The sequence below is a fragment of the Anabrus simplex genome, chromosome 4 (assembly GCF_040414725.1).
Source record: "Anabrus simplex isolate iqAnaSimp1 chromosome 4, ASM4041472v1, whole genome shotgun sequence".
Lineage (NCBI taxonomy): Eukaryota > Metazoa > Arthropoda > Insecta > Orthoptera > Tettigoniidae > Anabrus > Anabrus simplex.
In genome coordinates this window covers 201,796,195-201,940,373 of record NC_090268.1, presented here as the reverse complement: position 1 = coordinate 201,940,373, position 144,179 = coordinate 201,796,195, and the positions used below count along the sequence as shown (strand labels likewise).

Here is a 144,179-nt window from a genome sequence, read left to right as displayed (position 1 = left end):
TTCGACTATCGACTTTTCATATCAAGGACTATCTTTTCGAGATAGAAGTGGATGTAAATACTGTAAACTTGTATATAGTGTACAAAAGATAGACTCTTTCTCAAGATTCCTAATTCATTTGCTTCAAGTTAAATTTCATTTTTATTTGTGTAAATAGTGTATTTTGCATTTGAAGCGAATAATAAAGTTGTGTTTTGTAAATCTCAACCTTGGTTACAACAAGGATAATGGGAAAATGGTCACTGTCACAGAGATCATCGTGCGTATTCCACCGAAACAGTGGAACCAACGTTCGGCTGCATAGACTTAGGTCGATGCGAGAATACGTGCCATAACGTACACTAAAGTGAGTTGGTTCCCACTTGGTACACTAGAGCATAAGTAATAATGCTATTTGCTTTACGTCCCACTAACTACATTTACGGTTTTTTGGAGACGCCAAGGTGCCGGAATTTATTCCCGCAGGAGATCTTTTACGTGCCAGTAAATCTGCCGACACGAGGCTGACGTATTTGAGCACCTTCAAACATCACCGGACTGAGCCAGGATCGAACCTGCCACGTTGGGATCAGAAGGCCAGAGCCTCAACCGTCTGAGCCACTCAGCCCAGCAAGAGCATAAGTAACACTACACACATACGGTATGCAATAAATGAATCTTTGAATAATAACTGAGCTTCTGTCGGTCTAGGTCAATTTGATGATGATGATGATGATGATGCTTGTCGTTTTAAGGGGCCTAACATCTAGGTCATCGGCCCCTGATAGTACAAAATGAATAGACTAAACAAAAGTTTTAAGTCATCCACTGACCAAAAGAAAAAAAAGACGACATGAAGAATGAATGGATGGACATGAACCCAAAACAATCAGTGGATCCTACCCAAAAACTACCAGAAAGAAACAGCATTACCGACCAAGGGACCATTCGAAAGTACAATCCTGATGATGATGATGATGTTTTCTAAAGGGGTCCAAAATCCAGGTCAACGGCCCCTCATAATGGTACATGTCGCTAGTAAAGTAGAACCATGGTATTTGTCATGATGGGGTACTAATCAAAAGTAGCGAAGACTCATGGTGTTCCACACATGACGGTACTACTCACAAGTATTGTACGTCGTACAGGTAACGCAGACCTATGGTGTTTCTCACACAATGGCGCCACTCATAGCCAAAGGAAACCGATGACGTTCCTCACCTAGGTGTACTAGTCACGGGTGCCGGTATTCCCGTGGCGTTCCTCACATAGTGGGTACTAATCACAGGCAACGCAAACCCACGGTATCGCTCATATAGTGGTACAACTCACTGGAACGCCCAGACCCGTGGAGTTTCTTACAATGGTACTAATCACGGGTACTGGAAACCCACAGGGGAACCACCCTCTGCTGCTACTAATCGCAAACCTATTGTGTACCAAATATAGTGGTACTACTCGTAAGTATAGGCGACCCACGGTTTTTCCCCGCGTGATGGTACTAATTAATAGTAGTTTCATGGTTCTAATATCAGCATCCCTTGGTCGCCCCTTACGACAGGCAGGGGATACCGCGGGTGTATTCTACATGTGCGTCCCCCACCCGCAAGGGGTAGTGTGTTTGGTTCGCGAGAGGTATTTTATTTCCCTCAAGTCCGCCGGCAAGCCGGTTAGGACCCCCCTATCCGGCACCTGGGACGCGCCACGTGGAGTATCAGCTCTCCCCCTGCTACGCCAGCGTAGTAGGTTCGTCGTCGAATGCTCTAATACCGTCGGGGTCGTTGATGATGATGATGCGTGTTGTTTAAAGGGGCCGAACATCGAGGTCATCGGCCCCTAATCGTACGAAATGAAATAAGAACAAAAAATTCAAAAAGCATCCACTGACCAAAATTAAAAAAAAAATATCATTAAGTATGAATGGATGACATGAACTCAACAAAAAAAAAAAAGTGGACCAGACTCAAGAAAGATTGTAAATAATAGTATTAGTGACCAAGGGACCACCTATCAAGCACAATGATGCTAATGGCACTTATCGGTAGTATAGGAGAACCATGATATTTCTCAAGCTGCGGTACTAATCAAAAGTAGCGTAAAATCCCGGTGTTCCAAACATTAAGGTACTACTCACAAGTACTGTACGTTGCAAAGGTAACGCAGACCTATGGTGTGTCTCACACAATGGTGCCACTCATAGCCAACGCAAACCGATGAGGTTCCTCACCTAGATGCACTAATCACGGGCGCCGGTATTAACGTGGTGCTCCTCACAGAGTGGGTACTAATCACTGGCAACGCAGACCTACGGTGTAGCTCGTTTAGTGGTACAACTCACAGGCTTCGCCCAGACCCGTGGTGTCGCTCACATGGGCACAACTCAAAGGCAACGCCCAGACCCGTGGTGTTGCACACATGGGCACGACTCACGGGTACTGGAAACCCACACTGAACCCCGCTTGAGTGCTACGAATCACAAAACTACTGAGTACCTGACATGGTTCTAATACAATCATCCCTTGGTCGCCATATTTATACGCCTCTCACGACAGGCAGGGGATACCGTGGGTGTATTATTCGTCAGCCTCCCCCACCCACAGGGGGGGTGGTTTGGTCCGCGAGAGGTATTTTATTTCCCTCAAGTCCGCCGGCAAGCCGGTTAGTACCCCCCTATCCGCCACCTGGTACGCGCCACGTGGGAGTATAACTTCTCCCCCTGCTACGCCTGCCCGTGGGGCCTCTACCCCAGGCTGTAGTTCTACGTCGACTGCTGAGCTATAGGGCACAACAGGCAATTATCCAGTCTTGGATGGTCGGAGAGCCCAATCCCGTCCAACGCCTGTGTAATCAGCTACACTTACCAGGTTATCACCGTCTGGTGTCTGATTTAACGCACTCCTTGTTCAGCACTTTGGATAGTACTTACGACATCGCCGCCAAACAGAATGCGGCCGCTGAACCTTTAGATGGCGACACCAACGTTGAGTGCAAGAACTGTTTGATATGATGATGATTGTACCGGGCGGTACACCTCCACGCCGCTAATTTAAAATTTGCGCCAGTTGAAACTCCTCTGCTGGAGGAAGTCTGAACTTTATCGACGGTATTAATTTTCAAGTTTCTCAGAAGATGTCACTACTTGGAAAGTTTGGAGTTTTTGAATTGTGCCACTTTTGATGTATTTTTGTTTTACCGGTAGTAAGAAGTGTGAACTTTCTCTTCTAGAGGACACTACTGAAAAACTGCAATGGTGCACCCTAGTGCGATGTGAAAGAACTGTTTTTTGGAGAAATTTTTATTTCAAAAGTTTGTTTCTTGTTAAATTTCTTTCTGTTATTGTTTAAGTTGGCTGTATACCCCTCTCTTTCCCCTTGTTTGTATTTAGCCAATCCCGAATTTCTTTAATTAATTTCTGACCAATCTGATGTATCTTCCCCCAACTTGAATATGCTGCTTATCCCTAACCAATAAAGTTTTGGTGGGAGGGTGTTCTCATTCCAAAAACGCCTCGAACTTTCCGCGAGAGTATATAAACTGCTGATTTTTGGGTCTCTGCGCCACTTCTGTTCCATCTTTTAGTGTGTAAAGTACATAGCAGGGGGCGGGAAGCGCCTCTTTCCTCGGCAACGGTCAACAACAAGGTAATGGCCGATTAATAACTTCTTTCTTTGCTAGCTCAGCAGTTTAACTCTCGGGGCGGGTCCGACGTTTTTCCATAATGTAACCTTCCTTAAAATGTAAAGACACTTGGTATCTATTCTATCTTTTAAACTGCATATCGGGATAGAGAGTGCTTAACCCTCTCGAGCTCCCACTCATATTATTTTGAGGTGAACTTATTTTTTCTCAACCTATTCTTCTTTAACGTAATGTAAATTGTTCCTTTCTAAAGTCACCTCTTTAGTATGGGATTAGCCCCTGCATTAATGGCCTAGTGCCAAGTAGGTTTTAAACAAATGTATTAGGAGTGCAGGTCGCCTCCTCTCAAGTGGTTATTTTAGAGGTCATGTAATTAACCTTTTTTCTTACTTAATAGACCTCAGTAGGTTGGGTATTTTACCCCCTGTATCTATGTCCTTAGAGGACAACTTGAAGGTGGAGTTTGGTATGGCCTTTAATAGGCTTAATGTTGAGAGCGAGTGGCTCTTTCTTGAAAATTGAGTGTTGTATGCCTCGGGGAGGCTTTTCTGTGTAATTTGGAGCAAGTGCTCCTGAGCATGAATGGGGTTTTCTGCCCCTCTGTTAAAACTTATTTTGGAGTAAGGTTGGGCTGATTGCCCAAGAATTGTGAAGTCGGGGCGCGAAGCCCAAATCCGGTAAATATTGTAACTACATTTTGTTGCCTTGCTACTCTGTACCTGCCATGCTTGTTATTTCTTTATTTTGAAAAGAAAATATAACCTTGTTAATTTTACATGAACTCTAATTTCGTAGCTTGAGACCCGTTCACACCCGCACTTTCTTTCACCTCTAACTACCGCAAAAACACGGTAACAATGATGATGATGTTTTTTGTTTAAAGGGGCCTAATATCGAGGTCATCGGCCCCTAATGGTACGAAATGAAAGAACAAAAGTGTCAAATTCATCCACTGACCAAAAAATAATAATGTCGTCATGAAGAATGAATGGATGGACATGAACCCAAAAAAAAAAAATTACAGTGGATCAGACTCAAAGATCATACATAATTGATTACTGACCAAGGGACCACTCATAAAGCACGATGATGCTTGATGTCGAAAGGGGTGCAAAATCCATGTCTAAGGCCCCACAGAATGGTACATGTCGCGAGTGAAGTAGAACCGATGATGATGATGATGATGCTTGTTGTTTTAAGGGGCCTAACATCGAAGGTCATCGGCCCCTAATGGAACGAAATGAAGGACATGAGATATGAAGTTAAAATTTTAAAAAGTATCCACTGACTAGAGTTAAAAAAGAATGGTAATGAAGAAAAATGAGGGTGAGATTAAAACAGTCAGTGGATCTAATACGCAATGCCTTATGTTCTATTGAAATAAGAGAAAGTACAGCAAATCGAATCAATAAGGCATCGCCCAGTAATACAGATATTAACACATAATGTACGTTACACGTTAAAATAACACATTAAAATGCGCAACACAAACTAAAATGGAGTCAATGAGATAAAAGCGCAACTGACATAAACAACACTAGGACAAAGGACAACATCACACACGATAAAACAGACCGCTATCCCTCATAAAGCGGATGACGAGGTCTGCTGACTGCTCGTCATCGCGCAAGATAAGGGAGATAGTACTCGGAAGGTTAATACTACGGCGCAGATCGACCAGGTCCACGCACTCCGTAAGGATGTGTACCACGGTAAGATGGTCGCCGCAGGTACACACCGGAGGGGGTTCTCCTTTCAGTAGATGGGAGTGCGTCAAGATACCGTGGCCGATCCGAAGGCGACATAATACCACGGCTTCCCTCCGCGAAGCCCGAAGGGAAGTCCTCCATACCTTCGTTGTTCCTTTTATCGCTCGCAGCTTATTGGGAAGTGGGATGGCCTGCCACTCCATCTCCCAATGAGACATAACCAGATGTCTCAGCTGAGAGCGAATATCACTTGCTGGAACCTTGAAAGGCAACGGGGGCAGTGTAACTGCCTCCTTGGCAGCCTGATCCGCTAACTCGTTTCCCTCTATGCCCATGTGGCTGGGGAGCCACACGAACGTAATTCTGGTGCCGGCATCCGAACACCCGGCCAGCAGGTCCTGGATCCGCTGCACCAGAGGGTGCCGAGGGAAACAGGTATCAATAGACTGAAGCGAACTCAAGGAGTCAGTACACACGAGAAAGTGTCGGCGTACATTGTCTAGTGCGTACCGCAGAGCCTCACAGATAGCATAGAGCTCTGCCGTGTACACACTACAGGTGTCCGGGAGAGCAAAAAGAAAGCGATCATTGTCGACAACGAACGCACAGCCCACCTTCGTATCTGTCCTTGAACCATCCGTGTAAACGACGACCGAACCTGGATAGCGGCCAAGAACGGACAGGTAGATCCTCCGATAAATCGAAGGGTCCGTGTCTCCTTTCGGGCCAGTGTGCAAATCCAGGATGATTTCAGGTCGTCGTACAACCCACGGAGGTACCCCACTTGGTTGTCTGACAAGGCAAGGAATCGAAGGTACGCCAAACAATTCATAACTGCTATCCAAGCGTATCCCAACCGGCCGCGTCGCACGAGGATGAGCAACGTACAACAAACGGTTGCCATTGTTGAATACGCAGGGATAGCTCGGATGAAGTGGCATCTGTCGCAAATTTGCAGCATACGTAAGTAGTAGTTGCTGGCGCCTCAGGTGTAAAGGCGGCACACCAGACTCAGCGAGCAGGCTAGCGATGGGGCTAGTACGAAAAGCTCCCGTCGCCAACCTAACCCCGCTGTGGTGGATACTGTTCAGCTTCGCAAGAACGCTTGGCCTTGCGGAGCCATATGCTGCACTGCCGTAGTCTAACCGAGATAAAATGTGTGCCCGATAGAATCGCAGGAGCACCACGCGGTCAGCTCCCCAATTAGTGCTGCTAAGAAACTTCAAGAGGTTAAGCCTCTTGGTGCATTGCACTTTTAGCTCCCGCACGTGTGGCTCCCACGATAATTTACTGTCAAAAAGGAGCCCAAGAAATCGGTAGGTGTCAACAACTGGAAGAACGACATTACCTAGATAAAGCTCAGGATGAGGGTGAAGTGTACGTTGACGACAAAAGTGGACAACGGAGGTCTTTGCGGCAGAAAGCCGAAAGCCATGTTCTAAGGTCCACTTCTCCACCCTCCTAATAGCTTGCTGTAACTGTCGCTCTGCGACTGCCATACTGCACGAGCTATAGTGCAGAGCAAAATCATCCACATATAGGGACGCTATTACGGCTGGACCAGCAGCAGCGACAATACCGTTTATGGCAATCGCGAACAGAGTGACACTAAGAACCGATCCCTGTGGGACTCCATTTTCTTGAACGTGGTATTGCGAATATGTCCTACCTACTCGGACACGGAATAGACGGAGGGACAAAAAATTCGCAATAAATACCGGCAAGTTACCTCGGAATCTCCATTGATGCAGGACTGAAAGGATGCCATATCGCCAGGTGGTGTCGTAGGCCTTCTCCAAGTCAAAGAAGACAGCTACCAAGTGCTGTTTTCGGAGAAACGCATCCTGGATAGAGCTCTCCAGGCGTACCAAGTGGTCTGTGGTGGATCGAGCGGCTCGAAATCCACATTGGTACTCGGACAAGAGTCCTTGTTTCTCCAGACACCACACGAGTCTGCGATTTACCATCCTCTCAAATAGCTTACACAGGCAATTTGTAAGACAAATCGGTCTGTAACTTCCTGCATAATTAGGATCTTTGTCAGGCTTGAGGACAGGGATGACTATGCCCTCTCGCCACTGAGACGGAAAATCACCCTCTGTCCAGATTCGGTTGAACACACGAAGGAGATATAGTAAACTATCATCACTAAGGTGTTTCAACATCTGGTTATGGATGTTGTCCGGTCCAGGAGACGTGTCCTTGCAAAGCGCTAAGGCGCTGCGGAGTTCCCACTCCGTAAAGAGCACGTTGTAGTCCTCTGAAGCTTGGGTGGCAAAACTCAGGTGATGACGTTCTGCCTCCCGCTTCAGAGGGAGGAAATCAGGATGGTAATTCCCGGAGCCAGAGACATCCGCGAAATGACTAGCGAGATGGTTAGCAATCGCGAGGGGATCAGTGGCGACACTGCCTGCAATGGAAATTCCCGGTACAGCAGATGATCCTTGAATACCCGAAATTCGTCGAAGTTTCGTCCACACTTGAGATGATGGAGTATGTGACGTCATGGACGACACATATCTCTCCCATGAAGCCTTCTTACTTTGTCGAATAAGAACTCGCGCCTTAGCGCGGAATTTCTTAAATGTTACCAAGTTGTCTACAGTAGGCTGTCTACGGTAACGCTTATGAGCGCGACGGCGTTCTTTGATGGCTGCTGCTATTTCATCGTTCCACCAAGGAACGAGTTTTCGGCGAGGAGTCCCCGAGAAAAACGGAATGGACTCCTCAGCAGCAGCAAGAATAACTTGGGTGATGTAAGTTATTTCCTCGCCGACGGTCCGCCTGACATCTTCGCTAAAGACAGCTAGTGATGTGTACTTTGGCCAATCAGCATGTTGGAGAATCCATCGAGGGGGAGCCTCGACGGGTTTATGATTCAACAAAGTAAGAACGATGGGAAAATGGTCACTGTCACAGAGATCATCGTGTGCATTCCACCGAAACAGTGGAACCAACGTTCGGCTGCATAGACTAACGTCTATGCGAGAATATGTGCCGTAACGTACACTAAAGTGAGTTGGTTCCCCTGTGTTCAAAACACATAAATCCAGATCTGATAGGAGTGCTTCCAGCTCTCTTCCTCGGGGGCAAGACGTCTCAGAGCCCCATATGGGGTGATGGGCGTTAAAATCGCCCAATAAGAGGAAGGGTGGTGGAAGCTGATCTATAAGATCAGCGACATCAGTGATGTTCAGATGCTGGCCTGGTGGAAGATAAACATTACACACTGTGGCTATGATAGGCAGCGAGACGCGAACAGCTACAGCCTCAAGAGGGGTTCTTAAAGGAACCTCTTCGCTGTAGCTATCAGAACGTATAAAAATGCCAACGCCTCCGGAAGCCCGGTGAGCATAGTATCGTTCTGTCGAGTATAGTTTGAAATTCCTCAAGACCGTGTGATGACCAGGTCGGAAATTGGTCTCCTGAATAGAGACTATACTCGCTGCGTACTCACTAATAAGCTGACGTAACTCAGCAAGATGCCTGTCATAACCGTTACAATTCCACTGTAACAGTGCCATAGTGTGGACTATAAAAGGAGTGTTAGGTTATGAGCAACAAAATGCTCGTTAGCCTAAACACTATCTAGTTCTACATCCGTAGATGTAGAGGACAACGCGACATCCATCCCGTCATCAAAAGATTGCAGGGGTGCCGCCCAGAACTTCGACGCTTTTCGGGCGCGAGGGGGTCCCCTACGAGGAGAGCGCGCAGGTTTGGGAGCAGGAGTGCCTCCCGGCGCAGACTCATATCCCCCAGATGGAGGGCATGACTTCTCCTTCGCAGGGGAAGTCCGAGAGCGCTCAGGACGGGCGCTCTTCTTCCCCTTTTTCTTTTCAAGTTTAGACGGGCTGGGAGATGGTTTCCCAGCCCTGGTCAACGAAGCCGCCTCCGCCGGCTGGGGCACGACTTTCGTCGACCTCCTAGGGGGGGGAGACTTAGTCTTCCCCCCTTGCTGTGCCGGCTGGCAGTTCCCAGCCGGCACAGACTTCTAGTTGGTCGAAGGTGGGGTGGTCCCCCCCTTCGAGCTTTGACTATTTGCGACGTTGCTGGGAGCAGCAACAGTCGCCTTGGGCGCAGCGGTCTGGACAGGTGTCTTGGTCGTAAATGACGAACCTGGAAGACTCTGAGCTATCAAGCTATAGTCGAGTGTACGGGCAGGTGTATTCATAGAATGAAACTTACGGCGCGCTTCCTGGTAGGAAAGACCATCCAGGGTCTTGATCTCCTGGATCTTCTTCTCACTCAGGTATGTCGGACAATTCCGATCCCGAGGAGAATGAAACCCGGAGCAGTTAGTGCACTTGTATGGAGTTGTGCACTCCTCCGCGCCGTGAGCTACTCGTCCACATGTACCACATACAGCCTGATTCGAACAGCGAGATACCATATGTCCGAATCGCTGACATTGATAGCATAGCATAGGAGGCGGGATGTACGGCCTCACATCGCAACGATAAGTTGTTACCTTGACTTTCTCTGGTAACACTGACAACTTGAAAGAGACAATGAAGGCACCAGTGGCAACGTCTTCACCGTTGACCTTGCGCGTAATGCGCCGGACGTGTGTCACGCCACGGTTCTTCATGTCTTCCATCAACTCGTCGTCAGTGTTCAAAATAAGGTCGCGGTGAAAGATGACTCCGCGAACCAGGTTCAAGGACTTATGCTCCTCCACTTTGACGGGGATTTCGCCAAAGTGCTCGCACTTAAGCAACTGATCAGCTTGCAGTGCTGTACGAGTCTTTAGAAGCAAACTACCGTTGCGCATTTTCTTAAGTTCCTCCAGTTCGCCATAGACGCCTTCGATGTGTCTACTAAACAGGATCGACTTCACCAGCTTAAAATCCTGCCCATCGGTTCTGGTAGCGACCAGAAACCTAGGGAAGCTGGATCCCATTCCTTCACGCTGCGCATGTTCCCAGGGAGTTGAACCTCTCAGGGAAGCAAAAGTTAAAGACTTAGGTGGGCGACCACCTTGTGAGAGCCGACTTCGTTTGGAAGCCATGCCCGATAGCATCCTCCCCGAATGCCACCCACTCCGATCAGGGGTCTCTGTAGCCGAACCAAGCAGCCAAGGCAATACCCACCTGGTCGTAGCAGGTATTGCCCGGGGTCCGATGTTGAACGATGCCTAATACGAGATGACTGAGGCAATGAGCACTAGGACTCCCTTCCTCCGGTCACCCGCAATAGCATGTACCCCATAGCGTGTACAGAGCACTAACAATAGAAAAGATAAATAAAAATAATTGATAATAATATGTCCTTCTGGCATTCGGCTGTGCGGGGACCTGCGTTGTCAGGCGGATACCACTGCCCGGGTACATGATACTCCCACCCGCCGCGTCCTGGGTGGTTGCTGGCACGGGCTTTCGAGCGTAGTCGCACACATAGGAGCTCCATCGCCGGGCAGCACGCACATCAAATTTTGAATGGTCTACATCTGACCCTCAGAAAAATAATAAAAAATAAAGAGGGGACCATGGCCACATGACCCTTTAAGTCGCCTTCTACGACAGGCAGGGATTACCTATGGATGTATTCAGCCTCTCCCATCCACAGGAGGTCCATCACATTATACCAACCGCAATCCATGTCCGCGCCAAGGTCGCCCCTTTTTGTCGCCTCTTACGACAGGCAGGGGATACCGCGGGTGTATTCTGCATGTGTGTCCCCCACCCGCAGGGGGTAGTGTGTTTGGTCCGCGAGAGGTATTTTATTTCCCTCAAGTCCGCCGGCAAGCCGGTTAGGACCCCCCTATCCGCCACCTGGGACGCGCCACGTGGGAGTATCACCTCTCCCCCTGCTACGCCATCGTAGTAGGTTCGTGGTGAAGTAGAACCATGGTATTGGCATGTTGGGGTACTAATCAAAAGTAGCGAAACTCACGGTGTTCCACACAAGACGGTACTACTCACAAGTATTGTACTTCGTACAGGTAACGCAGACCTATGGTGTTTCTCACACAATGGCGCCACTCATAGCCAACGCAAACCAATGAGTTTCCTCACCTAGGTGTACTAGGCACGGATGCCGGTCCCACGGGCCCCGTGGTGTTCCTCACAGACTGGATACAAATCAAAGGCAACGCAGACTCACGGTGTCGCTCATATAGTGGTACAACTCACAGGCTACGCCCAGACCCGCGGTGGTGCTTACATGGGTACGACGCACGGGTACTGGAAACCCCCAGGCCACGCTCATGACTACTACTAAACACAAACCCATTTCGTACCGAACATAGTGGTACAACTCGCAAGTACAGGCAACCCATGGTGTTCCCCGCGTGATGGTACGAATCAAAAGCAGTTTCATGGTTCTAATTCAATCATCCCTTGGTCGCCCCTTTTAGTCGCCTCTCACGACAGGCAGGGGATACCGTGGGTGTATTATTCGTCAGCCTCCCCCACCCACAGGGGGTGTGTGTTTGGTCCGCGAGAGGTATTTTATTTCCCTCAAGTCCGCCGGCAAGCCGGTTAGGACCCCCCTTTCCGCCACCTGGGACGCGCCACGTGGGAGTATCACCTCTCCCCCTGCTATGCCTGCGTAGCAGGTTCGTGGAAGTGTTTGATAGAGCATTCCGCGCGTTATGGTCACCTTTGTGAACCTAGATTACAACGCGATATTGAGGTTAAAATCCAGGAATCCCCTCTGGACTGATCTACACTCCTATGAAAAATTCAGTGTAACAGCAGAATGGAGACAGCGATGGGAACAATGCCCACCCACTAACGCCTTTCTGATTAAAGACCCAACGAAGAAAGTGCCAGGTTTCGATCTTCCTCGACATGAGTGGTCAAAACTCAACCGTTTCAGAACAGGCCACGGCAGGTGCCGATATATGATGAAAAAGTGGGGATATTGTGAAAGTGCTGCGTGTGAGTGTGGTGCTGAGAAGCAGACATTGCTTCATGTTGTTGAGAGCTGTCCACTGTCAGCATTTAAGGACGGTTTACGGACTCTGCATGAATTGACACCAAGTGCAGTGGACTGGTTGTCGAAGCTGGACATTCTAGTTTAATTACCTCTATATTTTAATGTGTATGTTAATTGTATATTTTTACAGATTATGCTCGTAAATGCCATACCTTAATAATAATAATAATAATAATAATAATAATAATAACGCGATATGCTGGAACTGCCACGCGTGTGCGACGGAGAGGGGAATCCCATTCGTATACATCCTAGTGACCTAATCTCAAAGTATTGTCTAGCGTGTGCTACGTGTCTAGACGCTGAAGAATTAGAGACAGTCACTGCGCGTTTGCCGGCGTGGAGAAGGATGAACATACCATCGGACTCGCAGGCTATCAGCAGCTTCCTCATCCGTAGCCTGCCAAGATCAACAACTGCCACCGCGGAGGCTAGTTTCCATCTGCGTTTCCTCGTAGATAAATATGCAGCTCTCCTAGCGTACCAGAACGCCGTGAAATGTCACGTGCGCGACCCCGAACAAGAACGCATCTACCGTACTCTCGATGAAGAGCACCCTTTATGGATGCAGCTTCCTGATTATACCGTCGACGATGTCTTAGAGGCCTTAGAAACATATTGGGAACAACGGGTCCTAGACCCAAACTCCTTTCAGAACGTCGTACTTGAGGACGCCAACTCAGCATTGAAAGAAGATGAGCCCAAAGTAACGATAGAGGAATTGCGACAGTATGCAAACACAGATATTGTACGTGACTCTATTCTGATGGAGTCAGAACAGGCTCACCGTCCCCAAGTGATTGGGATAGCCGTAAATAGGCTTTTCTCAGATCAAGAAACTTATGAAGATATGCGTGAGGCTCATGTAGTTAAATGTCATGCCGACTACACTGTAAAGTCACACCATACCCAGCTCGGCCAACCTTGCAGACAGAGACCACCTAACCGTGTCTGTCCTTATACTCATGTCCTTGGACGTGTATCAAAGGCGACCAAACCACGTATCTTTGCCAACATCTACTTCAATGCACGCGCTATAAAGCGTGTAATTGCAGATAGCTACTTAGATGATGATGATGACGCTTGTTGTTTTAAGGGGCCTAACATCGAAGGTCATCGGCCCCTAATGGAACGAAATGAATGACATGAGACATGAAGTTAAAATTTTAAAAAGTATCCACTCACTAGAGTTAAAAAAGAATGGTAATGAAGAAAAATGAGGGTGAGATTAAAACATTCAGTGGATCTAATACGTAATGCCTTATGTTCTATTGAAATAAGAGAAAATACAGGAAATCGAAGGAATAAGGTATTGCCCAGTAATACAGATATTAACACATAATGTACGTTAGACGTCCAAATAACACATTCAAATGCGCAACACAAACTAAAATGAAGTCAATGAGATAAAAGAGCAACTGACATAAACAACACTAGGACAAAGGACATCATCACACACGATAAAACAGACCACTATCCCTCATAAAGCGGATGACGAGGTCTGCTGACTGCTCGTCATCGCGCAAGATAAGGGAGATTGTACTCGGAAGGTTAATACTACGGCGCAGATCGACCAGGTCCACGCACTCCGTAAGGATGTGTACCACGGTAAGATGGTCGCCGCCGGAGGGGGTTCTCCTTTCAGTAGATGGGAGTGCGTCAAGATACCGTGGCCGATCCGAAGGCGACATAATACCACGGCTTCCCTCCGCGAAGCCCGAAGGGAAGTCCTCCATACCTTCGTTGTTCCTTTTATCGCTCTCAGCTTATTGGGAAGTGGGATGGCTTGCCACTCCATCTCCCAATGAGACATAACCAGATGTCTCAGCTGAGAGCGAATATCACTTGCTGGAACCTTGAAAGGCAACGGGGGCAGTGTAACTGCCTCCATGGCAGCTTGATCTGCTAACTCGTTTCCCTCTATGCCCATGTGGCTGGGAAGCCACACAAACGTAATTCTGGTGCCGGCATCCGAACACCCGGCCAGCAGGTCCTGGATCCGCTGCACCAGAGGGTGTCGAGGGAAACAGGTATCAATAGACTGAAGCGAACTCAAGGAGTCAGTACACACGAGAAAGTGTCGGCGCTCATTGTCGAGTGCGTACCGCAGAGCCTCACAGATAGCATAGAGCTCTGCCGTGTACACACTACAGGTGTCCGGGAGAGCAAAAAGAAACCGATCGTTGTCGACAACGAACGCACAGCCCACCTTCGTATCTGTCCTTGAACCATCCGTGTAAACGACGACTGAACCTGGATAGCGGCCAAGAACGGACAGGTAGATCCTCCGATAAATCGAACGGTCCGTGTCCCCTTTCGGGCCAGTGTGCGAATCCAGGATGATTTCAGGTCGTCGTACAACCCACGGAGGTACCCCACTTGGTTGTCTGACAAGGCAAGGAATCGAAGGTACGTCAAACAATTCATAACTGCTATCCAAGCGTATCCCAACCGGCCGCGTCGCACGACGATGAGCAACGTACAACAAACGGTTGCCATTGTTGAACACGCAGGGATAGCTCGGATGAAGTGGCATCTGTCGCAAATTTGCAGCATACGTACGTAGTAGTTGCTGGCGCCTCAGGTGTAAAGGCGGCACACCAGACTCAGCGAGCAGGCTAGCGATGGGGCTAGTACGAAAAGCTCCCGTCGCCAACCTAACCCCGCTGTGGTGGATACTGTTCAGCTTCGCAAGAACGCTTGGTCTTGCGGAGCCATATGCTGCACTGCCGTAGTCTAACCGGGATAAAATGTGTGCCCGATAGAATCGCAGGAGCACCACACGGTCAGCTCCCCAATTAGTGCTGCTAAGAAACTTCAAGAGGTTAAGCCTCTTGGTGCATTGCACTTTTAGCTCCCGCACGTGTGGCTCCCACGATAATTTACTGTCAAAAAGGAGCCCAAGAAATCGGTAGGTGTCAACAACTGGAAGAACGACATTTCCTAGATAAAGCTCAGGATGAGGGTGAAGAGTACGTTGACGACAAAAGTGGACAACGGAGGTCTTTGCGGCAGAAAACCGAAAGCCATGTTCTAAGGTCCACTTCTCCACCCTCCTAATAGCTTGCTGTAACTGTCGCTCTGCGACTGCCATACTGCACGAGCTATAGTGCAGAGCAAAGTCATCAACATATAGGGACGGTATTACGGCTGGACCAGCAGCAGCGACAATACCGTTTATGGCAATCGCGAACAGAGTGACACTAAGAACCGATCCCTGTGGGACTCCATTTTCTTGAACGTGGTATTGCGAATATGTCCTCCCTACTCGGACACGGAATAGACGGAGGGACAAAAAATTCGCAATAAATACCGGCAAGTTACCTCGGAATCTCCATTGATGCAGGACTGAAAGGATGCCATATCGCCAGGTGGTGTCGTAGGGCTTCTCCAAGTCAAAGAAGACAGCTACCAAGTGCTGTTTGCGGAGAAACGCATCCTGGATAGAGCTCTCCAGGCGTACCAAGTGGTCTGTGGTGGATCGAGCGGCTCGAAATCCACATTGGTATTCGGACAAGAGTCCTTGTTTCTCCAGACACCACACGAGTCTGCGATTTACCATCCTCTCAAATAGCTTACACAGGCAATTTGTAAGACAAATCGGTCTGTAACTTCCTGCATACTTAGGATCTTTGTCAGGCTTGAGGACAGGGATGACTATGCCCTCTCGCCACTGAGACGGAAAATCACCCTCTGTCCAGATTCGGTTGAACACACGAAGGAGATATAGTAAACTATCATCACTAAGGTGTTTCAACATCTGGTTATGGATGTTGTCCGGTCCAGGAGACGTGTCCTTGCAAAGCGCTAAGGCGCTGCGGAGTTCCCACTCCGTAAAGGGCACGTTGTAGTCCTCTGAAGCTTGGGTGGCAAAACTAAGGTGATGACGTTCTGCCTCCCGCTTCAGAGGGAGGAAATCAGGATTGTAATTCCCGGAGCCAGAGACATCCGCGAAATGACTAGCGAGAAGATTAGCAATCGCGAGGGGATCAGTGGCGACACTGCCTGCAATGGAAATTCCCGGTACAGCAGATGATCCTTGAATACCCGAAATTCGTCGAAGTTTCGTCCACACTTGAGATGATGGAGTATGTGACGTCATGGACGACACATATCTCTCCCATGAAGCCTTCTTACTTTGTCGAATAAGAACTCGCGCCTTAGCGCGGAGTTTCTTAAATGTTACCAAGTTGGCCACAGTAGGCTGTCGACGGTAACGTTTATGAGCGCGACGGCGTTCTTTGATGGCTGCTGCTATTTCATCGTTCCACCAAGGAACGAGTTTTTCGGCGAGGAGCCCCCGAGAAAAACGAAATGGACTCCTCGGCAGCAGCAAGAATAACTTGGGTGACGTAAGTTATTTCCTCGCCGACGGTCCGCCTGACATCATCGTGAAAGACAGCTAGTGATGTGTACTTTGGCCAATCAGCATGTTTAAGAATCCATCGAGGGGGAGCCTCGACGGGTTTATGTTTCAACAAAGTAAGAATGATGGGAAAATGGTCACTGTCACAGAGATCATCGTGTGCATTCCACCGAAACAGTGGAACCAACGTCCGGCTGCATAGATTTACGTCTATGCGAGAGTATGTGCCGTAACGTACACTAAAGTGAGTTGGTTCCCCTGTGTTCAAAATACATAAATCCAGATCTGTTAGAAGTGTTTCCAGCTCTCTTCTTCGGGGACAAGGCGTCTCAGAGCCCCATATGGGGTGATGGGCGTTAAAATCGCCCAATAAGAGGAAGGGTGGTGGAAGCTGATCTATAAGATCAGCGACATCATTGATGTTCAGATGCTGGCCTGGTGGAAGATGAACATTACACACTGTTGCTATGACAGGCAGCGAGACGCGAACAGCTACAGCCTCAAGAGGGGTTCTTAATGGAACCTCTTCGCTGTAGCTATCAGAACGTACAAAAATGCCAACGCCTCCGGAAGCCCGGTGAGCATAGTATCGTTCTGTCGAGTATAGTTTGAAATGCCTCAAGACCGTATGATGACCAGGTCTGAAATTGGTCTCCTGAATACAGACTATACTCGCTGCATACTCACTAATAAGCTGACGTAACTCAGCAAGATGCCGGTCATAACCGTTACAATTCCACTGTAACAGTGCCATAGTGTGGACTATAAAAGGAGTGTTAGGTTATGAGCGACAAAATGCTCGTAAGCCTAAACACTATCTAGTTCTACATCCGTAGATGTAGAGGACAGCGCGACATCCATCCCGTCATCGAAAGATGGCAGCGGTGCCGCCCAGAACTTCGACGCTTTTCGGGCGCGAGGGGGTCCCCTACGAGGAGAGCGCGCAGGTTTGGGAGCAGGAGTGCCTCCTGGCGCAGACTCATATCCCCCAGATGGGGGGCACGACTTCTTCTTCGCAGGGGAAGTCCGAGAGCGCTCAGGACGGGCGCTCTTCTTCCCCTGTTTCTTTTCTAGTTTAGACGGGCGGGGAGATGTTTTCCCAGCCCTGGTCGACAATGCCGCCTCCGCCGGCTGGGGCGCGACTTTCGTCGACCTCCTAGGGGGGGGAGACTTAGTCTTCCCCCCTTGCTGTGCCGGCTGGGAACTGCCAGCCGGCACAGACTTCTGGTTGGTCGAAGGTGGGGTGGTCCCCCCCATTCGAGCTTTGAATATTCGCGACGTTGCTGGGAGCAGCAACAGTCGCCTTGGGCGCAGCGGTTTGGACAGGAGTCGAGGTTGTAAATGACGAACCTGGAGGACTCTGAGCTATCAACCTATAGTCGAGGGTACGGGCAGGTGTATTCGTAGAATGAAACTTACGGCGCGCTTCCTGGTAGGAAAGACCATCTAGGGTCTTGATCTCCTGGATCTTCTTCTCACTCAGGTATGTCGGACAATTCCGATCCCGAGGAGAATGAAAACCGGAGCAGTTAGTGCACTTGTATGGAGTTGTGCACTCCTCCGCGCCGTGAGCTACTCGTCCACATGTACCACATACAGCCTGATTCGAACAGCGAGATACCATATGTCCGAATCGCTGACATTGATAGCATAGCATAGGAGGCGGGATGTACGGCCTCACATCGCAACGATAAGTTGTTACCTTGACTTTCTCTGGTAACACTGACAACTTGAAAGAGACAATGAAGGCACCAGTGGCAACGTCTTCACCGTTGACCTTGCGCGTAATGCGCCGGACGTGTGTCACGCCACGGTTCTTCATGTCTTCCATCAACTCGTCGTCAGTGTTCAAAATAAGGTCGCGGTGAAAGATGACTCCGCGAACCAGGTTCAAGGACTTATGCTCCTCCACTTTGACGGGGATTTCGCCAAAGTGCTCGCACTTAAGCAACTGATCAGCTTGCAGTGCTGTACGAGTCTTTAGAAGCAAACTACCGTTGCGCATTTTCTTAAGTTCCTCCAGTTCGCCATAGACGCCTTCGGTGTGTCTACTAAACATGATCGACTTCACCAGCTTAAAATCGTGTCCATCGGTTCTGGTAGCGACCAGAAACCTAGGGAAGCTGGATCCCCTTCCTTCACGCTGCGCATGTTCCCAGGGAGTTGAACCTCTCAGGGAAGCAAAAGTTAAAGACTTAGGTGGGCGACCACCTTGAGAGAGCCGACTTCGTTTGGAAGCCATGCCCGATAGCATCCTCACCGAATGCCACCCACTCCGATCAGGGGTCTCTGTAGCCGAACCAAGCAGCCAAGGCAATACCCACCTGGTCATAGCAGGTACTGCCCGGGGTCCGATGTTGGACGATGCCTAATACGGGATGACTGAGGCAATGAGCACTAAGACTCCCTTCCTCCAGTCACCCGCAATAGCATGTACCCCATAGCGTGTACAGAGCACTAACAATAGGAAAAATAAATAAAAATAATTAATAAGAATATGTCCTTCTGGCATTCGGCTGTGCGGGGACCTGCGTTGTCAGGCGGATACCACTGCCCGGGTACATGACACTCCCACCCGCCGCGTCCTGGGTGGTTGCTGGCACGGGCTTTCGAGCGTAGTCGCACACATAGGAGCTCCATCGCCGAGCAGCACGCACATAAAAATTTCGAATGGTCTACATCTGACCCTCGGAAAAATAATAAAAAATAAAGAGGGGACCATGGCCACATGACCCTTTAAGTCGCCTTCTACGACAGGCAGGGATTACCTGTGAATGTACTCGACCCCTCCCATCCACAGGAGGTCCAACACATTATACCAAACCGCAATCCATGTCCGCGCCTAGGTCGCCCCTTTTAGTCGACTCATACGACAGGCAGGGGATACCGCGGGTGTATTCTACATGTGCGTCCCCCACCCGCAGGGGGTAGTGTGTTTGGTCCGCGAGAGGTATTTTATTTCCCTCAAGTCCGCCGGCAAGCCGGTTAGGACCCCCCTATCCGCCACCTGGGACGCGCCACGTGGAAGTATCACCTCTCCCCCTGCTACGCCTTCGTAGCAGGTTCGTGGATAGCTATTTAGTACGTGTGAGACATCTGTTTACACGACGTATTGTGTAACCATTATATGGACTGGGCATGGAGTTCAGCCCACTTTAACGTGAACCCGCTGGCAAGGCGAAACGCGTAGCAGGTTCGTGGCCGTCGGGGTGGGAAAAGAACAAGAGTTGACCAAGGGAGGTCGGACAGGATAGACGAAAGTGAGGAGCCTGGCACAAGTAACTGGAACAAATGCCAAGACTCAGCTAAGGGCCCCGTGGTAGTCTATCCACACTTCCAAGTTGAGAGCCCCTTCGGCCCCTTGTAGTCGCCTCTTACGACAGGCAGGGGATACCGCGTGTGCAATCTACATGTGCGTCCCCCACCCGCAGGGGGTAGTGTGTTTGGTCCGCGAGAGGTATTTTATTTCCCTCAAGTCCGCCGGCAAGCCGGTTAGGACCCCCCTATCCGCCACGTGGGAGTATCACCTCTCCCCCCTGCTTCGCCAGCGTAGTAGGCTCGTAGGAAAGCCAATTTGTCGCGAAGATCGAAATACAAATATAAAAAGGACACTATGAGTGGATGGGAGTAAGAAAAGAAGCGAAGTAAATACAAGGTATACCTGTAGATCAATCGGGAGTCCTATTTCTATCAGACGGAAGAAAACAAGACAAGTATGAAATAAATGCAGGTTTCTACTCTAGTAACAACAATAAGCTCACCTCATCGTTTATAAGGTGTATGTAAGGGTCAAAATCTTGTATTCGTAACTCTGGTCCAATTCTTTGATCTTCTAACATGCCTCTGATTTTCTTCTTTGCTTCTTCCATCATATCTTCGGGGATGGTTGGCTAAAATTAATACATATGCCTGTGTATTATTACTACAAAAGGACAACATGGGAAACAAATCAATCAATTTTTATAAGGGACCAGTTCTTACCCGAAGAAATTTAGCTTCACCCGGCCAATCCATGTAGAGTTTTGTCTCCAGTCTGGGGAACGAAGCTACTGCATTGACCATATTTTCGTAAACCCCAAGTAGAATATGTTCGAAACTAGCGAATGGTGGGTCAAAAACTATTCTCTTTTTTGACTGTGTGATGTTTAGTATAAATCCAGGGTTTGTATACTAAAATAAAAATAAATATATATTAGAATTTAAAGACAATACAGACAGTTACAACAGACTGAATGAAACTAATATTCGTTATAATGGAAAGGTGGTGATGGTAGTGATGATTACTTTTTAAAGGGTCATAATATATAGGTCATCGATCCCTAATGGTAGGAGGGGCAACGAAACATAATGATAATAAAAATTTAAAACTGTATCCACTGACTAAAATTTCAAACTAATTATGATAATGTTTAAAGGCGCCTAACAATAAGTTCATCGGCCCCTAATGGGACGAAATGGGTGACAATTTAACTCACTGCGGACCGTGTACGGCGTAAGACGTTCAAGCCTGCTCCTATGTTGCGGGCTGTGGACGGCGTAAGGCTACGGCCACACGTGCAGTAAATGCTGTTGGAAGTCAGCAGCAAATGCAGGAGAAAAAATGCGCACCTTGTGTTGCGATGTGATGGGCCACACGTGCCAGTAAATGCCGTTCGCCGGATGCAGTTCAAGGTCTTGCTGTTGAAGGGATAGGCCAGAGCCCATTTCTTTCACAGCATAAGCTGTTGGATAGTGGCCACACGAGACGGTATTTACTACACATTACGTATACTAGTACATTTATGAAATATGGAGTATGTGGACAGTGAACGTGTCATTCTGGAAGTGGAGAAGTACCCATGTTTGTACAATACTCGATGTGACACTTTGAAAAATAGGAACATAAAACTAGAAGCGTGGGCAAGTTTAACACGAAGTGTTGCGGGAGACAAATGGGAAGAAATGTCCAGCAAGGAAAGGAATGCATTAGGTAAGTACAAAATAAGTCCCATAATTTTATAATTTTCTTTATTACTTTTTTTTTTTGCTAGTTGTTTAACGTCGCACCGACACAGATAGGTCTTACGGAGACGATGGGACAGGAAAGGGCTAGGAGTGGGAAGGAAGCGGCCGTGGCCTTAATTAAGGTACAGCCCCAGCATTTGCCTGGTGTGAAAATGGGAAACCACGGAAAACCATTTTCAGGGCTGCCGACAGTGGGGTTCGAACCTACTATCTCCCGAATACTGGATACTGGCCGCACTTAAGCGACTGCAGCTATCGAGCTCGGTTTACTTTTTCTTAAAACAGTCATCACATTCCTACAAAATACTAAAAATAGTAATCCGAAGTCCGTCCAACAGAGCCTGGAACTTATAGTAGGCCTACATAGTAATTAGGTTTTGCATAACAATCAAGATCTGTTTCTATATACATTGTTTTGCATGGATTCAGGGTATATGTCGTAATCTCATATTTTGTTGTACTTAATCATTTAATTATAATCACAGAAGGTATTACATATTTACAGCACCCACTGTAGCAATTACTGTAGCCGTCTATCATTACATAGTCACCGCCTTAGCTCGTTCGAATTAATTGTGAAGACAAGAGTCGGAATCAGAATTCATTTGTACTGAGAGCATAGTCTTTTTGCCAGGGGATTGACCCGTAACTACTACAGAAGTAATTAGCAAGATCATTTATGACTTTGATGCCGTTTTGATTCCCTCGTGTTCCGTGAGCAGGAATACTTAAAGTGGGCAGGTTAGTGTGTCTTCAACGCTGTATCCATCACGTTTCCTGACAAAATTGTGCACTATACAACATGTTTTAATTACACAGAATTAACATCAAGCGCACGGTGGAAAATACGTCATTTATTTGCTAAAACACCGTAGGTACATTCAACAAATCTTCTAGCTCTCGTAAGTCTGTTGTTAAAAATTTGCTTCTCATTGGTCGGGTTTTTACTGGAGTATGGTCTCATTACATTTGGGCAAAGAGCAAAAGCTTCATCCGCAACGAATAGGTACGGAATATGATCACTTCCTACTTCATTGGTAAGAGTCTTCGGATCTGGTAGATCTAATGAGTTGGAATAAATCTTCTTTCCAAGCTCTGTCATTTTAAATATATTAGAATCACTTCTTTTCCATAAGACCCAACGTTAATATGGGTAAAACAATAGTCAGCATCTGATGATGACTATGGAAAATTATTTCTTGTAGTTAAAGAAGTCGGTACCACTGTGGCAAGGTTTAATAATTCTGATGTGCTTGCCATCAATTGCTTCTACACAGTGAGGAAAATTAGCCCTACCTTCAAACTTTTCCTTAATTTCTATCCAGTCTTCTTTTTTCTTTTCTTTCTTGTATTCTGGACGTAATCCATTCCATATAGCTTCACAAGTATCTTGAACGATTTCTGCTACCGTTGACCGACCAACAAGAAATTCGAAATGCAGAGCTCGTAATGAGCAACCAGATCCAAGATATCTGAAAACAGGCAAAAGTTGGGCAATCATTATAAGTTGTTACAAAATAATTTTCTTAATAGAAGTAGTTTAGTTAGTACGTAAAAGCTGCCATATTAACACTATATTAATATATTTTGTTTGTACAATATATTCGATGCTTGTAGGTAAAGAGAAGCAACAAAGCTGGAGAACGCTGAGGGATCCCTTTACAAGGTCAATGAGAAATTTGGAAGGACGAAGTGGGAGTGGAGCAACAAAAATGAAACCGTATGTGTACTACAGACAGATGACCTTCCTTCTTCCTACTCTACATTCAAGGCCGTAAGTAACTTGTAATTTTATTTATGATTTTAAAAACCGTTAACTAGTTTGACCGTAAAACACTCTTACTCCTTGATTGTTTACTTTCTAGCACCTCGGGGAATATGGATGGTGAGGCTGGTCCACCTTCAGCGGAATCTGCCGTATTGCTGGAGGAATGTGAGAGTTTGTCTGAGAAGGCAGAAAGGAAAGTGAAAGAGCCGACACAACCAGCGCCAAAACGGAAGAGGTCGGGAGAAACCTTCGAACGTGAACTCTTGAAAGTACTTCATAAAAGCGCCAACGAAGCCCATGTGAATCATCCCAATAAGATGTTTTTACTGCCCCTGCTGCCGAGTTTGAAACAGGTGAAACCCCCTCAAAAATTAGAGGTTCAGATAAAGATTATGGAACCACTTAACAGCTACACCTGTTTTCCCGAATCAAGCCCCCTTGATCAAGCAGTTTCACCAATCTATCACGCAACACCTAGTAGGCCTATGCATACAGTAGTACCCCGCGAATTATAGTCATTTTCCCAATCAGCCATCCACTCTCAGTCACCATCTAACGATTCAGATGACTCTTTTATGTCGATCGTGGATTTATAAAGATTTGAAAAAATTACAATTAAAGGACTAAGAAATATTTGCATGTAATTTCTCCATGTACCGTAGTGCAAATATGCATAATTAATTGTAAACGATAAGAAGCATTTATATACGGATATATTATGTAATACAAATGTAATGTAATTAACTTACCTCAATGTAACCGCGAGTTTTTGTTCCACATCGAGGCACTCGCGCATAACAGTATTTTGCTTTGAGAGTTCGCCACTTATAACTGACAGCAGATCGTGAAAAGAGTTCACAGACATTCGGTAATATTCAAAAAATTCATCAAGGTAAAGCTTCAGGTTCCCATGAACAAGGACAAATTTACCCTTTGCTGACCTTTCACTGACAATAGGATGATGATGATGATTGTTGTTTACAGGGGCCTAACATCGAGGTCATCGGCCCCTAATGGTACGAAATGAAACAACAAAAAGTTCAAAATCATCCACTGCCAAAATAAAAAAAGTCATGAAGAATGAATGGATGGACATGAAACAAAAAAAAACAGGGCATTCAAATCTAAAAGGTCATATATAGTATTATTACTGACCAAGGGACCACTTATAAAGCACAATCTTGAATCGAGTATGCTTGATGTCTAAAGGGGTTCAATTTCAGGTCTAAGGCCACTCAAAATGGTGCTTATCGCTAGTAAAGTAGAACCATGGTATTTGTGTCATGATGGGGTACTAATCAAAAGTAGCGAAGACTCATGGTGTTCCACACAAGACGGTACTACTCACAAGTATTGTACGTCGTACAGGTAACGTACACCTATGGTGTTCTCACACAATGGCCAAACTCATAGCCAACGCAAACCAATGGGGTTCCTCACCGAGGTGTACTAATCACGGGTGCCGGTATTCCCGTGGTGTTCCTCACATAGTGGGTACTAATCACAGGCAACGCAGACCCACGGTGACGCTCACAAAGTGGTACAACTCACAGGCAACGGCCAGACCCGCGGTATTGCTCACATGGGTACGACTCACGGGTACTGGAAACCCACAGTGACCCTCTCACAGCTGCTACTAAGCACAAACCTATTGTGTACCTAACATAGTGATACTACTCGCAAGTAAAGGCGACCCATGGTTTTCCCCGCGTGATGGTACGAAACAAAAGGAGTGTCATGGTTCTCATACAATCATCCCTTGATGATGATGATGATGATGATGATGCTTGTTGTTTTAAGGGGCCTAACATCGAAGGTCACCGGCCCCTAATGGAACGAAATGATGATGATGATGCTTGTTGTTTTAAGGGGCCTAACATCAAAGGTCATCGGCCCCTAATGGTACGAAATGAAAGAACAAAAATTGCAAAGGCATCCACTGACCAAAATAAAAATAAAATATGGCATGAAGAATGAATGGATGGACAGGAACTCTACAAAACACAAAACAAACAAAAAAAAACCAGTGGATCGGACTCAATACAGATCGAAAATAACATTATTACCGACCAAGGAACCACTTATAAAGCACAATGTGGCTTGGTGTCTAAAGGGGGTGCAAAATCCACGTTTAAGGCCCCTCAGAATGGTACACGTCGCGAGTAAAATGATGATGATGCTTGTTGTTTAAAGGGGCCTAACATCGAGGTCATCGGCCCCTAATGGTACGAAATGAAATAACAAAAAGGTCAAATACATCCACTGACCAAAATAAAATAAAAATTGTCATGAACAATGATTTGATGGACATGAACCCAACAAAAACCAACCAACCAACCAACCAACCAACCAACCAAACAAACAAACAAACAAACAAACAAAACAGTGGATCAGACTTTAAAAAAAGATCGAAAATAATAGTATTACTGACCAAGGGACCACTTATAAAGCACAAGGATGCTTGATGTCTAAAGGGGTGCAAAATCCATGTCTAAGGCCCCACAGAATGGTACATGTCGCGAGTAAAGTAGAACCATGGTATTAGTCATGTCGGGGTACTAATCAAAAGCAGCGAAGACTCACGGTGTTCCACACAAGAAGGTACTACTCACAAGGTTTGCTTTCGTACAGGGAACGCAGACCTATGGTGTTTCTCACACAATGGCGCCACTCATAGCCAACGCAGACCGATAAGGTTCCTCACCTAGGTGTACTAACCACACATCCCGTGGTGTTCCTCACAGAGTGGGTACCAATCACAGCCAACGCAGACCCACGGTGTCGCTCATACAGTGGTACAACTCACAGGCAACGCCCAGACCCGCGGTGTTGCTCACATGGGTACGACGCACGGGTACTGGAAACCCACAGGAGAACCCCCTCCAGCTGCTACTAATCACAAACTTATTTCATACCTAATACAGTGGTACTACTCGCAAGTACAGGCAACCCATGGTGTTCCCCGCGTGATGGTACGATTCAAAATTAGTTTCATGGTTCTAATTCAATCAGCCCTTGGTCGCCCCTTTTAGTCGCTTCTTACGACAGGCAGGGGATACCGCGGGTGTATTCTATATGTGCGTCCCCCACCCGCAGGGGGTAGTGTGTTTGGTCCGCGAGAGGTATTTTATTTCCCTCAAGTCCGCCGGCAAGCCGGTTAGGACCCCCCTATCCGCCACCTGGGACGCGCCACGTGGGAGTATCACCTCTCCCCCTGCTACGCCACCGTAGTAGGTTCGTGGGGAACGAAATGAATGACATGAGACATGAAGTTATAATTTTTAAAAAAGTATCCACTGACTAGAGTTAAAAAAGAATGGTGATGAAGAAAAATGAGGGTGAGATTAAAACAGTCAGTGGATCTAATACGCAATGTCTTATGTTCTATTAAAATAAGAGAAAGTACAGGAAATCGAAGGAATAAGGCATTGCCCAGTAATACAGATATTAACACATAATGTACGTTAGACGTTCAAATAACACATTCAAATGCGCAACACAAAACTAAAATGAAGTCAATGAGATAAAAGCGCAACTGACATAAACAACACTAGGACAAAGGACATCATCACACACGATAAAACAGACCGCTATCCCTCATAAAGCGGATGACGAGGTCTGCTGACTGCTCGTCATCACGCAAGATAAGGGAGATAGTACTCGGAAGGTTAATACTACGGCGCAGATCGACCAGGTCCACGCACTCCGTAAGGATGTGTACCACGGTAAGATGGTCGCCGCAGGTACACACCGGAGGGGGTTCTCCTTTCAGTAGATGGGAGTGCGTCAAGATACCGTGGCCGATCCGAAGGCGACATAATACCACAGCTTCCCTCCGCGAAGCCCGAAGGGAAGTCCCCCATACCTTCGTTGTTCCTTTTATCGCTCTCAGCTTATTGGGAAGTGGGATGGCCTGCCACTCCATCTCCCAATGAGACATAACCAGATGTCTCAGCTGAGAGCGAATATCACTTGCTGGAACCTTGAAAGGCAACGGGGGCAGTGTAACTGCCTCCTTGGCAGCCCGATCTGCTTACTCGTTTCCCTCTATGCCCATGTGGCTGGGGAGCCACACAAACGTAATTCTGGTGCCGGCACCGAACACCCGGCCACCAGGTCCTGGATCCGCTGCACCAGAGGGTGTCGAGGGAAACAGGTATCAATAGACTGAAGCGAACTCAAGGAGTCAGTACACACGAGAAAGTGTCGGCGCTCATTGTCCAGTGCGTACCGCAGAGCCTCACAGATAGCATAGATCTCTGCCGTGTACACACTACAGGTGTCCGGGAGAGCAAAAAGAAACCGATCACTGTCGACAACGAACGCACAGCCCACCTTCGTATCTGGCTTGAACCATCCGTGTAAACGACGACTGAACCTGGATAGCGGCCAAGAACGGACAGGTAGATCCTCCGATAAATCGAAGGGTCCGTGTCTCCTTTCGGGCCAGTGTGCAAATCCAGGATGATTTCAGGTCGTCGTACAACCCACGGAGGTACCCCACTTGGTTGTCTGACAAGGCAAGGAATCGAAGGTACGTCAAACAATTCATAAATGCTATCCAAGCGTATCCCAACCGTCCGCGTCGCACGAGGATGAGCAACGTACAACAAACGGTTGCCATTGATGAATACGCAGGGATAGCTCGGATGAAGTGGCATCTGTCGCAAATTTGTAGCATACGTACGTAGTAGTTGCTGGCGCCTCAGGTGTAAAGGCGGCACACCAGACTCAGCGAGCAGGCTAGCGATGGGGCTAGTACGAAAAGCTCCCGTCGCCAACCTAACCCCGCTGTGGTGGATACTGTTCAGCTTCGCAAGAACGCTTGGTGATGATGATGATGCTTGTTGTTTAAAGGGGCCTAACATCGAGGTCATGGGCCCCTAATGGTACGAAATGAAACGACAAAGTAAAAGTTCAAAATTATCCACTGACAAAATAAAAAATGCCATGAAGAATGAATGAATGAATGAATGAATGAATGAATGAATGAATGAATGAAGGAATGAATGAATGAACATGAATTTAAAACAATCAGTGGATCCGACTCAAAAAACTATCATAGTTAATAGTATTACTGACCAAGGGACCACTTCCAAGGCAAATCGAGGATGCTTGGTGACTAAATGGGTCCAAATTACAAGTCAAAGGCCCCTCAGAATGGTACTTATCGCTAGTAATGTAGAACCATGGTATCTTTCCTGTTGCGGTACTAATCAATGGTAGCAGAGACTTGCGGTATTCCACACATTATTGTACTACTCAAAGCTTATGATGATGATGATGATGATGCTTGTTGTTTAAAGGGGCCTAACATCGAGGTCATCGGCCCCTAATGGTACGAAATGAAACGACAAAGTAAAAGTTCAAAATCATCCACTGACCAAAATAAAAAATGTCATGAAGAATGAATGAATGAATTAATGAATGAATGAAAATGAATTTAAAAACAATCAGTGGATCCGGCTCAAAAAACTATCATAGTTAATAGTAGTACAGACCAAGGGACCACATCCAAAGTACAATCCTGAATCGAGAATGCTTGGTGTCTAAATGGGTCCAAAATACAGATCAGAGGCCCCTCAGAATGATACTTATCGCTTGTAATGCAGAACCATGGTATCCGTCCTGTTGCGGTACTAATCAAAAGTAGCAGAGACTTGCGGTATTCCACACATTATTGTACTACTCAGAGGTTATGAAATTCGACGTATAATACAGACCTATGTTTTTCTCACTTTGCGGCGCCATTTACAGGCAACGCAAACCTATGGTGTTCATCACATGAGAGTACTAACCACAGGGACCTCTCCCCATCCCGTGGTGTTCCTCATATAGTGGGTGTTGTAACCAAGGTTGAAGTTTACAGAACACAACTTTTATTGCTTCACTTTATGATATTTACACAAATAACAGAAATTTATTTTGAAGCAAAAAGGAATATTGAATCTTGAGAAAAGTCTGTCTTTATACAATATGTACAGGTTTGCAGTCTTTATATACACTTCTATCTTGAAAAGATAGTCTTTGTGAATTGACACTTTGATAGTCGAGAACTATCTGGCACACTAACATGAATGTCTTTGAGAGTCCTTGTTTGTTGAAGTGCCTGAATTCCTAAAAAGCAAGTTCAATTGATTGAAGAAATTCCACCTAGCGAAACTAAGGGAGCTTGCATAAGTTAGGGAATGAAAATGGCTTGTAAGAGAATTACGGAACATAGGCAGCGGAAACAGGTAAGGGAGCGGTGACCAGAGGTGAAACCTCGTACTGCCAGAAATTCAGTCCACCTGGTCGAAGCACATTTTCAAGAGGAGTAGCCTCCGTGCTCGACGTAGGGTGTATTCTGGAGCTGGACACCGGGGCAAGTGGGCTATTGAGCAGGAAGGGAGCTCCTATTTATACTACACTCGATGGTCAGGCACGCGCACTGAGGGCTGCGCGTCGAAGCTAGCAGAATGATACACAGGCGCGCGTGCAGCTGGCTGGCTGAGCGAGAAGAGAGCGCCGGACATACAACACCCTCCCCTCCTAAATACGCCGGTACGGCGTGAAACGGCGGCGGCGCTGGCGGCGACTGCGATGCTGGGGCGGAGCTGCTGATGTCTCTGTTGTATTGTCCGGAGCTGGAACTGGGCGGAGTGGCGCTGTCTCGTCCTGAAAGGAACCCATTGTTATTAAATGATCTAAAGCTCGTTCAGCAATAGATTTATCTGGTTTAGCAATAGCATCAATAGCTGGACAGGGGCGGTAGCGCAGACGTATCTGATCTTGATGGCGGCAGATACGTTTCTCCGTAGTCTGTATCTCGTAGAGACGATGACCCAAAGATCTGCAGATGACTCCAGGTATCCAGAGTGGGTTGGATTTGAATGTCCTGGTGTAGACCTTGTCGTTGAGGGAGAACTTCGTTGGTGAGGTCTTATGCTGGGCCGGGAGAGGCTGTAACAGAGAAAGTAAAGTTCTGTGAGGTCGTCCATGGAGCTTCTGTGCAGGAGTGATATTATCAGCGCCGGGTAGAGTTCTGTAGTTGTTTAAGAGTTGGAGCAAGGCTTGGTCTTTAGTTAAGCCTGAAGAGACAGCTTTCTTCATACTTCATTTAAATGTTTGTACGAAGCGTTCAGCTTCACCATTAGATTGAGGGTGAAAAGGTGGTGCTAGGATATGACGAATGCCATTATGTGTACAAAAGTTCTGAAAAGCAGTAGCTGTAAATTGAGGTCCGTTGTCCGAAATGAGTACTTGCGGTAAACCTTCTGTAGTAAAGATTTTCTGGGGAGCACGAATGGTAGCTTCGGTTGTAGTAGTCGAATGCATATCCACTACATATGGAAAGTTTGACAGTGAATCGATGACTATTAACCACATGGAATTGAGGAAAGGACCTGCGAAATCGATGTGAACTCGTTCCCATGGAGTAGTAGCAGGAGGCCATGAAGCAAGATCAGAAGACGGAGCGTTCGGATTCGTTTGACATGGCTCACAATGACGTATTAGCTTTTCGATGGCGGCATCAATACCGGGCCAGTAGCAGTGTTGACGGGCGAGTTGCTTTGTTCTGGAGATACCCCAATGGCTTTGGTGTAATAACTCGAGAACTTGTTTCTGTAGGCTAAGTGGGATAACCACTCGGAAGATGGTGCCTGTTTCTAGTAGTACAACTCCGGCACGAGTCGTGAGACGATGCTGCATACGATGATAAGGTGCCAGGTGGGCAGGAAGTGTGCTCTGAAGAGGCCAACCGTTGCGGATGTAAGTACGTACAGTAGCAAGTGTACTGTCCTTATCCGTAGCTTTAGCTATGCAGGTAGCATCAATAGGAAAACTGGATACAGTATCTTCAAGTTCTATGTCCAACTGAAGACATTCAGATTCTTGAGAATCGAAGGCAGTATCAGGACCAACGGGTAAGCGGGAGAGGGCATCAGCATTACAATGCTGGGATGTGGCTCGATATACAATCTGATAGGAATAATCAGAAAGGAACATGGACCATCTTTGAAGCTTTCGGAGGGAATTCTCTGGGATCTTATTACCAGGATGGAATAAGTGTACGAGAGGCTTATGATCGGTAATGATCAGGAAATGGTTGCCATAAAGATATTCATTGAAACGGCGAATACCAAAGATGATGGCTAAAGCTTCTTTCTCTATCTGTGAGTATCGACGTTGATGGTCATTAAGTGTTTTCGAAGCGAAGGCGATGGGGCGTTCTTGTCCATGACGATCCTTCTGGGAGAGAACGGCACCGACACCGTAGTCTGAAGCGTCAGTAGCTAGCGTGATGATCTTTTCGGGCTGAAAATGAGTGAGTTGTATAGCTTGAATTAAGGCGTTGTTGATTGTTTTCCATGCCTGTTGGCATTGCGGAGTCCACTGAAACTTAACACCTTTTTTACGTAGAGCGTTTAATGGAGCTGCCACTGTAGCGAAGCGTGGAATGAACTTATTATAATAGTTCGCTTTTCCGATGAAGGACTGAAGCTGCTTGAGGTTCTGAGGTGCTGGCATGTTTACTATCGCGGAGACATTCTGCATACTAGGACGAATTCCATTCTTATCAAGTATATGTCCGAGGTAGTGAACTTGAGGCTGAAAGAAGGTACATTTAGCGAGATTCGCTCGTAGGCCATTGTCTTTCAATTTCTGTAGAAGAAGGCGGAGATTGGTTAGATGTTCCTGATGATCTTTTCCAGTAACAATAATATCATCCAGGTAGTTAGCACAACCGGGAATGGAGGCGGTGAGTTGAGCCAAATAGCGCTGAAAAATAGCCGCTGAGGATGAAACACCGAATGGGAGACGCTGGAGCTGGAGCAGTCCGAGAGGAGTGTTGAGTGTGAGAAATTTCTTAGATTCTTCGTCTAAAAGTAGCTGGAGATATGCTTCTTTAAGATCAACTCGAGAGAAGAATTGTCCACCAGAGAGACGACGGAATAAGTCTTCTGGACGTGGAATAGGAAAGATATCGGTTTCGAGTTGTGCGTTGACTGTAGATCGAAAATCGCCACAAAGTCGAACATTACCATCAGGTTTCTTGATTACCACGAGTGGAGTAGCCCATTGACTAGAAGTAACTGGTACTACAATTCCAGTTTGTATCCATCTTTCTAATTCTTTCGTGACCTGGTCTTGAAGTGCTAGGGGTACTGGACGTGATTTGAGGAAGCGAGGCTTAGCTCCGGATTTCAGCTGTATGTGAGCTGTATAGTCTTTGGCCGTTCCGAGCTGAGAGTCGAAGACTTCAGGAAACTGCGCTAGGAGAGCGGTAACATCAGAAGTAGGATGCAATGTAGATACGACGTGAATGTTGTCATGTATCTGGAAACCAAATAAGTTAAATAGATCCATGCCCATAATGTTTGATGCAGTGTAGTTGTTAACTACGAGAAGAGGAATGGCCTTCTGAATTCCTTTATAACTAGACTGAAGCTTAATTTGACCTTTGATGTCAATTTTCTTCTTGTTAAATGTCACGAGCTGGATGTCAGCTGGAGAGCATGAAGGTGAACCCAAGTCGTGGTAGGTAGTCAGGTTAATAATAGAGACAGGTGATCCAGTGTCTAATTGAAAATCGACAGATCGATCAGAGAATGAGAGAGGAATGATAATTTTGTGAGAATCCTTTGTGGGAAGAATAAGATTGATCTGAGCAACTTCCATGTCTTGGCGGGGCTGTATATGCTTCCGGCGTGCTGCAGTAGTCTTAGCAGGGCGGAGCGAACTTTGACAGACAGTCTTAATGTGTCCAAGTTTATGACATCGTTCACAAGTAGCTTTGAAAAAACGACAGTCACGACGTTCATGATGCTTGAAACAACCTCGGCAGGAAGGCAGGAGTTTCGAGGTGCTTTTAGAATTGGGCTTCCGTGTAGCATTACGAGAGGGAACCTGGCGAGAATGCTTGGTGGAGAGCGCCTTATCCGTACGGTTCACTGTAGCAGAGGACTTGCGGGCCTGAGGCGATACTTGTGCAACTTCGTGTGGAGAAGCTATGGCTGCGGCAGTCTTGGTAGTAAGCTCATAAACCGTAGCAATACGCTGGACGTCTTCTAAAGAAGGGTTACTCTGCTTGACAGCGTCAAAACGTATTTTGTCTTCAGGAGTATGTAAAATTATCATGTCCCGAATGAGAGAATCAGTGTAGGATGAACCACAACCGTCCTTGGAGCAGATGAACTGGCAGGGTTTAGCTAGACCACGCAATTCAGTTATCCATTCAGTATGTGTCTGATGGGGTTGCTTTCTGCTCTGAAAAAATTTATAGCGAGCAGCCACTATGTGAGGAGCTTTGGCATAGTGTTCCGTGAGACGGGCTAAGAGCTGCGTGAAGGGTACCTCAGATAAGTGTTCTTCTGGACTGAGTTTACGTAGTAATTCACACGTAGCATTGCCAACCGAACTAAGAAATAGTGCGCGGCGGCGTTGATCATCTGTGACAGAATGGCAGATGAAATGCTGTTGCAAGCGGGCTAAATAAACTGACCATTCTTCTTTAGCCGGATCAAAAGCAGAGAACGGAGGAATAGCTGATGGCTGTGTAGAGACAGAAATAGCTTGAATAGCCTGAATTAATGCTGCCTGTTGTTGTTGCATAAACTGTTGTTGTTGCTGTTGTAAGGCTTGGAAGACCGTAGCGAGTTGTTCCGCAGTAGCCATTGCGAGATGCGTGCAAGATAGAGTAAGGTAAGCTGTGTGTCAGAACTGGTTGGAGTGTCGTTGTTGTTGTAGCACGTCGCCGTAGAGTTGACAACTGGGCCTGTCGAATTGTAGTGTCGTGTTTACCTCGTTGCTATAGAGTTGGCGATTGGGGTCGATGACGTGTAGTTTGTTGCTTTTTACCTCGTCGCCATAGAGTTGGCGACTGGGGCCGATGAATTGTAGTGGTGTGCGTTTTTTACCTCGTCGCCATAGAGTTGGGTTGTAACCAAGGTTGAAGTTTACAGAACACAACTTTTATTGCTTCACTTTATGATATTTACACAAATAACAGAAATTTATTTTGAAGCAAAAAGGAATATTGAATCTTGAGAAAAGTCTGTCTTTATACAATATGTACAGGTTTGCAGTCTTTATATACACTTCTATCTTGAAAAGATAGTCTTTGTGAATTGACACTTTGATAGTCGAGAACTATCTGGCACACTAACATGAATGTCTTTGAGAGTCCTTGTTTGTTGAAGTGCCTGAATTCCTAAAAAGCAAGTTCAATTGATTGAAGAAATTCCACCTAGCGAAACTAAGGGAGCTTGCATAAGTTAGGGAATGAAAATGGCTTGTAAGAGAATTACGGAACATAGGCAGCGGAAACAGGTAAGGGAGCGGTGACCAGAGGTGAAACCTCGTACTGCCAGAAATTCAGTCCACCTGGTCGAAGCACATTTTCAAGAGGAGTAGCCTCCGTGCTCGACGTAGGGTGTATTCTGGAGCTGGACACCGGGGCAAGTGGGCTATTGAGCAGGAAGGGAGCTCCTATTTATACTACACTCGATGGTCAGGCACGCGCACTGAGGGCTGCGCGTCGAAGCTAGCAGAATGATACACAGGCGCGCGTGCAGCTGGCTGGCTGAGCGAGAAGAGAGCGCCGGACATACAACAGTGGGTACTAATCATAGGCAAGGCAGAACCATGGTAGCTATCATCCCATGGTTCTGCTCATATAGTGGTACTAATCACAGGTACTGCAAAAGCCGACCGCGCGGTGCTCCTGTGTGCTACTAATCACAAACCTATTTCGTACCTAATATAGTGGTACTACGCACAAGTAAAAGCGACCCTTGGTGTTCTCCGCGTGGTGGTACTAATCACATGTAGTTGCATGGTTCGAATACAACCATCCCTTGGTCGCCCCTTTTAGTCGCCTCTCACGACAGGCAGGGGATACCGTGGGTGTATTATTCGTCTGCCTCCCCCACCCACAGGGGGTGTGTGTTTGGTCCGCGAGAGGTATTTTATTTCCCTCAAGTCCGCCGGCAAGCCGGTTAGGACCCCCCTATCCGCCACCTGGGACGCGCCACGTGGGAGTATCACCTCTCCCCCTGCTACGCCTGCGTAGCAGGTTCGTGGAGAACGCTTGGTCTTGCGGAGCCATATGCTGCACTGCCGTAGTCTAACCGAGATAAAATGTGTGCCCGATAGAATCGCAGGAGCACCACGCGGTCAGCTCCCCAATTAGTGCTGCTAAGAAACTTCAAGAGGATAAGCCTCTTGGTGCATTGCACTTTTAGCTCCCGCACGTGTGGCTCCCACGATAATTTACTGTCAAAAAGGAGCCCAAGAAATCGGTAGGTGTCAACAACTGGAAGAACGACATTACCTAGATAAAGCTCAGGATGAGGGTGAAGTGTACGTTGACGACAAAAGTGGACAACGGAGGTCTTTGCGGCAGAAAGCCGAAAGCCATGTTCTAAGGTCCACTTCTCCACCCTCCTAATAGCTTGCTGTAACTGTCGCTCTGCGACTGCCATACTGCACGAGCTATAGTGCAGAGCAAAATCATCCACATATAGGGACGGTATTACGGCTGGACCAGCAGCAGCGACAATACCGTTTATGGCAATCGCGAACAGAGTGACACTAAGAACCGATCCCTGTGGGACTCCATTTTCTTGAACGTGATATTGCGAATAGGTCCTCCCTACTCGGACACGGAATAGACGGAGGGACAAAAAATTCGCAATAATACCGGCAAGTTACCTCGGAATCTCCATTGATGCAGGACTGAAAGGATGCCATATCGCCAGGTGGTGTCGTAGGCCTTCTCCAAGTCAAAGAAGACAGCTACCAAGTGCTGTTTGCGGAGAAACGCATCCTGGATAGAGCTCTCCAGGCGTACCAAGTGGTCTGTGGTGGATCGAGCGGCTCGAAATCCACATTGGTACTCGGACAAGAGTCCTTGTTTCTCCAGACACCACACGAGTCTGCGATTTACCATCCTCTCAAATAGCTTACACAGGCAGTTCGTAAGACAAATTGGTCTGTAACTTCCTGCATACTTAGGATCCTTGTCAGGCTTGGGGACAGGAATGACTATGCCCTCTCGCCACTAAGACGGAAAATCACCCTCTATCCAGATTCGGTTAAACACACGAAGGAGATATAGTAAACTATCATCACTAAGGTGTTTCAACATCTGGTTATGGATGTTGTCCGGTCCAGGAGACGTGTCCTTGCAAAGCGCTAAGGCGAAAGCGGAGTTCCCACCCCGTAAACGGCACGTTGTAGTCCTCTGAAGCTTGGATGGCAAAACTAAGGTGATGACGTTCTGCCTCCTGCTTCACAGCGAGGAAATCAGGATGGTAATTCCCGGAGCCAGATACATCCGCGAAATGACTAGCTAGATGGTCAGCAATCGCGCGAGGGTCAGTGGCGACACTGCCTGCAATGGAACTTCCCGGTACAGCAGATGATTCCTGGATACTCCAAATCAGTCGAAGGATCGTCCACACTTGGGTGATGGAGTATTGACGTCATACACGACACACATCTCTCCCATGAAGCCTTCTTACTTTGTCGAATAAGAACTCGCGCCTTAGCGCGGGGTTTCTTAAATCTTACCAAGTTGACTACAGCAGGCTGTCTACGGTAACGTTTATGAGCGCAACGACGTTTTTTGTTGGCTGCTGCTATTTCATCGTTCCGCGAAGGAACGAGTTTTCGGCGAGGAGTCCCCGAGAAAAACGGAATGGACTCCTCAGCAGCAGCAAGAATAACTTGGGGGACGTAAGTTATTTTCTCGCCGACGGTCCGCCTGATATCATCGTTAACGACAGCTAGTGATGTGTACTTTGGCCAATCAGCATGTTTAAGAATCCATCGAAGGGGAGCCTCGACGGATTGTTTCAACAAAGTAAGGATGATGGGAAAATGGTCACTGTCATGGAGATATTCGTGTGCATTCCACCGGTGATGATGATGATGTTTGTTGTTTAAAGGGGCCTAATATCGAGGTCATCGGCCCCTAATGGTACGAAATGAAAGAACAAAAATGTCGAATTCATCCACTGAACAAAAAAAATAATGACATGAAGAATACTGGATGGACATGAACCACACAAGAAAAAAATAAGAAACAAACAAACAAACGAAATACAGTGGATCAGACTCAAACAAAGATCATATATAATTGATTACTGACCAAGGGACCACTCATAAAGCACGATGATGCTTCATGTCTAAAGGGGTGTAAAATCCATGTCGAAGGCCCCACAGAATGGTACATGTCGCGAGAAAAGTAGAACTATGGTACTTGTCATGTTGCGGTACTAATCAAAAGTAGCGAAGACAAGACGGTACTACTCACAAGTAATGTACTCCGTACAGGTAACGCAGACCTATGGTGTTTCGCACACAATGGCGCCACTCATAGCCAACGCAAACCAATGGGTTTCCCCACCTAGGTTTACTAGGCACGGATGCCGGTCCCACGGGCTCCGTGGTGTTCCTCACATGGTGGATACTAATCAAAGGCAACGCAGACTTACGGTGTCGCTCATATAGTGGTACAACGCACAGGCTACGGCCAGCCCCGCGGTGTTGCGCACATGGGTACGACGCACGGGTACTGGAAAACCCACAGGGGAACCAACTCTCTGCTGCTAATCACAAACCCATTTCGTACCGAATATAGTGGTACAACTCGCAAGTACAGGCAGCCCATGGTGTTCCCCGCGTGATGGCACTAATCAAAAGCAGTTTCATGGTTCCAATTTAATCACCCCTTGGTCGCCCCTTTTAGTCGCCTCTCACGACAGGCAGGGGATACCGTGGGTGTATTATTCGTCAGCCTCCCCCACCCACAAGGGGTGTGTGTTTGGTCCGCGAGAGGTATTTTATTTCCCTCAAGTCCGCCGGCAAGCCGGTTAGGACCCCGCTATCCGCCACCTGGGACGCGCCACGGTTTTTCATGTCTTCCATCAACTCGTCGTCAGTGTTCAAAATAAGGTCGCGGTGAAAGATGACTCCGCGAACCAGGTTCAAGGACTTATGCTCCTCCACATTGACGGGGATATCGCCAAAGTGCTCGCACTTAAGCAACTGATCAGCTTGCAGTGCTGTACGAGTCTTTAGAAGCAAACTACCGTTGTGCATTTTCTTAAGTTCCTCCAGTTCGCCGTAGACACCTTCGATGTGCCTACTAAAAAGCATCGACTTCGCCAGCTTAAAATCGTGCCCATCGGTTCTGATAGCGACCAGAAACCTAGGGAAGCTGGATCCCATTCCTTCACGCAGCGCATGTTCCCAGGGAGTTGAACCTCTCAGGGAAGCAAAAGTTAAAGACTTAGGTGGGGGACCACCTTGAGAGAGACGACTTCGTTAGGAAGCCATTCCCGAAAGCTTCCTCCCCGAATGCCACCCACTCCGATCAGGGGTCTCTGTAGCCGAACCAAGCAGCCAAGGCAATACCCACCTGGTCATAGCAGGTACTGCCCGGGGTCCGATGTTGGACGATGCCTAATACGGGATGACTGAGGCAATGAGCACTAAGACTCCCTTCCTCCAGTCACCCGCAATAGCATGTACCCCATAGCGTGTACAGAGCACTAAATATAGAGAAATAATAATAATAATAATAATAATAATAATAATATGTCCCTCTGGCATTCGGCTGTGCGGGGACCTACGTTGTCAGGTAGATACTACTGCCAAGGTACATGGCGCTCCCACCCGCAATGGTTTTGGGTGGGCAGTTGCGTGCTTTTGGGCGTAATCGAACACGTAAGAGGCCCATCTCCGGGCAGCACGCACATCAAAATTTGGAATGGTCTACATCTGACCCTCGGAAAAAAAAAAATAAAGGGGGGACCATGGCCACATGACCCTTTAAGTCGCCTTCTACGACAGGCAGGGATTACCTATGGATGTATTCAGCCTCTCCCATCCACAGGAGGTCCAACACATTATACCAAACCGCAATCCATGTCCGCGCCAAGGTCGCCCCTTTTTGTCGCCTCTTACGACAGGCAGGGGATACCGCGAGTGTATTCTACATGTGCGTCCCCCACCCGCAGGGGGTATTGTGTTTGTTCCGCAAGAGGTATTTTATTTCCCTCAAGTCCGCCGGCAAGCCGGTTAGGAACCCCCTATCCGCCACCTGGGACGCGCGGCGTGGGAGTATCACCTCCTGCGTAGCAGGTTCTTGGAGTGCGTTCGTATACCGTCGCCGATCCGAAGACGACGTAATACCACTGCTTCTCTCCGAGAAACACGAAGGGAAGTCTTGCATACCTTCGTAGTTCTTTTGATCGCCCTGTGGTTATTTGATAGGGGAATGGCCTGCCACTCCATCTCCCAATGGGACATCACCAAATGTCTCAGCTGAGAACGAATATCACTGGCTGGAACTTTGTAAGAACAGGGGGCATTGTGACCGCCTCCTTGGCAGCCCTACCACCTATCTCATTTGCCATTACACCAATGTGGCCTTACGAGAAGAGAGAATTTTATATCACTTCCCACACCTCTCAGAAGAGACTATTGTATATCATACTGAACGTTACGACCTATTATTTCAAATTACAGCACGTTCACATTTCAATGTTCAGTATACACCTAATAACGCATAGCATACTTACTCCAACATCATAGACGAAATGTGTGTAATCCTGAATGGAGTCCATTAACATGCACTGAAGCTGGTATGTCATAATTGTAGAAACACAGTTATAAAATCGCATCATCCCCCTTGGCGAATCATATGTAGGAAGAACATTCCTCTTGTGAGCCTGAAAGCAGAGATAATTCACTACATGAGAGCAAGATTAAGATAAGTCCAATGATGATTGTACCGGGAGGTACACCTCAACGCCGGGCATTCAAATAAGCGCCTTAAAGAAGTCCCCTATCGATCATAAAGTGAAACTAATGACAAAAAGGATGGAACTTTAATTAGATGTCACCACTGAAACATTAAGTAATTGCTTTGCTGTGAAGTTTCCTAAACCGACTGGATTTCTCCTTCTTTTGTTTACTATGCATCAAGAAGTTTGGACATTTTTCTACAGATGACACTACTAAAAAATCTGATCATGCACTCTGGTGCAAAGCGAAAGAACTTATAACTTAAAGAAGTTTTGTATTTCCAGGTTTACCATAACTGATCTATGGTCTTTTATTTTTGTGTTGGCAATACTTCCTTTTACTTCCCGCCAGTTTTGAATATGACCAATGAAAAATTTCTGTTATTAATTTTCTACATATCACTAGCTTCTTGTTCGATTTTGAGTTCAACTTTTGAACTTGACCAATAAAATTAAGAGGGTGTATCCTGATTAGTCCTGAATGATCTCGAACCTTCCCTGAGGGTATATAAACTGCGGTTTTTCATGTTTCCTTGTCAATTGATCACCGTCTGCATAGTGTGTATGTTAAGGCAGGAGGCGGGGGCGCCTCTTTCTTCGGTCAGCAGAACATCTATAAGGTCACATAACTTAATTCTTTCTTGCTACCTCCGCAGCTTTATTCGAGGGGAAGGTCCAAATCTTTAATTATGTAATAGTACCTTTCTAAAATCTTTCTTTCGGCTAATGTAAAAGCTTCATAAAATCTTTAACTGTAAATCGGGGATAGAGAGTGAGTTACCCTCTCGAGCTCCCCTTCATTTTGGTTTTAGGTGGCTACGTTTTCGTAACTGTTTTCTTCCTGTAATGTGTTAAAGTAATTTCCACGCGAGCCACCTTCGTAGTTTGGGAATAGCCCCAGTTTCATCGGCCGAGAGCCCTGTAGGTTTTAATTTTTTATCTGGTGTGCAGGGTACGCCTCCATTCAGCTTGTGTGCGGGCCGTTTATTTAACCTGTTCTTTTTTTCACAAAGGCCCTGTAGGTTGGGTACTAGATACCCCTGTGTAAAATTATTTTCTATTTGTAAATTGTGGCTTGAGAGGCCAGAGATTGTAAATTTTGGTGTAATGTTGCCTTGAGTGGGCCGTAAGAAGCTGAGAGCCTGTAAGCTCGTTTTCCAAAATTTTGTAAGGGTAATGAGTGCCTCTGGAAGGCTAAATATTGTATTTTGGAACAAGTGCTCTTGAATTAGGGGATTTCTGTCCTTGAGTAAATGATTCCTTGTTTGAATTGAAGTGCAAACTGGATCCGGTATCTCTGGTATTGTAAAACTACGGGCTTGGAGCTCAAAATCAGTAAAGTTCACTGATCTTGAAATTTTCGTCTTGGTTCAAGATAGCTTTTGTACCTGCTATGTTGTTATGTTCACTAAGTGAAAAAATTTTAAGTTTGAAGTTCGAAAAGAGATATAACCTTCAGTTTACGTTTTAAATTAATTTTGATATTGTAGACAGATCCTTTCACCCCAGTACCTTCTTTAACCTCTTTCTGTTCCACGGGTATCCCCGTAACAATGACGACGATTATGCTTGTTGTGCAAAAGAGCCTAACAGATAGGTCATCGGATCCCATGGTAAGAAGTGCACCCAAATGAAAATTAAAACTTCAAAATGTGTCACTGACTAGAATCTAAAACGAATGATGACGAAAAAATAATAGTGAAAACAAAATCAGTGGATCCAATTCACAACGCCTTAATTACTGGGATGATACTTCTTGACGACGACGATGATGATTGTTGTTTAAAGGGACCTAACAGGTGGTGGTGATTATTGTCTTAAGAAGAAGTACAACTGGGCAGCCATCCTCTATATAACACTAATCAGAGGGAAAATATGGAAGGGGTCCGACACTTCAAAAAATGAAGATACCGGCCACAGGAAGACAAGGGCCACGAAGGGCGTGAAAATGGAAGACTCCCTAGCCCTCGCAAACCTAATAGCGTCGGGGTCGGAGAAGAACAAGAGTTGACGAAGGGAGGTCGGATAGGATAGATGAAAGTGAGGAGAATGACACAAGTAAGTGGAAGCAATGCCAGGACTCAGCTGAGGGCCCTGTGGTCGCCAACCCACGCTCCAAAGTTCAGAGCCCATGGGGGCCCTTTTAGTCGCCTCTTACGACAGGCAGGTGATACCGTGGGTGTTGTTCTACCACCCCCACCCACAGGGGGAAGGGAACTAACAGCTAGGTCATCAGCCCCTAATGGTACGAGGTGCAACGAAATTAAAATTAAAACATCAAAACTGACTAGATGATGATGCTTGTTGTTTAAAGGGGCCTAACATCGAGGTCATCGGCCACGAATGGTACGAAATGAAATAACAACAAGAAGTTCAAAAAACCCACTGACCAAAATAAATAAAACGTCATGAAAAATGAATGGATGGACATGAACCAAAAAACAAGAAACAAACAAAAAACAGTGGATTGGACTCAAAAACGGTCATAAATAATAGAATTACTGACCAAGGGACCACTCATAAAGCACAAGGATGTTTGATGTCTAAAGGGGTGCAAAATCCATGTCTAAGGCCCCACAGAATGGTACATGTCGCGAGTAAAGTAGAACCATGGTATTTGTCACGTTGGGATACTAATGAAAAGTAGCGAAACTCACGGTGTTCCAAACATTAAGGTACTACTCACAAGTATTGTTCCTCGTACAGGTAACGCAGACCTATGGTGTTTCTCACAAAATGGCGCCACTCATAGCCAACGCAACCGACGAGGTCCCTCACCTAGGTGTACTAATCACGGGTGCCGGCATTCCCGTGGTGTTCCTCACATAGTGGGTACTAATCACTGGCAACGCAGACCCACGGGGTCGCTCATATAGTGGTACAACTCACAGGCAACGCCCAGCCCCGTGGTATTGCTCACATGGGTACGACTCACGGGTATTGGAAACCCATACTGAACCCCGCTTGAGTGCTACGAATCACAAAACTATTCAGTACCTAACAGAATGGTACCACTCGCAAGAAAAGGCGACCTATGGTGTTCCCCGCGTGATGGTACGAATCAAAAGTGGTTTCATGGTTCTAATTCAATCATCCCTTGGTCGCCCCTTTTAGTCGCCTCTCATGACAGGCAGGGGATACCGTGGGTGTATTATTCGTCTGCCTTCCCCACCCACACAGGGTGTGTTTGGTCCGTGAGAGGTATTTTATTTCCCACAAGTCCGCCGGCAAGCCGGTTAGGACCCCCCTATCCGCAACCTGGGACGCGCCACGTGGGAGTATCATCTCTCCCACTGCTACGCCTGCGTAGCATGTTCGTGGGAAACTGACTAGAATGTAAAACGAATTATCATGAAATATGATCGTGAAACACAATCAGTGGATTAGTGGATCAAATTAACAATGTCTTAATTACCGGTATGATGCTTATTAAAATTATAAAATCCTTTTAATAACAACCACCTACTCAATACATTATATTACTCATTGAATTATAAAATAATCATGAGGTGTCTTAAATAAAGGAACATGTTTCGTTCGACATAGCGAACATCATCAGCCTTAATTTACAAAGATTAGGTCAGGGCCCTGAACTGAATGATAAAAATTGTTAAAAGAGTGACAAAGCCATAATAAAAAGTAAAATGATAACATTAGACATGAAATTATAACAATATGTACAGATTAACAGCAAGTATGTAGAGGAATACTTTGAACGATGGTAGTCTATAAAGTTAAAACAAACATGAGGTTGTTAAAGTAAAAAGATATAGATATAGTGCATCTTAAAATATATGTCAATGCGTGAAGCGTGGATTAATTATTGACTATGGAGTTCTTAAATTGAGCAAAACAAAAGTTGAAATAGAGTTTATTGAATAGTACGAGTCAAACTGAGTCAGTTAAAAGGCGCATGGCGACGAAACTAAGGTTAAAATGACGTGAACTTCAGTAGTTAGGAATTCTGTAGGAGAGCCAACACAATGCCAGAAGGAAATACCAGTTGAACTAGTCCGTATTTACACGCTAGCAGTAGAATTAATCATATACAACGTAGGACACCAATGTGGACTCGTTAAGTAACTATAACTTGAAAGTAGGGAGAGTTCCAGCAAACCAGAGATGAATGGAGCAGATTATGGCACAATTGGAGTTAGAAATCTGGAAAGAAAGAAAGGGGAGGAAAAATAAAGTTATATTATAATGAGGAAAAAAAATTTAAAAAAATAAAGAGGCTTGCCCTTGGGACTAGTGTGAGGTGTTCGCTAACGTTGGCTGCGCGAATCAAACTGGCGAGTAACCTTATTGCCGCTTCTAGTATTGTATGTATGTATGCGTAGAGGCGGGGAGTGAGTCATGTGAGGAGGAGGGGTGACCGATTCCTTAGGCGGGTCGGGTATTCGTGGAGGGGGTGTCGCATGAGAGGGCAGTAGAGTAGTAGTTGTTGTTGTATTATTAACAGTTGTATAATTAAAGATTCTCGTAAAGTTATTATTACTTATATTGAAAAGAGAGAGTAGTTCTGAAATTTTCTCGATTATTGGACTTTTAATTTCTGAAGTATCATTTAAATTTTGATGCCCGTTAAAATGCTGGTCTAGGAATATGTAAATGTTCTCATACTCTGTCATAAGTGTACTTGTATAGGCGTATTTCAAGATTTGAAGGTCTTTTTCAATTGTAGTAAAACTGTGGCTAGTCTCTTCCATATGGGTGCTCATGGCGGAATACTTTTTATGTTTCGAAGCGTTGTAGTGTTCAAGGTATCTGGTCAAAAAGCTACGTCCAGTCTGTCCGATGTAGGAGAATCCACAATGGGTGCATTTAAGCCTATAGATACCAGAGTTCGAGAATTTATTGTGATTAATGTTAACTATATTTGAATTGAAGAATATATTACGGTTCGTATATCGGGTTCTATAAGCGATATTAATATCGTATTTCTTTAAAGGGTTAGTAACTTGAAATAGGCCTGGATTTGTGTAGGTGAAGGGAGCATATTTCGTTTTTTTAGGCTTGTCCGGAATCAAATTCGTTGCGGTTTTTAATTTTATCTTGTTAATGATTTTATTAATCATTAAGGGGTTATAGCCGTTAATTCTGGCTAAATCCTTAATATAGTTTAGTTCTTTTTTGCGATTTTCAGTTGTCAGCGGGATTTTTAATGCTCTATAGACAAGACTAAAAAATGCAGCCTGTTTATGAGATTGCGGATGTAAGGAATCGTTTCTTATAGTGATGGGGGCACAAGAAGGCTTTCTAAATATTTGAAAAATGAACTTATTATTCTCTCTTGAAACGTTTAAATCCAAAAAGTTTAGAGAACCATTGATCTCGTCTTCCTTAGTGAATTTGACATCATTGTCAAGCTCATTAAGGGATGTTAGCACACTATGACTATCGTTTTTCTGTGTATCTATAATGGCAAAAGTGTCATCAACATACCTTAACCATAATTGAAGACCATTAATATTATTGATTATTTTGTTATTTTCCAAATCATCCATAAAGATATTAGCTAGAATGCCCGAGATCGGGTCACCCATTGCTAGGCCCTTTTGATGATATATTCTATTATTGAAGGTGAAATAGTTGTTATTAAGTACAAATTCTAACAGACTGATGAAATTATCTATTTCGCATTTGCTAAGGTTACTGTGTTTTAAAAGGTTTGATTTAATAATCTTGACAGTTTTGCTTACCGGAATATTGGAATACATATTGGTAATATCATAGGATACTATTATATGATTATGCTCAAGATTGAATTTCGATAATTTTTCACAAAATTCAACGGAATTTCTTATATAGGCTGTATTATTGAATTTAAAGTGTTTACTGAGAAAATTATGCAAAAATTTTGAAACTTTGTAAGAAGGGCTGTTCATGCAGTTGATAATAGGGCGTATAGGTACGTCTTTTTTTATGGATTTTTGGCAAAGCTTTTGCAGTTGGAAGTTTCGGGTTCATTATTATAAGTTTCTGATATTCGTGTTCTTGTAGTAAGAACGGCAGATTCTTCAATAGGTTCTTCAAACTTCGTTGGATTTTGGGGGTGGGATCTTTATTAATAATAGTAAAACTGCTATTAGCGAAGAAATCTTCGGTTTTTTTAATGTAATCATCTTTATGTAGTAATACTATGGTGGGACCTTTATCAGCTTTAGTGACGATGATATTATTATTATTAATTTTATTTCGTACATCATGTATTTGTTTGCTAAGGGTCGGATTCGAGGTAGTTTTCAGTTCTTTCGCCAGAAAAGGAAGCTTTTTCTTTATTTCATATTTAATGTCTTTATGCACTTCTACGGGAGTTTTTGAATGTTAGATTCAATTTCCGCGACTGTAGTAATCAGATCGTCGGTTTTTTTCGGGTTAGGCCAATTAAATTTCAGGCCTTTATCAAGGAGGGATAGTTCGTTATCTGAAAAGTCGGTATTAGATAAGTTCACCGTAGTAGGAAAATGATTTAAGTCGGCGGAAGGGAGGTTAGTTTTACTGTTGACACTACTCTGTTTATTCTTAGTGTTTTGCAATTGTATCAGTTTATTGTCTAATGTTGTTTGTTTCTTCTTCACTATGTCATGTACCTTTTCATTGACAAACATGGAGTATGAACTCCCTTCTAATGGGGACATACTAGAGGATATTTCAAGATGCGTCTTATAAAGCTGTAGGTTTAGGAACGATTTCTTTTTGTAATGCGCCTTGATTTCGTTTTTTAACCAAAATTCATTAACTTTCGTTTGAGTTTTACGTAAATCAGAAGTCGAAAAGTTTTTTCTTTGAAGGTGTTTTAGAAATTTGGGAATTAGTCCATGCTTCATACATTCTTTTAAAAATTGAATATCTCTAGATATTTTGCTGACCTTGACTTTGAGATTAAGATATCTATTCCTTTTTGTAGCCTGGTAGGCAGCTAAGTTACATGTAATTAATCTCATAATAGAACCGTATTGAGGACAATATATTAAAATGACAGAGTATGAGTATGAGTATGAGAACATTTACATATTCCTAGACCAGCATTTTAACGGGCATCAAAATTTAAATGATACTTCAGAAATTAAAAGTCCAATAATCGAGAAAATTCCAGAACTACTCTCTCTTTTCAATATAAGTAATAATAACTTTACGAGAATCTTTAATTATACAACTGTTAATAATACAACAACTACTACTCTACTGCCCTCTCATGCGACACCCCCTCCACGAATACCCGACCCGCCTAAGGAATCGGTCACCCCTCCTCCTCACATGACTCACTCCCCGCCTCTACGTATACATACATACAATACTAGAAGCAGCAATAAGGTTACTCGCCAGTTTGATTCGCGCAGCCAACGTTAGCGAACACCTCACACTAGTCCCAAGGGTAAGCCTCTTTATTTTTTTTAATTTTTTTTTTCCTCATTATAATATAACTTTATTTTTCCTCCCTTTTCTTTCTTTCCAGATTTCTAACTCCAATTGTGCCATAATCTGCTCCATTCATCTCTGGTTTGCTGGAACTCTCCCTACTTTCAAGTTATAGTTACTTAACGAGTCCACATTGGTGTCCTACGTTGCATATGATTAATTCTACTGCTAGCGTGTAAATACGGACTAGTTCAACTGGTATTTCCTTCTGGCATTGTGTTGGCTCTCCTACAGAATTCCTAACTACTGAAGTTCACGTCATTTTAACCTTAGTTTCGTCGCCATGCGCCTTTTAACTGACTCAGTTTGACTCGTACTATTCAATAAACTCTATTTCAACTTTTGTTTTGCTCAATTTAAGAACTCCATAGTCAATAATTAATCCACGCTTCACGCATTGACATATATTTTAAGATGCACTATATCTATATCTTTTTACTTTAACAACCTCATGTTTGTTTTAACTTTATAGACTACCATCGTTCAAAGTATTCCTCTACATACTTGCTGTTAATCTGTACATATTGTTATAATTTCATGTCTAATGTTATCATTTTACTTTTTATTATGGCTTTGTCACTCTTTTAACAATTTTTATCATTCAGTTCAGGGCCCTGACCTAATCTTTGTAAATTAAGGCTGATGATGTTCGCTATGTCGAACGAAACATGTTCCTTTATTTAAGACACCTCATGATTATTTTATAATTCAATGAGTAATATAATGTATTGAGTAGGTGGTTGTTATTAAAAGGATTTTATAATTTTAATATATTGTCTTCAATACGGTTATATTATGAGATTAATTACATGTAACTTAGCTGCCTACCAGGCTACAAAAAGGAATAGATATCTTAATCTCAAAGTCAAGGTCAGCAAAATATCTAGAGATATTCAATTTTTAAAAGAATGTATGAAGCATGGACTAATTCCCAAATTTCTAAAACACCTTCAAAGAAAAAACTTTTCGACTTCTGATTTACGTAAAACTCAAACGAAAGTTAATGAATTTTGGTTAAAAAACGAAATCAAGGCGCATTACAAAAAGAAATCGTTCCTAAACCTACAGCTTTATAAGACGCATCTTGAAATATCCTCTAGTATGTCCCCATTAGAAGGGAGTTCATACTCCATGTTTGTCAATGAAAAGGTACATGACATAGTGAAGAAGAAACAAACAACATTAGACAATAAACTGATACAATTGCAAAACACTAAGAATAAACAGAGTAGTGTCAACAGTAAAACTAACCTCCCTTCCGCCGACTTAAATCATTTTCCTACTACGGTGAACTTATCTAATACCGACTTTTCAGATAACGAACTATCCCTCCTTGATAAAGGCCTGAAATTTAATTGGCCTAACCCGAAAAAAACCGACGATCTGATTACTACAGTCGCGGAAATTGAATCTAACATTCAAAAACTCCCCGTAGAAGTGCATAAAGACATTAAATATGAAATAAAGAAAAAGCTTCCTTTTCTGGCGAAAGAACTGAAAACTACCTCGAATCCGACCCTTAGCAAACAAATACATGATGTACGAAATAAAATTAATAATAATAATATCATCGTCACTAAAGCTGATAAAGGTCCCACCATAGTATTACTACATAAAGATGATTACATTAAAAAAACCGAAGATTTCTTCGCTAATAGCAGTTTTACTATTATTAATAAAGATCCCACCCCCAAAATCCAACGAAGTTTGAAGAACCTATTGAAGAATCTGCCGTTCTTACTACAAGAACACGAATATCAGAAACTTATAATAATGAACCCGAAACTTCCAACTGCAAAAGCTTTGCCAAAAATCCATAAAAAAGACGTACCTATACGCCCTATTATCAACTGCATGAACAGCCCTTCTTACAAAGTTTCAAAATTTTTGCATAATTTTCTCAGTAAACACTTTAAATTCAATAATACAGCCTATATAAGAAATTCCGTTGAATTTTGTGAAAAATTATCGAAATTCAATCTTGAGCATAATCATATAATAGTATCCTATGATATTACCAATATGTATTCCAATATTCCGGTAAGCAAAACTGTCAAGATTATTAAATCAAACCTTTTAAAACACAGTAACCTTAGCAAATGCGAAATAGATAATTTCATCAGTCTGTTAGAATTTGTACTTAATAACAACTATTTCACCTTCAATAATAGAATATATCATCAAAAGGGCCTAGCAATGGGTGACCCGATCTCGGGCATTCTAGCTAATATCTTTATGGATGATTTGGAAAATAACAAAATAATCAATAATATTAATGGTCTTCAATTATGGTTAAGGTATGTTGATGACACTTTTGCCATTATAGATACACAGAAAAACGATAGTCATAGTGTGCTAACATCCCTTAATGAGCTTGACAATGATGTCAAATTCACTAAGGAAGACGAGATCAATGGTTCTCTAAACTTTTTGGATTTAAACGTTTCAAGAGAGAATAATAAGTTCATTTTTCAAATATTTAGAAAGCCTTCTTGTGCCCCCATCACTATAAGAAACGATTCCTTACATCCGCAATCTCATAAACAGGCTGCATTTTTTAGTCTTGTCTATAGAGCATTAAAAATCCCGCTGACAACTGAAAATCGCAAAAAAGAACTAAACTATATTAAGGATTTAGCCAGAATTAACGGCTATAACCCCTTAATGATTAATAAAATCATTAACAAGATAAAATTAAAAACCGCAACGAATTTGATTCCGGACAAGCCTAAAAAAACGAAATATGCTCCCTTCACCTACACAAATCCAGGCCTATTTCAAGTTACTAACCCTTTAAAGAAATACGATATTAATATCGCTTATAGAACCCGATATACGAACCGTAATATATTCTTCAATTCAAATATAGTTAACATTAATCACAATAAATTCTCGAACTCTGGTATCTATAGGCTTAAATGCACCCATTGTGGATTCTCCTACATCGGACAGACTGGACGTAGCTTTTTGACCAGATACCTTGAACACTACAACGCTTCGAAACATAAAAAGTATTCCGCCATGAGCACCCATATGGAAGAGACTAGCCACAGTTTTACTACAATTGAAAAAGACCTTCAAATCTTGAAATACGCCAATACAAGTACACTTATGACAGAGTATGAGAACATTTACATATTCCTAGACCAGCATTTTAACGGGCATCAAAATTTAAATGATACTTCAGAAATTAAAAGTCCAATAATCGAGAAAATTTCAGAACTACTCTCTCTTTTCAATATAAGTAATAATAACTTTACGAGAATCTTTAATTATACAACTGTTAATAATACAACAACAACTACTACTCTACTGCCCTCTCATGCGACACCCCCTCCACGAATACCCGACCCGCCTAAGGAATCGGTCACCCCTCCTCCTCACATGACTCACTCCCCGCCTCTACGTATACATACATACAATACTAGAAGCGGCAATAAGGTTACTCGCCAGTTTGATTCGCGCAGCCAACGTTAGCGAACACCTCACACTAGTCCCAAGGGCAAGCCTCTTTATTTTTTTAAATTTTTTTTCCTCATTATAATATAACTTTATTTTTCCTCCCCTTTCTTTCTTTCCAGATTTCTAACTCCAATTGTGCCATAATCTGCTCCATTCATCTCTGGTTTGCTGGAACTCTCCCTACTTTCAAGTTATAGTTACTTAACGAGTCCACATTGGTGTCCTACGTTGTATATGATTAATTCTACTGCTAGCGTGTAAATACGGACTAGTTCAACTGGTATTTCCTTCTGGCATTGTGTTGGCTCTCCTACAGAATTCCTAACTACTGAAGTTCACGTCATTTTAACCTTAGTTTCGTCGCCATGCGCCTTTTAACTGACTCAGTTTGACTCGTACTATTCAATAAACTCTATTTCAACTTTTGTTTTGCTCAATTTAAGAACTCCATAGTCAATAATTAATCCACGCTTCACGCATTGACATATATTTTAAGATGCACTATATCTATATCTTTTTACTTTAACAACCTCATGTTTGTTTTAACTTTATAGACTACCATCGTTCAAAGTATTCCTCTACATACTTGCTGTTAATCTGTACATATTGTTATAATTTCATGTCTAATGTTATCATTTTACTTTTTATTATGGCTTTGTCACTCCTTTAACAATTTTTATCATTCAGTTCAGGGCCCTGACCTAATCTTTGTAAATTAAGGCTGATGATGTTCGCTATGTCGAACGAAACATGTTCCTTTATTTAAGACACCTCATGATTATTTTATAATTCAATGAGTAATATAATGTATTGAGTAGGTGGTTGTTATTAGAAGGATTTTATAATTTTAATATATTGTCCTCAATACGGTTCTATTATGAGATTAATTACATGTAAATGATGCTTATTGTCTAAAAGGGTTCCAAACCCAGGTCACCGATTCTCTAAGTGGTACTAATGACTAGAAAAAGAGAACCATGGAACTCCTCCTACGGTGATACTACAGGTAACGTAGACTTATAGTGTTTCTCGCATGGGGTACTAATCACAGGTAATGAAGACCCATGGTATGTCACACACAATTGCACCACTCAAAGGTAACACAAATCCATGTTGTTTCGCACATACGGGCACCACTGACCAGCAACGCACCCCATGGAGCTCCACACATACAGGGAATAATCACGGTGTTACGGAGTTACCCGTGGATCAGCAGAGGTGAAAGAAGGTGCCGGGGCGAATGGGTCTAACTACAAAATCAAAGTTAATCTAAAACTGCAACAAAGGTTATTTTTTCTTTAAAAAATACAAGCAACAATGTAACAGGTACAGTAGCAATAAACAAGTTTAGGAAACACAAGATTGGCAGTAAAATCAGGTATTGGGCTTCAAGCCTTCACTTAACAATTCCTGAGCTACACACTTAACTTTACAAAGAACATAACATTACTTAAGGGCAGAAATCCCCTAATACCTGGAGCACTGGCTCCCAACTCACAATATTAAGCCTTCAAAAGGCATTCAGTAATCTTACTATGAAAAAAGAGCTAACAGCCTCTCAGTTTTCAAGCCTATTTCAGGCAACAACCAAGATATCTTACATCTTTTTGGCCTTCCATGGCCCAGCTTACAAAATTGAAACAGGGGTATCTTGTACCCAACCTATAGGGCCTTCGTGTACAAGAAATAACAGTTAAAGAAATGGCCCGAACACAAAATGAAAGGAGTCGAATACTTGCACTCCTAGATGTGAATTTTAAAACCTAAAGGGCACTAGGCCTATGAAACAGGGACTATTCCTAAACCAAGGAGGTGACTCGTATAATAAAGAAATTTAACAAATTACGGAAAGGAAGAAAATCAGTTACAAAACGTAGTCACCTCAAACCAAAATGAAGGGGAGCTCGAGAGTGTGCATCACTCTCTATCCCCGATTTACAATTAAAGATTTTATGAATTTTTTACCTTTGTAGAGAAGTAGGTTACATATTTAAGGTTTCGGACCTTTCCCTCAGGTTAAACTGCGGAGCTAGCAAGAAATAAGATGTTAACTGGCCATTACCTTGCTGAAGACCAGCTGCCTGAAGAAAGAGGCACCTCCCGCCTCCTGCTTAACACATACTAAGTTAGATGTTGATCAAATGGCCAAGAGACGAGAAAATCTGCAGTTTATAAACCCTCGGGGGCTGTATGTGGGCCTATGCCCTTTCTCCATTCACCATCCCTAAATTGTAACTACAATTAGTGGAAAATAAATAATAATAATAATAATAATAATAATAATAATAATAATAATAATAATAATAACCTAAAGATGAATGAACAAAATTTAGTAAGGGAAAAACTTATGAATACAAAATTTCTTCAAAGAAAGTTCTTTCACTTCGCACCAGGGTGCATGATCATAGTTTTTAGCAGTGATATCTATGAGAGAATGTCCAAACTTCTTGATGAACGGAAAACAAAACAAGTCGAAATTCACACAGTACTGGAAACTTCACAATACCAAAATTACGGTAGTGACATCTTCTGAGGAAAAATTTGAGTAGGTCTAGTTCCAAGTTCAGTGTTTCTCCTGTAGAGGAGTTCTATTGGCGCAAGATTTAAATGTGCGGCGTTGAGGTGTACCTCCCGGTACACACGGGCACCGCTATTCCCATAAATAACTCATCATAGGTCACGTATACCCATGCTGTTGCTCACATACTGGTAGAAATGATGATGATGACGCGTGTTGTTTAAAGGGCCTATCATCTAGGTCATTGGCCCCAAATGGTATGAGGTGTACGACATATGATAATTACAATTTTAAAATGTATCCACTGACTAGAATTTAAAACAAATGATGATGAACAATAATTTTGAGTTTAAAAATTAGTGGATTTAATTCGCAATGCCTTATTTTCGTTAAAAATGATTGATAATAGATTATAGTAGTATAAGACATTGTCTAAAATGCAACAATATATTAAGGATACAGGGTAAAATCCAGGTAAATCTTTTTAATCGAAATTTAGTTTGAGGTGCCACTGGATTCCCCATGGGAAGGACTATCTGTTAAACGTATGAAACAGGCAAAGAAACAGGTTGGTCATGGGTTTATGTACCTTCAAAGATTTGGCGTACAGGAAAAGAAGCAGGCAACTCAACTGTTACAGGGAAAAAAACCAGGCAAGTTATCCGCCTCCAAACAGAGAGCAGTGCGATCGCTGAAGTATTCCGCGAGTACCTCATTGTAACTCTTGTGAGTCTTTTGTTTTTTGCCATTCTGCTTATTAGTGCAAGATATTATTCCAATACTTCGTAACATCCTGACGTGCTGTTAAGATGTCAACATTGGCGAACGAAGAAGATTGTATGCCACGATATGAGCCTAAGAAACGGAAGAAAAATGGCCGGATTGCAGATGTCGGTAAGAAATTATGGTTAAGTTCACATGAGATAGGGAATGTTTCCAAATGCTCTCGTTTTAAATGTTTTGAAGGCACCACTGAAGCAGTTAGAGCTAATATACTACGCAATTTCAACAGTCTAGAAACGCACAATGATCAGAACGGATATTCGGGAGGGTTAATAACAGTACTACCAGTAAAGAAAAGGAGACCACGTCAGGCAGAAGAAGTCGCAAAATTACGAGATGGCAAATTTGCACGGTTACGAGTCGGTGACGGATCTGACCATAATCATGATATACCAGTTTGTGCAAAACATTTTGTGCAATACATGGCATTACAAAAAACAAACAGAAAAGCTCGGAAATGACTGGTTGTTCACCGCAAGATAAGAGAGGTAAAACCGAGCTCGATAGCTGCAGTCGCTTAAGAGCGGCCAGTATCCAGTATTCGGGAGATAGTAGGTTCGAACCCCACTGTCGGCAGCCCTGAAAATGGTTTTCCGTGGTTTCCCATTTTCACACCAGGCAAATGCTGGTGCTGTACCTTAATTAAGGCCACGGCCGCTTCTTTCCCACTCCTAGCCCTTTCCTGTCCCATCATCGCCGTAAGACCTATCTGTGTCGGTGCGACGTAAAACAACTAGCAAAAAAAAAAAGAAAAAAAAGAGAGGTAAACATACAGAACTTCACAGGAAGCTTAACAAATCTACAAGATCATTGATATGCAGTCACATAAACAGCTTTAAAGGCCGACAAAGACATTATAGCTTAAAGGATTCAAAAAGAAATATTTGATGATGATCATCATCATGATCATGATGCTTGTTGTTTAGAGGGGCCTAACATCTAGGTCATCGGCCACTATGATACGAAATGAGATGAAATGAGAGTACAATTACAAAGTACAAAATTCATCCACTGACCAGAATTCAAAACATGATGAGGAATGAATTGATGAATATGAATTTAAAAGAATCAGTGGATAAGACGCGCAATCCCTCACATTCCCATAAACAATATTACTCACAAAAGGACTATTTCAAAAGCGCAATCCTGAATCGATGAGGCTTGTCTAAATGGGGCAATATCTATGTCAACGATCCCGCATAGTGGCACTTATCGCTAGTAAAGGAGAACCATGGTATATCTCAAGTTGCGGTACTAATTAAAGGTAGCGTAAACTCACGGTGTTACAAACATTATGGCACTACTCACAAGTATTGTACGTTTCTCACACAATGGCGCCACTCACAGCCAACGCAAACCGATGATGTTCTTCACCTATGTGTACTAATCACGGGCGCCGGTATTCCTGTGGTGTTCCTCACAGAGTGTGTACTAATCACTGGCAACGCAGACCGACAGTGGTGTTGCTCACATGGGCACGACTCACGGGTACTGGAAACCAACAATGAACCCCGCTTGAGTGCTACGAATCACAAAACTATTGAGTACCTAATAGAGAGGTACAACACGCAAGTAAAGGCGACCCATGCTGTTCTCCGCGTGATGGTACTAATCTAAAGTAGTTTCATGGTTCTAAAACAATCATCCCTTGGTCGCCCCTTTTAGTCGCCTCTCACGACAGGCAGGGGATACCGTGGGTGTATTCTTCGTCTGCATGCCCCACCCACAGAGGGTGAGAGAGAGAGAAAAAAAAGAAAGAAGCGATCCGTCACTTCGAAAGATGAAGTAAAGAAAGAAGCGATCCGTCACTTCGAAAGATGAAGTAACAGGCAGGGGATACCGAGGGTGTATTCTTCGTCTGCATGTCCCACCCACAGAGGGTAGAGAGAGAAAAAAAGAAAGAAGCGATCCGTTACTTCGAAAGATGAAGTAACGGACGAAGAACGGCAAGGGCCACGAAGGGCGTGAAAATGAAAGACTCCCTAGGCCTCGAATGCTCTAATACCGTTGGGGTCGGAAAAGAACAAGAGTTGACCAAGGCAGGTCGGACAGGATAGACGAAAGTGAGGAGCCTGGCACAAGTAAGTGGAAGCAATGCCAAGACTCAGCTAAGGGCCCCGTGGTCGCCAATCCACTCTCCCAAGTTGAGAGCCCCTTGGGCCCCTTTTAGTCGGCTCTTACGACAGGCAGGGGCCACACATTATGGTAATACTCACTAGAATAGTACTTCGCACAGGTAACGCAGACCTATGGTGTTTCTTACATAATGGCGCCACCCATAGGCAATGAAAACCAATGGTGTTCCTCACATACGTGTACTTATCACTGGCGCCGGTGTTCCCGTGGTGTTTCTCACATAGTGGGTACTAATCACAGGCAACGCAGACCCAAGGTGTTGCTCATAGAGGGACTCGAATCACAGGCAACGCCCAGACCATTGGCGTTTCTCACATAATGGTACAAATCACAGGCAACGTAAGTCCGTGGTGTTCCGCATATAGTGGTACTAATCACACGTACTCTAAACCCACAGCGAACCCCACTCTGCTGCTACTACAGTAATCACAAATCTATTGTGTACCTAACATAATGGTATTACTCGCAATTAAAGTCGACCCATGGTATTCCTCGCATCATGGTGCCAATCACAAGTAGTCTCATTGTTCTAATGCGATCATCCCTTAGTCGCTACTCTTGGCAGGCAGGGATACCATGGTGTATATCATCTGCTCCCCCACCCACAGGGGTCAGAGAGAGAAAGAAATGAAGTAATGCGACAATTCGACAAATGCTAGTTGCTTTACGTCGCACCGACACAGATAGGTCTTATAGCATTGGAAAAATGAAGCACCGGACAATGGGAAGGTCCATGTTGGGTGTCAAAATGAAATTCTCCCGAGGCATCAAATGCTCTAATACCGTCGGTGTCGGAAAAGAACAAGAGTTGACCACGGGAGGTCGGACAGGATAGATGAAAGTGAGGTGCCTGGCACAAGTGGAAGCAACGCAAGAATCAACTAAGGGCCCCGTGTTCACCAACCCACGCTCCCAAGCTGAGAGCCCTGGGGCCCCTTTTAGCCACCAATTACGACGAGCAGCGGGTACCGAGTGTGCATCCTTCGTCTGCGTCCCCCACCTACAGGGGTACCAAATAATCCTGGCTACGGGCCAAGATTTCTGGGTTGGAGAAATACGAACGTCCAGTTTTCTAGAACAAGACAGTTGCTCACATTTAAATAACAGAACACATCAAGATTAAAATTATGACAGCATTGTACGAAAAAAAAAACCCACTTAACTAACAGACAATTTAAACAGCATTTGTAACATACCTGTAGAAACAGATTGTGAATCTCCGGAACCCATTCTTTTCGCAAGATGTTTCTAGCTTTGTCGATTTGTTTGTTCAACGCAGTTGCAAATTCTGTCAAAGACATGGCTCTTCCTGCACCGGCCAGATCCTTCACGTTGACAAGTCTTAAACTTGAACTGAAATAAAACTATTAATTAATGAGATACTCATATAAGATAATAATTAAACAAACAGTCAAAGATGATTGGTACAGAGAGAAATTTATATTTAGCCTTAAGAGATTAAAGGTAACAGCCCAATGCCGCAGTTCAATTCCTTGACGAGGTGGCGGTGGTGGTGATTGTTGCTTTCATGATAATTGTACCGGGAGGTACACCTCAATTCCGCGCATTCAAACTTAGCGCCTAAATGAACCCCTCTATCGAACTAAAGTGGAAACTAATACAACTGGAATTTAGAATTTTAATCAGAAGTTGTCACCACCGAAATATTATGTAATTTTGTTATTGTGCACTTTCCTAAAGTGAGTGAATTTCTCCTTGTTCTGCTTTGAAATACATCAAGAAGTTTGACTTTTTTCTACAGATGTCAACTAGTAAAATTTATGATCATGCCTTCTGGTGCAAAGTGGAAGAACTTATAATTTAAAGAAGTTTCTAAGTTTTTGTAACTGATTGATGTTCATTTATTTTTGGGTTGGCAATATTTCCTTTTCCTTTCCGCCAGTTTTGAATCTAGCCCATCATTAATTTCTGTAATTAATTATCAACCCATTGCAGGGTTCTTGTTCGATTCTGTGTGTTAGTTTTGAACTCAACCAATAAAATTGAGAGGATGTGGCTGGTTTAGTCTTGAATGATCTCGAATCTTCCCTGAGGGTTTATAAACTGCGGCTTTTCACGTTTCTTGGCCAACTGATCGTCATCCTTCTGAGTGCGTGTGTTAATCAGGAGGCGGGCGGCCTCTTTCGTCGGCAGCTAGAACATCTATAAGGTAATGGCCACATAACTTTATTCTTTCTTGCTACCTCCGCAGTTTAATCCGAGGGAAAGGTCCGAATCTTTAATTATGCAAGGTACTTTTCTAAAATGTAAATCATCTTTCGCCTAATATAAAAAATTCGTAAACCCTTTATTTGTAGATCGGGGTTAGAGAGTGAATTACCCTCTCGAGCTCCCTTTCATCTTGGTTTGAGGTGACTACATTTTGTAACTGGTTGTCAGTCTGTAATGTGGCAAAGTAATTTCTATACGAGTCCCCTCAGTAGGTTAGGAATAGCCCATGTTTAATCGGCCTAGAGCACGGTAGGTTCCAAAGTTTTCATTATCTTGGAGCACAGTGTACGCATCCATTCCTTTTGTGTTTCGGCCAGTTATTTAACCTGTTCTTTTCCATGAATGCCCTGTAGGTTGGGTATTAAATACCCCTGTATAAAATCATTTTTCAAATTGTAAGTTGTGCCTTGAGAGGCCAGTGATTGTAAGTTGATGTTGCCTTGAATAGGCTTGCAAAACTGAAAGCCTGTTAGCTCTTTTTCAAAGTTTTTGTAAGATTAACCCTCTCGTTCTGAAATTAATTGATATTTGAATTGTCATGCTAAGTCTCCTTGACAACAGAAGTTTTCTGTCACGTTTCCATTGCCACACATAGACCTCAAGTAAGGTCACTTTATAGTTTCATGAGCGTGGGATGGATTGCAACACTGTAAGGACCCAGACCTTTCATCTCTGCTGTGATATTCTTTGAAGTTGTGTTGTTATTGCATCTGTGAATGTCCAGTGACGTGTGTTGCTCGGCAGATATCAACTAGGAGGTAAATAAAATTATTTTTAGGTTTGTAAAGCATGTGATATCATTAATACATAACATTATATTATTACAACTATCTTTATTGTGGATCATGTTATTTGTGTTTGAATGTGAGACCTCACATGAGGCCTATCTGTGTTGAAGGGTGCAGGATGGATTCTAACCTTACATTTTACTCCTGTCATACAGTTCAGTTTATCGCTCCTTTGAGGAGCATATCTTGCTAATATTGACTTGTTAACCTGAAATTCTCTTGATCGCATGATAATTGCATCCTGTAACACTTGTTATTTTATTTATATATACTGTACGTAAACATGGATGGAGATTCCGGTCAGTCACGTTCTTCCAGTTCAGTAAACCCTGGTAATGATTCGTGGTGGTGATGGTGGTGATTATTGTTTTAAGAGGAAGTACAACTAGGCAACCATCCTCTATATAACACTAATCAGAGAGAAAAAAATGGAAGGAACCGACACTTCGAAAAATGAAGATATCGGCCAAAGTAAGACAAGGGCCACGAAGGGCGTGAAAATGAAAAGACTCCCTAGCCCTCGCAAACCTAATAGCGTCGGGGTCGGAAAAGAACAAGAGTTGACCAAGGGAGGTCGGATAGGATAGATGAAAGTGAGGAGCCTGGCACAAGTAAGTGGAAGCAATGCCAGGACTCAGCTGAAGGCCCCGTGGTCGCCAACCCACGCTCCAAAGTTCAGAGCCCCTGGGGCCCCTTTTAGTCGCCTCTTACGACAGGCAGGGAATACCGTGGGTGTTATTCTACCGCCCCCACCCAAAGGGGGTGGTAATGATTCACAGGAGGAACAACGTAAGAAACAAAGGTAGTAACGCCCTTATTGGTACCAAATATATATATATATATATATATATATATATATATATATATATAATGTGTTTAGGATTAAAAAGTAGCCCACTTTTGTGATATCTATAATAGCATAAACTAAAATTGGCCCAGATGTGTATAAGTTATAATATTGATTTACTGGTGTGGCTGATAGTTATATTTTATACTATTTTTTAGAATGTAGACTTGAGGGATGTGGTATCAACAGTGAGATCCATAACATGCTGTACACGTAAAGCTCAGAAAATGATTTTTCTGGATCAGAGGATGAACTCTGGGTCCCATCTGAGAATGTGGAGCCACAGCCATCAGACAGTGAAGATGATTCAGCCAATAGTGTAAATGATTCTCAGGAGCTATCACCACAACCACCATCACTTGCGACCGATAAAATTAATGGTCTTCAGATAAATCCACGGCCGCTTCTGTGGTTTGATGAGAAAGGAAATGGTCTTGTGAGCAACATTCCCCAATTTCAGGGCACACATACATCAAATATTGAAGGCAGGATGCCTATAGATTATTTTTTATCCATGTTCCCTGAAGAGTTCATGCAGGAAAGAGTTGATGCTAGTAATCTGTATGCCACCCAGAAGGGTAGAGACAATTTTAGACTTACAGTCCCAGAGTTGAAAGTGTATTTCGGTATCAACTATATGATTACCTATTAAAATATGCAAGACTAAGACAGTACTGGAGTCCGACACATGGTACAAGACCTTCCTCTATTGCTGACAACATGCTGGACTAAGCAACAAGAAGACTGTGTTTCATCATTCAGGGAGAAGAATCAAGGAAGATATGACTCCCCGATACATACACTACGTACATCCCTTAGATATAAAGATTCATCTGTGCAGTACAAATTGATTTGGAATGACTATTTGTCTGTGCTAATTATGTATTATTATTATTATTATTATTATTATTATTATTATTATTATTATTATTATTATTGTACCGGGCGGTACACCTCCACACCGCTTATTTAAAAGTTGCGCCATTTAAAACTCCTCTTCTGGAGGAAGTCTGAACTTTATCTACGGTCTTAATTTCCAAATTTCTCAGAAGATGTCACTACCTGGAAATTTTTGAGTTTGTGAACTGTGTCATTTTCGACGTACTTTTGGTTTGCTTGTATTAAGAAGTGTGAACTTTCTCTTCTAGAGGACACTACTGAAGATCTACAATAGTGCAACCTAGTGCGGAGTCAAAGAACTATTTTGTTGGAGAAAATTTAATTGCAAAAGTTTGTTCTTTGTTAAATTTCTTTCTGTCATTGTTTAAGTTGGCAATATTTACCCCTTTTTTTCCCCTTGTTATGAATGTATCCAATCCCGAAATTCTTCTATTAATTTCTGGCCAATCAGGGGTATCTTCCCCCAACTTGTATCTGTTGCGGGGTCCTACCCAATAAAATCTTTGTGGGAGGGTGTTTTCTTTCCCCTAACGCCTAGAATCTTCCACGAGAGGATATAAACTGCTGATTTTTGGGTCTCCGGGCCACTTCTGTTCCATCTTTCAGTGTGTAAAGTTCATAGCAGGAGGCGGGAAGCGCCTCTTTCCTCGGCAGCGGTCAACAATAAGGTAATGGCCGATTAATAACTTCTTTCTTTGCTAGCTCAGCAGTTTAACTTTCGGGGCGGGTTCTAAGCGTTCAACCATGTAACCTTTTCCTAAAAATGTAAAAACAACTGGTATCTATTCTATTTTCAAACGACATATTGGGATAGAGAGTGCTTAACCCTCTCGAGCTCCCACTCACATTGTCTTGAGGTGAACTTATTTTTCTCAACCAATTCTTCCGTAATGTAATGTAAATTGCTATTAAGTCACCTCTGTAGTATGGGATTAGCCCTTGTATCAACGGCCTAGTGCCAAGTAGGTCTTAATCTAGTGTATTAGGAGTGAAAGTTCGCCTCCTCTCAAATTGTTTTAGAGGTCATTTAATTAACCTGCTTTTCGTTTAATAGACCTCAGTAGATTGGGTATTTTACCCCTGTGTTTATGTCCGTTGAGGACAGCTTGAAGGTGAAGGTTGGTGTGGCCTGTGATTGGCTTACACTTTGAGAGCAGATTGCTCTTTTGAATTCGATATTGTATGCCTCGAGGAGGCTTTACTGTGTAATTTGGAGCAAGTGCTCCAGGGTTTGATTGGGGTCTTCTGCCCCTTTGTTAAAATTTGTATATCGGAAAGTTGGGCTAAGTGCTCAAGAAGTGTGAACTCAGGGCTAGAAGCCCAAATTCTGTAATCCCTGTACTTGTACATTTCAAATTGTGTTTTCGGCTACTAAGTACCTGTTCTTTGTTATTACTTAATTTTGAAAAGAAAATATAACCTTGTTAAATTTTACAGTAACTTTGTTTCCGTAGTTTGAGACTCATTCACGCCCGCACCTTCTTTCTCCTCTACCTACCACCAAAAAACGGTAACAAGTGGTAGCAGAGCGTGGTTGAATGGGTCTCAATTTTGCCCCTCTTGACGGTTAAACATTGCTTTAATTCAAACTCTAACCATTTTCTCAGTTGCTGGCATTTGTGAGTTTTTCAAAATCGTTCTGTCATCATGCCCGGCCCTCGCGATGTTCTCCTCCTTAACTATTTGCGCAAAGAGGAGTTGATATACGAGTTACCTATCAGAAACGTTCAATCTGGAGGCACGGTTGCAATAGACACTAACAAGCTTAGAGAGTCCCTTGATTTGCCCATTTCCATCCCCAATTTGGGAGAGAAAGAAATTGATGACTCTCTTTCCACGATCGTCGAGAATATTACTGGGCTAGCATCTGTAGTTAGTTTTTTTGATGAAAATGATCCGTCTCCTAATCAAATTAAGCGTGTGCAAGGCAGACTATATCACTTTTCAAATAGAGTTAATGATCTGTTGTCTCTAAAGGTGAATGACGTTCAGAGGAAGGAAGCTAATACGCTCCTTGAAACTATTTCTGAATTGTCTAGTAAAGTCACTCTATTGTTAACCGGGGAAATTCCTCCCAAATCTGATCTACCCACCATAGTGAATGTAGGTAGCGAGGAAGAGTCTCCTAAGGGAGAAGTAAATAGGAAAACCCCCACTGCTCAAACTATCTCTGCCCCATTGGACACCGAGTCTGAACGCCGTGCATCGTTGGGTAACATCCGTTCTGAATTAACTTCCTTGCCATTGAAACCTTTACCTACTATGTCACCCGGGTTTAGTAGCTTGCCTCATCCATTGGCAATGTTGCTAAGAGGTATCTCTAAGTTTTCTGTCAACACCACCAGTGAAGTTATTTCATTTTTAAGATTTTTAGTTGAATTTCAGGATCACGCCCTTGTGTTTTCTCTTTCCCCTTGTCAGATTTTGCAAATTATCTATCCGTATGCTATTGGTGTTCTCTCAGATAAAATAGTTAGAGCCATTGCTGAACAGTCATCTATTGAAGATTTTCACGCACACTTGCTTGCAAATTTCATTCCTGCCCGCGCGAGGTCATCTCTGATTCAGAAATACTATTATCGAGTACAGAGGTTGGATGAAAACTTGGCTGATTTCATACAGGACATTAAGTTTTATACTAGGGTGTTTGCCCTTCATTTTCCTGAAGATCAGATTGTACAGGCTATTGTAGAGGGAATTTCACCTCCCTATAGGTCATATTTGTGTTTCGCGGCGTGCCCGCAAACTTTCTCTGAACTTGAAGCATTGGCCGTTTCAGCGGAAGGAGTTAGATATGCCGATTCTTTGCGTGTCGCGAAAGAACCCCCGCCTTCCTTTAGTAACACTCGGCCTCCACCTCGCCGACCAGTCAATCCCCGTAAATGTTATGCTTGTGGGTCGCCTGACCATCTGCGCGACAAGTGTCCACTGATCAAGTCAAGTGGGACAAGGAATGGAGCCGGGTCATCACAAGGCTGTTTTAAGTGCGGGGCCTTCTCACATATCGCCAAGAATTGCCCAAACTCAAATAGCACCCCCTCCTGCTCAACTTCTGGTGCAAATTCCAGCTATGCTAATAATAAAAAGTGACTAGTGGCTTCGGCTGAGTCGACTAATCCATCTTCCCGAGACTCAGCCCCTAGTAATCAGGTTGTAAATGCAGAGAAAGATCTGCCTTCAAATTCATCTTTTGAATGCCCTAAAGAATGTCTTAGGATTGCGGCGGATACCCCCGCACCTGTTCCTTTTCTTAAGATTGAGTTAAATAACGAGCCTATAACTGCTCTATTAGATTCAGGCAGTGTTTGTTCCATTATTTCGGCTGAATGGTACTCGAAATTGAAATCTGTTTGTAAACTTCCTGTCTGTGACTCTTCCCCTATTCAATATGTTTCGGCTAATTCATCTCCATTAGAAATTCTAGGTTCCGTACTGGTCAAAATTCGTATTTTTAAATTTACATGGAAAATTAAACTGTTTGTGGCTAAGCACTTGTCTTGCCCCATCATACTGGGAGCGGACTTTATTTCTCACACTGGTCTTGTGCTCGATCTCCAGTCTAGGTCGTGCACATTCAAATTTGCGTCCAATTGCAATATTCCCTTGTTAAAGTGTAATTCTGTATCATGTTCATCTATTTCGCCTACCCAGGATGAGATGTTGTTAGACCTTAGACATCTACCTGAGGAGCAGGCTGATAGTATTCGTAAATTGTGTCAGTCGTTTCCTGAGGTGTTCTCTGATACTCTTGGTGTTACTGACCTTATTGAATACAAAATTGAGGTCACGGATTCGATTCCTGTCCGTTTTCCACCATATAGGCTATCTCCACCTAAAATGAAGGCTCTAAAAGAAATTATCGACCAGATGTTGAAGGATGGTATTATTAGGCCCTCTAAATCGGCGTATTCATCGCCTATTTTTCTAGTCCCGAAACCCCAAGGAGGCTTCAGGCCTGTCATTGATTACAGGGCTCTCAATCGGAAGGTGGTGTTGCAATCTGTGCCCCTTCCCGACCTTCATTCTTGCTTTTCATGGTTTCGTAAGGCCAAGTTCTTCACTATCTTGGACTTGAATCAGGCCTATAATCAAATTCCCCTTGCCGAAGAGTCTAAACACCTTACAGCGTTTGCCACGGACTGGAATTTATACGAATACAACCGCGTGCCTTTCGGGCTCCCCACGGGGGCAGCTGTGCTCACTAGGCTACTAGATACGGTCTTCTCCGACATCAAATTTGAGTACTTATATCACTACTTGGATGATGTCGTCGTATTTTCAGAGACTTTTGAAGAACATCTAGATCATCTGCGAGAAGTTCTCGATCGCCTTCGTAAGGCTGGGTTAACTGTTAAGTTGTCCAAGGTTGCCTTCGCTAAGCCCTCTATGTCTTTCCTTGGGCATATTGTGTCACCTGATGGTGTAGCTGTCGATCATTCTAGAACACAGGCCATCCGTGATTTTAAACCTCCCAAGGACATTAAAGGTATCGCCAGATTCATTGGTATGGTGAATTTCTTCAGAAAGTTCATTCCTAACTTTGCTAATAGAGCGGCGCCCTTAAACCTTCTTCGTAGGAAAGGCATCAAATTCGAGTGGGGACCTTCTCAACAAGCCGCTTTTGAAGACCTTAAATTAGCACTTTGTAATGCCCCTGTTCTTGCTATGCCTGATTTCTCGAAGAAATTCATCGTCCAAACCGACGCGTCGTCGTCAGCGGTAGCTGCAGTCCTTCTTCAAGAGACTGAACTAGGGAGGCGCCCCATCGCCTATGCATCTAGGACTTTGTCGGCTCAAGAAGCCAAGTATTCCATCTATGAGCTCGAAGGTTTGGCAGTTTTATTTGCCTTAGAAAAGTTCCGTCTCTATCTGGAACATGTCAAATTCGACCTGGAGACAGATAACCAAGCCTTAAGCTGGGTCTTAGGTAGGCCGCGTCGTACTGGTCGTATAGCCCGTTGGGCCATCCGTATTTCTGCCTTCCAATTCGATGTCAGGCATATCAGAGGTACCGAAAATGTTATTGCTGATGGACTCAGCCGTATGTTTTCTAACGACGTCGAGACCCATGAACAGGTCGACAGTTCATCACCCCCCGAGTCCATGCTATCTGGTGTTAATGCCATCTTAACAGATGCTCCCATGCTTTTTAGGGACATTGAGAAATACCAACGTGAAGATTCGACGCTGGCTCCGATAATGGAAACCCTTTCTTCTGGGGAACATGTTGTCCCTTATGTTCTGAGGAATGGTGTTTTATGTTGCCCTTCGAGGCATGATAAGATGATGAAAGTTGTCGTTCCAGCTGTTCTTGTGCCTATGATCTTCAAGTATTATCATGAAACCCCATTAGGAGGGCATCTGGGTATCTTTAAAACTCGTGAAAAGATTCGTGAAAGGTTCATCTGGAAGGGTATGGACGGTGAAATTCGTGAACTTGTAAAAGCCTGTAAATCTTGTTTGCTTAGTAAACCAACCATGTCCACTAAGGTAGGCCTTTTGTCTTCTCATCAAGCATCGCGCCCCATGGAACGCCTGTATATTGATTATGTAGGACCCTTCCCCCAGTCGAAGGGAAATGCCAACAAATTTATCTTTGTATGTGTAGATGGTTTTTCTAGATTTTCCTGGTTATTTCCGACTAAGCTGGCTACCGCTCAGTCCACCATTACCTGCTTAAATTCTATTTTTGCTTCTTTTGGTCCGTGTCAATATATTGTATCTGATAATGCTAAGGCTTTTACATCTAATTTATTTCGTAAATTCTGTTTTGACTTATCAATATCTCATGTAACTACTTCTGCTTATTACCCGCAACCATCTCTGGCTGAACGGGTTAACCGTAATCTCAGGTCCGCTCTCATTGCTTATCATCATGAAGATCCTTCCAGGTGGGACACGTCCCTGCATTGGTTAGCTTTTGCTTTGAATTCGGCGGTTCATGAATCTCACAAGTTTACTCCAGCTTCTTTGATGTTCAAGTTTGTTCCCAACTCGCCGCTCTCTAACCTCTGGTCTCTGAGTGACATTCTGCCCGAGACAATAGATCCGGACAACATTAAAGATCTTTGGAAGAAGGCTAAAGCCAATCTTAAAGTGTCTCATGAAAAGGTTAGGGAAAGGTATGATCGTGGACGGAGACCCTACCCTTTGAAGGTAGGTGACCAGGTTATGGTCAAAAATTTTGTTCCCGCGGGCAAGCTTGCCCCCAGATTTCATGGGCCTTGTATCATTCTCGATTTTCTAACGCCGGTTACCTTATTGTTAAGTAATCCAGCCACCGAGAGGATATTTAGAGTTCACCTGTCCCAGGTGAAACCGGTGTAATTTCTGTGTTAACTTGCTTCATATTATTTTGAAAGGATATGAAGGTTATATTTTTTTTTTGAGTTTCACTTTTAAGGCATTCTGCACTACCTATAATATTTTGTTTCTGATGTAAGCATTTTTGTAAAACCTGTCCCGACCCGTTAAACTGCCATTCTGTCCTTGCCACGGCCATTACCACGCTCCCGTCTCCTGCTCCACCTTACACTGTGGCTTCATAATATTTAATGCCATGGATATCTACACGCCGCCGGCCCCTCAACCTCTCCATAATGCCTGTACCCTCAATGAAGACGATGGTCCTACACAATTCTGCCGCCTAGCTTTAATGTTTCAGTGCCCCCGCAGCCGCGCAGCGCCGTGCAGCAACTGGGGAGGGGGATGGGCCCCCTCCTCTCCAGCGAGGCCGACATGTGCACGGCGAGCCGGAGCTCTCCTCCCGGCCAAGGCGGATGTGCGGCGCACGACCTGCTACTGGCCCGCAGCCTGTATATGTTCACCGCGGGCGCGGCGTGTTTCAACACCTCTGCTCCCCTCATAGTGCGGGCGAGCGGTATCTCAGGGTACTTAAGGGGTCCGAGCGGCCTCCCTTTGGACGCAAGCTGCAACGGCCGGTCTGGCCATCCAACTTCATCAACATCAACTACATGGGCAGTTACTATAAGAGATAACTACACTTGGGAATTCAACAGCAATATTTGGTGGACATGGCAAAATTTTCCTTCACTTTTAAGTATTAAAAGCTTATCTTCAGAAATTCAACTTCTATAAACATAAAGACTTTACTTCACCTGCAACAACAAAATGTTGGAACCGAATTAAGAAATTTCTCAAATACTTCTGCAAGTTATCTGAATATCAACATCAAAACTTGGAACTTATTCTCAAACAAAAGTTTATGTTCTTCTGTGTTACCCCTTGGAGGAACTTTTGGGGGGGGAGGTCTGTACCGGGCGGTACACCTCCACACCGCTTATTTAAAAGTTGCGCCATTTAAAACTCCTCTTCTGGAGGAAGTCTGAACTTTATCTACGGTCTTAATTTCCAAATTTCTCAGAAGATGTCACTACCTGGAAATTTTTGAGTTTGTGAACTGTGTCATTTTCGACGTACTTTTGGTTTGCTTGTATTAAGAAGTGTGAACTTTCTCTTCTAGAGGACACTACTGAAGATCTACAATAGTGCAACCTAGTGCGGAGTCAAAGAACTATTTTGTTGGAGAAAATTTAATTGCAAAAGTTTGTTCTTTGTTAAATTTCTTTCTGTCATTGTTTAAGTTGGCAATATTTACCCCTTTTTTTCCCCTTGTTATGAATGTATCCAATCCCGAAATTCTTCTATTAATTTCTGGCCAATCAGGGGTATCTTCCCCCAACTTGTATCTGTTGCGGGGTCCTACCCAATAAAATCTTTGTGGGAGGGTGTTTTCTTTCCCCTAACGCCTAGAATCTTCCACGAGAGGATATAAACTGCTGATTTTTGGGTCTCCGGGCCACTTCTGTTCCATCTTTCAGTGTGTAAAGTTCATAGCAGGAGGCGGGAAGCGCCTCTTTCCTCGGCAGCGGTCAACAATAAGGTAATGGCCGATTAATAACTTCTTTCTTTGCTAGCTCAGCAGTTTAACTTTCGGGGCGGGTTCTAAGCGTTCAACCATGTAACCTTTTCCTAAAAATGTAAAAACAACTGGTATCTATTCTATTTTCAAACGACATATTGGGATAGAGAGTGCTTAACCCTCTCGAGCTCCCACTCACATTGTCTTGAGGTGAACTTATTTTTCTCAACCAATTCTTCCGTAATGTAATGTAAATTGCTATTAAGTCACCTCTGTAGTATGGGATTAGCCCTTGTATCAACGGCCTAGTGCCAAGTAGGTCTTAATCTAGTGTATTAGGAGTGCAAGTTCGCCTCCTCTCAAATTGTTTTAGAGGTCATTTAATTAACCTGCTTTTCGTTTAATAGACCTCAGTAGATTGGGTATTTTACCCCTGTGTTTATGTCCGTTGAGGACAGCTTGAAGGTGAAGGTTGGTGTGGCCTGTGATTGGCTTACACTTTGAGAGCAGATTGCTCTTTTGAATTCGATATTGTATGCCTCGAGGAGGCTTTACTGTGTAATTTGGAGCAAGTGCTCCAGGGTTTGATTGGGGTCTTCTGCCCCTTTGTTAAAATTTGTATATCGGAAAGTTGGGCTAAGTGCTCAAGAAGTGTGAACTCAGGGCTAGAAGCCCAAATTCTGTAATCCCTGTACTTGTACATTTCAAATTGTGTTTTCGGCTACTAAGTACCTGTTCTTTGTTATTACTTAATTTTGAAAAGAAAATATAACCTTGTTAAATTTTACAGTAACTTTGTTTCCGTAGTTTGAGACTCATTCACGCCCGCACCTTCTTTCTCCTCTACCTACCACCAAAAAACGGTAACAAGTGGTAGCAGAGCGTGGTTGAATGGGTCTCAATTTTGCCCCTCTTGACGGTTAAACATTGCTTTAATTCAAACTCTAACCATTTTCTCAGTTGCTGGCATTTGTGAGTTTTTCAAAATCGTTCTGTCATCATGCCCGGCCCTCGCGATGTTCTCCTCCTTAACTACTTGCGCAAAGAGGAGTTGATATACGAGTTAACTATCAGAAACGTTCAATCTGGAGGCACGGTTGCAATAGACACTAACAAGCTTAGAGAGTCCCTTGATTTGCCCATTTCCATCCCCAATTTGGGAGAGAAAGAAATTGATGACTCTCTTTCCACGATCGTCGAGAATATTACTGGGCTAGCATCTGTAGTTAGTTTTTTTGATGAAAATGATCCGTCTCCTAATCAAATTAAGCGTGTGCAAGGCAGACTATATCACTTTTCAAATAGAGTTAATGATCTGTTGTCTCTAAAGGTGAATGACGTTCAGAGGAAGGAAGCTAATACGCTCCTTGAAACTATTTCTGAATTGTCTAGTAAAGTCACTCTATTGTTAACCGGGGAAATTCCTCCCAAATCTGATCTACCCACCATAGTGAATGTAGGTAGCGAGGAAGAGTCTCCTAAGGGAGAAGTAAATAGGAAAACCCCCACTGCTCAAACTATCTCTGCCCCATTGGACACCGAGTCTGAACGCCGTGCATCGTTGGGTAACATCCGTTCTGAATTAACTTCCTTGCCATTGAAACCTTTACCTACTATGTCACCCGGGTTTAGTAGCTTGCCTCATCCATTGGCAATGTTGCTAAGAGGTATCTCTAAGTTTTCTGTCAACACCACCAGTGAAGTTATTTCATTTTTAAGATTTTTAGTTGAATTTCAGGATCACGCCCTTGTGTTTTCTCTTTCCCCTTGTCAGATTTTGCAAATTATCTATCCGTATGCTATTGGTGTTCTCTCAGATAAAATAGTTAGAGCCATTGCTGAACAGTCATCTATTGAAGATTTTCACGCACACTTGCTTGCAAATTTCATTCCTGCCCGCGCGAGGTCATCTCTGATTCAGAAATACTATTATCGAGTACAGAGGTTGGATGAAAACTTGGCTGATTTCATACAGGACATTAAGTTTTATACTAGGGTGTTTGCCCTTCATTTTCCTGAAGATCAGATTGTACAGGCTATTGTAGAGGGAATTTCACCTCCCTATAGGTCATATTTGTGTTTCGCGGCGTGCCCGCAAACTTTCTCTGAACTTGAAGCATTGGCCGTTTCAGCGGAAGGAGTTAGATATGCCGATTCTTTGCGTGTCGCGAAAGAACCCCCGCCTTCCTTTAGTAACACTCGGCCTCCACCTCGCCGACCAGTCAATCCCCGTAAATGTTATGCTTGTGGGTCGCCTGACCATCTGCGCGACAAGTGTCCACTGATCAAGTCAAGTGGGACAAGGAATGGAGCCGGGTCATCACAAGGCTGTTTTAAGTGCGGGGCCTTCTCACATATCGCCAAGAATTGCCCAAACTCAAATAGCACCCCCTCCTGCTCAACTTCTGGTGCAAATTCCAGCTATGCTAATAATAAAAAGTGACTAGTGGCTTCGGCTGAGTCGACTAATCCATCTTCCCGAGACTCAGCCCCTAGTAATCAGGTTGTAAATGCAGAGAAAGATCTGCCTTCAAATTCATCTTTTGAATGCCCTAAAGAATGTCTTAGGATTGCGGCGGATACCCCCGCACCTGTTCCTTTTCTTAAGATTGAGTTAAATAACGAGCCTATAACTGCTCTATTAGATTCAGGCAGTGTTTGTTCCATTATTTCGGCTGAATGGTACTCGAAATTGAAATCTGTTTGTAAACTTCCTGTCTGTGACTCTTCCCCTATTCAATATGTTTCGGCTAATTCATCTCCATTAGAAATTCTAGGTTCCGTACTGGTCAAAATTCGTATTTTTAAATTTACATGGAAAATTAAACTGTTTGTGGCTAAGCACTTGTCTTGCCCCATCATACTGGGAGCGGACTTTATTTCTCACACTGGTCTTGTGCTCGATCTCCAGTCTAGGTCGTGCACATTCAAATTTGCGTCCAATTGCAATATTCCCTTGTTAAAGTGTAATTCTGTATCATGTTCATCTATTTCGCCTACCCAGGATGAGATGTTGTTAGACCTTAGACATCTACCTGAGGAGCAGGCTGATAGTATTCGTAAATTGTGTCAGTCGTTTCCTGAGGTGTTCTCTGATACTCTTGGTGTTACTGACCTTATTGAATACAAAATTGAGGTCACGGATTCGATTCCTGTCCGTTTTCCACCATATAGGCTATCTCCACCTAAAATGAAGGCTCTAAAAGAAATTATCGACCAGATGTTGAAGGATGGTATTATTAGGCCCTCTAAATCGGCGTATTCATCGCCTATTTTTCTAGTCCCGAAACCCCAAGGAGGCTTCAGGCCTGTCATTGATTACAGGGCTCTCAATCGGAAGGTGGTGTTGCAATCTGTGCCCCTTCCCGACCTTCATTCTTGCTTTTCATGGTTTCGTAAGGCCAAGTTCTTCACTATCTTGGACTTGAATCAGGCCTATAATCAAATTCCCCTTGCCGAAGAGTCTAAACACCTTACAGCGTTTGCCACGGACTGGAATTTATACGAATACAACCGCGTGCCTTTCGGGCTCCCCACGGGGGCAGCTGTGCTCACTAGGCTACTAGATACGGTCTTCTCCGACATCAAATTTGAGTACTTATATCACTACTTGGATGATGTCGTCGTATTTTCAGAGACTTTTGAAGAACATCTAGATCATCTGCGAGAAGTTCTCGATCGCCTTCGTAAGGCTGGGTTAACTGTTAAGTTGTCCAAGGTTGCCTTCGCTAAGCCCTCTATGTCTTTCCTTGGGCATATTGTGTCACCTGATGGTGTAGCTGTCGATCATTCTAGAACACAGGCCATCCGTGATTTTAAACCTCCCAAGGACATTAAAGGTATCGCCAGATTCATTGGTATGGTGAATTTCTTCAGAAAGTTCATTCCTAACTTTGCTAATAGAGCGGCGCCCTTAAACCTTCTTCGTAGGAAAGGCATCAAATTCGAGTGGGGACCTTCTCAACAAGCCGCTTTTGAAGACCTTAAATTAGCACTTTGTAATGCCCCTGTTCTTGCTATGCCTGATTTCTCGAAGAAATTCATCGTCCAAACCGACGCGTCGTCGTCAGCGGTAGCTGCAGTCCTTCTTCAAGAGACTGAACTAGGGAGGCGCCCCATCGCCTATGCATCTAGGACTTTGTCGGCTCAAGAAGCCAAGTATTCCATCTATGAGCTCGAAGGTTTGGCAGTTTTATTTGCCTTAGAAAAGTTCCGTCTCTATCTGGAACATGTCAAATTCGACCTGGAGACAGATAACCAAGCCTTAAGCTGGGTCTTAGGTAGGCCGCGTCGTACTGGTCGTATAGCCCGTTGGGCCATCCGTATTTCTGCCTTCCAATTCGATGTCAGGCATATCAGAGGTACCGAAAATGTTATTGCTGATGGACTCAGCCGTATGTTTTCTAACGACGTCGAGACCCATGAACAGGTCGACAGTTCATCACCCCCCGAGTCCATGCTATCTGGTGTTAATGCCATCTTAACAGATGCTCCCATGCTTTTTAGGGACATTGAGAAATACCAACGTGAAGATTCGACGCTGGCTCCGATAATGGAAACCCTTTCTTCTGGGGAACATGTTGTCCCTTATGTTCTGAGGAATGGTGTTTTATGTTGCCCTTCGAGGCATGATAAGATGATGAAAGTTGTCGTTCCAGCTGTTCTTGTGCCTATGATCTTCAAGTATTATCATGAAACCCCATTAGGAGGGCATCTGGGTATCTTTAAAACTCGTGAAAAGATTCGTGAAAGGTTCATCTGGAAGGGTATGGACGGTGAAATTCGTGAACTTGTAAAAGCCTGTAAATCTTGTTTGCTTAGTAAACCAACCATGTCCACTAAGGTAGGCCTTTTGTCTTCTCATCAAGCATCGCGCCCCATGGAACGCCTGTATATTGATTATGTAGGACCCTTCCCCCAGTCGAAGGGAAATGCCAACAAATTTATCTTTGTATGTGTAGATGGTTTTTCTAGATTTTCCTGGTTATTTCCGACTAAGCTGGCTACCGCTCAGTCCACCATTACCTGCTTAAATTCTATTTTTGCTTCTTTTGGTCCGTGTCAATATATTGTATCTGATAATGCTAAGGCTTTTACATCTAATTTATTTCGTAAATTCTGTTTTGACTTATCAATATCTCATGTAACTACTTCTGCTTATTACCCGCAACCATCTCTGGCTGAACGGGTTAACCGTAATCTCAGGTCCGCTCTCATTGCTTATCATCATGAAGATCCTTCCAGGTGGGACACGTCCCTGCATTGGTTAGCTTTTGCTTTGAATTCGGCGGTTCATGAATCTCACAAGTTTACTCCAGCTTCTTTGATGTTCAAGTTTGTTCCCAACTCGCCGCTCTCTAACCTCTGGTCTCTGAGTGACATTCTGCCCGAGACAATAGATCCGGACAACATTAAAGATCTTTGGAAGAAGGCTAAAGCCAATCTTAAAGTGTCTCATGAAAAGGTTAGGGAAAGGTATGATCGTGGACGGAGACCCTACCCTTTGAAGGTAGGTGACCAGGTTATGGTCAAAAATTTTGTTCCCGCGGGCAAGCTTGCCCCCAGATTTCATGGGCCTTGTATCATTCTCGATTTTCTAACGCCGGTTACCTTATTGTTAAGTAATCCAGCCACCGAGAGGATATTTAGAGTTCACCTGTCCCAGGTGAAACCGGTGTAATTTCTGTGTTAACTTGCTTCATATTATTTTGAAAGGATATGAAGGTTATATTTTTTTTTGAGTTTCACTTTTAAGGCATTCTGCACTACCTATAATATTTTGTTTCTGATGTAAGCATTTTTGTAAAACCTGTCCCGACCCGTTAAACTGCCATTCTGTCCTTGCCACGGCCATTACCACGCTCCCGTCTCCTGCTCCACCTTACACTGTGGCTTCATAATATTTAATGCCATGGATATCTACACGCCGCCGGCCCCTCAACCTCTCCATAATGCCTGTACCCTCAATGAAGACGATGGTCCTACACAATTCTGCCGCCTAGCTTTAATGTTTCAGTGCCCCCGCAGCCGCGCAGCGCCGTGCAGCAACTGGGGAGGGGGATGGGCCCCCTCCTCTCCAGCGAGGCCGACATGTGCACGGCGAGCCGGAGCTCTCCTCCCGGCCAAGGCGGATGTGCGGCGCACGACCTGCTACTGGCCCGCAGCCTGTATATGTTCACCGCGGGCGCGGCGTGTTTCAACACCTCTGCTCCCCTCATAGTGCGGGCGAGCGGTATCTCAGGGTACTTAAGGGGTCCGAGCGGCCTCCCTTTGGACGCAAGCTGCAACGGCCGGTCTGGCCATCCAACTTCATCAACATCAACTACATGGGCAGTTACTATAAGAGATAACTACACTTGGGAATTCAACAGCAATATTTGGTGGACATGGCAAAATTTTCCTTCACTTTTAAGTATTAAAAGCTTATCTTCAGAAATTCAACTTCTATAAACATAAAGACTTTACTTCACCTGCAACAACAAAATGTTGGAACCGAATTAAGAAATTTCTCAAATACTTCTGCAAGTTATCTGAATATCAACATCAAAACTTGGAACTTATTCTCAAACAAAAGTTTATGTTCTTCTGTGTTACCCCTTGGAGGAACTTTGGGGGGGGGAGGTCTGTACCGGGCGGTACACCTCCACACCGCTTATTTAAAAGTTGCGCCATTTAAAACTCCTCTTCTGGAGGAAGTCTGAACTTTATCTACGGTCTTAATTTCCAAATTTCTCAGAAGATGTCACTACCTGGAAATTTTTGAGTTTGTGAACTGTGTCATTTTCGACGTACTTTTGGTTTGCTTGTATTAAGAAGTGTGAACTTTCTCTTCTAGAGGACACTACTGAAGATCTACAATAGTGCAACCTAGTGCGGAGTCAAAGAACTATTTTGTTGGAGAAAATTTAATTGCAAAAGTTTGTTCTTTGTTAAATTTCTTTCTGTCATTGTTTAAGTTGGCAATATTTACCCCTTTTTTTCCCCTTGTTATGAATGTATCCAATCCCGAAATTCTTCTATTAATTTCTGGCCAATCAGGGGTATCTTCCCCCAACTTGTATCTGTTGCGGGGTCCTACCCAATAAAATCTTTGTGGGAGGGTGTTTTCTTTCCCCTAACGCCTAGAATCTTCCACGAGAGGATATAAACTGCTGATTTTTGGGTCTCCGGGCCACTTCTGTTCCATCTTTCAGTGTGTAAAGTTCATAGCAGGAGGCGGGAAGCGCCTCTTTCCTCGGCAGCGGTCAACAATAAGGTAATGGCCGATTAATAACTTCTTTCTTTGCTAGCTCAGCAGTTTAACTTTCGGGGCGGGTTCTAAGCGTTCAACCATGTAACCTTTTCCTAAAAATGTAAAAACAACTGGTATCTATTCTATTTTCAAACGACATATTGGGATAGAGAGTGCTTAACCCTCTCGAGCTCCCACTCACATTGTCTTGAGGTGAACTTATTTTTCTCAACCAATTCTTCCGTAATGTAATGTAAATTGCTATTAAGTCACCTCTGTAGTATGGGATTAGCCCTTGTATCAACGGCCTAGTGCCAAGTAGGTCTTAATCTAGTGTATTAGGAGTGCAAGTTCGCCTCCTCTCAAATTGTTTTAGAGGTCATTTAATTAACCTGCTTTTCGTTTAATAGACCTCAGTAGATTGGGTATTTTACCCCTGTGTTTATGTCCGTTGAGGACAGCTTGAAGGTGAAGGTTGGTGTGGCCTGTGATTGGCTTACACTTTGAGAGCAGATTGCTCTTTTGAATTCGATATTGTATGCCTCGAGGAGGCTTTACTGTGTAATTTGGAGCAAGTGCTCCAGGGTTTGATTGGGGTCTTCTGCCCCTTTGTTAAAATTTGTATATCGGAAAGTTGGGCTAAGTGCTCAAGAAGTGTGAACTCAGGGCTAGAAGCCCAAATTCTGTAATCCCTGTACTTGTACATTTCAAATTGTGTTTTCGGCTACTAAGTACCTGTTCTTTGTTATTACTTAATTTTGAAAAGAAAATATAACCTTGTTAAATTTTACAGTAACTTTGTTTCCGTAGTTTGAGACTCATTCACGCCCGCACCTTCTTTCTCCTCTACCTACCACCAAAAAACGGTAACAATTATTATTATTATTTACTAGTATATGGATGTATTATACATTATATTTGAGTAAACATTACTATAAGATGGCTAAACCATGTTTTCTAGATACCTGTTGCAATGCATCTATCTATACTGCTAGTAATCAAAAAGATGTCATTCGTACACTTAAGCCTCACATGAGGCCTCTCATTTTTTGGACAGTTGTAACAGTCAATTTGTTGAAATTTGTGTTAGATGGTATTATTTATTGTATTTCCTGACCAGAAACATGAGAATTATTTCTTTTTAAATCCTTTCCAAAATTTGTGCATGAGAGGGTTAACGATTGCCTCTAGAAGGCTAGAAATTATATATTTGGAGCAAGTGCACCATGAATTAGGGGATTTCTGCCCTTGAGTAAATTTGTGCTCTTTCGTAAATTTGAGCTGGGAGCTCAGAAACAGTAATGCGAGGGACTTGAAGACCAGGTTCTGTTGAAGTTCACGAATCTTGTATTTTGCTAGACTTGTTTCAAGATTGTCATTGTACCTGTTGTTTCATTGTCATGTAAAATTGTCAAGTTTTAAGAGAAATATAACCTTTGTTAAAGTTTTAAATCAATCCTTGATAACGTAGTTAGTCCCATTCAAGCCCGCACCTTCTTTAACCTGTTTCTGCTCCACGGGTATCCCCGTAACAATAATTATGATGTTTGTTGTTTAAAGGGGTCTAAAGGTGAGGTCATCGGACCCTAATGGCACGAGGAGAAACGAAATGACCCGACAATTAAAACTTAAAAATGTATCCACTGACTAGAACCTAAAACGAATTATGATGAAAAAAGACCATGAATCCAAAAGAGTAAGGGGATCCAATTCAGAACTCCTTATTTTAAGAGATGATTCTGCTTGTCCAAACGGTTCCAAAATCCAGGTATCCGGCCCCTCATAACAGTAATCACTGGTAAAGCAGAAGCATGCTGTTCCTCCTATTGTGGGTATAATGATGATGATGATGCTTGTTGTTTTAAGGGGCCTAACACCGAAGGCCATCGGCCCCTAATGGAACGAGATGAACGACACGAGATATGAAGTTAACATTTTAAAAAGTATCCACTGACTAGGGTTAAAAAAATGGTGATGAAGAAAAATGAGGGTGAGATTAAGACAATCAGTGTATCTAATAAGCAATGCCTTATTTTCTAATAAAATAAGACAAAATACAGCAAAACAAAGGAATAAGACATTGCCTGGTAGTACAGATATATACACATAATTTACGTTAGACGTTAAAATACATTAAATACGCAAAACAAACTTAAATGAAGTCAACGGGATAAAAGCGCAATTGACATAAAAAAACACTGGGACAAAGGCGATAAAACAGACCACTAACCCTCATAAAGCAGATGACGAGGTGTGATGACGGCTCGTCACCTCGCAGGATGAGGGAGATGGTACGCGGGAGTTTTAGACTACGGCGCAGATCGACCGGGTCCACGCAATCCGTAAGGATGTGTCCCGCGGTAAGATGATCGCCGCAAGTACACACCGGAGGGGGTTCTCCTTTCAGTAGATGGGAGTGCGTCAAGATACCGTGACCGATCCGAAGGCGACATAATACCACTGCTTCCCTCCGGGAAGCCTGAAGGGAAGTCCTCCATACCTTCGTTGTTCCTCTTATCCCTCTCAGTTTATTGGGAATTGGAATGGCCTGCCACTCCCTCTCCCAACGGGGACACAACTAGATGTCTCAGCTGAGTGTGAATATCACTTGCTGGAACCTTGAAAGGCAACGGGGGCAGTGTAAATGCCTTCTTGGCAGCCTGATCTGCTATTTCATTTCCCTCTACACCCATGTGGCTTGGGACCCACATAAACGTGATTCTGCTGCCGGAATCCGAACACCCGACCAGCAGGTCCTGGATCCGCTGCACCAGAGGGTGCCGAGGGAAATAAGTATCAATAGACTGTAGAGAGCTCAAGGAGTCAGTACACAGAAGAAAGTGTCGGCGTCCATTGGACTGTGCGTACCGCAGAGCTTCACAGATAGCAATCTGTTCTGTGTACACAATAAAAGTTTCCGGCAGAGCAAAAAGAAACCTCTCATTGTCGACAAATAACACACAGCCCACATTAGTACCTGTCCTTGAACCATCCGTGTAGACGACGACTGAACCTGGATAGCGGCCAACAACGAACCGGAGGAGCATCTAATAAATCGAAGAGTCAGTGTTTCCTTTTGGGCCATTGTGCTAATCCAGGATTATTTCAGGTCGTCGTACTACCCACGGAAGTACCCCACTAGGTTGCCTGACAAAGCACGGAAACGAAGATGCGTCAAATAATTCGTAACTGCTATCCAAGCGTATCCCAACCGGCCGCGTCGCACTAGGACAAGCAGCGTACTGCAAACGGTCGCCATTGTTGAACAAGCAAGGATAGCTTGGATGAAGTGGCATCTGTCGCAAATTTGCAGCATATGTAAGTAAAAGTACCGGGCGCCTCAGGTGTAAATACGGTGATGATGATGATGCTTGTTGTTTAAAGGGGCCTAACATCAAGGTCATCAGCCCCTAATGGTACGAAATGAAATAACCAAACATTCAAATTCATCCACTACCAAAATAAAATAAAAAATGTCATGAAGAAGGAATGGATGAACATGAACCCTACAAAAAAACAAAAACAAACAAACAAAAACAGTGGATCAGACTCAAAAAGAAGGTAGTTAATTAGAGTATTACTGACCAAGGGACCATTTATAAAGCACAATGATGCTTGATGTCGGAAGGGGTGCTAAATTCACGTCTAAGGCCCCACAGAATGGTACATGTCGCGAGTAAAGTAGAACCATGGTATTTGTCATTTTGGAGTACTGATCAAAAGTAGCGAAGACTCACGGTGGTCCACACAAATTGGTACACAGGGAACGCAGACCTATGGTGCTTCTCACACAATGACGCCACCCTTAGCCAACGCAAACCGGTAAGGTTCCTCACCTAGGTGTACTAGTCACAGGCGCCGGTATTCCCGTGGTGTTCCTCACATAGTGGGTACTAATCACAGGCAACGCTGACCCACGGTGCCGCTCATATAGCGGTACAACTCACAGGCGAAACCCAGACCCGCGGTGTTGCCCACATGGGTACAACGCATGGGTACTGGAATCCACCAGGCCAGGCTTTTTACTGCAACTTATCACAAAACTATTTCGTACCAACTTAGTGATACTACTCGCAAGTACATGCAACCCATGGTGTTCCCCGCATGATGGTACGAATCAAGAGTAGTTTCATGGTTCTAATTCAATCATCCCTTGGTCGCCCCTTGTAGTCGCCTCTTACGACAGGCAGGGGATACCGCGGGTGTATTCTACATGTGCGTCCCCCACCCGCAGGGGGTAGTGTGTTTGGTCCGAGAGAGGTACTTTATTTCCCTGAAGTCCGCCGGCAAGCCGGTTCGGACCCTCCTATCCGGCACCTGGGACGCGCCACGTGGGAGTATCACCTCTCCCCCTGCGACGCCTTCGTAGCAGGTTCGTGGCTCTATATTCTACCACTGCTGCCTGATCATCCTTACCATTAGAAAATGACATACTGAACATTAACAGTGAGACAACAACGTCTCAACACACTCTTAACTAACATTATTATGTACTTACCTAAACGAAGTGTACCAGAGGTCGAGTAATTTCGGTAAACATGGATTCACTATTTGCAGAATTTTTTCAATTTTTTTCCGAGTGCTGATGAATGATTCCTTTGTGGACTTAGTAACTTCTTTCATTTCTCTCCTATCCTTTGAATCAGGCTCAATTATTCCATGCGAAACGCAGCTGGGATCTTGTAAAACAAAGTCAATAATAGCTTTCTTGACGGTTATCATGAAATCTTCTTTCAATTCATCTTCGAGTGTGTTTAACAACTCCTTCCACTCCTTGAATTTGGCTGGCACCAAGCAATAAATATTCATTAACCACCTGTCATCCAGAGGAGACACATGAACAGTGTCAACTCCATGGTGTATATAGTAGTAATATCGCAAAACCTCCTTTTCCTCAGCTGAAGGCATCTGGTATGGCGTAACTTTGTCACCAGTTTTCCTCATGATGAGTTTCACAAGTTTTGAGCGGAATGCTTCTCTCTCTTTTCGAAGGTCAGTATATCTTTTTAATACAGCCTGTAACAAAATAAGTAAATAAATACAAAAAACATAAGAAATGTCGATAATGCATATTTACAGTGTTACAGATACAAGCCAACGTCGGACAACTTGACAGACGTTTGGAAGGGGCGAGGTACAGAGAGGAATTATGCGTGTGCTACACTGCGTACGATTGCACACGTGACGGGAATATTTTCTTGGAACACGGGCAGTGTTGCCACGTTGAGGGATAAATCCCACGTCGTACGGATGTTTTCACACAAGAAGGACTGAGGGATTTATTTGCTACAATTAAGATAATTGTAGACTTACAATCCTCCCAGATTTTTACTTAAATAACGGAATGATAAGTTTCGTTAAAACATACTGTATGTTACGTATAGTTTACAACTGACTACGCAGAATGATAGAAATCTGGCCACACTGCCACCAACAATAGATGGGGCCGTTGGGAAGGAATCCCAAGTTATCAATGGTTACTGACTGAAACACTACATTTGAGTATAGAGTATGACGATGATTATTATTGTTTAAAGGGATCTAAATGAGTATAGAATAAATGGCATAGTACTCTGTTGCAATTCAGTGCGTTCGGATGGAAGAGTACTCCCACGCGCATAGTGAAGATTATGATGAGACAAACAGAGTACGCTTTGTGGCCAACACAACCGACAGGTCTAGTAAAAATTGCGTAGAATCTAATGCTTAGGATGATGCTTGTTGCTTAAAGGGGCATAACATCTGAGGTCATCGGCCACTCATGGTACGAAATGCACGACATGAGATGATAATTAAAATGTTAAAATGTATCCACTGACTAGAGTTAAAAATAATTTGTAATGAAAAATTATTATGAGATTTGTACCGGTTGGTACACCTATACGCCGCCCATTTGAATTTTCCGCCGTAAAGTACTCCTCTACAGCTGAAACTCTGAACTTTAAAACTGAATTAATTCAACCGTTTACCAGAAGATGTCACTGAGTTAATTTCGAATTGTTATTGTTTACTAATTATCAAGAAGTGTGAACATTCTCTCACAGATGTCTCTACCAAAAACTATGATCATGCACCCTGGTGCGAAGTGATGGAACTTTTCTAGAAGATATTTTATACTCATAAGTTATCCTATAATTAAATTTCGTTCTTTCATTTGTAGGTTGGCAATATAAATCTTTTCATTCCGCCAGTTTTGAAATTAGCCAATCGTAAATTTCTGTCATTAATTTTCAGATAATAGCGTCTTTCTTTGCCAATGTCGATGTGTAACTGTAAGCTGTCCAATAAACGGCTGTGGGTGTGTCTTAATCATTCATAAAAGGTCTCGAACCTTCCCCGAGAGTATAAAAACTGCTAATTTTCCTGGCTCTCCGCCACTCGTACATCTAGCTTAGTGTATGGAAGAATAGCAGAAGGCGGGAAGCACCTCTTTCCATCAGTCAGCAGGACTTCAAAATGGTGATTATTTTTTTAAAGGAAATACAACTAGGAAACTAGGAAGACAAGGGCCATGAAGGGCGTGAAAATGAAAGACTCCTAGCTCTCGCAAACCTAACAGCGTCGGGGTCAGAAAAGAACAAGAGTTGACCAAGGGAGGTCGGATAGGATAGATGAAAGTGAGGAGCCTGGCACAAGTAAGTGGAAGCAATGCCAGGACTCAGCTGAGGGCCCCGTGGTTGCCAACCCAACCTCCAAAGTTCAGAGCCTCTGGGGCCCCTTTTAGTCACCTCTTACGACAGGCAGGGGATGCCGTGGGTGTTATTCTATCGCCCCCACCCACAGGGGAAAGTCCTTCAAAAAAGGTAATGGCCGGTTAACATCTTTATTTTCTTGCTAGCTCAGCAGTTTAATCCTGAGGGAAGGTACGAAACCGTTTTTGATGTAACCTATACCATTTCGACGTAAAATTTTCATGTTACTTTAACTCTAAATTGGGGATAGACAGTGCTTTACCCTCTCGAGCTCCCCTGTATTTTGATCTGATAATGATGATGATGCTGCTTGTTGTTTTAAGGGGCCTAACATCGAAGGTCATCGGCCCCTAATGGAACGAAATGAATGACATGAGACATGAAGGTAAAATTTTAAAAAGTATCCACTGACTAGAGTTAAAAAGGAATGGTAATGAAGAAAAATGAGGGTGAGATTAAAACAGTAAGTGGATCTAATACGCAATGCCTTATGTTCTATTAAAATAAGGGAGAGTACAGGAAATCGAAGGAATAAGGCATTGCCCAGTAGTACAGATATTAACACATAATTTACGTCAGAGGTTAAAATAACACATTAAAATGCGCAACACAAACTAAAATGAAGTCAATGAGATAAAAGCGCAACTGACATAAACAACACTAGGACAAAGGATATCATCACACACGATAAAACAGACCGCTACCCCTCATAAAGCGGATGAGGAGGTCTGCTGACTGCTCGTCATCGCGCAAGAGAAGGGAGATTGTACTCGGAAGGTTAAGACTACGGCGCAGATCGACCAGGTCCACACACTCCGTAAGGATGTGTACCACGGTAAGATGGTCGCCGCAGGTACACACCGGAGGGGGTTCTCCTTTCAGTACATGGGAGTGCGTCAAGATACCGTGGCCGATCCGAAGGCGACATAATACCACAGCTTCCCTCCGCGAAGCCCGAAGGAAGTCCTCCATACCTTCGTTGTTCCTTTTATCGCTCTCAGCTTATTGGGAAGTGGGATGGCCTGCCAGTCCATCTCCCAATGAGACATAACCAGAAGTCTCAGCTGAGAGCGAATATCACTTGCTGGAACCTTGAACGGCAACGGGGGCAGTGTAACTGCCTCCTTGGCAGACTGATCTGCTAACTCGTTTCCCTCTATGCCCATGTGGCTGGGGAGCCACACAAATGTAATTCTGGTGCCGGCACCCGAACACCCTGCCAGCAGGTCCTGGCTCCGCTGCACCAGAGGGTGCCGAGGGAAACAGGTATCAATAGACTGGAGCGAGCTCAAGGAGTCAGTACACATGAGAAAGTGTCGGCGTTCATTGTACAGTGCGTCCGCAGAGCTCCACAGATAGCGTAAAGCTCCGCTGTGTACACTCTACAGGTCTCCGGGAGAGCAAAAAGAAACCGATCATTTCCGACAACGAACGCACAGCCCACCTTCGTATCTGTCCTTGAACCATCCGTGTAAACGACGACTGAACCTGGATAGCGGCCAACAACGGACAGGTAGATCCTCCGATAAATCGAAGGGTCCGTGTCTCCTTTCGGGCCAGTGTGCAAATCCAGGATGATTTCAGGTCGTCGTACAACCCACGGAGGTACCCCACTCGGTTGTCTGACAAGGCAAGGAATCGAAGGTACGTCAAACAATTCATAACTGCTATCCAAGCGTATCCCAACCGGCCGCGTCGCACGAGGATGAGCAGCGTACAACAAACAGTTGCCATTGTTGAACACGCAGCGATAGCTCGGATGAAGTGGCATCTGTCGCAAATTTGCAGCATACGGAAGTAGGAGTTGCTGGCGCCTCAGGTGTAAAGGCGGAACACCAGACTCAGCGAGGAGGCTAGCGATGGGGCTAGAACGAAAAGCTCCCGTCGCCAACCTAACCCCGCTGTGGTGGATATTGTTCAGCTTCGCAAGAACGCTTGGTCTTGCGGAACCATATGCTGCACTGCCATAGTCTAACCGGGATAAAATGTGTGCCCGATAGAATCGCAGGAGGACCACGCGGTCAGCTCCCCAATTAGTGCTACTAAGAAACTTCAAGAGGTTAAGCCTCTTGGTGCATTGCACTTTTAGCTCCCGCACGTGTGGCTCCCACGATAATTTACTGTCAAAAAGGAGCCCAAGAAATCGGTAGGTGTCAAAAACTGGAAGAACGACATTTCCTAGATAGAGCTCAGGATGAGGGTGAAGAGTACGTTGACGACAAAAGTGGACAACGGAGGTTTTTGCGGCAGAAAACCGAAAGCCATGTTCTAAGCTCCACTTCTCCACCCTCCTAATAGCTTGCTGTAATTGTCGCTCTGCGACTGCCATACTGCACGACCTATAGTGCAGAGCAAAATCGCCCACATATAGCGACGGTACTACTGCTGGACCAGCAGCAGCGACAATACCGTTTATGGCAATCGCGAACAGAGTGACACCAAGGACCGATAACTGTGGGACTCCATTTTCCTGAACGTGATATTGCGAAAATATCCTCCCTACTCGGACACGGAATAGACGGAGGGACAAAAAATTCGCAATAATTACCGGCAAGTTACCTCGGAATCTCCATTGATGCAGGACTGAAAGGATACCATATCGCCATGTGGTGTCGTAGGCCTTCTCTAAATCAAAGAAAACAGCTACCAAGTGCTGTTTACGGAGAAACGCATCCTGAATAGAGCTCTCCAGGCGGACCAAGTGGTCAGTGGTGGATCGAGCGGCTCGAAAACCACATTGGTACCCTGCAAGAGTCCTTGTTTCTCCAGCTACCACACGAGTCGGCGACTTACCATCCTCTAAAATAACTTACACAGGCAGTTGGTAAGACAAATCGGCCTGTAGCTTCCTGCATACTTAGGATCTTTGTCAGGCTTGAGGACAGGAATGACTATGACCTCTCGCCACTGAGACGATGATGATGATGATGATGCTTGTTGTTTTAAGGGGCCTAACATCGAAGGTCATCGGCCCCTAATGGTACGAAATGAAAGAACAAAAATTACAAAGGCATCCACTGAACAAAATAAAAGAAAAAATGTCATGAAGAATGAATGGATGGACAGGAACCCAACAAAACACAAAACAAACAAACAAAAACAAAAACCAGTGGATCGGATTCAACAGAGAACGAAAATAACGTTATTACCGACCAAGGAACCACTCATAAAGCACAATGATGCTTGGTGTCTAAACGGGGTGCAAAATCCACGTCTAATGCCCCACAGAATGGTACACGTCGCGAGTAAAATAGAACCATGGTATGTGTCACGTTGGGGTATTAATCACAAGTAGCAAGGACTCACGGTGTTCCACAAAAGATGGTACTACTCACAAGTATTGTACTCCGTACAGGTAACGCAGACCTATGGTGTTTCGCACACAATGGCGCCACCCACAGCCAACGCAAACCGATGAGTTTCCTCACCTAGGGTACTAGTCACTGGTGCCGGTCCCAAGGGCCCCGTGGTGTTCCGCACATAGTGAGTACTAATCACAGGCAACGCAGACCCACGATGTCGCTCATATAGTGGTACAACTCACAGGCTACGCCCAGACCCGCGGTGTTGCCCACATGGGTACAACGCAAGGGTACTGGAATCCACCAGGCCAGGCTTTTTACTGCAACGAATCACAAACATACTTCGTACCATGTTGGTGATACTACTCGCAAGTACATGCAACCCATGGTGTTCCCCGCATGATGGTACAAATCAAAAGTCGTTTCATGGTTATAATTCATTCATCCCTTGGGCGCCCCTTTTAGTCGCCTCGCACGACAGGCAGGGGATACCGTGGGTGTATTATTCGTCAGCCTCCCCCACCCACAGGGGGTGTGTGTTTGGTCCGCGAGAGGTATTTTATTTCCCTCAAGTCCGCCGGCAAGCCGGTTAGGACCCCCCTATCCGCCACCTGGGACGCGCCACGTGGGAGTATCACCTCTCCCCCTGCTACGCCTGCGTAGCAGGTTCGTGGCCACTGAGACGGAAAATAACCCTCCATCCAGATACGGTTGAACACACGAAGGAGATGGAGTAGACTATCATCACTAAGGTGTTTCAACATCTGGTTGTGGATGTTGTCCGGTCCAGGAGACGTGTCCTTGCAAAGCGCTAGGGCGCTGTGAGTTCCCAATCCGTAAAGCGCACGTTGTAGTCCTCTGAAGCTTGAGAGGCAAAACTAAGGTTATGACGTTCTGCCTCTCGCTTCACAGCGAGGAAATCAGGATGGTAATTCCCGGAGCCAGATACATCCGCGAAATGACTGGCTAGATGGTCAGCAATCAGGAGGGATTCAGTGACAATATTGCCTGCAATGGAAATTCCCGGTACAGAAGATGATCCATGGATACCCGAAATACGTCGAAGCTTAGTCCACACTTGAGATGATGGAGTATGTGACGTCATAGACGACACATATCTCTGCCATGAAGCCTTCTTACTTTGACGAATAAGAACTCGCGCCTTAGCGCGGAGTTTCTTGAATGTTATCAAGTGGGCCGCAGTAGGCTTTCGACGGTAACGTTTGTGAGCGCGACGGCGTTCTTTGATAGCTGCTGCTATTTCTTCGTTCCACCAAGGAACGAGCTTTCGGCGAGGAGTCCCCGAGTAGAACGGAATGGACTCCGCAGCAGCAGCAGCAAGAATAACTCGGGTGATATAAGTTATTTCCTCGCCGACGGTCTGCCTGATATCATCGTTAATAATAATAATAATAATAATAATAATTGTACCGGGCGGTACACCTCCACTCCGCTAATTTAAAATGTGCGCCTGTTGAAACTCCTCTGCTGGAGGAAGTCTGAACTTTATTGACAGTATTAATTTCCTACCGTCTCAGAAGATGTCACCACGTGGAAAATTTTGAGTTTTTGAACTGTGTCATTTTTGATGTGTTTTTGTTTCGCTTGAAGTAAGAAGTGTGAACTTTCTCTTCTAGAGGACACTACTGAAGATCACCAATAGTGCAACCTAGTGCGGAGTCAAAGAACTATTTTTTGGAGAAAATTTAATTTCAAGAGTTTGTTCTTTGTTAATTTTTTTTCTATCATTGTTTAAGTTGGCAATATTTACCCCTTTCTTCCCCTTGTTATGAATGTATCCTATCCCGAATTTCTTCAATTAATTTCTATCCAATCAGATGTATCTTCCCCCAACTTGAATCTGTTGCGGGGTCCTATCCAATAAAGAGTTTGTGGGAGGGTGTTTTCTTTCCCCTAACGCCTAGAAACTTCCGCGAGAGTATTTAAACTGCTGATTTTTGGGTCTCTCGGCCACTTCTGTTCCATCTTTCAGTGTGTTAAGTACATAGCAGGGGGCGGGAAGCGCCTCTTTCTTCTCCAGCCGTTCAACACAAGGTAATGGCCGATTAATAACTTCTTTCTTTGCTAGCTCAGCAGTTTAACTTTCGGGGCGGGTTCTAAGCGTTCAGCCATGTAACCTTTTCCTAAAATGTAACTACTCCTTTCATATTTTCTCTTTTAAAACGACATATTGGGATAGAGAGTGCTAACCCCCTCGAGCTCCCACTCACATTGTCTTGAGGTGAACTTATTTTCCCAACCTATTTTTCGTTAATGTAAAACAAATTGTTCTTTTCTTAAGTCACCTCTTTAGCATGGGATTAGCCCTTGTATTAACGGCCTAGTGCCAAGTAGGTCTTAATCAAAGTGTATTAGGAGTGCAAGTTCGCCTCCTCTCAAATTGTTATTTTAGAGGTCATTTAATTAACCTGCTTTTCTTTTAATAGACCTCAGTAGATTGGGTATTTTACCCCTGTGTTTATGTCCGTTGAGGACAACTTGAAGGTGGAGTTTGGTGTGGCCTGGGAGAGGCTTAAATTTTGAGAGCGAGTGGCTCTTTTGAAAATTCTGGGTTGTATGCCTCATGGAGGTTTTTCAGTGTAATTTGGAGCAAGGGCTCCTAGGTATGAATGGGGTTTTCTCCCCCTCTGTTAAAACTTGTGTTTGGGGTAAAACTGAGCTGATTGCCCAAGCATTGTGAAGTCAGGGCGCGAAGCCCAAATTCTGTAAATATTGTAACTAACCCCTTTTGAATTGCTACTTTGTACCTGCCATGCTTGTTATTTCTTTGTTTTCGAAAAGAAAATATAACCTTGTTAAATTTTAAATTAATTTTACATTGCACTATAATTTCGTAGCTTGAAACCCATTCACACCCGCACCTTCTTTCACCTCTACCTACCACGGAAAAGTCCGTAACAATAATAATAATAATAATAATAATAATAATAATAATAATAATAATAATAATAATAATAATAATCATAATCGTATAGCCTCAGCTACCGTGTGCAGACATTTCGATTTGACGCCGTCTGGCTGTATGCTCGTCAATTTCGACGCTCCGTTTTACTCTAGGTCCGTTAGATGGCACACAGGGTAAACCGGATCTCTCTTGGGCGTCTATGGCTGAGATTTAATTAATTTTGTCGGGTAAACACCAAATGTATCACCAGAGATCTTTTACATGCCGACATCGTACGACATGGAGTGTCGAATGGACTTTTTTCCGCCCTTCAAAAATCCGACTACCTCTGCCGGGTTTGAACCCGCTATCTTGGGATTCGGAGGCCGACACTCTACCACGGATCCACAGAGGCAGCTAACGATGAGTACTTTGGCCAATCAGCATGTTTCAAAATCCATCGAGGGGGAGCCTCGACGGATTTTTGGTTCATCAAAGTAAGAATGATGGGAAAATGGTCACTGTCACAGAGATCATCGTGTGTATGCCACCGAAACAGTGGAACCAACGTTCTGCTGCATAGACTTACGTCTATGCGAGAATATGTGCCGTAACGCACACTAAAGTGAGTTGGTTCCCCCGTGTTCAAAATACATAAATCCAGCTTTGTTACTAATGTTTCCAGCTCTCTCCCCCTGGGGCAAGGCGTCTACGAACCCCAGATGGGGTGATGGGCGTAAAAATCGCCCAACAAGAGGAAAGGAGGTGGAAGCTGATCTATAATATCAGTGACATCAGTTATGTTAAGAGCGTGACCTGGTGGAAAATAAACATTACACACTGTTGTTATGAGAGGCAGCGGAACGCAAACAGCTACAGCCTCGAGGGGAGTTCTTAATGGAACCTCTTCGCTGTAGGTATCAGAACGTGCAAAAATTCCAACATCACCGGACGCCCGGTGAGCATAGTACCGTTCTGTCGTGTATAGTCTGAAATTTCGCAAGACCGTATGATGACCAGGTCTGAAGTTGGTCTCCTGAATACAGACTATACTCGCTGCGTACTCACTAATGAGCTGACGTAAGCCAGCAAGATGCCTGTCATAACCATTACAATTCCACTGTAACAGTGCCATAGCGTGGACTATAAAAGGAGTGTTAGGTTATGAGCGAAAAAATGCTCGTTAGACTAAACACTATCTAATTCTACATCCGTAGATGTAGAGGACAGTGCGACATCCATCCCGTCATCAAAAGATGGCAGGCGTGCCGCCCAGAACTTCGACGCTTTTCGGGGAGAGTTGGACCCTACGAGGAGAGCGCACAGGTTTGGGAGATGATGATGATGATGATGCTTGTTGTTTAAAGGGGCCTAACATCGAAGGTCATCGGCCCCTAATGGAACGAGATAAACGACATGAGAGATGATATTAAAATTTTAAAACATATCCACCGACTAAAGTTTAAAAAAATGATGATGGAGAAAAATGAGGGTGAGATTAAAACAAACAGTGGATCTAATACGCAATGCCTAATTTTCTAATAAAATAAGAGAATATACAGGAAACCAAAAGAATAAGGCATTGCCTGGTAGTACATAATTTACGAGAGACGTTAAAATAACACATTAAAATAACACATTAAAATACGCAACACAAACTAAAATGAAGTCAATGGGATAAAAGCGAAAGTGACACAAAACACACTAGGACAAAGGACAGCATCACACAAGATAAAACAGTCCACTATCCCTCATAAAGCGGACGACGAGGTCTGCTGACTGCTCGTCATCACGCAAGATAAGGGAGATAGTACTCGGAAGGTTAAGACTACGGCGCAGATCGACCAGGTCCACACACTCCGTAAGGATGTGCACCACGGTAAGACGGTCGCCGCAGCTACACACCGGAGGGGGTTCTCCTTTCAAAAGATGCGAGTGAGTCAAGATACCGTGGCCGATCCGAAGACGACATAATACCACGGCTTCCCTCCGCGAAGCCCGAAGGGAAGTCCTCCATACCTTCGTTGTTCCCTTTATCGCTCTCAGCTTATTGGGAAGTGGAATGGCCTGCCACTCCATCTCCCAATGGGACATAACAAGATGTCGCAGCTGGGAGCGAATATCACTTGCTGGAACCTTGAAAGGCAACGGGGGCATTGTAACTGCCTCCTTGGCAGCCTGATCTACTAACTCGTTTCCCTCTATGCCCATGTGGCTTGGGAGCCACAGAAACGTGATTCTGGTGCCGGCATCCGAACACCAGGCCAGCAGGTCCTGGATCCGCTGCACTAGAGTGTGTCGAGGGAAACAGGTATCAATAGACTGAAGCGAACTCAAGGAGTCAGTACACAGAAGGAAGTGGCGGCGAATATTGTACAGTGCGTACCGCAGAGCCTCACAGATAGCATAGAGCTCTGCTGTGTACACACTACAGGTTGCCGGAAGAGCAAAAAGGAACCTATCATTACCAACAACGAACGCACAGCCCACCTTAGTATCTGTCCTTGAACCATCCGTGTAGACGACGACTGAACCTGGATAGCGGCCAACAACGGACCGGAAGAGCCTCCGATAAATCGAAGGGTCCGTGTTTTCCTTTGGGCCAGTGTGCAGATCCAGGATTATTTCAGGTCGTCGGACGACCCACGGAGGTACCCCACTTGCTTGTCTGACAAGGCAAGGAACCGAAGGTACGTCAAACAATTCGGAAATGCTATCCAAGCGTATCCCAACCGGCCGCGTCGCTCTAGGACGAGCAGCGTACAGCAAACGGTTGCCATTGTTGAACACGCAAGGATAGCTTGGATGAAGTGGCATCTGTCGCAAATTTGCAGCATATGTAAGTAGAAGTTGCTGGCGCCTCAGGTATAAAGGCGGCACACCAGACTCAGCGAGCAGGCTAGCGATGGGGCTTGTACGAAAAGCTCCCGTCGCCAACCTAACCCCGCTGTGGTGGATACTGTTCAGCTTCGCAAGAACGCTTGGTCTTGCGGAGCCATATGCTGCACTGCCGTAGTCTAACCGGGATAAAATGTGTGCCCGATAGAATCGCAGGAGCACCGTGCGGTCAGCCCCCCAAGAAGTGCTGCTAAGAAACTTAAGGATATTAAGCCTCCTAGTGCATTGCACTTTTAACTGCCGCACGTGTGGCTCCCACGATAATTTACTATCAAAAAGGAGCCCAAGAAATCGGTAAGTGTCAACAACTGGAAGAACGACGTTGTCTAAATAAAGCTCAGGATGGGGGTGAAGAGTACGTTGACGACAAAAGTGGACAACAGAGGTCTTTGCGGCAGAAAACCGAAAGCCATATTCTAAGGTCCACTGCTCCACCCTCCTAATAGCGTGTTGTAATTGTCGCTCTGCGACTGCCATATTACGCGAGCTATAGTGCAGAGCAAAATCGTCCACATATAGCGACGGTATAACTGCTGGACCAGCAGCAGCAACAATGCCGTTGATGACATTCGCGAACAGACTGACACTAAGGACCGATCCCTGTGGGACTCCATTATCTTGTACGTGGTATTGCGAATATGTCCTCCCTACTCGGACACGGAATAGACGGAGGGACAAGAAATTCGCAATAAACGCCGGCAAGTTACCTCGGAATCTCCATTGATGCAGGGCTGAAAGGATACCATATCGCCATGTGGTGTCATAAGCCTTCTCTAAGTCAAAGAAAACAGCCACCAAGTGCTGTTTGCGGAGAAACGCATCCTGGATAGAGCTCTCCAGGCGTACCAAGTGGTCAGTGGTGGATCGAGCGGCTCTAAATCCACATTGGTACTCGGACAAGAGTCCTTGTTTCTCCAGACACCACACGAGTCTGCGATTTACCATCCTCTCAAACAGCTTACACAGGCAGTTTGTAAGGCAAATCGGTCTGTAACTTCCTGCATACTTAGGATCTTTGTCAGGCTTGAGGACAGGAATGACTACGCCCTCTCGCCACTGAGACGGAAAATTACCCTCCATCCAGATTCGGTTGAACACACGAAGGAGATATAATAAACTATCATCACTAAGGTGTTTCAACATCTGGTTATGGATGTTGTCCGGTCCAGGAGACGTGTCCTTGCAAAGCGCTAGGGCGCTGCGGAGTTCCCACTCCGTAAAGGGCACGTTGTAGTCCTCTGAAGCTTGAGAGGCAAAATTAAGGTGAGAACGTTCCGCCTCCCGCTTCAGAGCGAGGAAATCAGGATGGTAATTCCCGGAACCAGATACATCCGCGAAATGACTAGCGAGATGGTCAGCAATCAGGAGGGATTCAGTGACGATGTTGCCTGCAATGGAAATTCCCGGTACAGAAGATGATCCTTGGATACCCGAAATACGTCGAAGCTTAGTCCACACTTGAGATGATGGAGTATGTGACGTCATAGACGACACATATCTCTCCCATGAAGCCTTCTTACTTTGACGAATAAGAACTCGCGCCTTAGCGCGGAGTTTCTTAAATGTTACCAAGTTGGCCGCAGTGGGCTGTCTACGGTAATGTCTGTGAGCACGACGGCGTTCTTTGATAGCTGCTGCTATGTCTTCGTTCCACCAAGGAACGAGCTTTCGGCGAGGAGTCCCCGAGAAGAACGGAATGGACTCCTCAGCAGCAGCAAGAATAACCTGGGTGATGTAAGTTATTTCCTCGCCGACGTTCCGCCTGATTTTGTCGTGAAAGACAGCGAGTGATGTGTACTTTGGCCAATCAGCATGTTTAAAAATCCATCGAGGGGGAGCCTCGACGGATTTGTGGTTCAGCAAAGTAAGAATAATGGGAAAATGGTCACTATCACAAAGATCGTCGTGTGTGTTCCACCGAAACAGCGGAACCAACGTTCGGCTGCATAGACTTACGTCTATGCGAGAATATGTGCCGTAACGTACACTGAAGTGTGTTGGTTCCCCTGTGTTCAAAATACATAAATCCAGCTCTGTTACTAATGTTTCCAGCTCTCTTCCCCGGGGGCAAGGTGACTCAGAGCCCCAGATGGGGTGATGGGCGTTGAAATCTCCCAACAAGAGGAAGGGAGGTGGAAGCTGATCGAGAAGATCAGTGACATCGCTAATGAGCTGGCGCAACTCAGCAAGATGCCTATCATAACCGTTACAATTCCATTGTAACAGTGCCATATTGTAAATGTGGACTTCTGAGGATTAGGATAGGAGCAACGGAATGCCACCTAACCTAACCTACACTCACATCCCCATCCGAAGATGGAGATTCGTGTTCCATGTGCAGCTCCTCGTCATCAGACGAGGTGATGCAGGCCTTCAACTTTTCGACGTAGTCCGGGTGCAGGGTTTCTGCCCACGAGGGGAGCGCGCAGGTTTCCCCGAAGGAAGACCTGCTGACGCAGAATCAGGCCCTCCAGGTGGAGGGCGTGACACCCCATTTGTAGGAGATTTGGAAGAGCGCCTATTAAGGGCGTTCTTCTTCCCCGCCGTCGATTCTTGTTTAGACGGGCTGGGAGGGGAGTTCCCAGCCCTGGTCGACGATGCCGCCTCCGCCGGCTTAGTCGCGGCTTTCGCCGACCGTGTAGGGGAAGGAGACGTTGTCTTCTTCCCCTTCTGTGCCGGCGTAGGTTTCTTAGCCGGCACAGGCAGATTGGTGGTCGAAGGCCGGGATGGACCAGCCTTCGAGCTTGTTCTCTTTGCGGCGTTGCTCGCAGGAGCAACCGCCGCCTTGGGCGCAGCGATCTTCTGGACAGGTGTTGCAGAGGAAAATGAGGAACCTGGCAGGGACTGAGCTATCAAGCTGAAGTCTAGTGTCTTGGCCGGTGCATTCAGGGAATTAAACTTACGGCGCGCTTCTTGGTACGAAAGACCATCCAGGGTCTTGATCTCCTGGATCTTCTTCTCACTCAGATAGGTCGGACAGTTCCGATCCCGAGGAGAATGAAGACCACAGCAGTTAGTGCACTTGTACGGAGGTGTGCATACCTCCGCGCCGTGAGCTACTTTCCCACATGTACCACACACTGACTGATTCGAACAACGAGATACCATGTGTCCGAATCTCTGGCATTGATAGCACCGCATAGGAGGCGGGATGTACGGCCTCACATCGCAACGATAGGTTGTCACCTTGACTTTCTCTGGCAACACTGACAATTTGAAGGAGACTATAAACGCACCCGTGGCAACGTCTTCACCGTTGACTTTGCGTGTGATACGCCGGACGTGGGTCACGCCGCGGTGCTTCATGTCTTCCATCAATTCATCGTCAGTGTTCAGGACGAGATCGCGGTGGAAAATCACTCCACGAACCAGATTCAAGGTATTGTGCTCTTCCACTTTGACGGGGATGTCGCCAAAGTGGTCGCACTTAAGCAACCGATCTGCTTGGAGCGCAGTGCTCGTCTTTAAAAGCAAACCACCATTGCGCATTTTCTTCAGGTCCTCCAGTTCACCGTAGACACCTTCAATGTGGCGACTAAAGAGAATCGATTTCACCAGCTTGAAGTCTTGCCCATCGGTCCTGGTAGCAACCAGGAACCTAGGGAAGCTGGAACCCAGACTAAGTCGCTGCGCTTGTTCCCAAGGGGTTGCCCCCCTTAGGGAATCGAAAGTTAAAGACTTGGGTAGCGAACTACCCGAGGTGGCAGGCGGAAGTTGTTTCGACGCCATGCCCGAAATCATCCTCCCCGAATGCCACCCACTCCGATCAGGGGTCTCTGTAGCCGAACCAAGCAGCCAAGGCAATACCCACCTGGTCGTAGCAGGTATTGCCCGGGGTCCGATGTTGAACGATGCCTAATACGGGATGACTGAGGCAATGAGCACTAGGACTCCCTTCCTCCAGTCACCCGCAATAGCATGTACCCCATAGCGTGTACAGAGCACTAACAATAGGAAAAATAAATAAAAATAATTAATAATAATATGTCCTTCTGGCATTCGGCTGTGCGGGGACCTGCGTTGTCAGGCGGATACCACTGCCGGGGTACATGACACTCCCACCCGCCGCGTCCTGGGTGGTTGCTGGCACGGGCTTTCGAGCGTAGTCGCACACATAGGAGCTCCATCGCCGGGCAGCATGCACATCAAATTTTGAATGGTCTACATCTGACCCTCGGAAAAATAATAAAAAATTAAGAGGGGACCATGGCCACATGACCCTTTAAGTCGCCTTCTACGACAGGCAGGGATTACCTATGGATGTATTCAGCCTCTCCCATCCACAGGAGGTCCATCACATTATACCACACCACAATCCATGTCCGCGCCAAGGTTGCCCCTTTTTGTCGCCTCTTACGACAGGCAGGGGATACCGCGGGTGTATTCTGCATGTGTGTCCCCCACCCGCAGGGGGTAGTGTGTTTGGTCCGCGAGAGGTATTTTATTTCCCTCAAGTCCGCCGGCAAGCCGGTTAGGACCCCCCTATCCGCCACCTGGGACGCGCCACGTGGGAGTATCACCTCTCCCCCTGCTACGCCATCGTAGTAGGTTCGTGGTTTTGGGAGATGGAGTGCCTCCTGGCGCAGACTCAAACCCCCAGATGGGGGGCATGACTTCTCCTTCGCAGGGGAAGTCCGAGAGCGCTCAGCACAGACGCTCTTCTTCCCCTTCTGGGAGCTGCCAGCCTGCACAGACTTCTGATTGGTCCAAGGTGGGGTGGTCCCCCCTTCGAGCTTTGACTATTTGCGACGTTGCTGGAAGCAGCAACAGTCGCCTTGGACGCAGCGATCAGCACAGGTAACGATGTTGAAAATGACGAACCCTGAAGACTCTGAGCTATCAAGCTATAGTCGAGTGTACGGGCAGGTGTATTCGTAGAATTAAACTTACTCAGGTATGTCGGACAATTCCGATCCCGAGGAGAATGAAAACCGGAGCAGTTAGTGCACTTGTATGGAGTTGTGCACTCCTCCGCGCCGTGAGCTACTCGTCCACATGTACCACATACAGCCTGATTCGAACAGCGAGAGACCATATGTCCGAATCGCTGACATTGATACCATCGCATAGGAGGCGGGATGTACGGCCTCACATCGCAACGATAAGTTGTTACCTTGACTTTCTCTGGTAACACTGACAACTTGAAAGAGACAATGAAGGCACCAGTGGCAACGTCTTCACCGTTGACCTTGCGCGTAATGCACCGGACGTATGTCACGTCACGGTTCTTCATGTCTTCCATCAACTCGTCGTCACTGTTCAAAATAAGGACGCGGTGAAAGATGACTGCGCGAACCAGGTTCAAGGACTTATGCTCCTCCACTTTGACGGGGATTTCGCCAAAGTGCTCGCACTTAAGCAACTGATCAGCTTGCAGTGCTGTACGAGTCTTTAGAAGCAAACTACCGTAGCGCATTTTTTTAAGTTCCTCCAGTTCGCCATATACGCGTTCGATGTGCCTACTAAACAGGATCGACTTCACCAGCTTAAAATCGTGCACATCGGTTCCGGTAGCGACCAGAAACCTAGGGAAGCTGGATCCCATTCCTTCACGCTGCGCATGTTCCCAGGGAGTTGAACCTCTCAGGGAAGCAAAAGTTAAAGACTTAGGTGGGGGACCACGTTGAGAGAGCCGACTTGGTTTGGAAGCCATGCCCGATAGCTTCCTCCCCGAATGCCACCCACTCCGATCAGGGGTCTCCGTAGCCGAACCAAGCAGCCAAGGCAATACCCACCTGGTCGTAGCAGGTACTGCCCGGGGTCCGATGTTGGACGATGCCTAATACGGGATGACTGAGGCAATGAGCACTAGGACTCCCTTCCTCCAGTCACCCGCAATAGCATGTACACCATAGCGTGTACAGAGCACTAAATATAGAGAAAAAAATAAAAAATAATTAATAATAATATGTCCTTCTGGCATTCGGCTGTGCGGGGACCTGTGTTGTCGGGGGGATACTACTGCCAAGGTACATGGCGCTCCCACCACGCAATGGTCCTGGGTGGACACTTGCGACTCACAGTGTTCCACACAAATGGTACTAATCACAAGCATTGTACTTCGTACAGATAACGCAAACCTATGGCGTTTCTCCCAGAATGGCGACACTCATAGCCAACGCAAACCGATGAGTTTCCTCACCTAGGTGTACTAGTCACGGGAGTTCCGCATTGTTGTTCCTCACATAGTGGGTACTAATCACAGGCAACGCAGACCCACGGTGTCGCTCGTATAGTGGTACAACCCACAGGCAACGCCCAGACCCGTGGTGTTTCTCACAATGGTACTAATCACGGGTAATGGAAACCCACAGTGGAACCACTCTCTGCTGCTACTAATCACAAACCTACTGCGTACCAAATATACTTGTACTACTCGTAAGTAAAGGCGACCCGTGGTGTTCACCGCGTGATGGTACCAATCAAGAGTAGTTTCATGGTTCTAATAGCAGCATCCCTTGGTCGCCCCTTTTAGTCGCCGCTCACGAGAGGCAGGGGATACCGTGGGTGTATTATTCGTTTTATCCCCCACCCACAGGGCGTAAAGAGAGAGAGAAAAGAAGAAGAAAGAAGGGATCCGTCACTTCAAAAGATGAAGTAACGGACGAAGAAAGGCAAGGGCCTCGAAGGGCGTAAAATGAAAGACTCCCTAGTCCTCGAATGCTCTAATACCGTCGGGGGCAGAAAAGAACAAGAGTTAACCAAGGGAGGTCGGACAGGATAGACGAAAGTGAGGAGCCTGGCACAAGTATGTGGAAGCAATGTCAAGACGCAGCAAAGGGCCCCGTGGTCGCCAAGCCACACTCCCAAGTTGAGAGTCCCTTGGGTCCCTTTAGGTCTCCTCTTACGACATATGAATTACTTATTCTTTTTTCCTCTATATTTAGTGATCTGTAAACGCTATGGGGTACATGCTATTGCGGGTGACTGGAGGGAGTACTAGTGCTCGTTGCCTCAGTCATCCCGTATTAGGCATCGTCCAACGCCGGAGCATGAGCGTCCCCCACCCGCAGGGGGTAGTGTGTTTGGTCTGCGAGAGGTATTTTATTTCCCTCAAGTCCGCCGGCAAGCCGGTTAGGACCCCCCTATCCGCCACCTGGGACGCGCCACGTGGGAGTATATCCTCTCCCCCGGCTACGCAAGCGTAGCAGGTTCGTGGCAACGAGATACCATGTGTCCGAATCTATGGCATAGGAAGCGGAATGTACGGCCTCACATCGCCCGATAGGTTGTTACCTTGACGTTCTATGGCAAAACGGACAATTTGAAGGAGACGATATACGCACCCGTGGCAACGTCTTCACCATTGACTTTGCGGTGATACGCCGGACATGGTTCACGCCACGGTGCTTCATGTCTACCATCAATTCATCGTCAGTGTTCAGGACGAGATTACGGTGGAAAATAACTCCACGAACCAGATGCAAGGTTTTGTGCTCTTCCACTTTGACGGGGATATCGCCAAAGTGATCGCACTTAAGCAACCGATCTGCTTGGAGCGCAGAGCTCGTCTTTAAAAGCAAACCACCGTTGCGCATTTTCTTCAGGTCCTCAAGTTCACCATAGACATCTTCAATGTGGCGACTAAATAAAATCGATTCCACCAGCTTGAAGTCATGCCCAACGGTCCTGGTAGCAACCAGGATCCTAGGGAAGCTCGAACCCAGACCAATTCGCTGCTCTTGTTCCCTAAGGGGTTGCCCTATTAGGGAATCAGAAGTTAGAGACTTGGGTAGCTAACTACACGAGGTGGCAGGCGGAAGTTATTTCGACGCCACGCCCGAAATCTTCCTGACCGAATGCCACCCACTCTGATCAGGGATCTCTGTAGCCGAACTAAGCAGCCAAGGCAATACCCACCAGGTCGTAGCAGGTACTGCCCGGGGTCCGATGTTGGACGATGCCTAATACGGGATGCCAGTAGTATAATACAGGAATTCGGCGGCCACCTCCTCCTCCGGCTATCGGGAGAGGCCTCCGCCTCCCGCGGGAAACTTGAATTTTGGCGCGAGATTTGAATTTGTAAACAAAGCCACGCGCTTTTTGACAGCTGTCATCGACAACAACGCATCGCTAACCTCACTGCTGCCATCTTGACGGGCCTAAAGCTCAGAGGTACCAACTTAACCTAACTAGCGCGAAATTTGAATTGGTAAACAAAGCCACGTGTTTTTTGACAGCCACGTGCTTTTCGTCAGACAACAACGCATCGCTAACCTCACTGCTGCCAATTTGACGGGCCTAAACCTCAGTAGTACCAACTTAACTTTACTAGCGCGAGATTTGAATCGGTAAACAAAGCCACGTGTTTTTGACAGCCACGTGCTTTTTGACAGACAACAACGTATCGCAAACCTCAGTGCAGCCATCTTGACGGACCTAAACCTTAGTGGTACCAACTTAACCTCACTAGCGCGAGATTTGAATTTGTAAACAAATCCACGTGCTTTTTGACAGCTGTCATCCGCCATCTTTAAACTACAGAGCACCGAGCTGCCCTCTTTATCGCAGTAGCTGTAAATTCGTCACCTGTCATCCGCAGTGCTGCCATCTTGGCAGGCCTAAACCTTAGTGCTAGCAACTTAACCTCACTAGCGCGAGATTTGAATCGGCAAACAAATCCACGTGCTTTTTGACAGCTGTCATCCGCCATCTTTAATCGAGAGAGCGCCGTGCTGCACTCTATATGGTGGCGGCAAATTCGAAGTGCTTTACAAACACACGTGCTTTTGCTATCCGCCATCTTTAATCCAGAGAGGACCGTGCTGCCCTCTTTGTAGCGGTAGCAAATTCTATGTGATCTTGTTTTGAAGCAAACTCACGTGCTTTTTTCTGACAGCTGTCATCCGCCATCTTTAATCAAGAGAGTACAGTGCTGCCCTCTTTAGCTACTTACCTTTGAAATGTGGTGGCGGATAATTTGAAAAATGCCTTTTGACAGCAGCCATCTTTAATCAAGAGAGCACCGTGCTGCATTCTTGTAGTACATACCTTTGAAATTTGGTGGCGGATAATTTGAAAAATGCTTTTTGACAGCAGCCATCTTTAATCCAGAGAGCACCGTGCTACCCTCTTTAGCTAGATACCTTTGAAATGCGGTGGTGGCAAATTCCACGTGCTCTTGTTTGGAAACAAAGTCACATGCTTTTTTGACAGCTGTCATCCGCCATCTTTAATGAACAGAGCACCGTGCTGCCCTCATGCGGGCAATTTCGTCAGCTGTCATCCGCCATCTTTAATCTACAGAGCACAGTGCTGCCCTCTTGCGACCGCCAACTTTAATCTACAGAGCATCGTGCTGCTATCATGCGGACAATTTGAAAAGCTGCTAAGACAGCATCGTGTTGGCATCTTTATTCTTTGACATGTGGTGGCGGCAAATTCCACATCCGCCATCTGAGAGCACCGTGCTGCGCTCTTGATCGTAGTAGCGGACATTTTAATGACGATGATGATGCTTGTTGTTTAAAGAGGCCTAACATCGAAGGTCATCGGCCCCTAATGGAACGAGATAAACGACATGAGAGATGCGGACATTTTAAAAGGAAGCGATTAAGAATATATATAATCGAACACTGTACTCGATACAACATATGATCAGAACATCGATTTGTTCTAAGAGAAAACAAGAGTACAGTTTTGAACGGCTTGCGTATGATAGCGATTGTTTGCTTAGCATAACATGCACCTAACATGCTTGTTGTTACATCAGGAATGTTAACTGGCTAAATCCTGGTCTTTCAGCGCTAGGAGGGGCATATAGCGGTAAAACAATAGTTCAAGAAACTGTGATTTAAATTTCTAGCTGTAAAAACAGATTCTTGCGTCAGGAAGGGCATGCGGCCGTAAAATAGGTTCTTACAATTTAAAATCTCATGTTATGAAGGGGCAACCGGTTGTAAAAACAGGAGGAGAGCAGCAGCTAGCTTCTTCCTAGTGCATTTCAGGCGTTAAACCTTGCGAGTAGGTATGTACTAGCACCGGGTTTCGAATAAGCAGACTTTAGAGTACCTGAAGAATAAAAGTATCTGGGATGTGTGTTTTTAGATGGAGTTTGAAGCAAGCCTACACACACACACACACACACAAGCTACATCCGGCTAGCCAGGTCCTACCTGGAATGTGTTTGCCTCAGCGGAGTACGAAGTCCACTGCACGCGTACAGTTCGCATTAAAATTATTAGCAGCTTGTCGAGGTGAGCACAAACCTTCCCGTTTAATCGTAGTACAAATACGTCTGCTTGTAGAACTTGTATATTTCGGAACCCCAGCGTTTCGTGTTGTTGCTAACAGGTAGGGGGTACTGTGGATGTAGGCTTAGCTTAGTAAAGCTCACGACAATGTCTGACATCTGTAGGTTGAAACTTGGTTTCTTCCGAACATTGCAACTTTAGTCTATTGATAAATAGTTGTTCTCGTCAATCCTCATGTTATAGAAGAGGTTAATCTTATAATTTCAAACTTACAACCATGTCCGATTTCTATAGGTTGAAACTGGGTTTCTTCCGAACATCGTAACATTTAGCTCATTTCTATTGATAAATAGTTGTTCTCTTCTATCCGCATGCTATAGGAGAGGTTAATCTTGTAATTTCAAACTCACAAGAATGTCTGACCTCTATAAGTTGAAACAGGGTTTCTTCCGAACATTGCAACTTTAATGATGATGATGCTTGCTGTTTTAAGGGACCTAACATCGAGATCATCGGCCCCTGATGATACGAAATGAGATGAAATGCAATGACAAAATAAAAATACAAAATCCTCCACTGACCAGAATTCAAAACGTGAGGACGAAAAATGAACGGATGGATATGAAGTTAAAACAATCAGTGGAGCCGACCCGCAATATCTCAGTCTCAGGAACTGACGGAGAACAATGGCAATACTGACCAAGGGACTACTTCTAGAGGTCAATACTGAAATGATGATGCTTGCAAGCTAAAGGGGTCATCGGCCTCTCATAATGGTACTTATCGCTTGGAAAGAAGAACCATGGTAGTTGACATGGTGCGGTACTAAGCAACAGTATCGTAGACTCGCGGTATTCCACACATTATGGTACTACTCACAGGTAATGAAATTCGCACAGGTAATAGAGACCTATGGTGTTTCACACATAGCGGCGCCATTTATAGGCAACGCAAACCTATGGTTTTCATTACATACGTGTACTGACCACAGGGACCCGTACTATCCCGTGGCGTACCTTATGTAGTGGGTAGTAATCATAGGCAAGCCAGAACCCTTGTGTCGCTCATCTAGTGCTACTAATCACAGGTACCGTAAAAACCTGACCGCGTGGTGCTCCTGATTGCTACTAATCACAAACCTATTTGGTACCTAACATAGTGGTACTGCGCGCAGTGATAACGACCCATGGTGTTCCCCGCGTGGTGGTACTAATCACAAGGAGTTTCATGGTCCGAATCCAATCATCCCTTGGTCGCCCCTTTTAGTCGCCTCTCACGACAGGCAGGGGATACCGTGGGTGTATTATTCGTCTGCCTCCCCACCCACCGGGGGTGTGTGTTTGGTCCGCGAGAGGTATTTTATTTCCCTCAAGTCCGCCGGCAAGCCGGTTAGGACCCCCCTATCCGCCACCTGGGACGCGCCACGTGGGAGTATCACCTCTCCCCCTACTACGCCTGCGTAGCAGGTTCGTGGTTGCAACTTTTAGCTAGTCTCTATTGATCAATAGTTGTTCTCTTCAATCCTCATGCTATAGAAGAGGTTAATCTTATAATTTCAAACTTACAGCAATGTCCGACCTCTATAGGTTGAAACTTGGTTTCTTCCGAACATCGCACCATTAAGCTAATCTCTCTATTAATAAATAGTTGTTCTCTTCAATTCTTATTCTATAGAAGAGGTTAATCTCATAATTTAAAACTCACAACTATGTCTGACTTCTATATGTTGAAACTGGGTTTCTTCCAAACATAGCAACTCTAGGCTAGCTGACTTGTCCTTTCGTATCGTATTATTACATCTGCTTTTACGCTAGGTAATAAAGGTTTTTAATTTAAAATAGCTAAGATAGCTGTTAAGGAACCAAGTAACTTTTACAACCTTCATTGTGTTTAGCATTTTACGATAGAATGAGAAGGTGTGGACAAGGAAGAGGATAATCTAATGATTTCAAACTCATAACCATGTCCGACCTCTATAGGTTAAAACCTAGTTTCTTCCGAACATCGCAACTCTAGGCTAGCTGACTCGCGCTTTGGTTTTCAGCACTCTCGGGTTAGAAGGTGTAGACATGGTAGAGGTTAATCTTGTAACTTCAAACTTACAACCATATAGGTTGAAACTTGGTTTTTCCCAAACATTGCAATCGCGCGCGCTGACTTTCCCAGGTTCGATCTGCTGCAGAACTCCTAAATTCTAGCACTTCGGCATCAGCAGCAGGTTCGATTCCGGCTTAGTGCTTAAATACGTCAGCCTGCAGAACTCAGCGTAAGGTACTCAGGAGAGCTCTTGTTGCATAAACATTTAGTTCCAACTGTACCGCAGATGTCATCGACTCTGATATCCGCTTGGTAACAAGCAGCATATTTACTCGCTACAGTCTGCGTGAAGCGCTCACAGTTCTTTGTGTGTGTTTATTGCGTGCACATCCCCGTCTAAGTACTGTCTGCTGTGAATATTATTCTTCAGCCTTCAACTTAAGGTAAGCTTGAACTGTTAGTGTTTGCAAAGCGACTTCCACGCTAGGTAATTAACATCTACATTCATATGTTTGTTCTTTTTTAGGTACAACTAGAATATTATTGTTCGAGTTACAGGCTTGAATGTACGCATTTTATTCATCCGAGTAACAGTTTGCAGCGCGTGCATTTTAAGGTATGTTTCGAACTTTGAGTTTTAAAGATAGCTAGGCCAGCTGACGTACCCTACACTACATTCATATATGTAGTTCTTTTTAGGTACGACCAGAATATTATCATTCGAGCTTCAGGCTTGAACGCACGCATTTTATTCATCCGAGTAACAGTCTGCAGTGCGAAGATTTTAAGGTATGTCTGACCTCTATAGGTTGAAACATGGTTTTCTTCCGAACATCGTAACTTTAGTCTATTGCTAAATAGTTTCCTTCTTCTATCCGCATGCTATAGAAGATGTTAATCTTATAATTTCAAACTTACAGCAATGTCTGACCTCTATAGGTTGAAACTTGGTTTCTTCCGAACATCGTAACTTTAGTCTAATCATAAATAGTTGTTCTCTTTAATCCACATGCTGTAGAAGAGATTAATCTTATAATTTCAAACTTTCAGCAATGTCTGACCTCTATAGGTTGAAACTTGGTTTCTTCTGAACATCGTAATTTTAGTATAATCTCTATTGACACATAGTTGTTTTCTTCAATCCTCATGCTGGTTGACCGTTATTAATTAAATTTTCGTTTGTTCTTTGCGACTGACCTCTATAGGTTGAAACTTTGTTTCTTTCGAACATAGCAACTTTCGTTTAATCTCTATTGGTTGTTCTCTTTTCAGATGTTCCCCTGCTGTGAAGAATGCAATGTAACGTTCACAAGGCGAGATAACTTCATGCGCCATATGAAATCAAAACACCCTAGCATAACATCTGCTTTATCTAAAGTTTGTGGTGTGTATTTCGCTAACGTAGAGCGATACGAGGCTCACTTAGTAGAAGCGCATCAGGTATCTACTTGCAACTATAACCCTCAGGTAATAGGAGTAAAGCGTAAAAAACGGATGTACCTGTACAATGTACTAGTAGTAAAAAACCTAGAAGAAATCATGAACTTCAAACTATTCACTGCGAGCACTGTAACACTGATGTACCATCTTCGCATTTTCAGGGGCACTTACGCAGTAATGAGCATAAAAATAATGCTAGTAAAAGTGGCTGTAATGCAAACATCGAGGAAATTAATACTGCATTTAAAAGCAGGATTTTTTGTTGTAGAATTCGTGCCAGTCAAAAGTTTCAGAGCACTTCAAACTTTTTAAATTGCGTTCAACCGGATGTACAACAGCTTCTCGCTAAAACTTTGTCGAATCAAAACGCATTTAAAGTTAATTTTAAACTTTTCGCCTTGTTCATTAAAAGCACGGGTGAATCGGAAATAACGGACATTAAATCATTTAATACGAAAAATTTCGTCATAAGTCAGTCAACTAATTTTGGTGATGTACTTAGGGATGTCTCGAACATTATTTCAACTAAGAGCGAGGAATTTCAGGAAAAGGAATCAGGGTGGGCTTTAGCTGAAATAATGTATCTAGAAGTTAACATCAATAAGTACAATCCTATGCGAGGTTCATCGTACATCGAGCTGCCGACATAGATTCAGCGAAAAGAAGCTGTTGTAAACATCCAAAACAATGACGAAGCATGTTTTGCATGGGCGGTGATGTCAGCTTTAAATCCTGCTAAATCAGACGTAGCTAAAAGAACATCATCGTATCCACACTATTCAACGCAACTAAATTTAGATAGCATAGAATTTCCTATTCAGTTAAAGGACATTAAGCGCTTTGAAGAACTAAATAACATTAGCATTAATGTGTATGGTGTAGAGAAAAAGTCTGTAGTAGGTCCTCTGTATTATACATGTCATAAGAAGAATACTCATGTTAACTTACTCTATATCGAAAACAGTGAGAATAGCCACTTTTGCTGGATTAAAAATCTGAGTAGACTTGTTGGTAGTCAGTTGTCCAAAGAAAGGTGTAAAAAGTGGCTATATGATGGATGTTTGCAGTATTTTAGAACTGAAGATCAGTTAACGAACCATTCCAAGAATGACTGCAATCATGTACGTACAGAGATACCTACTACAGGCAATAATGTTTTAAAGTTTACAAATTATGACAAGCAGATGTGGGTACCTTTCGTGATTTATGCAGACTTTGAAGCCATGCTCAAGCCATGCAGCACATGCTCACCTAATCCTAACAACTCTTTCACTAATATTACGCACATGCATGTCCCGTATAGCTTCGCGTATTACATCAAGTGTAGTTATGATAGTACGCTTAACAAGTTAGAACTGTATCGAGGACCTGATGCTGCTAAAGTATTTTTAGAAAAACTTGAAAGTGATGCAGCACGTCTTGGTCGTATTCTAAATAGTAATATTCCTATGAAGCCACTCATCGAAATTCAGTTAAATGATCATGAACGTGCTACAAAATGTGGCATTTGTGATGGGGAATTTTCCGAAAATGACCCTAAAGTTTTTGATCATGATCATTTAACTGGTTTCTACAGATGTGCCGCTCATAATAGCTGTAATCTTAAGTACAGAGTTCCTAAATTTATCCCTGTAATTTTTCATAACTTATCTGGTTACGATTCACATTTCATCATTTCACAATTTAGAGCTTCAGATGAAAAAGTAGATATAATCCCTCAGAATAAAGAGCGGTACATTGCATTTGCAAAGTCTGTAAAAGTAGATGAGGAGCATTCTATAAAACTGAGATTCCTTGACTCGTTTCGCTTTATGGCGAGTAGCCTCGATAAACTTTCTAGTCATTTACAGCCAGAACAATTTACGGAAATTCGACGCGTTTTTCCTGAAGAAGCACAGTTTAATTTACTTGGGCGTAAGGGTGTTTTTTGTTATGAATATCTTGACTGCTTAGAACGCCTCGAAGAACGTGCTTTACCATCGAAACAATCATTTTACAGCTCGCTGAATTCAGCGCATATTAGTGATGATGACTATTTACACGCACAACATATCTGGGAGCAGTTCCACATTCAAACGCTAGGTGAATATTCCGACTTATATTTAAAGACGGATGTACTTTTGTTAGCTGATGTTTTCGAAACTTTTCGCTGTGTTTGCAAGAAAACCTACAGCCTTGACGCATGTCAGTATTTTACAGCGCCTGGGTTAAGTTGGGATGACATAATAAAATACACGCAGGTGAATTTGGAACTGCTAACTGATATTGATATGATGTACTTTATAAAATCGTCTATTCGAGGCGGTCTAAGTCAGTGCAGTGGGCGGTATTCTGAGGCAAATAATAAGTACATGCCGAGTTTCGATTCTAGTCAGGAATCTCAGTATAATGTTTATCTCGATGCTAATAATCAGTATGGGTGGGCGGTGAGTAAGCGTCTACCGGTGAGTGGTTTCCGCTGGCTAATGCAGTGCGAAATTGATGCTTTACAGCTGCACGCCCTAGGCGATGAAGCTGATAAAGGCTATTTCCTCGAAGTTGACTTACAGTATCCTAAAGAGTTCACACTTCTCATAATGACTTACCGTTCTGCCCTGAAAATATGAAGCCTCCGTACATCGCATCAACGAATTGTATAGTATGTTGGTGTTATTGCGTGTAGTTTTGTATGCTATTTTTAGGCCTTGTTTTTTAAAGATGTTGGTTATGGAGTGTATATGGTTATTATTGTAAGTAAATAGTGCGTATTCTTTTTTATATTTGGTGATTCTTGTTAGCTTAGTTTTTGGTTTGTTTTTTACTTTGTTGATGATCTGGTTTATCTTTTCTCTTTTATATCCATTTTGTTTGGCTATTTCATGAATTATGTTTAGTTCTTTGTTGAAATCCTTCTTTGAAAGTGGAATGTTATATGCCCCTCCTGAAAGATTATTACTTAAAAAGAATTGATAAACAAAAATCCATAAATACAAATCGACCGCTCCAAGACCTCTCCTCCTTTAACCCCACTCCCGTTACAAGCGCTCCACCCATCCCTCCAAGCCTCCCCTCTACCGCCGCAAACTATAACCTCACAACAACACGCTATAGATCTCAACAGACAGCCACACAGAGTGCACGATCTCAACAGCTAATGTAAGTAATACGATATATAACTTGCCACTACATTCCTATGATACATCATCTAACACACTTATTATTTCTACTTACAGATATATTAATTTACAACAAGCTTTTACGATACAACCAACGTGCAACTCAATTAAGACATACGACATCCAAAATGTACTTCATCTCATAATAGTCACCAACCCAACCTGAATACGACACGCGACAAGAAGAGAACGCTTTCTTAATAACATTCAAGATTTCCAGCTACAACAACAGCAGAATCCCACAAAATTGCCAGTTATTACTATCAAAATGTTACGCAATTTCACTCGTAATGCATAACGCATGAACATGTATTCGGTCCTATTCAAGTAAACATTTATATATTTCTAAAGGACCAGCCATTAAACTACAACAATTAATCATAATAACCTACAGTACTGTTATCAAACTATGTTAAACTCATTTATGTTTAAGAATATGCACATAGCACCACATATCAGTACTTTTATTCTAAAGTATTTTAACAGGTATCTCATACCGGTATTTTAGCCCTAAGGGTTCATTTTAACAAGACTTTTATATGCCTGCACCTAACAAAATAAACTGTGTCAAGGCACAACTCTATTTTAAGACAAAAAACAAGAATAGAAGGTGCTACAAACTCATACATTAGTATTAAGGATCCACGTCAACAAGGTATCATATACCAATATTTTAGTCATAGGAATTCAAATCGACAAGGTCCTTATATGTATTTAACTGAACTAAATGAGTGAATAGGTAAACCTGGTGAGCCACTACATGAAATGTAATTAGGATACTGAAAATCCAAACAGTATATCTTTAAGACCCTACATTGGACTTCCATCATATGTGTGCAAATGCAATAATTTTACTTCATATTGTGTAATATAAATTGTAAAGTAGAATAGCATGTACCTCTCAGTAAATGTACATACTTAATAGTCAATTCACTACCATTTTGTCAAATGGATGAATTACATTCAATATAACACTTTTGACACTGTACACAAGAGAACAGAAGACCTATATAATAGCTCAAATAGAGCAAACTAATAAATCCCACAATATACGCATATCCAAACTAAGATGTACTTACCAGCATTTTAATGACATATGAATTTTAAACATTAACCTTTATATGTGATGTTTTTGTAGATATTTTGTATGTGTCAACTGAGGATGACCCCTTAGGGGTCGAAACCGGTATTGACCATATTTACCAGTTTGGTAGTAAATAAAATAATGTATTGATGATGATGATGCTTGTTGTTTTAAGGGGCCTAACAGCGAAGGTCATCGGCCCAAAATGTTACGAAATGAAAGAACAAAAATTGCAAAGGCATCCACTGACCAAAATAAAAATAAAATATGGCATGAAGAATGAATGGATGGAGAGGAACTCAACAAAACACAAAACAAACAAACAAAAACCAGTGGATCGGACTCAATACAGATCGAAAATTACATTATTACCGACCAAGGAACCACTTATAAAGCACAATGATGCTTGGTGTCTAAAGGGGGTGCAAAATATCCACGTCTAAGGCCCCACAGAATGGTACATGTCGCGAGTAAAATAGAACCATGGTATGTGTCATGTTGGGGTATTAATCAGAAGTAGCGAAGACTCACGGTGTTCCACAAAAGATGGTACTACTCACAAGTATTGCAATACGTACAAGTAACGCAGACCTATGGTGTGTCTCACACAATGGCGCAACTCAGTGTCAACGCAAACCGAGAAGGTTCCCCACCTAGGTGTACTAAACACGGGCGCCGGTATTCCCGTGGTGTTCCTCACATAGTGGGTACTAATCACAGGCAACGCAGACCCACGGTGCTGCTCACATAGTGGTACAACTCACAGGCTACGCCCAGACCCGCGGTGTTGCACACATGGGTACGACAAACGGGTACTGGAATCCACCAGGCCAGGCTTTAACTTCTACTAATCACAAACCTATTTCGTACCGAATTTAGTGGTATTACTCGCAAGTACAGGCAACCTATGGTGTTCCCCGCGTGATGATACGATTCAAAATTAGTTTCATGGTTCTAATTCAGTCAGCCCTTGGTCGCCCTTTTTAGTCGCCTCTTACGACAGGCAGGGGATACCGCGGGTGTATTCTACATTTGCGTCCCCCACCCGCAGGGGGTAGTGTGTTTGGTCCGCGAGAGGTATTTTATTTCCCTCAAGTCCGCCGGCAAGCCGGTTAGGACCCCCCTATCCGCCACCTGGGACGCGCCACGTGGGAGTATCACCTCTCCCCCTGCTACGCCTGCGTAGCAGGTTCGTGGAAAATAATGTATTGATAAGGTGGTGACTCATATTATTTCTATATAGTGATACCAATCAATACGGATATGAAGCTTATACATAATAATAATTCCTTAAATGTTACCAAGTTGGCCACAGTAGGCTGTCTACGGTAAGGCTTATGAGCGCGACGGCGTTCTTTGATGGCTGCTGCTATACCATCGTTCCACCAAGGAACGAGCTTTCGGCGAGGAGTCCCCGAGAAAAACGGAATGGACTCCTCAGCAGCAGCAAGAATAACTTGGGTGAATTAAGTTATTTCCTCGCCGACAGTTCGTCTGATATCATCGTTAAAGACAGCTAGTGATGTGTACTTTGGCCAATCAGCATGTTTAAGAATCCATCGAGAGGGAGCCTCGACAGATTTATGTTTCAACAAAGTAAGGATGATGGGAAAATGGTCACTGTCACAGAGATCTTCGTGTGCATTCCACCGAAACAGTGGAACCAACGTTCGGCTGCATAGACTTACGTCTATGCGAGAATATGTGCCGTAGCGTACACTAAAGTGAGTTGGTTCCCCCGTGTTCAAAATACATAAATCCAGATCTGTTAGAAGTGTTTCAAGCTCTCTTCCTCGGGGGCAAGGCGTCTCAGAGCCCCATATGGGGTGATGGGCGTTAAAATCGCCCAATAAGAGGAAGGGTGGTGAAAGCTGAGCTATAAGATGCTGGCCTGGTGGAAGATAAACATTACACACTGTTGCTATGACAGGCAATGGAACGCGAACAGCGACAGCCTCAAGTGGGGTTCTTAATGGAACCTCTTCGCTGTAGGTGTCAGAACGTACAAAAATGGCAACACCACCGGAAGCCCGGTGAGCATAGTACCGTTCTGTCGAGTATAATCTGAAATTTCTCAAGGCCGTATGATGATCAGGTCTGAAGTTTGTCTCCTGAATACAGACTATACTCGCTGCGTACTCACCAATGAGCTGATGTAACTCAGCAAGATGCCTGTTATAACCGTTACAATTCCACTGTAACAGTGCCATAGTGTGGACTATAAAAGGTGTGAGCGACAAAATGCTCGTAAGCCTAAATACTATCTACTTCTGTAGATGTAGAGGACAGCGCGACATCCATCCCGTCATCAAAAGATGGCAGGGGTGCTGCCCAGAACTTCGACGTTTTTCGGGAGCGAGCGGATCCCCTACGAGGAGAGCGCGCAGGTTTGGGAGCAGGAGTGCCTCCCGGCGCAGACTCATATCCCCCAGATGGGGGGCATGACTTCTCATTCGCAGGGAAAGTCCGAGAGCGCTCAGGACGGGCGCTCTTCTTCCCATTTTTCTTTTCTAGTTTAGACGGGCTGGGAGATGGTTTCCCAGCCCTGGTCGACGATGCCGCCTCCGCCGGCTGGGGCACGACTTTCGTCGACCTCCCAGGGGGGGGGGGAGACTTAGTCTTTCCCACTTGCTGTGCCGGCTGGGAACTGATAGCCTGCACAGACTTCTGGTTGGTCGAAGGTGGGGTGGTCCCCTCCTTCGAGCTTTGACTATTTGCGATGTTGCTGGGAGCAGAAACAGTCGCCTTGGGCGCAGCAGTTTGGACAGGTGTCAAGGTTGTAAATGACGAACCTGGAAGACTCTGAGCTATCAAGCTATAGTCGAGTGTACGGGCAGGTGTATTCGTAGAATTAAACTTACGGCGCGCTTCCTGGTAGGAAAGACCATCCAGGGTCTTGACCTCCTGGATCTTCTTCTCACTCAGGTATGTCGGAAATGATGATGATGATGCTTGTTGTTTAAAGGGGCCTAACATCGAAGGTCATCGGCCCCTAATGGAACGTGATAAACGACATGAGAGATGATGTTAAAATTTTAAAAACATATCCACTGACTAGAGTTTAACAAAATGATGGAGAAAAATGAGGGTGAGATTAAAACAATCAGTGGATCTAATACGCAATGCCGTATTTTCTAATAAAATAAGAGAAACTACAGGAAAACAAAAGAATAAGGCATTGCCTGGTAGTACATAATTTACGAGAGACGTTAAAATAACACATTAAAATACGCAAAACAAACTAAAATTAAGTCAATAGGATAAAAGCGAAAGTGACACAAAACACACTAGGACAAAGGACAGCATTACACACGAGAAAACAGTCCACTATCCCTCATAAAGCGGATGACGAGGTCTGCTGACTGCTCGTCATCACGCAAGATAAGAGAGATAGTACTCGGAAGGTTAAGACTACGGCGCAGATCGACCAGGTCCACACACTCCGTAAGGATGTGCACCACGGTAAGATGGTCGCCGCAGGTACACACCGGAGGGGGTTCTCCTTTCAAAAGATGCGAGTGAGTCAAGATACCGTGGCCGATCCGAAGACGACATAATACCACGGCTTCCCTCCGCGAAGCCCGAAGGGAAGTCCTCCATACCTTCGTTGTTCCTTTTATCGCTCTCAGCTTATTGGGAAGTGGAATGGCCTGCCACTCCATCTCCCAATGCGACATAACAAGATGTCTCAGCTGGGAGCGAATATCACTTACTGGAACCTGGAAAGGCAACGTGGGCAGTGTAACTGCCTCCTTGGCAGCCTGATCTACTAACTCGTTTCCCTCTATGCCCATGTGGCTTTGGAGCCACAGAAATGTGATTCTGGTGCCAGCATCCCAACACCCGGCCAGCAGGTCCTGGATTAGCTGCACCAGAGGGTGCCGAGGGAAACAGGTATCTATAGACTGGAGCGAACTCAAGGAGTCGGTACACAGAAGAAAGTGTCGGCGCTCATTGTACAGTGCGTACCGCAGAGCCTCATAGATAGCATAGAGCTCTGCTGTGTACACACTACAGGTTGCCGGAAGAGCAAAAAGGAACCTATCATTGTTAACAACGAACGCACAGCCCACCTTCGTATCTGACCTTGAACCATCCGTGTAGACGACGACTGAACCTGGATAGCGGCCAACAACGGACAGGAAGAGCCTCCGATAAATCGAAGGGTCCGTGTTTTCCTTTGGACCAGTGTGCAGATCCAGGATTACTTCAGGTCGTCGTACGACCCACGGAGGTACCCCACTTGGTTGTCTGACAAGGCAAGGAACCGAAGGTACGTCAAACAATTCGGAAATGTTATCCAAGCGTATCCCAACCGGCCGCGTCGCTCGAGGACGAGCAGCGTACAGCAAACGGTTGCCATTGTTGAACACGCAAGGATAGCTGGGATGAAGTGGCATCTGTCGCAAATTTGCAGCATATGTAAGTAGAAGTTGCTGGCGCCTCAGGTGTAAAGGCGGAACACCAGACTCAGCGAGCAGGCTAGCGATGGGGCTTGTACGAAAAGCTCCCGTCGCCAACCTAACCCCGCTGTGGTGGATACTGTTCAGCTTCGCAAGAACGCTTGGTCTTGCGGAGCCATATGCTGCACTGCCGTAGTCTAACCGGGATAAAATGTGTGCCCGATAGAATCGCAGGAGCACCGTGCGGTCAGCCCCCCAAGAAGTGCTGCTAAGATACTTAAGGATATTAAGCTTCCTGGTGCATTGCACTTTTAACTGCCGCACGTGTGGCTCCCACGATAATTTACTGTCAAAAAGGAGCCCAAGAAATCGGTAGGTGTCAACAACTGGAAGAACGACATTACCTAGATAAAGCTCAGGATGAGGGTGAAGTGTACGTTGACGACAAAAGTGGACAACGGAGGTCTTTGCGGCAGAAAACCGAAAGCCATGTTCTAAGGTCCACTTCTCCACCCTCCTAATAGCTTGCTGTAACTGTCGCTCTGCGACTGCCATACTGCACGAGCTATAGTGCAGAGCAAAATCATCCACATATAGGGACGGTATTACGGCTGGACCAGCAGCCGCAACAATACCGTTTATGGCAATCGCGAACAGAGTGACACTAAGAACCGATCCCTGTGGTACTCCATTTTCTTGAACGTGGTATTGCGAATATGTCCTCCCTACTCGGACACGGAATAGACGGAGGGACAAGAAATTCGCAATAAATACCGGCAAGTTACCTCGGAATCTCCATTGATGCAGGACTGAAAGGATGCCATATCGCCAGGTGGTGTCGTAGGCCTTCTCCAAGTCAAAGAAGACAGCTACCAAGTGCTGTTTGCGGAGAAACGCATCCTGGATAGAGCTCTCCAGGCGTACCAAGTGGTCTGCGGTGGATCGAGCGGCTCGAAATCCACATTGGTACTCGGACAAGAGTCCTTGTTTCTCCAGACACCACACGAGTCTGCGATTTACCATCCTCTCAAAGAGCTTACACAGGCAATTTGTAAGACAAATCGGTCTGTAACTTCCTGCATACTTAGGATCTTTGTCAGGCTTGAGGACAGGGATGACTATGCCCTCTCGCCACTGAGACGGAAAATCACCCTCTGTCCAGATTCGGTTGAACACACGAAGGAGATATAGTAAACTATCATCACTAAGGTGTTTCAACATCTGGTTATGGATGTTGTCCGGTCCAGGAGACGTGTCCTTGCAAAGCGCTAAGGCGCTGCGGAGTTCCCACTCCGTAAAGGGCACGTTGTAGTCCTCTGAAGCTGGGGTGGCAAAACTAAGGTGATGACGTTCTGCCTCCCGCTTCAGAGGGAGGAAATCAGGATTGTAATTCCCGGAGCCAGAGACATCCGCGAAATGACTAGCGAGAAGATTAGCAATCGCGAGGGGATCAGTGGCGACACTGCCTGCAATGGAAATTCCCGGTACAGCAGATGATCCTTGAATACCCGAAATTCGTCGAAGTTTCGTCCACACATGAGATGATGGAGTATGCGACGTCATGGACGACACATATCTCTCCCATGAAGCCTTCTTACTTTGTCGAATAAGAACTCGCGCCTTAGCGCGGAGTTTCTTAAATGTTACCAAGTTGGCCACAGTAGGCTGTCGACGGTAACGTTTATGAGCGCGACGGCGTTCTTTGATGGCTGCTGCTATTTCATCGTTCCACCAAGGAACGAGTTTTCGGCGAGGAGCCCCCGAGAAAAACGGAATGGACTCCTCAGCAGCAGCAAGAATAACTTGGGTGACGTAAGTTATTTCCTCGCCGACGGTCCGCCTGACATCATCGTGAAAGACAGCTAGTGATGTGTACTTTGGCCAATCAGCATGTTTAAGAATCCATCGAGGGGGAGCCTCGACGGGTTTATGTTTCAACAAAGTAAGAACGATGGGAAAATGGTCACTGTCACAGAGATCATCGTGTGCATTCCACCGAAACAGTGGAACCAACGTTCGGCTGCATAGACTTACGTCTATGCGAGAGTATGTGCCGTAACGTACACTAAAGTGAGTTGGTTCCCCTGTGTTCAAAATACATAAATCCAGATCTGTTAGAAGTGTTTCAAACTCTCTTCCTCGGGGACAAGGCGTCTCAGAGCCCCATATGGGGTGATGGGCGTTAAAATCGCCCAATAAGAGGAAGGGTGGTGGAAGCTGATCTATAAGATCAGCGACATCATTGATGTTCAGATGCTGGCCTGGTGGAAGATAAACATTACACACTGTTGCTATGACAGGCAGCGAGACGCGAACAGCTACAGCCTCTAGAGGGGTTCGTAATGGAACCTCTTCGCTGTAGCTATCAGAACGTACAAAAATGCCAGCGCCTCCGGAAGCCCGGTGAGCATAGTATCGTTCTGTCGAGTATAGTTTGAAATTCCTCAAGACCGTATGATGACCAGGTCTGAAATTGGTCTCCTGAATACAGACTATACTCGCTGCGTACTCACTAATAAGCTGACGTAACTCAGCAAGATGCCTGTCATAACCATTACAATTCCACTGTAACAGTGCCATAGTGTGGACTGTAAAAGGAGTGTTAGGTTATGAGCGAAAAATGCTCGTTAGCCTAAACACTATCTAATTCTACATCCGTAGATGTAGAGGACAGCGCGACATCCATCCCGTCATCAAAAGATGGCAGGGGTGCCGCCCAGAACTTCGACACTTTTCGGGCGCGTGGGGGTCCCCTACGAGGAGAGCGCGCAGGTTTTGGAGCAGGAGTGCCTCCTGGCGCAGACTCATACCCTCCAGATGGGGGGCATGACTTCTCCTTCGCAGGGGAAGGCCGAGAGCGCTCAGAACGGGCGCTCTTCTTCCCCTTCTTTTTTTCAGGTTTAGACGGGCTGGGAGATGGTTTCCCAGCCCTGGTCAACGAAGCCGCCTCCGCCGGCTGGGGCACGACTTTCGTCGACCTCCTAGGGGGGGGGAGACTTAGTCTTCCCCCCTTGCTGTGCCGGCTGGGAGTTCCCAGCCGGCACAGACTTCTGGTTGGTCGAAGGTGGGGTGGTCCCCCCCTTCGAGCTTTGACTATTTGCGACGTTGCTGGGAGCAGCAACAGTCGCCTTGGGCGCAGCGGTCTGGACAGGTGTCTTGGTCGTAAATGACGAACCTGGAAGACTCTGAGCTATCAAGCTATAATCGAGTGTACGGGCAGGTGTATTCATAGAATGAAACTTACGGCGCGCTTCCTGGTAGGAAAGACCATCCAGGGTCTTGATCTCCTGGATCTTCTTCTCACTCAGGTATGTCGGACAATTCCGATCCCGGGGAGAATGAAAACCGGAGCAGTTAGTGCACTTGTATGGAGTTGTGCACTCCTCCGCGCCGTGAGCTACTCGTCCACATGTACCACATACAGCCTGATTCGAACAGCGAGATACCATATGTCCGAATCGCTGGCATTGATAGCATCGCATAGGAGGCGGGATGTACGGCCTCACATCGCAACGATAAGTGGTTACCTTGACTTTCTCTGGTAACACTGACAACTTGAAAGAGACAATGAAGGCACCAGTGGCAACGTCTTCACCGTTGACCTTGCGCGTAATGCGCCGGACGTGTGTCACGCCACGGTTCTTCAAGTCTTCCATCAACTCGTCGTCAGTGTTCAAAATAAGGTCGCGGTGAAAGATGACTCCGCGAACCAGGTTCAAGGACTTATGCTCCTCCACTTTGACGGGGATTTCGCCAAAGTGCTCGCACTTAAGCAACTGATCAGCTTGCAGTGCTGTACGGGTCTTCAGAAGCAAACTACCGTTGCGCATTTTCTTAAGTTCCTCCAGTTCGCCATAGACGCCTTCGATGTGCCGACTAAAAAGGACCGACTTCACCAGCTTAAAATCGTTCCCATCGGTTCTGGTAGCGACCAGAAACCTAGGGAAGCTGGATCCCATTCCTTCACGCTGCGCATGTTCCCAGGGAGTTGAACCTCTCAGGGAAGCAAAAGTTAAAGACTTAGGTGGGGGACCACCTTGAGAGAGCAGACTTCGTTTGGAAGCCATGCCCGATAGCATCCTCCCCGAATGCCACCCACTCCGATCAGGGGTCTCTGTAGCCGAACCAAGCAGCCAAGGCAATACCCACCTGGTCATAGCAGGTACTGCCCGGGGTCCGATGTTGGACGATGCCTAATACGGCATGACTGAGGCAATGAGTACTAAGACTCCCTTCCTCCAGTCACCCGCAATAGCATGTACCCCATAGCGTTTACAGAGCACTAAATATAGAGAAAAAAATAAAAATAATTAATAATAATATGTCCTTCTGGCATTCGGCTGTGCGGGGACCTGTGTTGTCAGGCGGATACCACTGCCAAGGTACATGGCGCTCCCACCACGCAATGGTCCTGGGTGGACACTTGCGGGCTTTTGGGCGTAATCGCACACGTAAGAGGCCCATCTCCGGGCAGCACGCACATCAAAATTTAGAATGGTCTACATCTGACCCTCGGAAAAATAATAATAAAATAAAGAGGGGCCCATGGCCACATGACCCTTTAAGTCGCCTTCTACGACAGGCAGGGATTACCTATGGATGTATTCAGCCTCTCCCATCCACAGGAGGTCCATCACAGTATACCAACCGCAATCCATGTCCGCGCCAAGGTCGCCCCTTTTTGTCGCCTCTTACGACAGGCAGGGGATACCGCGGGTGTATTCTGCATGTGTGTCCCCCACCCGCAGGGGGTAGTGTGTTTGGTCCGCGAGAGGTATTTTATTTCCCTCAAGTCCGCCGGCAAGCCGGTTAGGACCCCCCTATCCGCCACCTGGGACGCGCCACGTGGGAGTATCACCTCTCCCCCTGCTACGCCATCGTAGTAGGTTCGTGGGGTATGTCGGACAAATCCGATCCCGAGGAGAATGAAAACCGGAGCAGTTACTGCACTTGTACGGAGTTGTGCACTCCTCCGCGCCGTGAGCTACTCGTCCACATGTAACACATACAGCCTGATTCGAACAGCCAGATACCATATGTCCGAATCGCTGGCATTGATACCATCGCATAGGAGGCGGGATGTACGGCCTCACATCGCAACGATAAGTTGTTACCTTGACTTTCTCTGGTAACACTGACAACTTGAAAGAGACAATGAAGGCACCAGTGGCAACGTCTTCACCGTTGACCTTGCGCGTAATGCGCCGGACGTGTGTCACGCCACGGTTCTTCATGTCTTCCATCAACTCGTCGTCAGTGTTCAAAATAAGGTCGCGGTGAAAGATGACTCCGCGAACCAGGTTCAAGGACTTATGCTCCTCCACTTTGACGTGGATTTCGCCAAAGTGCTCGCACTTAAGCAACTAATCAGCTTGCAGTGCTGTACGAGTCTTTAGAAGCAAACTACCATTGCGCATTTTCTTAAGAACCTCCAGTTCGCCATAGACGCCTTCGATGTGCCGACTAAACAGGATCGACTTCACCAGCTTAAAATCGTGCCCATCTGTTCTGGTAGCGACCAGAAACCTAGGGAAGCTGGATCCCATTCCTTCACGCTGCGCATGTTCCCAGGGAGTTGAACCTCTCAGGGAAGCAAAAGTTGAAGACTTAGGTGGGGGACCACCTTGAGAAAGCCGACTTCTTTTTGAAGCCATGCCCGATAGCTTCCTCCCCGAATGCCATCCACTCCGATCAGGGGTCTCTGTAGCCGAACCAAGCAGCCAAGGCAATACCCACCTGGTCATAGCAGGTACTGCCCGGGGTCCGATGTTGGACGATGCCTAATACGGGATGACTGAGGCAATGAGCACTGGGACTCCCTTCCTCCAGTCACCCGCAATAGCATGTACCCCATAGCGTGTACAGAGCACTAAAAATAAGAAAAATAAATAAAAATAATTAATAATAATATGTCCTTCTGGCACTCGGCTGTGCGTGGACCTGCGTTGTCAGGCGGATACTACTGCCCGGGCACATGACACTCCCACCCGCCGCGTCCTGGGTGGTTGCTGGCACGGGCTTTCGAGCGTAGTCGCACACATAGGAGCTCCATCGCCGAGCACCACGCACATCAAAATTTTGTATGGTCTACATCTGACCCTCGGAAAGATAATAAAAAATAAAGAGGGGACCATGGCCACATGACCCTTTAAGTCGCCTTCTACGACAGGCAGGGATTACCTTTGGATGTATTCAGCCTCTCCCATCCACAGGAGGTCCATCACATCATACCAAACCGCAATCCATGTCCGCGCCAAGGTCGCCCCTTTTTGTCGCCTCTTACGACAGGCAGGGGATACCGCGGGTGTATTCTTGCATGTGCGTCCCCCACCCGCAGGGGGTATTGTGTTTGTTCCGCGAGAGGTATTTCATTTCCCTCAAGTCCGCCGGCAAGCCGGTTAGAACCCCCCTATCCGCCACCTGGGACGCGCGACGTGGGAGTATCACCTCTCCCCCTGCTACGCCATCGTAGTAGGTTCGTGGCTGACCAAAATAAAGAAAATGTCATGAAGATGATGATGATGATGCTTATTGTTTTAAGGGGCCTAAGATCGAAGGTCATCGGCCCCTAATGGTACGAAATGAAATAACAAATTTCAAATGCATCCACTGACCAAAATAAAAATAAGATATGTCATGAAGAATGAATGGATGGACATGAACCCAACAAAAAAACAACAACAAACAAACAAACAAACAAAAAAACAGTGGATCAGACACAAAAAAGATCGAAAATAATAGTATTACCGACCAAGGAACCACATATAAAGCACAATGATGCTTGGTGTCTAAATGGGGTGCAAAATCCACGTCTAAGGCCCCACAGAATGGTACATGTCGCGAGTAAAATAGAACCATGGTATGTGTCATGTTGGGGTACTGATCAATAGTAGCGAAGACTCACGGTGTTCCACAAAAGATGGTACTGATGGATGATGATGCTTGTTGTTTAAAGGGGCCTAACATCGAGGTCATCGGCCCCTAATGGTACGAAATGAAATAATCAAAAGTTCAAATTAATCCACTGAACAAAATAAAATAAAAATGTCATGAAGAATGAATGGATGGATATGTAACCTACAAAAACACAAAAAACAAACAAATAAACAAACAAACAAACAAAAACAGTGGATCAGACTCAAAAAACGGGCATAAATTATAGTATCACTGACCAAGGGACCACTTATAAGGCACGTTCCGGAATCGATTATGCTTGATGTCTAAAGGGGTCCAAAAACCAGGTCTACGGCCCCGCAGTATGGTACAAGTCGCGAGGACAGGAGAACCATGATATGTCTCGAGATGCGGTACTAATCAAAGGTAGCGTAAACTCGCGGTGTGCCAAGCATTAAGGTACTACTCACAAGTATTGTACGTCGTAAAGGTAACGCAGACCTATGGCGTTTCTCACACAACGGCGCCACTCATAGCCAACGCAAACCGATGAGGTTCCTCACCTAGGTGTACTAAGCACGGGCGCCGGCATTCTCGTGGTGTTCCTCACATAGTGGGAACTAATCACTGGCAACGCAGACCCACGGTGTCGCTCATATAGTGGTACAACTCACAGGCTACGCCCAGACCCGCGGTGTTGCGCACACGGGTACAACTCACAGGCAACGCCCAGACCTGTGGTGCTGTACACACGGGCACGACTCACGGGTACTGGAAACCCACACTGAACCCCCCTCGAGTGCTACGAATCACAAAAATATGGAGTACCTAACAGAGTGGTACTACTCGCAAGTAAAAGCGACCGATGGTGTTCCACGCGTGATGGTACTATTCAAAAGTAGTTTTATGGTTCTAATCCAAGCATCCCTTGGTCGCCCCTTTTAGTCGCCTCTCACGACAGGGAGGGGATACCGTGGGTGTATTATTCGTCTGCCTCCCCCACCCACAGGGGGTGTGTGTTTGGTCCGCGAGAGGTATTTTATTTCCCTCAAGTCCGCCGGCAAGCCGGTTAGGACCCCCCTATCCGCCACCTGGGACGCGCCACGTGGGAGTATCACCTCTCCCCCTGCTACGCTTGCGTAGCAGGTTCGTGGAAAGATGGTACTACTCACAAGTATTGCAATACGTACAAGTAACGCAGACCTATGGTGTGTCTCACACAATGGCGCAACTCATAGCCAACGCAAACCGAGAAGGTTCCCCACCTAGGTGTACTAAACACGGGCGCCGGTATTCCTGTGGTGTTCCTCACATAGTGGGTACTAATCACAGGCAACGCAGACCCACGGTGCTGCTCATATAGTGGTACAACTCACAGGCTACGCTCAGACCCGCGGTGTTGCTCACATTGGTACGACGCACGGGTACTGGAATCCACCAGGCCAGGCTTTTTACTGCTACTAATCACAAACCTATTTCGTACCTAATGTAGTGGTACTACTCGCAAGTACAGGCAACCCATGGTTTTCCCCGCGTGATGCTACGAATCAAAAATAGTTACATGGTTTTAATTCGGGGATACCGAGAGTGAATTCTTCGTCTGCCTCCCCCACCCGCAGGGGGTAGTGGGTTTGGTCCGCGAGAGGTATTTCATTTCCCTCAAGTCCGCCGGCAAGGTGGTGGTGGTGGTGGTGGTGATTAATGTTTTAAGAGGTAGTACAACTAGGCAACCATCCTCTATATAACACTAATCAGAGGAAAAAGTGGAAGGGATCCGACCCTTCGAAAAATGAAGATATCGGTCAAAGATGACGATGATGATGCTTGTTGTTTAAAGGGGCCTAACATCGAGGTCATCGGCCCCTAATGGTACGAAATGAAACGACAAAGTAGAAGTTCAAAATCATCCACTGACCAAAATAAAAAATGTCATGAAGAATGAATGAATGAATGAATGAATGAATGAATGAATGAATGAATGAATGAATGAATGAATGAATGAACATGAATTTAAAACAATCAGTGGATCCGTCTCAAAAAACTATCATAGTTAAAAGTAGTACAGACCAAGGGACCACTTCCAAAGCACAATCCTGACTCGAGAATGCTTGGTGTCTAAATGGGTCCAAAATACAGATCAAAGGCCCCCAGAATGATACTTATCGCTTGTAATGTAGAACAATGGTATCCGTCCTGTTGCGGTACTAATCAAAAGTAGCAGAGACTTGCGGTATTCCACACATTATTGTACTACTCAGAGGTTATGAAATTCGACGTATAATACAGACCTATGTTTTTCTCACTTTGCGGCGCCATTTACGGGCAACGCAAACCTATGGTGTTCATCACATGAGAGTACTAACCGCAGGGACCTCTCCCTATCCCGTGGTGTTCCTCATATAGTGGGTACTAATCATAGGCAAGGCAGAACCATGGTAGCTATCATCGCATGGTTCTGCTCATATGGTGGTACTAATCAAAGGTACTGCAATAGCCGACCGCGCGGTGCTCCTGTGTGCTACTAATCATAAACCTATTTCGTACCTAATATAGTGGTACTACGCACAAGTAAAAGCGACCCTTGGTGTTCTCCACGTGGTGGTACTAAGCACATGTAGTTTCATAGTTCGAATGCAATCATCCCTTGGTCGCCCCTTTTAGTCGCCTCTAACGACAGGCAGGGGATACCGGGGGTGTATTATTCGTCTGCCTCCCCCACCCACAGGGGGTGTGTGTTTGGTCCGCGAGAGGTATTTTATTTCCCTCAAGTCCGCCGGCAAGCCGGTTAGGACCCCCCTATCCGCCACCTGGGACGCGCCACGTGGGAGTATCACCTCTCCCCCTGCTACGCCATCGTAGTAGGTTCGTGGATGCCTAATACGGGATGACTGAGGCAACGAGCACTAGGACTCCCTTCCTCCAGTCACCCGCAATAGCATGTACCCCATAGCGTTTACAGAGCACTAAATATAGAGGAAAAAAGAATAAATAATTAATAAGAATATGTCCTTCTGGCATCGGCTGTGCGGGGACCTGTGTTGTCAGGCGGACACTACTGCCCACGTACATGGCGCTCCCACCCGCAAGATTCCTAGGTGGTCAACTGCGGGCTTTTGGGGATAATCGCACACGTAAGAGGCCCGTCTCCGAGCAGCACGCACATCAAAAATTTTGAAATGGTCTACATCTGGCCCCCGGAAAAAAAATTTAAAAATAAAGAGGGGATCATGGCCACATGACCCTTTTTAGTGGCGTTCTAAAACAGGCAGGGATTACCTTATAATGTACTCAACCTCTCCCATCCACAGAGGTCCAACACATTATACCAAACCGCAATCTATATCCGCGCCTAGGTCGCCCCTTTTAGTCCCCTCTTACGACAGGCCGGGGATTACGCGGGTGTATTCTACATGTGCATCCCCCACCCGCAGGGGGTAGTGTGTTTGGTCCGCGAGAAGTATTTTAATTCCCTCAAGTCCGCCGGCAAGCCGTTTAGGACCCCCCTATCCGCCTCCTCGGACGCACCACGTGGGGGTGTCACCTCTCGCCCTGGTACTCCAGCGTAGTAGGTTCGTGGCATTCGGCTGTGCGGGGACCTGTGTTGTCAGGCGGATACTACTGCCCGGGTACATGACCCTCCCAGCCGCCGCTTCCTGGGTGGTCACTGACACAGGCTTTCGAGCGTAGTCGCACACTTGGGAGGTCCATCTCCGAGCAGCACGCACATCAAAAATTTTGAAATGGTCTACGACTAACCCTCATAAAAACAATAAAAAAATGAAGAGGGAACCATGGCCACACGACCCTTTGTTTCGCCTTCTACGACAGGCGGGGATTACCTGTGAATGTATTCAGTTTCTCCCATCCACAGGAGGTCCAACACATTATACCAAACCGCAATCCATGTCCGCGCCTGGGTCGCCCCTTTTAGCCTACTCGCCTCTTACGACAGTCAGGGACACGGCGGGTATATTCTACATGTGCGTTCCCCAGGCATGGATTACCTGTGAATGTATTCATCCCCTCCCATGCACAGGGGTCCTACACGTACCAAACCGCAATCAATGTCCGCGCCTAGGTTGCAACTTTTAGTAGTATCTTACGACAGGCAAAGGATACCAAGGTTGTATTCCACATGTGCGTCTCCCACCCACAGGGGGTGGAATACAAATATACCCGCTACCTTCGATTATTAATAAAATATGAAGAAAATTTCAAATTAAAATAATCAGTGGAATTACATAATTCGCAATGCCTTATTTTATAACAAAATCAAGGTTAATTGTTAGTCACAAAGTAAATGTTCTTCACATTTCAAGAAAGTAAATATGTGATATTACCACTGCTAACCCCGCCCCAGACAGAATAATTATCTACGTTCCTGGCTAACAATAACATAACTCTTATTCAGTAATTAGAAACTTACATTGGGCTCCTTCTTCTTGGCGGTACTGACCGGTGGGAAAGCAAATTTTCCTTTGCGGAGGGGTGGCTTCTTAAGAACACACTTAGGAAGCGAAAATATTTCTTCAACAGCAAAGTTTGTTTCCTCAGGCTGCACAATTTTCCGAGCTTTTGTAGAATGGCTCTCGACTTGCTGAGAAGAGGAGCGTCTCTTCGACGGAAATCGGTACTCTTCACCCCGGTCCATTGTTATAGAACTTTAATCTTGTCTGCAATGTAAAACAAAACCAACGTCATTAACCTTAAACGTCAGTTTGCATTAAACTGGACAAAATAGTTTTCACACTAGAATGAGCAGCAGGGTAAGAAGGCATCCTTCTAGGAACGGGAGGGGTCGAGGCATACGTGTGCCTAGCCACATTTTTTTTGGTAAAATGTATATAACACTGATATCTTCCTAAGTAAATTTTAGAAAATACAACATATGGCGGTTAATGTCACGTTTCGTTCTTCTTGCCCTGAAACATTCCAAAAGTTCGCAAAGGCAAGATAGTCTGAGAAACCACAGCCTTGTTGCTGTGTCATGGTGTTCAAGGGAGAATTGCAAATCAGCAATGATTTAAAATATTTCGTAGGAAATGATGATGATGATGATGATGATGATGCTTGTTGTTTTAAGGGGCCTAAATCGAAGGTCATCGGCCCATAATGGAACGTGATAAACGACATGATACATGTTATTTAAAATTGTAAAATGTATCCACTGACAAGAGTTAGAAAATATGGTGATGAGAAAATGAGTATGAGATTAAAATACCAGTGGATCTAATTCGCAATGCCTTATTGTCCAATAAAATAAGAGAAAAAACAAGGAGAAAAGGAATAAGGCATTGCCTGGTAGTGCAAATATATAATTTACATTAGACGTTAAAATAACACATTAAAATACGCAACACAAACTAAAATGAAGTCAATGGGATAAAAGCGCAAGTGACACAAAACACACCAGGACAAAGGACAGCATCACACACGATAAAACAGTCCACTATCCCTCATAAAGCGGACGACGAGATCTGCTGACTGCTCGTCATCACGCAAGATAAGGGAGATAGTACTCGGAAGGTTAAGACTACGGCGCACATCGACCAGGTCACACACTCCGTAAGGACGTGCACCACGGGAAGATGGTCGCCGCAGGTACACACCGGACGGGGTTCTCCTTTCAAAAGATGCGAATGAGTCAAGATACCGTGGCCGATCCAAAGACGACATAATACCACGGCTTCCCTCCGCGAAGCCCGAAGGGAAGTCCTCCATACCTTCGTTGTTCCTTTTATCGCTCTCTGCTTATTGGGAAGTGCAATGGCCAGCCACTCCATCTCCCAATGGGACATAACAAGATGTATAAGCTGGGACCGAATATCACTTGCTGGAACCTTGAAAGGCAACGGGGGCAGTGTAACTGCCTCCTTGGCAGCCTGATCTACTAACTCGTTTCCCTCTATGCCCATGTGGCTGGGGAGCCACACAAACGTGATTCTGGTGCCACCATCCTAACACCCGGCCAGCAGGTCCTGGATTCGCTGCAAGAGAGGGTGCCGAGGGAAACAGGTATCTATAGACTGGAGCGAACTCAAGGAGTCAGTACACAGAAGATAGTGTCGGCGCTCATTGTACAGTGCGTACCGCAGAGCCTCACAGATAGCATAGAGCTCTGCTGTGTACACACTACAGGTTGCCGGAAGAGCAAAAAGGAACCTATCATTGTCAACAACGAACGCACAGCCCACCTTCGTATCTGTCCTTGAACCATCCGTGTAGACGACGACTGAACCTGGATAGCGGCCAACAACGGACCGGAAGAGCCTCCGATAAATCGAAGGGTCCGTGTTTTCCTTTGGGCCAGTGTGCAGATCCAGGATTATTTCAGGTCGTCGTACGACCCACGGAGGTACCCCACTTGGTTGTCTGACAAGGCAAGGAACCGAAGGTACGTCAAACAATTCATAACTGCTATCCAAGCGTATCCCAACCGGCCGCGTCGCTCGAGGACGAGCAGCGTACAGCAAACGGTTGCCATTGTTGAACACGCAAGGATAGCTTGGATGAAGTGGCATCTGTCGCAAATTTGCAGCATACGAAAAAAGCATCTGCTGGCGCCTCAGTTGTAAAGGCGGCACACCAGACTCAGCGAGTAGGCTAGCTATGGGGCTTGTACGAAAAACTCCCGCCGCCAACCTAACCCCGCCGTGATGGATGCTGTTAAGCTTCGCAAGAATGCTTGGTCTTGCTGAGCCATATGCTGGAATGCCGTAGTCTAGCCGAGATAAAATATGTGCCCTATATAATCGTAGGAGCACCGTACGGTCAGCCCGCCAAGAAGTGCTGCTAAGAAACTTCATGATGTTAAGCTTCTTAGTGCATTGCACTCTTTACTGCCGCACGTGTGGCTCCCACGATAAATTACTATCAAAAAGGAGCCCAGGAAATAAACAACTATAAGAACGACATTTCCTAAGTAAAACTCAGGATGTTGGTGGCGAGTACGTTTACAACAGAAATGGACTACAGAGGTCTTTGGCGCAGAAAACCGAAAGCCATGACTTAAAGTCCACTGCTCCACCCTCCTAATAGCTTGCTGTAACTGTCGCTCTGCGATTGCCATACTGCACGAGCTATAGTGCAGAGCAAAATCGTCCACATATAGGGACGGTATTACTGCTGGACCAGCAGCAGAAACAATACCGTTTATGGCAATCGCGAACAGAGTGACACTAAGGACCGATTACTGTGGGACTCCATTTTCTTGAACGTGGTATAGCGAATATGTCCTCGCTACTCGGATGGTGGTGATTATTGTTTTAAGAGGAAGTACAACTGGGCATCCATCCTCTATATAACACTAATCAGAGGGAAAAATTGAAGGGATCCGACACTTCGAAAAATGAAGATATCGGCCAAAGTAAGATAAGGGCCACGAAGGGCGTGAAAATGAAAGACTCCCTAGCCCTCGCAATCCTAATAGCGTCGGGGTGGGAAAAGAACAAGAGTTGACCAAGGGAGGTCGGATAGGATAGATGAAAGTGAGGAGCCTGGCACAAGTAAGTGGAAGCAATGCCAGGACTCAGATGAGGGCCCCGTGGTCGCCAACCCACGCTCCAAAGATCAGAGCCCCTGGGATTCCCTACTCGGACACGGAATAGACGGAGGGACAAAAAATTCGCAATAAATACCGGCAAGTTACCTCGGAATCTCCATTGATGCAGGACAGAAAGGAAGCCATATCGCCATGTGGTGTCGTAGGCCTTCTCCAGGTCAAAGAAAACAGCTACCAAGTGCTGTTTGCGGAGAAACGCATCCTGAATAGAGCTCCCCAGGCATACCAAGTGGTCAGTGGTGGATCGAGCGGCTCGAAAACCACATTGGTCGAAAACCACATTGGTACTCGGACAAGAGTCCTTGTTTCTCCAGACACCACACGAGTAAGCGATTTACCATCCTCTCAAATAGCTTACACAGGCAGTTTGTAAGACATACTGCATACTTAGGATCTTTGTCAGGCTTGAGGACAGGAATGGCTATGCCCTCTCGCCACTGAGACGGAAAATCACCCTCTATCCAGATCCGGTTGAACACACGAAGGAGATATAGTAAACTATCATCACTAAGGTGTTTCAACATCTGGTTATGGATGTTGTCCGGTCCAGGAGACGTGTCCTTGCAACGCGCTAAGGCGCTGCGGAGTTCCCACTCCGTAAAGAGCACGTTGTATTCCTCTGAAATTCCCACTCCGAAAAGGGCACGTTGAAGTCTTCTGAAGCTTGAGTGGCAAAACTAAGGTGATGAGGTTTAGCCTCCCGCTTCAGAGCGAAAAAATCACGATGGTAATTCCCGGTACCAGACACATCCGCGAAATGGCTAGCTACATGGTTAGCAATCGAGAGTGGTTCAGTGACGATGTTGCCTGCAATGGAAATTCCCGGTACAGATGATGATTCTTAAATATCAGAAATACGTGGAAGTTTAGTCCACACTTGAGATGATGGAGTATGTGATGTCATAGACGACACGTATCTCTACAAGAAGCTTTATTACTTTGGCCAATAAGGACTCGCGCCTTACAACGGAGTTGTATAAATGTTACCAAGTTTGCCACAGAAGGCTCTCTACGGTAACGTTTATGTGCTCGACGGCGTTCTGTTATAGCTGCTGCTATTGCTTCGTTCCACCAAGCAACGAGTTTTCGACGAGGAGTACCCCAGAGGAACGCAATAAACTCCTCAGCAGCAGGAAGAATAACTTGGGTGATGTAAGATATTTCCCCGCCGACGGTCCGCCCGGTATCGTCATTAAAGGCAGCTAGTGATGTGTACTTCGGCCAATCTGCAAGTTTGAGAATCCATCAAGGGGGAGCCTCGACGAACTTATGTTTCAACAAAGTAAGAATAATGGTGATGATGATGATGATGATGATGCTTGTTGTTTAAAGGGGCCTAACATCGAAGTATATCTGCCCCTAATGGTACGAAATGAAATAACAAAAAGTTTAAATTCATCCACTGACCAAAATAAAATAAAAAGTGATATGAAGAATGAATGGATGGACATTAACCCAACAAGAAACAAAAAAAAACACAAATAAAAAACAGTGGATCAGACTCAAAAAAAAGATCGTAAATAATAGTATTACTGACCAAGGGACCACTTATAAAGCACAATAATGCTTGATGTCTAAAGGGGTACAAAATCCTCGTCCAAGACCCCACAGAATGGTACATGTCGCGAGTAAAGTAGAACCATGGTATTTGTCATGTTGGGGTACTAATCAAAAGTAGCGAAGACTCACGGTGTTCCACACAAAATGATACTACTCACGAGTATTGTACTTCGTACAGGTAACGCAGACCTATGGTGTTTCTCACACAAGGGCGCCACTCATAGGCAACGCAAACCGAGAAGGTTCCTCACCTAGGTGTACGAACCACACATCCCGTGGTGCTCCTCACATAGGGGGTACTAATCACAGACAACGCAGACCCACGGTGTCGCTCATATAGCGGTACAAATCACAGGCTACGCCCAGACTCGCGGTGTTGCTCACACGGGTAGGACGCACGGGTACTGGAAAACCCGAGGCCACGCTCATGACTGCTACTAATCACAAACCCATTTCGTACCGAATATAGTGGTCAGCTCGCAAGTGCAGGCAACCCATGGTGTTCCCCGCGTGATGGTACGAATCAAACGTAGTTTCATGGTTCTAATTTAATCATCCCTTGGTCGTCCCTTTTAGTCGCCTCTCACGACAGGCAGAGGATAGGTGGTGATTATTGTTTTAAGAGGAAGTACAACTAGGCAACCATCCTCTATATAACACTAATCAGAGGGAAAAATGGAAGGGATCCGACACTTCGAAAAATGAAGATATCGGTCAAAGAAAGACAAGGGCCACGAAGGGCGTGAAAATGAAAGACTCCCTAGCCCTCGCAAACCTAATAGCGTCGGGGTCGGAAAAGAACAAGAGTTGACCAAGAGAGGTCGGATAGGGTAGATAGAAGTGAGGAGCCTGGCATAAGTAAGTGGAAGCAATGCGAGGACTCAGCAGAGGGCCCGGTAGTCGCCAACCCACGCTCCAAAGTTCAGAGCCCCTGAGGCCCCTTTTAGTCGCCTCTTACGACAGGCAGGGGATATTGTGGGTGTTATTCTACCGCCCCCACCCACAGGGGGATAAATCCGGACACACCCTCTCAATATTTATTGGCAGCTTGAAACATGCTGGCTTAGCATGGTTTCCAAAATGTCTTACCAATGTTTCACTGAATATGTATCAAACTCTTACGGTGTTTCCAGCTTTTATCGACAGAGGGCAGCCCCCCCCCTCCCCCTGTCAAGAGCATTGATGATCTTGTCTCGACTTGGTCTTTTAACTATCTTCTCCTTGATAATTATTTTGTTCTGATGGGGAAGAAGAATATGGAGCCCTCACACACAGGAGCGATGTTATTACCTTTCAAATGGATGTATTTTAGATTTAAAACCGTGCTAAATCACTGCACGATTAACGTATTCTGAAGATTGATATTCAGGATAATGTACCATTTTGAATTTGTATCTATTGTGTATGATACGTCTTTCTTTTTTTTCGCTGACCGAAAACCCGTCTTGATACTCGGGGAGAGGATGGTATGTGTTTGTGTGCGTTGTTGATATAATTGTGTGCAACTAAATCTGAGCCTCTGTCTATTATAATGGGCTTCTCAATGAAACGTCTTTGCCCTCAGTTGGAATCATTGTTTGTGTGTCGACCGGAAGATTAATCTGGCCGTACACAGTGATGTTTGTGGGTGGTCTTCGTGTGGCCATGAAGCCACGACATGTGCCGCTGGCGTTTGCGGTGAGTTAAACTATTTGGCCACTATTGACGTTTATCCTTATTGATTTCTGGTTATATTGTTCTCTACGAGTTGGCCGGATTTACCTATTAGCACCAGTGGCCACTGTTATTTGCCTTTAAGGCGAATTGTTCGTATGGTTGAATGAATGATTAAATGAATGAGCCGAGTAATAAGATGAAGTATCGGTCTTTTGAATTTATGTTTATCTGTTCATTATCGCCCCTTTTCTGTCGGGTGCTGTCTCTTCTCCTTATTTAGTGCGCGTCCCGATCGTTTTCGACCTGGACGTTGCCATGTTGATTTATTTATTTCTTGGCCGCACGCTGGCCCGCGTTAATCTAATTGATTTATTTTCCGTTCTTTTCCCCACTGTATCTTTTTCTCATTGCCCGCTGGGGTTTGTTTTTTCCTTCGATCATATATCCAATAGATGGCTGATGACGTCACATTCTTGAAGCAAGGATCTCAATCAGCTGACTGGTGGGTAGTGCGAGAGTTTTGAACATTGTGTTATAGGCGAGAATAGTGATCGGCGTACTTAAAAGTGACTTTTAGCTACCGTTAATGAAGCGATGGTGCACTATTGCGTAGCGTATGGATGCAAGGTGACCTTCAAAAAAGGATCTGGCATTTCCTTTCACGGGTAAGTAAATATTTACGTAAATATGATGATGTAAGGGATTTCATACAGTTGTTGTCAGGTGTCTGTAGAATACGTACGTTTATTGTATTGGTTACAGTTCCAGTATCCCGGTTACAGCAATTTTGAATACTGTGCTTTTATTGATTTAAGTTTTCCTGCTGATGAGACAAGAAAAAAGTAATGGGTAGTTGCATTAAGAAGAGAGAATTTCTTGCCTGGAAAGCATTCAAGATTATGCTCTAAGCATTTTTCACCGGAATGTTTTGATAATGAAGCATTTGGTGTGGGAGTTAAACTGAAGCCAAATGCAGTACCAACAATTTTTAATTTTCCACCCCACCTTTTACCAGCTGAGAAGAGGAGAAAACCTCCTGTGAAGAGGAAACTTCAAGTGGATCCTGTTGCATCAACAAGTTGTGTGTGAGCAGATTTTCTTATTTTTTTATTATTTTCCATAGATTTATGCAGGAATGCCAACGGCTGTAGCCGTGTTGAAACACCGGATCCCGTGAGATCTCAGAAGTTAAGCAACATTGGGCGTGGTCAGGAGTTGGATGGGTTGCCCCACGCTGTTGGTGGGGGGTAAGGGAATGGAGGAGCAGAAAGGAACTGGCCACCCTACCGCACGTAAACTCCGGCTCAGGAACACCTCTGCGGAGGTTCGGACCTGCCTTCGGGCAGAATAACCCTTACCTACCTACCTACCTATGCAGGAATGTGGCCTGTCATCCTTATGTGAAATATTTGTGTTTAAGACATTTAACATACTGTTCAACTGCAACGTCTATTGCAGCATATTACGTTACTATATTACACATAGGTAAGACATTTTTGATGTTGACCCTTATAATTTTCATATTTTTTCAGTGTTCCTCAGGAAGAGGAGAATGAGTCTCTTCCTAAAACAAAGGTGTTCAGAAAATCTTATGTTGGCGATTACACTGAGGAAATGGTAAAGTCACCAAGGAAAGCCCAGACCTTCATGCAGGTTGCCAGGGAAGTTATTCATAAATCCCATAAGAAGCTAAAATTGGAAAGGCAGAAGTATCGGCGAGCTATTAATCAGTTGCAAAATGGGAAAGCCTTAGTAAACCATCTGAAGGAGAAAATGATAACTGAAGATGCTGCTTGCACGCTTGAGGTAAGAAAACAACGGCTTAAATATTTTTTTCGGTTTCCCTATATCCGCTAGCCTTTGGTGGTGCTATTTGAGGATCCAATCAGTCTCTGGGTTGATGACCTAACAGACAGACATACATACATACATAAAATTTGGAGCCTTTAGAAGTCTGTAATTTGTTTTTATTGTATCACAATCTCTGTTAAACAAATATTTCAAAAATAATGTAATACCATAAATTAACTTGTGAAAAAGCATAATGCACCTTTTAACTTCCATTGTTCCAGAAATGTCTTTCTCCTGCTGCTGCCCAACTTCTAATGCGAACAAAGGATGGTGATACAAGAGCAGAGTATCCTCCTGAACTACGCTGCTTTGCACTTACACTGAATTTCTATTCAAGTCGTGCATACAGCTACATGAGGGATGTATTTCCTCATGGTTTGCCCCATCCAAGTACACTGCGGAAGAGGTATCAGTCGGTGGATGGTAAGCCAGGATTCAGTTCAGAGGCCGCAACTGCTCTCATTTCGAAAGGGAAGGAGATGGCTATCAATGGAAAGCCCCTAGTTTGTGCACTGATGATGGATGAAATGTGCATCCGGAAGCACATTGAATTTGATGGAAAACAATTTCTTGGTTATGTGAATTGTGGTACTGAAATCGAGGATCAGGATTTACCAGAAGCCAACGAGGCTTTAGTGTTTATGGTGGTCTCACTAAATGGACACTGGAAAATTCCAGTGGGTTATTTTTTGATTAACTGTTTAAGTGGTCCAGAGAGAGCAAACCTAGTGACTTGAGTGCCTTAAATTTTTAAATGACCAAAATGTAATTGTAGTGTCACTTACTTCTGATGGTGCTGCTTCTAATTTATCCATGGCCCGTTATTTGGGAGCTTCTTTTGATGAAAATAATATGGTGAACTCGTTTGAAAATCCCTCAAATGATTCTAAAGTGTTTATTCTTCTAGATGCTTGCCATGCTATAAAATTAGTGAGGAATACTTTAGGAGCTAAGAGAACTTTTGCCAGGGGTGATAATGTCATAGATTGGAGGTACTTAGAAGAGTTAGAGAAACTTCAGAGTATCGAGGGCCTTCATCTAGGAATAAAACTTACCAAAAGGCACATTCACTGGGAGAAGGAACCCATGAAAGTAAAGCTCGCCACACAAAGATTCAGTGAAAGTGTTGCAAGTGCAATGACATATTGTGACAGAGACTTAAATCTTCCTCAGTTTCAAGAGTGTGAGGAGACCACAGTCTAATATACACCGTCGCGAACTCGGCACATTTTTTTTCATCCATGCGACTGCAGCGCTCCACGCGGCCAGCAAGCCACCGGTCTTCTGGGATGTGTAAGTTGTATACATTTTGTGAGGTAAGCGTAAGGTAATTACATTATAGATGATCGGTTTTCTATTAAATTGACATGGTATTTACGAAAAGATGTGTGTGTGGCGCAATAAAATTGCTCAATTACAAGAAGACACCAGAGCTATCATTCTTTAGGTTTTCTAAAGATCCTCTACAGTAAAGCCTGAATTACTGTTTACATTTTCGGATAATAGAACAATATTGTGAAGATTCATAAATTTAACTTCAGATAAGTAGGCATTTCGTTCATCAGTGATTGAGGAATGTAACTCATTGTGAAATCCATCCAATTATTATCATATGAACTTAAATAACGTTTTAACGCAACCGTAAACTCTAACACGTAGCGGTGTTGTAATTTTCAATGTGTATAAAATTGCTTGTCGCCTCTGTGTAGTGGTTAGTGTGATTAGCTGCCACCCCCCGGAGGCCCGAGTTTGATTCCCAGCTCTACCACGAAATTTGAAAAAAGTGGTACGAGGGCTGGAACCGGGTTCACTCAGCCTCGGGAGGTTAACTGAGTGGAAGGGAGTTCGATTCCCACCTCAGTCGTCTTCGAAGTCGTTTTCCGTGGTTTCCCACTTCTCCCGGCAAATGCCGGGATGGTACCTAACTTAAAGCCACCGTCGCTTCCTTCCCTCTCCCTTGCCTATCCCTTCCGATCTTTCCATTCCCCACAAGGCCCCTCTTCAGCATAGCAGGTGAGGCCGCCTGGGCGAGCTACTGGCCCTCCTCCCCAGTTGTATCCCCCAACCCAAAGTCTCACGCTCCAGGACACTGCCCTTAAGGCGGTAGATGTGGGATCCCTCACTCAGTCCGAAGGAAAAACCAACCCTGGAGGGTAAACGGATTAAGAAAGGCAAGAAAATTGCTTGTAAATAGTTGGAGGGCTGATTTATTGGAGAAACATGTGAACTATTTGTACAATAACATAACGTTATGTTCGAATCATTTTGGAGGCAGCCAGTTTATGTCAGCAGAGAAGAAGAAATTGTATGGAATCTCCGCAGATTTCTTCGAACCGAAAGTTATTGATAAGAGATGATTAGCTCGTCTCAAAGGAGCACACCACACAGTCATACGTTGCACTGACATAGATAGGTCTTTTGGCAACGGGGGGATAGGAAAGGGCTTGGAGCGAGAAGGAAGCGACCATGTCCTTAATTATGGTACAGGCTGTTTTGACAATGGGAAACCACGAAAAACCATCTTCAGGCCTGGCGACAGTGGAGTTCGAACCCACTATCTCTAAAATTTAAGCTGATAGCTACGCGACCTAAACCGCGCGGCCACTTGCTCGGAGGAGCCGGGAGAACATGGGCTGTTTTCAGGAATTTCCTGTATGCTCACTAACTTGGATGTGCTATACTATTAATTCCCTAATGTAAATACCTGATTTTCCACATTAATGCTCTGAAGATACTAAGTCATTAGTGTGGAAATTATTTGTGAAACTAAGATTAGATTACATTGTGATATTTTGCAATGAAAGTTTTCAGTGTCATAAAACAAAAAAGCTCAAAATTCAGCCATTTAAGTTCCTGAGATCTTTGAATATTATTTGAATTGTTTTGTAGTTCATTTCTATGTTTATGATTTATGTGAAAGTATCAAATTCAGTTCAATAATTGGACTTCGAAATTGGCTAAGACCTTAACTACAGTGGTATGATCAGTTTTTCCTTCGAAAATAAACTATTGTTATTTTACTTTGGTATTATTACCACGCTGTAACAATAAGGAGTCTGGTGTATCAACGTATTTTATTAAAATGTACGATTAATATAGTTGTCGAGGTGGTTACAGTTTATAATTTACGTGGGAAAGTGCAATCAGCTGTTGGGTAGAGAATAGGGAACATGCATGATCCGGGGTTTTAATTAAAAATATGCTAATCTGATTCAAAATTTCATGCAGAATTCAAAAATGTGATCAGAATGTACAAATAACTCCAAACATGATAAAAATCTACGAAAATGTCACGTCACGCAAGTAAGCGATCTCATTGGTCTGACGTCATCGTACAGGTTGACTGAATTAGCAGACGAAATAACACATAGTGTGCTGTGAGAAGCAGGATACACTTCGCGTATTTCTACTTTACGTTAGTGTCTAGTATGGTTAAATTCGAAGTCTATACATTGGACAATAATCTGAGTGGTATATTTTAGACTTAAAATGAATCCTGCGCAGACAGTGAGGCAGAAAACTTGTAAATGGTGTAGAGTTCCGATGTGCAATAGCACATCGCATACCATACCAAACAAATTGTTTATACATGTTCCAAAGACGCTAAAACTAGGGAGAAATGGATTTTGGCGAGCCGGAGAAATACTGGTGATATATCGGAAAAGTCTACAGTTTATTTTTTTGAAGATTTTAACGTAAGATGAATTTGTTTGAATTTTCAAATCACTTTTCCATGTCAGCTGTTCTAGTGGTAAAACTTTAAATTTTAATGTATGATGCTTTATTTAAATGCTTCAATTACATCCTGGAATATGAAAGTAATAAACAGTGCATTAAATAATGCTGATTATTAAAGTATTCTCCAAACCTAACCTATGTTTTGGGTGATCCATGTCAAGATAATAAATCAAAGGGGTTATGAACCATTTTGACAGCTCTAATTCTACCAATATATCTTGGCATGGGACAGTTATGTATGTCTTTATTGAAGAGCTTAATTGGTAAAGAAATTTAGGCTATATCTAAATACTCTATAATGTAACAAAGAATAGGCGTGTACATCATGAAAGGAAACAACGTGAATTTAACAAATGTATAACTCTACACAAAACCAATGCTTGTCTGTTGGGGTCTTATAAGTTAACAATGCTCAATTATAATAATGATCATAATATTAATGAAATAAATAACATAACTGCACACAGGTGAAAATAGTGATGTAGGTGTTTAAAATATTATCCAACTTAGCCTAAGTTTTAGGTTATACAAGCCAAGTCAATAAACCGAGGGTAAAAATACCGCGCAAGTTGGCCGTGCGGTTAGGAGCGCGCAGCTGTGAGCTCGCATCCGGGAGATAGGTTTTGAACCCCACTGCCGGCAGCCCTGAAGATGGTTTTTCGTGGTTTCCCATTTTCACACCAGGCAAATGCTGAGGCTGTACCTAAGGCCACGGCCGCATTGTTCCCATTCCTAGGCCTTTCCTGTCCCATCGTCGCCATAATACCTATCTGTGTCGGTGCGACGTAAAGCAACTAGCAAAATAAAAATAAAAATAATAATAATAATAATAATAATAATAATAATAATAATAATAATAAATAACCGGTGATCCTATTCATCTGCCTGCCAACAGTACTGATGTACTTTAAAAAAAAATTAAATCTAAGAATTTCATTTTTGTACGTATTGAACTGAGAATGGAAGATAGGAAACTTAAAAGGGTCCACCTTTTCAATACAAAAATGTTATAGTTTATTTACAACATATATTTACACTTGGAACTAGTTTCGACGCTGTTTGGCGTCATCTTCAGGCAAAATGTGGGAAATAGGCTAGCATGTAGACATTTATATTACACAAGGCGTTACATTAAACAATACACATCATACGAGGAGATAAAAACAGGGACGAATATAGAAACAAATGAATCGTTGAGAAAGTAAAAGTTATAAATATTAAAAATAACCTTAACCACACATCTTGCAGTGCGAAAATATTCGCCTTGAATGATTCCTGAATACAAAACGCACGCGCACACATTTCTGAAGAGCCAGCAGGCAGGAAAAAGTAAAATAAAACCTTAAGAGTTCTTCTGAGAAGAGTTCATCATTTTTTCTATGTTCCGACTAACTAATGAAGTCTCCCTTGAGTTCCTGATAAACATACACAACAGGAAATTCTCCTTCACTCTCAACAATAGCTATAAAGACCAACGGTAAATTGCATTTTAAATATTGTGCAGAGACGTGAAAGCATGATCTTGAACATGATATAACTTCTTCACTTAACCCAATTTTTTACACAAGGTTTTACATTAAACAATAGACATCATACGAGGAGATAAAAACAGGGACGAATATAGAAACAAATGAATCGTTGAGAAAGCAAAAGTTATACATATTAAAAATAACCTTAACCACACATCTTGCAGTGCGAAAATATTTGCCTTGAATGATTCCTGAATACAAAACGCACGCGCACACACTTCTGAAGAGCCAGCAGGCAGGAAAAAGTAAAATAAAACCTTAAGAGTTCTTCTGAGAAGAGTTCATCATTTTTTCTATGTTCCGACTAACTAATGAAGTCTCCCTTGAGTTCCTGATAAACACACACAACAGGAAATTCTCCTTCACTCTCAACAATAGCTATAAAGACCAACGGTAAATTGTATTTTAAATACTGTGCAGAGACGTGAAAGCATGATCTTGAACATGATATAACTTCTTCATTTACCCACCTTTTGAAAGTCTCTCTCTATATTACATAGCTTCATTAACACTACCATTCTGTAGATGCACAAAATAATCTTGTAATCTTCACAGGTCCGGTATTCAGCTCGACAAGAGTATAAAATTGGTATTAAGGAATACGTTTTCTGAGAGTTTGGAGGTTGACTGTGCCAGTATTTGTGGTATATTGTTGCAGCGTTACGTGTAGGGTGGGGGCAGGTTTCTATGATGTTTATTGCGGGACATAAGGCGGTAAAGCCAAGGATCATATAAGAGAAATAGATCCGTCACTCCTGTATAATAAAGTTGGCTGAGAAAACAGGTCATGGAAGCTATAGTGGCCACTTTCTCTCTGCCAACATAAGGAAATAAATCCCACGATAGTACCTCGTAGTAAACACGATGATGATAGTTGTTACTTTGTTAAAATTTTAATTGTGATAGAGATAATGATTGTATTTCGGTAGGAAAGTTGTATCTAAAGCTTCTCTCGTGTCTTTTACTTGAAAAGTAAATTGCAATTACCGTATTTGTATGTTGGCAATACTGTTATAACGCTAGCTTGTATCGTTGTTTCACCGTTCGCATTTTAATGTAAATTTACATCTATTAAGTGATAAATGCAACATTGATTACTGAAAATGTTAATGCAATTCATATAAAACCCCAAAACGCCCATACTTGCCTAAATCACGATCTAACATAACCTCATTCTTTCGTTCGTTCGTTGAACCCTTCCCACGACTTTTATGTATGGGAATGGAAAACACGAGAAGGAAAGGATGAAAGTAAAATACAGCTTAATGCACACAGTTTATATTTTGAATTTATTTATTCCAAACAACAGGTAAGAAGCACAATCACAGAGACGTTTACTCGCAACAGCTAGGTGGTTCAATGTGAAGTACGTTCATGATCATAATACTATTTCTTCACACTAAGAACGCGCATAATTATAACTTCACACCATACTCTCAAAAAACTGGATCAAAAATCTCGTTCAATGCGAAAGAATCTCAACAAATTTTCGTCTAACAAGCACTATTACATACCGTACGACCAAGGTCCATTCGCGCGCAACGATAACGGTGTTGTGTTTTGAATTTGCTGTACCACGCAACTGAATGTGTAATGCCAACCTCTGCCTTCTAAATTAACCCTCTAAAAGAGAATTTTAGTTTTCATTAGTTGGCGGAGATCGATTGGCCCATCTCAGAACTGCTTCGGACGCTCCCTATGAAGAGTCGCTATGGCGCGAGATGAAGAGGAACAGAGCGTGTTGGATAGTTTAGGTCTGGGGAGCGGCCATTGTTGGATTAGGAGGGGAGAGGGAAGGAGCGGTAGGGGAGGAGGAGTGGAAGGAGGGGAAATATGGAGGGTGATGTGGTGAAAGTGTGTGGCGTGACAAAGTATTATGCATAATGTGCAAGACAGATCTGTTTTTCGGGATATTCATGTTTTTGAAAAATTCAATGAGAAAGTCGAATAGGATCTTTGGTTTCTCTGAGATATCATTTAAGTTTAAGTTGGGATTGAAATATTGGTCTAAATGAATATAGAGGTTTTCAGTGACGTCTAGGAAAGAACCTTTGTTTAGAATATTTAATACCTCAAGATCTTGATTTATTTCAGTAAAGTTGTGCTTAAATTCTTTTATATGTAGGCCGACCGCGGAAAAACGGTTGTGTTTTATGGCAGTGACATGTTCTGCATATCTGATTTTAAAGCTGCGTCCTGTTTGCCCTAGGTAAGAACTTTTGCAGTCTTGGCAAGAAAACCTATATACACCTGATTTTGTTAGTCATGATCATGACTACATTCCACACCCAGCCAACCTGACACTGTATGTTGAGGATGTAGTGGAATATATAGCAGGTTTTGTTGTGAAAATGTTACACAAAGCAGTTAAATGTGATGTTTGCAAGGCAGTTCTCCAAACAGCAGTTTCAAATTCAGCACTCCTGAAGAGGAAAAACAGAGGTGGCCTTTCAATCCCATCATAAGATGTGATATAACTCTGCAGGGGAGGTGGAAAGGTGATGCGAGAATTCCAGCACAAAATGACAAGGATGAAGGACCCTTTAAATGTACTTGTAATGGCAGTACTGAACCATGCTAAGAGAGAAGTGTTTGATGAACTTCAGGGGCATACATTTGCTTCTCCGCTCCTTGACAACCACATTCATCATCTGAAACGAGCAGTTTTGATGGAATACTTTAAAGTGAGGTTCCACCATAAAGCACGGCTTGAAACAGAAAAACTTCACAGTGTGAGGGTACGAAGCTTTCACACAAAGACTGTTCTATTCAGGAACCAGTAATATAAGGTAGGCTGCTTTATAATAATTATTGCATTTGCTATACAAACGTGTTAGAGTGTGTAGGCCTATATGAGGATTTCTATGCTTCCTATGACTGGAATATTTATATAGACTCAAGTTGCTTATGTAAGAGGATGCTGGTGTGGTATGCTAGTTTCACTGATTTGTACTAGTGTTCTACTTTTAGGCATATTCCCTCTAATCATTCTGTCTATGAGTCAGGTTGATTTTTATAGAAATTCATTCTTAAATTACTTTTATATTGGCATGTCTTGTTTCTGTATTTTGGGTGCTGGTGGTGGTGGTGATTATTGTTTTAAGAGGAAATACAACTAGGCAACCATCCTCTATATAACACTAATCAGAGAGAAAAATTGAAGGGGTCCGACACTTCGAAAAATGAAGATATCGGCCAAAGGAGGTGGTGGTGGTGATTATTGCTTTAAGAGGAAGTACAACTAGGCAACCATCCTCTATACAACACTAATCAGAGGGAAAAAAATGGAAGGGGTCAGACACTTCGAAAAATGAAGATATCGGCCAAAGGAAGACAAGGGCCACGAAGGGCATGAAAATGAAAGACTCCCTAGCCCTCGCAAACCTAATAGCGTCGGGGTCGGAAAAGAACAAGAGTTGACCAAGGGAGGTCGGATAGGATAGATGAAAGCGAGGAGCCTGGCACAAGTAAGTGGAAGCAATGCCAGGACTCAGCTGAGGGCCCCGTGGTCGCCAACCCACGCTCCAAAGTTCAGAGCCCCTGGGGCGTGTATTTTGGGAACAACATTACTGAATGCTGCAGGATGTTTTCTTTTCTTCAGATGTGATCTATTTATAGGCCTACTTCAAATGTGCCATGTGCATTATTTTATGTTGGGCTTTAAACTAAGCTTAATTTAGTAGGTGGCAGTGGAGTGAAATTTTACCTGTGTAGCATTTTATGTATCCCTTTATTATTATTATTATTATTATTATTATTATTATTATTATTATTATTATTATTATTATTATTATTATTATTATTATTATTATTATTATTATTTTCTTGTTGAAGCAGCATATTATAACAGATCGCTGCTTCATAGGCATAAATAGGTACTACAACCAGTGCCAATTGATATGCAGTTGACCCTACTGTATTGTGAATTTTTATAACTTATGATAAGTGAATATTTGTTGTTATGGTGCCTGTTTATCGTTTACCCTGGAGAGTTCATTTTTGTTGCCATCTGTTGGTGGTGTATGGTTCACTTAAGTATGATACTTGTGTTATTTTCTTTCCATAATGGTCCTGTAGGCTATGTGTCACTCTTTGCATCTTGTGTTGTTGGGCATTGGTTTGACGTAGGCCTATTTCAGTCAAAAGTACACCAAGCACGGTAAATAGGCCTACAGTATTTTACAGATGTTTTTGGAAGTTATGAAGTGTTTATTGTAGATGTCAGCCGCATCAATATTTCAAATTAGGCTACACTTCCTTACGGACAACTTTCAGAGGTTACCTTTCAGCTATTAATCCCAATATGATGCGGTAATTGGAAAAAATTACTTGTCTCTTACATTATAATAAATAATTAACATTATACAATTAGTGTTACTCACGGGGATGTAATACTTGCAAAAAAAAAAAAAAAAAAAAAAAAAAAACGATCATAATGAGGGTGTATCCTATCGTAGGTCTCTTTTGGTTTTAAACATTTCCGTCGTAATTATGCATTTATGTCCATGGTTTTTATTGTAATTTATGCTTAACCACAACAGCTAAGCAGGGTACATATCATATTCCGATTTCGCCGCCTTTTCGAATGTCACTGTTTGACAATTTCCTTATATCCTCTCAGACTCTGCTTCGAACTACCCCCCAGTCAGCTGATCGAGATGTTGGCTTCAAGCCGCAACATGGACGAGGTGGCGCTAAGCACACTCTATAGTATTAATGCTCTAAGGTTTTTTCCTAGGTCTTTTTTTGTGTGCTTCTTGGTGTGTGGGAACCTAATGAAAAAGAGATCGTGGTACTGTTGGAAAAAATGAAAGATATATAAAATGTTATAAAAAAGGTGATAAAGTAAGGGTGAAATGGATAAGGTACTCCCG

The 144,179-nt window shown here is 44.5% G+C and overlaps 1 protein-coding gene across 1 annotated transcript; it reads right to left on the bottom strand.

The window, feature by feature from the left end:
- Positions 1 to 57,527: 57,527 nt before the first annotated feature.
- Positions 57,528 to 126,061, bottom strand: LOC137500478 (dynein axonemal heavy chain 7-like). Its single transcript, XM_068227375.1, has 4 exons — positions 125,837 to 126,061; positions 80,906 to 81,423; positions 57,724 to 57,880; positions 57,528 to 57,599 (listed from the first exon to the last, which is right to left on the bottom strand). Exons 1-4 carry the CDS (start codon positions 126,059 to 126,061, stop codon positions 57,528 to 57,530), a joined length of 972 nt encoding a protein of 323 aa, XP_068083476.1.
- Between the last annotated feature and the right edge of the window lie 18,118 nt (positions 126,062 to 144,179).

What these genes read in the sequence shown, in the direction of transcription:
- LOC137500478 (XM_068227375.1), bottom strand. Translation starts at nt 126,061, where the DNA reads ATGGACCGGGGTGAAGAGTACCGATTTCCGTCGAAGAGACGCTCCTCT. An exon ending in CCAAGAAGAAGGAGCCCAAT is followed by an intron (nt 81,424 to 125,836) that starts GTAAGTTTCTAA and finishes ATTTTGTTACAG; the next exon opens with GCTGTATTAAAAAGATATAC. An exon ending in TTCACAATCTGTTTCTACAG is followed by an intron (nt 57,600 to 57,723) that starts GTATGTTACAAA and finishes GTCTTGTTCTAG; the next exon opens with AAAACTGGACGTTCGTATTT.